Source organism: Staurois parvus, unplaced genomic scaffold (genome assembly GCF_062004578.1).
Source record: "Staurois parvus isolate SC_StPar_1 unplaced genomic scaffold, SC_StPar_1.0 ptg000044l, whole genome shotgun sequence".
Classification (NCBI taxonomy): domain Eukaryota; kingdom Metazoa; phylum Chordata; class Amphibia; order Anura; family Ranidae; genus Staurois; species Staurois parvus.
In genome coordinates, this window is record NW_028317840.1 from 2197671 (window position 1) to 2341849 (window position 144179).

General features: G+C 39.9%; 1 protein-coding gene across 2 annotated transcripts; it reads right to left on the bottom strand.

Annotated features, from left to right (window-relative positions):
• Positions 1–14045: 14045 nt before the first annotated feature.
• Positions 14046–118339, bottom strand: SNCA (synuclein alpha). Of its 2 annotated transcripts, XM_089663769.1 has the most exons (7): positions 118046–118339; positions 117065–117210; positions 108537–108578; positions 107489–107634; positions 21495–21575; positions 18024–18120; positions 14046–15357 (listed from the first exon to the last, which is right to left on the bottom strand). In XM_089663769.1, exons 2-6 carry the CDS (start codon positions 117183–117185, stop codon positions 18049–18051), a joined length of 462 nt encoding a protein of 153 aa, XP_089519895.1. In that variant the 5' UTR covers positions 117186–117210; positions 118046–118339; the 3' UTR covers positions 14046–15357; positions 18024–18048. The 2 variants fall into 2 exon arrangements, with proteins under 2 accessions (XP_089519895.1, XP_089519900.1); XM_089663774.1 differs by lacking the exon at positions 18024–18120 and having other exon boundaries at positions 118046–118333.
• Positions 118340–144179: the final 25840 nt, after the last annotated feature.

The window sequence follows — 144179 nt, forward strand, 5'->3', positions numbered from 1 at the left end:
TAAATGATTTACTGCTCACACATGCCATGAGTATATGTGGAATTACTCCCCAAAATACATTCTGCTACTTCTCCCAAGTATGGGGGTACCACATGTGAGAGACGTTTTGGCAGTCTAGCCAAGTACCGGACCACAAAATCCAATAAGCACCTTCAGGCTTTTAAAGGGCTTTATTTCCTCATTACACCTCCTTACTACTTATCACAGTTTCAGAGGCCCTGAAATGCCAGGATAGCACCCCCCCCCCCCAAATTACCCCTTTTTGGAAAGTAGATACCCCAAAGAATTTGATAAGAAGCATGGTGAGTATTTTGAAGATCTAATTTCTTCACATAAGGTTTTGAAATATAAAAAAGAAAAGAAAAAATATGTTTTTGTTTTGTTTCTTCATTTTCCAAAAACTTGTGTCAACAAATGAGATCTAAAAAATACTCACCATGCTTCTTATCAAATTCCTTGGCATGTCTACATTCCAAAAAGGGGTCATTTGGGGGCTTTGGTGCAATGCTGGAATTTCAGGGCATCTGAAACTGTAATAGTTAGTGAGGAAGTGTAATGAGGAGGTTACGCACCTTCAGGCTTTCAAAGTGGTCATTGGATTTCAGGCTCCTGTATGTGGCTAGGCTCCCAAAAAGTCTCACACATGTGGTATTGTTTTTGACTAGGTCACCTACAGACCATTTACCGTGATCTACCAGTGAGCCAAATTAATATAGAATTACGTGCACGTGGAAGCAAGACACTGACACTGTTGCAGTTTGCCAACTTCCTAAAATTCTGTTTTGTTGAGGAACTAACTGTATCATTTATAGGGTTTATGATGCAGGCAAAGCATATACATTGATTGGGTGAAAAGTCCACTGGGTTTCTGCGTGTTCTTCCATCCGTGTTGATATCTTCCAATCATTGTCCCCAAAAAGACTCATTCCCTTTTATGGGGGTTGTTTACATTAAAAGATACTTTTCTCCTAATGAGTCACCTAGGGTGAGACTCCGGATGAAGGCACCATCTTAATTATCATCATTGTTCTGTCAACCTATATCTGATTGTTTACTTAATAGAGTAAGGAATTTAAAGAGCAAGAAGCAGAAAGTAGCAAGACTATAAAATTGTCATTTTACTGATGATCTAATAAAACGTGGACTGTCTATCACAATCCACTACAGTATCCCCATACTCGGTATAAGTAGCAGAATGTATTTTGGGGTGTAATTCCACATATACCCATGGCTTGTGCGAGAAATAAATCATTTAAATGACAACTTTGTGTAAAAAAAAAAATGTTTTTTCATTTTCCAGAAACTTGTGGAAAAAAAATAAATCTTCCATGGACTCAATATGCCTATCAGCAGATAGCTTAGGGTGTCTACTTTCCTAAAAGGTGTCATTTGGGGTTGTTTGTACTATCCTGGTATTTTAGCACTTCAAGAAATGTGATAAGCAGTCAGAAAGTAAATGACCGAAATGAGAAAATATTGTTTTTTTTCTAAAAATTGTTTTTCTTCAAAACTTTTTTTGTTTATAGCGCCACAAATAAAAAGCGCACAGGTGATCAAATACCACTGAAAGAAAGCTCTATTTGTGTGAAAAAAGGACATAAATTTCATTTATGTACCATATTGCATGACCGCGCAGTTGTCTGTTAAACTAGCGTAGCGCTGTTTAGCAAAAAAATAGCGTAAATTGCAGTATCTATACCATAGTTTGTAGACGCTATAAAGTTCACACTAAGCAATCAATAAACACTTATTGGGATTTTTTTTTTACCAAAAACATATAGCAGAATACATTTTGGCCTAAATTTATAACTAACTTTGAGTTTACTATATATCTTTTATAGCTGAAAGTAAAAAATATAGTTTTTCTTCAAAATTTTCTGTCTTTTTTTGCTTATAGTGTGAAAAATAAAAAGTGCACGGGTGATCAAATACCACCGAAAGAGAGCTCTATTTATGTGAAAAAAGGACGTAAATTTCATTTGGGTGCAGCATTGCATGACCACGCAATTATCAGTTGAATTAGTGCAGCGCCGAGTAGCAAAAAGAGGCCTGGACATTAAGGGGGGTAAATCCTCTGGAGGGCAAGTTGTTAAAAAGATATACTGATAATATTTATTATCTTGCCAGCAGGGGCGGACTGACAACTCATGGGGCCCCCGGGCAATAGGGGATCATGGGACCCCTGTGCCAAACTCAAAAAAGCCTATGAAAAAGGTACCAGGGGCATCTCATGGGTCCCCCTACTGACCCCGGGCCCTCGGGCAGTGCCCGAGTTTCCAAATGGTCAGTCCGCCCCTGCTTGCCAGGGTTTCCACATAATTATTTCTGAAAAGTGCAGTAAACATAAAATACAGGTCATTCTATGTTAAAGTGATAGGGAGAAAAAAGTTAGGATTAGGGTTGAGGTTTGGAGCCAACTTGTGTTCAAGGCAAATTTCACAGTTTCGTGCATGAGGCCTCATGCACACCTGACATTTTTCTCTCTCCTAGACTTCTTATCACCTGGGGGGTAATTTGGCAGGAAAAACCGCTTGACGCTTATAAAAGTGTGTAATGCGTATAGGTTGCGTTTATCTGTATTTAGCTCTGTTAACCATTTGGGTGTTAATTCATATAATTGGCCAGATTAATAATTAACTCTGGTAATTCAATGAATTAACACTAAAGTGCTAAATGTGCCAATTGTTAATGCGCATTTACACACATTTGGAAACATTAATATATGTTGCAATACCAGCTTGTAATAATTAATTATTAGTTGTTGTGATTTTGCAACGTATATAATCTCATTTTTGACGTCCGGCCGTTTAACTTGCAACATTGTTTTTAATGCATTTGTTGTGCGATGCACACTATGAGTATTGAGCACTGTGTTTATGAATTAATATGGTACTGTAATTTTTACTTTTTGATACTAATAAATATTTTTGTTAAGGAACTATTGTTTTTGATAGAAGCCTAAATAACCGCTTGGCCCACCCAGGGGAGCTTTACCCTGCTGGCTGGGATCTATTTTTGTTTGCTAACCTATCATGGTAGCAGGTTTGAATTCACTAATTCACTAAGCTCCTGAGAGTGACCCATTCTTTCACAAATGTTTGTAGAAGCAGTCTGCATGCCTAGGGGCTTGATTGTATACACCTGTGGCCATGGAGGTGATTGAAACACCTGAATCCAATGATTTGGAGGGGTGTCCCAACACTTTTGGCAATATAGTGTATGTAACAGAGGAGGATAAGTGAGGTAATTATAATGAGGGGGGTGTTGTGGGGCAATTATAAAATTATTGGGGGGGGGGGGCACCATGTTTTACTGCACCAGATGGCACCAACCTTAGTAATCCCATTGATTGTCCCCTAGAAGCGTTAAAAAGCAGATCTGGTTGCAATAGTCACCTGCTCTCTGGCACTGTCCCTCCTCTGAATTCCTTTCAGAAACTATATGTTCCAGGTTTAATGACACTGAGCTTAGTACACAAAATAAGTGTAGGGGGTTATGGAAGTGCATTAGTGTTGCCACCTCATCCCTTTAAAACCCAGCACATAATAATTGCACAGGTTCAGAGCCTAATTTAATGTAGATTAGGCACTAAGTGAGTTTGATTACCACCTTAATCAACTACAGAGCCTCTGTAATTAATATTTGTTCGGTTTTAAAGGGATGAGGTGGCAACCCTACTATGAACATCATCATGGCACCCTGCACTCACAGTGTACTGTTGCAGAGAGCAGAGGTGATTACCACTCTCTGCATCAAGAGGAGATCATGTGACCATCCTATTAAGGGCAAGTATTAAAAACAAGCCAAAAAATTTACCCTGGGGGCCTATAAAAGGGAAGCGAGACAACTGGTTTACAGAGCCTGAGGTTGGGCTTCAAAGAAAACATCTTCACTGCAAAATAGAAACTGCAATTTTTTTTATCTTTTGCAAATGATACAGTAATTGACTAACTGCTATTCTGACCCACTATCCTTAATATTCTGGGTAACAATCATGGAAACAAAATGCAGATCAGAATAAGTGGAGTAAAAGTCAAAAGTTCAAACCTTCATGAAAGTCAGCATTACATCCAGGCACCTAGCCTTTTTAGAAGAAGTGGTCAGCAATGTGTAAATGGTAGCCTTCACCCCTGACATGTTTACTTTAAAATTCAAGCACCTGGGTAGGCAATAGAAACAAACACTGAGTGCATATTGAACCCACCTGTAGTTACTGAGCCTAATCCCACAAACATGTATGTAATGTGTTCCATGGAATTTATAGGTTGGAATTGTGTTGTGTTAGACCATTTGTTCTGCAAAATGCAATATGATTCTTACACAAACGAGTCCAAAGAGTGCTTGTGAAGTACCGTTAGGCAGGAGTTATGGACAATCAGACATCACCCATTTAATCTTATGAGCAAGGACCTAACATGTGAAACATGTCAAGATGAATACCAATACAGGCAATACCTTATTTACAAACAAGATAGGTTCTGTAGGTTTGTTCTTAAGTTGAATTTGTATGCTGGTTGGAATGGGCACATGATGTTGCGCTTCCTCCATTCTGAAGTATGAGTCGTATGTAAGAGTTCATTAAATAAAGTTAAATAGAGCCCTACAAAATGACCTCCAGCAGGCCACTGGTGTGAATGTCTCTGACCAAACAATCAGAAACAGACTTCATGAGGGTGGCCTGAGGTCCTCTAATGGGCCCTGTGCTCACTGCCTGGCACCATAGAGCAGTGAACACTAGATCTGGCAGGTCCATCACTGGCACAGATGAGAGCAGGTTCACCCTGAGCACATGTGACAGAATGAAAGGGTCTGGAGGAGCCGTGGAGAACATTATGCTGCCTGTAACATCAGCATGATCATTTTGGTGGTGCGTCAGTGATGGTCTGAGCAGGCATATCCATAGAGCGATGCACAGACCTCTACAGGCTACAATAGCACTCTGAATGCCATTAAGTATTGGGATTCAATCCTTGGACCCATTGTCAGACCTTGTGCTGGTGCAGTGGGTCCTGGGTTCCTCCTGGTGCACAACAATGCCTAATGTGGCGAGGGTATGCAGGCAGTTCCAGGAGAATGAAGGAATTGATACCACTGAATGGCCCCCAAACTCACCTGACCTAAATCCAATAGAATACCTCTGAGATATCATGTTTTGGTCCATCCAATGCCGCCAGGTTGCAGCTCAGACTGTCCAGGAGCTCAGTGATGCCCTGGTCCAGATCTGGAAGAAAATACTCCAGGACACCATCTGTTGACTCAATAGTAGAATGCCCCAACGTTGTCAGGCATGCATACAAGCATGTGGGGGCCATACAAACTAATAAGTATGATTTTGAGTTGCTGCAATGAAATTTCAGCAAAATGGACTAGCCTGTTCCATCATTTGTTCACTTTGATTTCTGGGGTGTCCTCTGTAGGTTGATCATTTACATTTACATAAAATGATGGGGCAACCTTACATTCCCTACACAGTACCCAGTCCATATCAGTATAGATATCCAGCATGATATTTTTCCCATTGATATCTGATGTGTTTTCAAAGTGTTCCTTTAATTTTTTTTGAGCAGTGTATATGGGTGGATAGGCAGTTGACTATTGATGTTACAGAAAAAAGATGGCCAAAACCTTGGTTTTAAATATTTATTTTAATGTATTTTGAATAAACTTTCACATAGTTTATATTATCATTTGTGTCTATGAATGATTTGATCCTATCAAAGATATATATTCACTTTTAGAGCCCCCTTATGGTCTAGGCCAGTGATGGCAAACCTTTTGGAGCCCGAGTGCCCAAAACTGCAACACAAAACCAACTTTTTTATTTCAAAGTGCCAACACTGCAATTAACCACTTGCCTACCGGGCACTTCTACCCCCTTCCTGCCCAGACCAATTTTCAGCTTTCAGTGCTGTTGCACTTGACAATGACAATTGTGCGGTCATGCAACACTCATTTTTTCACACAAATAGAGCTTTTTTTGGTGGTATTTAATCACCACTGGGTGTTTTATTTTTTGCACTATAAATGAAAAAAGAGCAAAAAATTAAAAACATAAAAGGTTTTCTTTGCTTCTATTATAAAATTTTGCAAACAGGTAATATTTCTTCTTTGATGTGCATTGGTGAGGCTGCACTAATAGGCAGCACTGATGGGCATTGATGAGGCGGCACAGATAGGTAGCACTGATGAGGCGGCACTGGTGGGCATTGATGAGGAGGCACTGATGATGCACTGATATGCAGCAATGATGGGCACTGATAAGCGGCACTGACTGATAGCACCAACTGGAGGCACTGACAGACGGCACTGATCGGTGGCACTGCTGGGCATCATTGATGGGTGGCGCTGATGGGCAGCACTGATGGGTGACACTGCTGGACACTGACAGGTGGCACTGCTGGGCAGCACTGACAGGTGGCACTGCTGGGCAGCAATGACAGGCGACACTGCTGGGCACTGATGGGTGACACTTCTGGGCACTGATGGATGATACTGCAAGCAGTTAATCTCACCTCTGGCAGTGTCGGTGTGGCTTCCAACCCAGCAGCTCATTCCCATCCACGCTGAACACGTCGCCCCTGGCCCGGGAGCAGTGTGGGAGCTTCTTCCTCTCTTCCACGCCCATCCCCGGCTACATCACCCCTGGTGCCAGATCCGCATAGGAGCCGTTTCCTCTTGTCCACACCCACCCTGGCCCCAGAGACATGTGGGAGATGTAGTTTGATGGGGGTCCAGTGTGGACGAGATCTGGATGGCCGACCAGTGTGCGTGGTCCGTGTGCGCTCATCTTCTTCTTCTTCCTGGCGTGCCCACTGAGATGGCTCTGCGTGCCAGCTCTGGCACGCGTGCCATAGGTTCGCCATCACTGGTCTAGGCAGTACATTCAAGAGGATGTGTGTGTGTTGGCAGGCATATCATACTGTCCATCAAAGATCAAATTCTGAAACAAATAATCTCAAACCAGGCAGTGCTGTGGTAAAAAGCCACACATGCTGAACTGCTAATCTCTGCCAGTTATTGTTTCCCTTGTGGTGCATGGAGAGAGTTGCAGACTGCTTAAAGTGTCAGCAATTCTAAATATTTTAAAGCAAAAAAAAATAAATAAAATGAGACATCACAGGATGCTTGCTATGTGCTTTATCATCCAGATAACCTTCATTTGTGCATCCCACTGAAATTTTAAAACTAGTTTTAGTTTTTATTAATTGAGATTATGGTGCAGTTTACCCTCCCCTCTGTAGGTGGCACTGTGCTGCTGGCCACTGTACAGAGGAAATGAAGGATGAGAGGAACTTTGTTCCTCTGAAGCCTCAGTAGATGTCATCAGGGGACCAAGGGTCTGATTGGATGCTGCAATACTGGATGACCTCAGCAGCCATCTTCCGTGAGCGAAATGCTAATAAATAGCACTGCCCCACTGCAGTTGGCACACATTTGCAAAGTGGATAGTGTAGGGACAGGATCCACACTGGATAGGGACAGTGTAATTAGCCCTAGGGAAGGGTTTCCTGGTAAGAGGGGCAGAATAGGGATATTGCTGCTGGCTATGCTACAGCTGGAACTCTAGAGCTGCCACATAGATTCTGTCATCGGTCTTCTAAGTGCCGCATATACCGCTGCCCTAGCCTTGTTCAGTGACAACTATTAGTGCTGGAACAACTCTAACGTGCTGCTAACATTGCTGAGAGCACTTGGACCTATGGTACCTGTGATATAGAGACTCTAACATTGCATTACTTTGAAAATGTGAAGCTAGAGTCTTGCCAATGTTTTTGAAGTGTTAATTGCTATTTCTACTGAACCAAATAATAACTGTGGCATTTTCTGTGGTCTCCCTGTGCCTTTCATTCTTTTTGGGTACCAATCAACTGGCCCCATCTACAAGCGGTAGAAGAGCACAAAAATCTTCCAAGTGCTATTTTCTTTTCCTGTAAAGGTGCACCTACTAGCAACTGTATTTGTTTACCTATTTCAGGTCAATGATTCAAAGTATGGAGTTGAATGAATCAGCATAACCACCAGGCAACTAGCATTTTAACCTCTTCATGACGACCATACATGAGCTCCCAGCACAGAGACAAGGGTCTCGCTGAAAACCCTGGATCTCCTTCTAACAATCGGGACCCAGAACTCCCAAATCCAGGGCACCTGATTGCTGTGATAGCCTCTTGATTAGCTATCTCAGTGATCAGTCACTGTGACGTCTGCCTCTATGTTTTCTTTCTCTAAATGGAGGAGAGTGATACGTTGGGGTATAGTAACCAAAGCTGGTTCACTCAACATCTCAAGCACATCTGCATAGAAACCAATCAGCTTCCAGGTTTTATTGCTAAAGCTTATTTGAACAAGCTGAGGTTAGAAGCTGACAGGTGCACCAGATTCTGAGTGAACCAGCTTTAGTAAATAAACGCCATTGTATCTCTCTCTGTTCTTTCAGGAAAAAAAAAAAAGTGTGTGTAAAAAAAATAAATAAAAATTATACATATATACTGTATATATATATATATATATATATATATATATATATATATATATATAAAAAATAATATAAAAAAACCTAGATCAAGGTTTGATTTAGGTCAGTGCCATTTTTTTGTTTATTTTTTAAGTTAGTATCAGTGTCAGTCGTTGGCAGGATTAAAAAAAGAGCAAAATGTGCACTATTGTTTCTGGGCCATACTACAGGTGCAAACAACAACATACACATATGTGGTATCGCTACGATTGCCAGGAGCAGGAGAAATTTTTGGTTGTTCTTTGGTGGTAGGTTATGGTAGTAGCAAGAAATATGCAGCTAAATGTAAAATAATTATTGTTTTTACTATTTCAGCCAGTTTTTCTTTGATAGTAAAAAAAAAGTCAGGAAGTATCCATTACCATTAACCACTAAAAGAAAACCCAATTAGTCCTAAAAAAAACAAGGTATAATCCACCTGGATGCACAAAGTAGTTATGCTATGTATGATATGATATGTATGGTTTTGCTAACACGTCAAAGTTGCAAAATTGTGCTTAGGTGTTAAGATTTGTTTTATCCTTAGACAGGAAGGGGTCAAGGAAGGTCAGCGATTTCAGTGCTGTGCAGGTTTCCTTGTAGCCAGCAGATCTCAGAAAATGAATTTTGAGAGTAGCGGAACCCAGACTGTCAGGTTATAATGTACTATATATTGTACGACTGTGGTATGGACTGTGGATTAAACTGATTCACTGCATTCCCTCTAAAAATACTCCTGTGCTAAATAACAACACCTCACTTGTTTATGACACAAGCAACATTTATTTCTTTATATACAATGAAATACAGAACATCTGTTAAATTACAATAATGTACAATATGAATATATTAAAACAATGTCTTATTCAAAATTTTACCTTCATACTGAATATTTCTGGAATCTTTTCATAGAGATCAGCAAATAATTGACTTAAGTTCTACATACTCCATTTTACCACCAAATTCCACCTGGACTTTAGTGGATAAAAAAACTTATACAGACATAGTTTATTGTCAAGGGCCAAGTGGAACAAAATGGTTTAAAGTACATAGGCTAGTGAAATCATGTAAAATATTCCTCCTATACTTTTCTGGCTGCAAGTTAATACATTTCTTAAAATCACCGAAATAGTAATCCATTTTCCTGATTTCCTGATTCAGTAACTATTTATCTTGTTCCAGCCTATGGTTGGATGATTGATGATTGAGGCGCAGTAGCGTAAGAATGGGGTCATCTCTCTGCTATCCACTTCTTCAAGCATGTATAAGCAATAGGCCTCATGCACACCTCAATAAAAGTCTATGCGTCCATGCACACGTAGGCTTTTACTAGAGTTTAGGAGCAGCAGCGTTTAAAGGCAGTAAAATGCTCCTCTCCTGAATGCAGACAAATCATGTTCAGGAGAAGAGAGCTTTGGCAGAAAAATGCTAGACATGGCAAAAATACGTGTAGACTATTTTAAATAAGCGCTATACACGTTTCGCACATAAATGATTTATTCTGGCCACTGAAATGAAGTAACACCCAAGCACTTGACGCTGCTAAACACAGTACTCACGTTTACCAGCATCAAGCATTTTTGTGCTGCCAGGAGAAAGGTTTCTAGGGAGTTGTTTAAAACTGTGCGCATGAACTCAGAATCCTGACTTGCAGGTTGCTGTCCCTCTCCCAGTCTGAGTGCTCTAAAAAAAAGATTACAGGAGGCCGGTACAAAGACAGATACATAATTTTCCTTTCCGATTTTTGTAATGGAAATAATGGATTGTGCAAAGTTTTAATTGGCAGCAATTATCAGGAAATGCTTCAGCAGACAAAAAAAGTGGAAGAGTTATTAATCTACAAATTCTGATCAATTTTGCTAGTTTATTTCTATGTTGGTCCAAATATGGTGAAAATGTGCTGAGAAAATTTCCAGAGTTACTAAACTTTTAGGAACAATATTTTCAATGGAATAATAGCAGATATTTGACCTTTTATAAATAGTCCTCTTGTAGAGCACCACGTATTTTAGCAATGGCTATGTTTGAAATTATAGGATACTTTTAAAAAGGTTATGCTTTTATACAAATAGTTCATTTATTTTTTTTGTCCAAAAATACATGTATTTATTCCTTTATTCTAAGAATGCAATAGTTTTCAGATAAGTAGTTTCCAACCTAAATGCTATAAAATATTAAGGAAATGCCTCATAGCTAAAATCTATAGTTAGGCCATGGGTTTAATATATAGACACTTGGGAAACAGAAAGTCAAGAAAGATGCCTACAGCGTACCCTGTGCTTTTATTTTAATTGTAATTTTCTGACATTTTATTAGATATCATTAAAAAGACCTGCACCTTCTTGGTTACCAAAATATTTCAAAACCTTCCTGTATACTCGAGCTACATAAGCATGCAGCCCTGTATTCTAGTGGCTTCAAATGCTGCACAAAGAGACAATGCAGAGTGGTTTTACTATAGGATATTTTGTATTGTCACTCTGTATGAGAAAGTATCCATCACTGACAGGGTCCCCAAAATATTTTATTTATGTTTAAAGGGCTTTTGAGTTTTCTTTTAAATATGACCTTACAGTATATACTTGGTATATAGCATCTATAACATACTGTGTTCATTTTTATTTGTAGTTCTACTTTGACTCTGATTTTCGTTCAAAACCCCTACAGCAGGAGCTGTGAAAATATTACCCAGGGTGAAAGCGCAATTAACTAAGACTAGCCATTCACATTATGATTGTGAGCTGAATCAAAGAAAAGTAAATATTCCTCCATGCATACTAAACAGATTGGCTGTAGTAATCTCCCCTGCTAGCTATTATCTAAATGCACTGTTAGACTACCCAGTGACTGATTGGATGCAGTCATTGTTCAAATGACAATTTCCCAACCCGACTCTTTCGATTTTGATTTTTGAAGCTGGGCAGTGCTGACAAGAATGTGTATGGAAAGCATAAAGGTTCCCCAAAACAGCAAACATGCATTCCCTCCCTGAATGTGCTAAGCATAATTCCCTTAAGTATCAAGTTTACTTTTCTGACATGCTCATTTGAGCCCAGTTTCTGATAAAATGCACAGTATGTTAGTTTGATTATTGTATTTGCTATGGTATGATAATGTGCCAGTTTGAAAATGGGCCAGGCAACCAAATTCACCATTTCATAAACTGCTACACATTTCAGCTGTATGTAGCTAGACAGGCAGGTCCTATATTAGTTATTGCCAATGCCTACATAATTGTGAGGGAGCATATCCAAACACTATCTTCAGTCGTGCCAACAAGGATGGGCAAGAGACAACTGAATATGAAACTGACATAATCATCTCCTTTATTGCAGCTCCACCATTGCAATATGCAATTTGGAAAGTCAGCCTATTGCAGGTAGCTTTGTTCCATTGTGCTCCTCCTACAAATCAATGTGGAGTTATGTAAGAAAAATGTGATGAGTAAAGTTTTTGTTGCCCATAACATTCTTGGACTATATGAAAGAAAGCTGTTTGATTGTTATGGGCTTAAATGACCTTCCTAGCACACTTTTCATTCATTATACCCATTTCCTCCTCAAGCAACACATCTTACCAGCAAGAGACACTTCAAAATTGGGCAGCACAGTGGCTTAATGGTTAGCACTTCTGTCTGGCAGTACTAGGGTCATTGGTTTGAATCCCAACCATGGCAGCACCTGCCTGGAGTTTGCATGTTCTCCCTGTGCCCGCATCAGTTTCTTCCGGGTATGTTGGTTTCCTCCCACCCTCCAAAACATTCTAATAGGTAAATTGGCCCATGTATGTATAAATGTGAGTTAGGGACCTTAAATTGTACACCCCTTGAGGGTTAGGGACTGATGTGGATGTACAAAATATATATGTAAAGTGCTGCATAAATTGATGGCACTATATAAGTACCGGAAATAAATAAATACATTTCAAAACTGGCTTCTCTACATGTAGGGGGTTAAAACAAATATGGGTTTGCCAACCAAACTTGGAATCTATTAAAGAAGCATAACGCAATTCAACAAAAAATGTGTAAAAGCCAAAAGGAGGTATTGATGTAGTGATTTTTTGGGCTAAATATTTCTTTTGAGTAACCAGAATGTACAAAACATAATGAAACAACTGCAGTGTGCACACATAACTAAAATATAAAGCAATATTTACAAACAATAGTGTGCTGGCATGTAATGCATTATTTGTTATTCATGTATTTCACCAAGCTTTATCCTTTTTTATGTATCTGGCTTTTCTTTAGTATGAATGTGTTTATTGAAAAACACAAAGCATTGAAGTACATGAAAGTGAAACAGTTTGGTGCATAGTTGTGCTGAATCTTAGAACTGCGGGACATTGAGGAACAATCTCAAAATATTAGGTTTAGTAAGTAGAGAGGAGTGAACTTTTAAAAATCCTTCCAGCTGGTGATGCACCCAATCCTTTCCAAGATACAATCTGCTAGGGATAAAGTTGCACATAAATTATTAGTTTTTTAATTTTTTAAAAAACCCCCCAAAACATATGGTTTCTCATATCCATACATTCAAGATGGATGGAGGAATCCCCCCCGCTGCGCTATTGTATTCTGACAGCAGAGATTCCTCTACTCTTAGAACACACTGATAAGCACTGCAGTTGATTGGCTGCAGTGCTAATCAAACACAAATTTTCCAACATTCCTGTATAGGTAAAGGACACACAGTGAGCGCTCTCAAAGAAACAGCAGCTGAACATCCAGGATAAAGGCATGTAAAAATCCTCAGTAAAACATATACATATAAAAATGCAGCGCTGTAAAATGATCAAATCATGCAAATCAACACAATAATAGTCCTGAAAAGGTGCTCAATAATTCCCAGTGCCAATGGAAAGAATGCAAACTAACCAGAAGCGCATTTAAAATACGCATGTGTGTAAGAAATCCTGGAGATTCCCCTCTCTCCCTCTGGTCAGAAAATGGATGACGATGACGCCCTCTTGTGGGAAAACGAAATCCTGCAGGTCAGGAAGCTCCCAGGATAGGATATACCATGGTCCTTGCTCTACCTCAGAAGAAGTGCGTGCGCACGAAACGCGTCAGTGGGAGCCTGTGGACATCGTTGGCACTACGCCGCCGGTGCCATGTGGAGGCCCGGCGGCCACCTATAATTTTAAGAGGGTCAGTGGGTCACTTTCACTTGCCACCTGATTATATGTTTTACTTGGTTTTTTTTAAATAAATTGAAGTAATATACTACACTATGAGTATCTCTCTGTGTTCTCTGTGAGGGGTCTTTCTCCCAACTTTCCAGCCACAGAGTGATTTCAATCCCAGCCCTGGTTCCATTGAAGAGGAATATCCCATCCTGGGAGCTTCCTGACCTGCAGGATTTTGTTTTCCCACAAGAGGGCGTCATCGTCATCCATTTTAGCACATATCCATTTTCTGACCAGAGGGAGAGAGGGGAATCTCCAGGATTTCTTACACACATGCGTATTTTAAATGCGCTTCTGGTTAGTTTGCATTCTTTCCATTGGCACTGGGAATTATTGAGCACCTTTTCAGGACTATTATTGTGTTGATTTGCATGATTTGATCATTTTACAGCGCTGCATTTTTATATGTATATGTTTCCAACATTCCTGTTTGAGAGGAGTTCATCACTAGGTCTCCTCTCAAATGGGAATGCCCATAGGTTGATCGAAATGTGGTGGTTCCCTGCTGAAAACCAAATTTCAATCCATCTGTGGCTAGCCTAAATCTGCTCATCCACCACAAGTGGATTTTGATTTAAAATAAAGCTGTTATAATCAAATTAAAAATAAAATTATTACACCCTGGTGGTGAAGGGCACTGGGCTGTTATACAAAACCATTGCCCAGGAAGTGGTGTGAGGACTGATGGAGGCATTATTTTTTCTATCCTTTCACCTGTGAACTGATAAAAGCTTACACAATGTCTCTTAGTAGTGCACAGGAAAAGGAAAATAATTTATTTCTAAATTAATTTTAATAAAATATAAAGTAAATTTCACTTTTTATGTATTTAGAAGAAGCTAAAGAAGATACCTACAATCTTGCTTTACTCATCACAAATTGGGTCTCTCAGTAAGAAAAATCACATCCCATACTACCTTCCAGGACACAAGCACAGTGCTCATCAGCACTTGTCAGTGGTTTTTGGCTCAGTAGGGGTGTGGCATCCGGAAGAACCTGCCAGATGCTGAAGGGGATATGGGTTACTATCAGCGGGGTGTGAGATCTACATTCTCATGGCCATTATGCCAAGTGGATGCTATGCCCCTATGGCATTCTGAACTAGCCTCAGAATCATTTATTTAAATTTGGTTAAAAAAAGTAATAAAAATGGTAAAGAATATGTTTTAAAAAAGCCTAAATTGAAGATTAGCAGCTTCAGTATAATATATCTTCATACTAATTGCCCCAGTTGGATTTGAATTGCAGGCTTAGGGAATCAATTCACTCATCTCCCTTATTAAGACAATAACTAACATATGAAACATTCAAAGTGTAGGAAAATAGAAACAATACAAAACCACTGGTAGACAAGTAAGAATACAAGTAGAAAGTCAAACATTAATAGACACTTAGGTGATTTTTTTTCTTTTTTTTTTCCTTTGAAGCCATCATATCCATATCACACACATAGACCCCATTGACTACTGATCTTCTTAATGAGGTGGATTTAACTAACCAGACTAGTTTGTAGTTAGTGGTCCTTTATGTAGCTGATGGAAGACTTCCATATACAGTTATTAAATAAAAAAAGAAATAAAATCTGAGACTAGGTACATTGGAATGTATTATGAATATCTAGGGTCATGCCACTTGCTCAGTCTTCATGCTTCAGGATCATAATCTTGATACCCTTCCTACATGAATCAAACAAAAACACAGAAAAAATGCTGCATTAGCACATCCATTTTATGCGTGACTTTCCTCAGTTAATAAAAGAATCATAATTAAAACTTTGTTCATGGCCAGAACAATATCGACATTTTGACAAGGCACAAGCTTGTCTACCTCATCAAGGAACTGATATGCCTCACTGAAATCACATTTAAAAAATAAATAAATGTACTTTTTTTGGCCTTATCTCCGATATGGGCAGGCAGTTACTTCAGTCCAGGAAGCTCAATAGACTACGAAAGCGCTCACCAGCATCTTAGCTTGTAGTTCTCAATGAACTGCTGTCAGCTACAAAGGCTGACATTACTTGTAGACATTCAATCACAGAACACTGAATGAATGATGCAGTCGTGTGGGCAGAGCCCCACATGGCCGCTTTTTTTTTTCCATTTGTGAAAGCAGGTGATGGTAGAAGATCCGCTGTCATGGGGGGGGAGATCGGGCGGAGCTGGTACGGAGCGGGAACATGTTACATGTTTCACCCTAAAAATGGGTAGAACATATACCAAGTTCCCAAAGGTGAACTTATACTTTAACATCCTTCTTAGTTTAAAACAAAATTACATTTTAATATGGTTTCATTTTCTAATAAACCAAATATTACCATTTTAACCGTTGGAAGTTATATAGTGATTTTGTTAATACTACATACTTTTTCAATTATAACAGTCATACACACATTTATCTGGTAAATCTATTTCATTCATTTGAAAAAGGTTATTGTATCTGGCTAGGGGCAACAAAAAAATACAAGTAAACAAGATTTCATTTAATTTATTTTTCAAGGGCATCAGCAGATAAGTATAGAATTAAACACATTATATTTTACAGGGCTACAAATAAAAATCAGAAATGATCTTTTCTAACTTGCATTCAAATTTGCCAAGAATTGACTAAAGAAAAAGAACAATAGAGCTAATTCACTAAAGGAGAGGTGGTTCACTTAACAAAGTGAATAGTCATTGAGCTTAGTAAAGGAGGTAAATCAGTGTTCATGCCAATCATCCAATAATGTGTCAAAAAACAAAAATCCTTTTTTTAAATTTCTTTCACATATGATCGGGTATTCAAAGTGAACACAGCTTGATCTTATTTACCAACCTCTGTGAACATTCTCTTCACTAAGTGAACAGTCTTTGCTCTTTTAGTTTGTCAACTCCAATATTTATTAAAATAATGGAAAGCTTATATCACAAGTGGGAAGATAGCGAACTGCCAGAATGATAAATATTATTGCACAATGGCTATATCTGCCAGTCATAAAATCATCATATAAATGCATACTTTGTTCCCTGCAGGATCTACATTTTCATATTAGGCCTTAACCTCAAAATTTAGGTCATCAGAGAATATAGACAAATACATTATGTATTGCAATGCTTGGGTTAAGAGACAGAATTAATTAGTTCATGGACACCATTTGTAATGTCATTTTTAAAATTCACGTTTATTACTGTAGAAAATGAACAAACAGAATTATGTAGATAATTTAAGTCAGACTGTCCTAATTCACACAGTTTAAATCAAGTTTTGGAGTCATAACATTTTTCTCATCTCTACTGATAGATTATGAATATTGTTTTGTTGGCAAGCATATTGATGATATAATACCTAATCATTTATGTTGGTTTATTAGTATAGCTCTCTGATTGTTACAGTTATAAACTGAATTCATTCAGTAGAGTTAATTTTTGGTGCATTTGACCGGCAGTTTACCAATTTCTGACTAGAATTTTACATACTTAATGTGTGTTTTGAATTCTTATAGATTTGCATGAGAATGAAAAAAAACATTTGAAACAAACCAAAGCCCACTGACACAGGCCTTTACAGTCAACTGCTAACCCTAAATTAAGACATTTTTGGTAGTCTTTAAGGTTTGGCAATGGGCTTTAAATGGCTCCCAAGGGTTACAGAAGCTCCTAACTTTTAGTTTGAATTTCTTCCTTCACATTTGTATTACAATAATTTGAAGCATCTCTTTTTAGGTTCACATCAATTGACAAGGTGATTACATGGCTTTGTTAGGAGGCAAAGGATTAGGTTTAGCATAACAGATAATGTTGGCATTAAAATATATTAAGGCATTTTTGGTGGTCTTTAAGGTTTGCAAGTGGACTTTAAATGGCTCCCGAGGGTTACAGAAGCTGCTAACTTTTAGTTTGAATTTCTTCCTTCACATTTGCATTACAATAATTTGAAGCATCTCTTTTTTAGGTTCACATCAAGTGACAAGGTGATTACATGGCTTTGTTAGGAGGCAAAGGATTATGCTTAGCATAACAGATAGTGTTGGCATTAAAATTATATTAAGCGTTAGGATTGGTTTATCAACAGTCATATGATCACCATGCTAGCACTGATAATCAAAGTACTGTATCCACTGGGTTTTGTTGACAAACAAGGTCATTCATCACCAGCTCAAGGTGCAAAAATGGCCTGCCTTTTACCAATTTTACATTTTTTTCAAATGTAAGGTGTGTAAACAAAAGAACAAATGTGGCCAAGAAATATCATTTTATTTTTCAACCTACACATGTTTGTATATTTCAAGCATTAGATGTATAAAATAGCCATTTATAAAGTTGAGTTCACAAAGCTGTACAAAGTAGCTGAACTCCAGCCTTACCTTGAGTCTTGCTAAGTTGTAAAGGCTATTCTCCATCATTGCAATTAATTACTCCGATTCCCCAGCGCACTGATTTTTTCGCAGTGTGCATTAGAAGCTGCAGGATATCAGATAAAGCCAACTTCATTTCAGCTGAAGGATGTCCAGTATCATAATCTTTTGTCCCCAGCCTGACTGTTCCTGGCCTGCGGCTTTTATTTATTGGATGTCAGTTATTTTAATCAAGAAGGCTTTAAAATGTCATTAGCATGTAGATATGGGAGGAAAGGAGGTACCAGGGAATGCAAAATATAAGCAGACCAAATTTCAGTTTTAAAATTCTATAAGGAGAAAAATTGTCTAGAGGAAGCCCTGTGGATGTAGTGTACCTAGACTTTGTAGAGTATCTAGACAGAATTTAATACAGTACCACATAAATGCTCAATTTACAAATTAAGCTCTTTTGGCATTGAGGAGCTGGATAGAAAATTGGTTTCAGGAGCATGCCCAGAGGGTGGTGATTAATTGCATATTTTCTAAATGATCTAGAGTTGTGAGCTGTTTAACATGTTCATAAACAATACAGAGGATGGAATAAGTAGTTCAGTCTTAGTGTTTGCTCATGATACAAAGCTAAGCAAAGCAATAACTTCACAACAATATACAGCAACTTTACAAGTAGACCAAGTTAAAATAAATGGGTGAGCAGCTATATGGCAGATGAGGTTTAATTTGGAAAATGTAAAATAATGCACTTGGGAGCTAAAAATATGCATACATGTTACTTGCTATGGCAGAGTTTTGCAAAACCCTAGGGTTCTGTGAGGAGTCCCCAGGGGTTCTGCGCAATCTATTTATTAGTCACAGGCACATGATGGGTAGATCTAGTCCCCACTTATCCGACACTCAAATCATGATTATGCTTTCCCCAATATTCAGAGCAGCAAAGGGAAGCAACAAACATGCTGTTCCCAGTTAGCCCCTCCTCCCCTCCTGTCCATTCCAGGTGCTTGTACAAGATATCATAGGATGGATAAGAGAGGAGGGCTGGCTGGGAATAAAGAACAAGAACAGAACACACAGCAACTTCCCTGCACTGCTCTGCATGCAAAAGAAACCCGCTCTACTATTTTAGTGTAGACTGCCGCCCCAATATAATTTGCCCTGCTGCCCTCATATCATGTGCCCTGCTACCCATGTATAGTGCTCTGCTGCCACCCATGTATTGTTCCCTCCTTCCCCTCCTGATTTTTGCCCTGCTGCCCCAATGCATTGTACCTTGCCACCCTCATGTAATGTGCCTTCATGCCCGATGTATTGTGCCCTATGATTTGTGCCCTGTCACCCACCATGTAATGCGCCACCTCATATGTATTGTACCCTCCTGCCCTCTGTACTCTGCCCTGTTGGCCTCCTGTACTTTGCCATGCTGACCCTTTGTGCTCTGCCCTGCTAAAACCCAGTGCCATGTCCTGCTGACTCCATGTGTTCAGTCATGCTAAAACCCTGTGCACTGTCCTGCTGACCTCCTGTTTTCTGCCATGCTGACCCGATCTGCTCTGCCCTGTTGCCCCCCATACAGTGAGATCTGTGCAGAAAAATCAAGCAAGTTTCACTTTAAAGAGGTATGTTTTAATATTTATTCTATTTAATGTTATTTCTAAAAATAATTGTTTTATCAACAACTCTCTGATCACATCAATGTTCCGTGAGCTGTAGATATGATGTAGATTATTTCAGGAGTTCCATGAGATCTCAAATTTTCTGCGAAGGGTTCCTCAAAGGTAAAACGTTTGAGAAACCCTGCATTAGGGGACAGACAGACTCAGCAACAGCATGCAATGCCAAGTTGCAGCAAGCAAGGCTAGTAAATTACTAGCATGCATTAAAAAGGGGATTGACTCAAGAGTTAAGACTATAATTCTACCTCTTTACAAAACTCTGGTTTGGCCACATCTTGAGTATGCCATCCAGTTTTGGTCACCAATCCTCAGGAAGGATGTGCTTGAACTGGGGAGAGTCCAAAGAATGGCAACTAAGCTAATAAGGGGACCGGAGGACCTCAGCTATGAGGAGCAAATACAGAAATTAAACTTTATTCTCCCTGTAGAAAAGGTGCTTAACTGGGTTTATGATTGTAATATACAAATATTTTAATGGTGTCTCTACAAACTATTTAACCTAAGGTCTCTAAAGAAGACCGTGGCCACACATTTAAGTTGGATGAGAAACAATTAAATCTTAAACCATGTAAGGGGTTCTTTAATGATAGAGCAGTAAGGATGTGAAACTTCCTTCCACAAGAGTGTTAGCAGTGTGTATAGGTAAAATTAAAAAAATAAAAACAAAAAAAACTTTTAGATGTGTATCTTAGCAAATGCGATGTACAGGGTTGTATGTAAAACGGCAGTGATAAAAAAAACACATGCATACTCAGGTTTAACTGGATGGACTGGTGTCTTCATGCAACTTGAACCAACTATGTAACACACGATATGAAACATTATTTTCAGTCATATAATTGTAATTTCCAAATCTCATTAGACTAAGCTAAAAAAAATGATTATTATTTTTTTTAAATGAGGATTGCCATCCTTGTGTATTTGTTCAGGCTGATGATTTTTAGAAAGCTCTGACAAATGCTATATACATTTTTCTTTGCCCAATGTACATTCAAATTAGCACAGCTATGTAAAACTGTTAAATGAGACAACCCATATGTTATATCTAGTCTTCTTTAATTTTAACATTCTCATAATTGCTGCCGTGTGTGCATCACCATGGCAGCAAGTGAAACAGACAGAGGGGAATTAACACGATTCACTTCAGTATTGCTTTTACAGCATTTTTGCTGGCACACATATCAGAACGTTTGTTAAATTCTAAAAGTACAGTATATAGAAAATGGTATAAAATTTTAATGCAGTCTAAAATAACCATATCATTTTATAATGGGTTGAAAATAATGATAGAATGTTTGTGGGTTATTATGTGCTTTTGTACATAAAAATGTCAAAATTTCATATTTTTCCATATTAGGACCATTATGTGCTGCAGTCAATGCCTGGGGCCTGATGTAAGCAGTGAGATGTCAGATTGATGCCTATATGGGTAGTCGTCATCATGTTAGAACAAATGGATGGTGCTCTTATTTATTAGCTGCACCAGTTGGAATCTGTCTTTTGCATGTTTTGGCACCGTGGCTTCCTAGGAAGAGATTTCTAGTGTAGGCATCTGTTAATTCTATGTGTAACTTTTAAGGACTCATTCACAATTCTCAGCCGTGGTGCATTGGAGTGCCCAGGCAGCCCATTCATTTCACATAACAGGTTAATTTGTGTACAATAATGCAATGCCTCAGAGAGGAAAAATCTGACTGGGCCCTATAATTTTTTACATACTGTAAATCCAATGTATTTGATTTTAACAACCAAATGATCTGTTTTTTTTTTTTTATCTTCAATGATTTGTGGAAATAGACTTAACATTTACCTCATTCGACATTTCATATGTGTCATCTGCATTTGTTGGCACATTGTCTGCATTTTCCTCATGTCCAAAACCTTCTTCATTCTGGAATAAAAATTACATACATATACCTTAGTGTTAGAATGCGTGCATATACACATTGCCTAGCAGCAAGCCACCTCCCTCAGGATTATTCTGTTTTATATAGGAAGTTATATAAGCAAGAGTTTTTACAAATTTAGTTTTTAAAGTTGACCTAGTGTAGGCATCCTGCCTTAAAGCTGACCTTTCTCCTCTTTCCATAAAATTCACATCAGCATACATCACTGCATGCTGATGTGAAATCACCTGCTCATACAGCTTTCTAAAAAATACATTTTAAAAGTCACATTTACAGTATAAGTGTTTATTTCTCCCCGTTACACATTATTATTGTCGGCTTGAATGGGGGGGAGGTATCCCTAGCTAAACTTAGTGTTGTTTTCAGCAAGTCTGTTATCATATTTCTCAACACCCAATGCAAAAAGGTAACATGGATGAATTGCACTGGATATTGAGCATGGCCTAAAGGAACATGGCTAAACATAGTCTAAGCCTACTTACACATTTTGCACTACTGTACCACATGTGAATGTTTCACAGACATGTGTTATGTTCTGTCAACTTGGGTCCGAGTCCCAGCGACTTGATGAAAGAGATCTAAAGAAAAGTTGATTTTTGCTAGTCTTGCAGGATCTTCCAGTATCATTCCCATAGCTGTGGTCAATGTGCCCAACCATCTAGTAGCTGGTCTCCCTCTTTGCCTGGTTCCTGTGAGGGTTATTTACTAAAACTGAAAGTGCAAAATCTGAAATTTATTGAATAAATTAGTCCTCCTTCCAAGTGGATGACTGCGGTTCTCCATCACTGTGATTTTCTGTGCATTGTGAACTTTGAATAAACAGGTACTATCCCCTTTGACATGCAGATGTACCAGTATAAAATTTATAATATACCTTGTTCTGTTTTTTTCTGTTTCATGGATGCTCATTATGATTCTGCTTATGGTCCTAGAGATATATGCCAGAGCTCCCTGAGGAAGTGGGCTGTCCCAGCAAAACGTGTCAGGTTTATGTACATCAAACTTTAATCTCATTAAGGGTTTAATATGTAACTATGAAGCTATTTACATCAAGCTTAATTTTCATATTGCTATAATATGTAATGGTATGCTTTTAGGGAGCATCATTATGCTCAGTTTTTGTACCACAATCATGTTGTTTTTTTTAATATTGTGCAATAAATTAATTTTTTACACAATATTTCTGACTATTGTTGGTATGGTACCTTCAAAGTCCCAGCAGTTTCTTTTGTTAGGGTTGTGTATTTTTTCAGTGACAAATCTAATGCAGTTCCGAATAAAAACCAATCAGCTTCCATGTTTTATGGTCATTGGCTACCATACATAGCTACACCAGATTCTGAGTACACTAGTTTTAGTAAATCTCCCCCAGTGTGACCAAAATAGGACAGTAGTAACTTCATCATTTTAGCTTTTAGTAACATAGTAAGGTTTGATCTCTTCCAAAATCGATCTGTTATTTCTACTTACTACACGAAACACATAAAATCCTTCTCCAGCACCAAATCTCAAATGAGTCAATATTCTTTCTGTCTGTTTCCTTTGTGACCAACTTTCACAGCCGTAATCAACTGAGAAAATGAGTGCGTGGATGAATCTGATCTTGTAATTTCTTTACCTTTCAATACTTTGTTGAGAATCTTTATTGTGTACCTACCAAGTGCTATTCTGCAGAGTGTTTTGTCACTACTAGTTGCTTCCTTGTTTATGAAAGAGCCCAGAAGTTTAAAATGCTTTACAGCTTTTATGCTAATAATATCAAGCTCAAAATTGTAATTTTCTGTGTTCGTGATCTTCCTCTGATTTATATTCAGTTCTAATCACAGGTTACGACTTTTGGCGTTGCCTTTTGTTAGTAGTTACAGCCAGTGTTTTTTTCTCAGAGAATAGGTGCAGGAACTCCCACTTTCTGACTCACCCCTTGTCTCCACCCCCTACCAACCTCCAAGCACACTCCTTTGGCTCCAATCCCTACCCACCTCCCTGTGATGACCCTTTTAGAGAATACAGAAACAAGCATAATTCAGTTTGTATTGAATTTGGTAATGATAAGAAAAGTAAGCAAGCAAGAAGCAAAATAGACCCCCTGCAACCAACAGTAGCATCCCAGCAACAATAGATCCCATACAATGATAGATCCAGCAGCAACAATAGATCTCTCCTTAGCAACAATGTACCTCCTGCAACAAAATACCACATCAGCAAGCAACAATAGATCCACCCCAGCAACGTAATATTCCCCACACCCCCAGCAACAGTAGATTCCCCACCAGCAACAATAGATCCCATACAGCAACAATAGATCCCCAAGAAGCTATCAATAATAGACCCACCAGCACACCGCAGCATACCCTGCACTACATACATTCAGCGTTGGAGGATCTAGAATTGCGTTTCCCACATTCCAGCTGAAAAAAGCCCTGGTTACAGCATATCTTCTTCTGTTGCTGGTGATGAGCATTGTGTCATCTACATAATTCAGGTTGTTTATGTTTTGGCCACCAACTCACCAACTTTGATACTGACTGTTCTTCCAAATTTGCATTTCTGAAGATGGCCTAACCATATAGGTTGAACATGTAAAGTGACAAAATGCATCCCTGCCAGATGCCTCGTGTTTTTGGAAACCAGTCAATGTTGCTGTATTCAGTTCTCACTGCAGCTTCTTGATTTTTGTAGAGGCTCTTTATCAAATGAGTTATATGTTCCCATTTGCAACAGTCTTCCATAATTTTTTGTGATCCACACAATCAAACATTCTTTGCTCTCCTCTAATATCCGTTTAACATTGGCATAATGTCTTTTGTTCCTTGACCTTCTTGGAAACCAGTTTGAGCTTCAGGTAGTTCTCCCTGAATGTATGCTTGTAGTTTTTGTTCTATTATTTGCAGTAATACTTTGCTGGCATGTGGAATTAATGCAATTGTTCTGTAGTTGTTACAATGCTTGGCATTACCTTTTTTAAGTTTAGAAATAAAATGGGATCTTCTTCAGTCGGTTGGCCGTGTTTTTTCCTTTTAGATCATTGACATAGTTGAGTAAGGGCCATGATAGCACCTTTGGAGCCACTAATTAACAAATTAATTGGAATACCATCAATGCCTGGTGACGTCTTGTTGATAAACTTTAAAGCGATACTAAAGGCTTAATTTTTTTCTCTAAAAATAACAAACATGTCTATACTTACCTGCTGTGTGCAGTGGTTTTGCACAGAGCAGCTCAGATCCTCTTCTTGGGTCCTCCGCAGGGACCCTCCTGGCCCCCCTCCTGTCAGGGGTCCCACAGCAAGCAACTTGCTATGGGGGCACCCGCTGCTCTGCGTGTCCATTCACACAAGGAGCTGCGGCTCTGCTTCACCCCCTCTCTCTTCTCATTGGCTCACTGGCTGTGACTGATAGCAGTGGGAGCCAATAGCTCCCGTTGCTGTCTCAGCCAATGTGGAGAGGAAGTCCTGGGATAGCCGAGACTCAAGTGCACATCGCTGGATTGGGAGGGGGCTTAGGTGAGTATTAGTGGGGGCTGGGGGGGATGCTGAGGTTTTTTACCTTCATACATTCTATGCAAAACCCTTGAGCCTTTACAACCACTTTAATTGCTGCTAATCTTTCTTTCTTTAGAATATCTGATTCTTCTTCAGCATCACTTTCATTTTAGTTTTTATAATGTTATCGATATTTTTTATATATATTTTCAGTATAATCTTTTCATCTTTTTTTGATGTTTTGAAAATCATTCAGTATCAATCCGTTAGAATCTTTAAGCATCTCCAATCTAGGTTGACATTTCTGCTGCAATCTCAGCTTCCTGAAGATCTAGTCTGGTTTTTCATTTTTCGTACTCTACTTCATGTTTCTGGCAAATATCCTTAAGATATAGTTCACATGTACATAAACATAAAGGATCATCTTTAAAAAAATATTTAAGGAATATGAACAGACAGCTAACACTTTGTCTGAGCCTTAAAGTAGAAATATAGGCAAAACTTTTTTTCATTTTCGATATAGCAAGGGAGGGTTATAATTCCTGTCAGATTTTTTTCACCATCTGTATCCCATTGCGGTGATTTTCCTTCACTTTCTGTCCTATAGCCAAACAAGAAGTGAGAGGAAATCCTTTCAAATTAGGGGAATTCCTTGGGAACCCCCAGTCACCAGATCTAGTGTCCCCATTGGCAGCTTTCCCCACTATTAATTGAAGTTTAATCTCCAAACACGGAAAGGTTTCTTCACAGTGAGAGCTGTGAAAATGTGGAATAGACTCCCACGTTGGTTCTGGCCAGCTCAGTGGATTGCTTTAAAAAAGGCCTGGATTGTTTCTTAGATACACAGAATATAACTGGATACTAACATTTATAGGTAACGTTGATCCAGGGAATATCCTATTGCCAGGAAGGAATGTTTTTCCCTGCAGGAGCAAATTGAATCACACTTTGCTGGGTTTTTTTACCTTCCTCTGGATCAACTGTGGGTATAAGATTATATCTTTTTTTTAATGGTTGAACTGGATGGACTTTTGTCTTTTTTCAGCAAAAATAACTATGTAACTATTACTTTACTAGGAACAACCCAAGAATTGGGATTTTCTTTTACCATGATAAAAATGATAATGGTAAACAGAAGTAGAGAGGGTGAATATCCTTTACAAGGGCACTAACAGCAATAAACTGACAAGCATTCTAATCCCTCTGCACTCTATCCAAAACAAAAAATTTTGTCTTTAGTTATACTTAAAAAAAAAAAAAAACTTAAGAAAGAGCTTCAATAAAATAGTCATAAACTACTTAGCAACCAGCAGCTGTAGAGACAAAATGGAAGGTTGAAAGGGGGTGGCCCTGGGAGTCTGGTCGGGATGTAAAGATGGATTCTGTGCAAAAAAAAAAAATGCCATGTGGTCCTGATTCTAAATTCCATATCAGACACTTATTTGAGCACACAGTCCCCACCTCCTGAACCATACCAGGGCAGATAGGTAAGGAAAACCTTGCCAAGGGCTTTGTCCCTATGTTGGTGAGTGGTTGTTGGGGGTCTTCTGGTGGCGTATCAGAATCTCTAAGTGAAGGAGTAAAGGGTACATAGCACTCATGCGTTTTGACAAAGAGAAAAAAATAAAATTCAAATAAGCACACTGACACAGTTTTTGACTAGTCCTTAATTAAAACAAAACACACAAAAATCCCACAATGAAAATGGCCCTGTACCATGTGATCAATGATCACTGTGACTAGTCACATCGATCACAGTAATAAACAAAGACTTCATGAATGCAGCCTTTGAACAGTGTTAGGGAATTGATTGCTTACTGTTGTTATAATGACAGTTATAAGCAATCTCCCAAAATAATTTTTGTAAATACTGTCATCATAGTAAGTACAGTGTCGTTTCAGCACTGCTGTGACAGTGATCATGTACAAATGGCTGGGTGCTCTGATACCACTGTATGTCAGTGTCACCATCCCTTGTCTCTAATAACCACCAAAGCAGTACAATGTCACCAGATCAATGGTGCCAGTCAGTTTCACTAATCATTGTTTCCCTTTCACAGTATCCCCATTCACCACTCTACCAGTTACAGTGTCCCTGATCAGTACCACACCAGTCCCAGTGTCCCTGTTCATCTCCACACAAGTCCCAGTGTCTCTGATCACCTCCACACCAGTCCCAATGTCCCTGATCACCTCCACATTGGAGTGTCACCATAAGAACTTCACACGTTAACACGTGCAATACTCTCTGATGAACGATTCACGTCCAGATTACTATTCAGAGAAAATCTGACAGGCAGTGAGGAGGCATTCTATTTCCTCCTCACCACCTGCTTTAACCCCGTGGATGCTGTACAAGCACCCTCATTCACTTGAATGGGTTGCGATCGGCAGACGTACAGGGGTTATAATTCCTGCCACAGCTGCAAAGCATCACAGCCACAGCATGTGTACACCTCCAGCCACTGACTCTGTCCTAACCATCGACTAAATGCAATTTCTCCTGTGCTCCGGGACCCAGGCCGGTGGTGAGTAGATCAAATCACAACAAAGCAACCACCAGGGCATACAAGGTCGTGCAGCTCCAAACCAAGGCTGGGGAAGCCCGAACAGAACTGTGAAGTAAAACAAGAAGAAGCGCACCAACCTTGCGCATTACCTCAGTAACCAAAATTTATTTAGTAAAAGAATGGTACTCACAAACAGCGAATAAAAACAGGCATGTAAGTCCTCCCAGGGACTTCAAAGGCAAGAGGCCAGCGCGAATCCCATCATGGGGGTAGCCACTCAGTACAGCTGATGCGTTTCGAAGGCCATGCCTCTGAGGAAGAAGGCATGACCTTCGAAATGCGTCAGTGTGTGAGAAATATCTTATTAAATTGACAACTTTGTGTAAAAAATTTTCAAAAGATTTCCTATGCTTTTCAGGAAATACCATGGAGCATTTGATTTCATAATGTGGTCATTTTGTGAGTGTTACTCCTGTCCTGGAACTTCAGGGACTCAAGATATATGATAGGTAGTCATAAAATTAGACACATAATTTATGCTCATTGAAAGCCAAAAGGTGCTCCTTGGATTTTGGGTCCCTGAAAAAGTTTTACACATATGGTATCCCCATACTCAAGAGTTATAGCAGAATGTGTTTTAGGGTGTAATTGTAAGTATGCCTATATTGTGTGTGAGAAAAACCTTGTTAAAATGACAATTTTATGGGGGAAAAAATGTAATTTCCTAATCTTCAAAAAAATATACAGCAGAAAATTACAACTTTAAAAACTTACCACACCTCCTACGTAATACCCTAGACTGTTTACTTTCCAAAAAGGGGCCATTATGGGGGTAATTGTACTATCCTGGCATTTTAGGGCAATCAGTACATGATGAGAGATCAATTTTTAAGTATACATCATATAGACTTGTAGATGCTATAACTTTCACACAGAATAAATATTAAACACTGATTTGCTATATTTTACCAAAGAAATGTAGCACAATACATTTTGGCATACATTTAGGAAGGAAAATTATTTATTTGCAACATTTTATAAAAACTATAAAAAAAAATTTCAAATTTAAAAAAAAAATAAGGGAGGCAGGCATCTGATGGCATGAGGAGGATGATTCATTTAATCCACCATGCTGAATCCAAACAAATGCCTTCTCTGCTCTTGGCTTTAGATGCGGAGAAGGCATTTGACAGGGTGCATTGGGGTTACTTATCCCAAGTCTTGCATAAATTTGGACTTTCAGGGTTCATTCACTCAGTTATTATGACACTATATAAAAAACCCATCTGCAAATCTGACAAATGAAACTTGACAAGGGTGCCCATTATCTCCACCTCTTGCAGAAGCAATTAGATCTAACCAGGGGCGGACTGACAACTCATGGGGCCCCAAGGCAATAGGGGATCATGGTGCCCCTGTGTCCTTGCCAAAACTCAAAAAAGCCTATGAAAAAGGTACCAGGGGCATCTCATGGGGCCCCCTACTGACCCCTGGATCTAACCCCCTCAATAAAAGTCTGACCATTGGAAAGTATGAACATAAAATACCGTATTTTTCGCTCCATAAGACGCACCTGACCATAAGACGCCCCTAGGTTTTAGAGGAGAAAAACAAAAAAAAATTTTCTGAACCAATGGACTGCAGACATAGTACAGGAAATGACCAGAGACTGCGGACACAGTACAGAAGATGACCAGAGACTGTGTACACAGTACAGGAGATGACCAGAGCCTGCGGACACAGTACAGGAGATGACCAGAGACTGCGGATACAGTACAGGAGATGACCAGAGACTGCGGACACAGTACAGGAGATGACCAGAGACTGCGGACACAGTACAGGAGATGACCAGAGACTGCGGACACAGTACAGGAGATCACCAGAGACTGCGGACACAGTAGAGAGGATTACCAGAGACTGCAGACACAGTACAGGAGATGACCAGAGACTGCGGACACAGTACAGGGGATTACCAGAGACTGCAGACACAGTACAGGGGATGACCAGAGACTGCGGACACAGTACAGGGGATTACCAGAGACTGCGGACACAATACAGGAGATGACCAGAGACTGCGGACACAGTACAGTGAATGACCAGAGACTGCAAACAGTACAGGAGATGACCAGAGACTGCAGACAGTATAGGGGATGACCAGAGACTGCAGACAGTATAGGGGATGACCAGAGACTGCAGACAGTACAGGAGATGACCTGAGACTGCAGACAGTACAGGAGATGACCAGAGACTGCAGACAGTATAGGGGATGACCAGAGACTGCAGACAGTATAGGTGATGACCAGAGACTGCAGACAGTATAGGGGATGACTAAGAGACTGCAGACAGTACAGGAGATGACCAGAGACTGCAGACACAGTACAGGGGATTACCAGAGACTGCAGACACAGTACAGGGGATGACCAGAGACTGCGGACACAGTACAGGGGATGACCAGAGACTGCGGACACAGTATAGGGTATTACCAGAGACTGCGGACACAATACAGGAGATGACCAGAGACTGCGGACACAGTACAGTGAATGACCAGAGACTGCAGACAGTACAGGAGATGACCAGAGACTGCAGACAGTATAGGGGATGACCAGAGACTGCAGACAGTATAGGGGATGACCAGAGACTGCAGACAGTACAGGAGATGACCAGAGACTGCAGACAGTATAGTGGATGACCAGAGACTGCAGACAGTATAGGTGAAGACCAGAGACTGCAGACAGTATAGGGGATGACTAAGAGACTACAGACAGTACAGGAGATGACCAGAGACAGCAGACAGTACAGGAGATGACCAGAGACTGCAGACAGTACAGGAGATGACCAGAGACTGCAGACAGTATAGGTGATGACCAGAGACTGCAGACAGTATAGGGGATGACTAAGGGACTGTAGACAGTACAGGGGATGACCAGATACTGCAGACAGTACAGGGGATGACCAGAAACTGCAGACAGTATAGGGGATGACCAGAGACTGCAGACAATACAGGGGTTGACCAGAGACTGTGGACCTTTGGGAGGGAGGGGGAGTGGGTATCTGAATTTGACAGGTACCCGCTCCCACTTCTGCAGAGTTGTCCTCCCTTTACTGTGGGCACCCGGCTGTTACAGCCGGGTGCCCACTGCGCATGCGCGAGAAGCGCTGCACTTTGTGAATGGCCCGGCATCTTCTGGGACCTGTCATGTGTCCCAGAAGATGCCGAACCATTTACAAAGCACAGCGCTGCTCGTGCATGCGCAGCGGGCACCCGGCTGTCACAGATGCCGGCGCGGGAAGAAGCCGGTGTGGGAAGACTGTGCAGCGCTGGATCGAGGAACAGGTAAGGTCTTGCATCAGAGAACAGCTGAGCGGCTGGCCCGGTATTCTGACATGGTGGCAGTGGAAATACCGGACCAGCCACTGTATATTCGCTCCATAAGACGCACTGACATTTTCCCCCCTTTTTTGGGGGGAAAAAAGTGCGTCTTATGGAGTGAAAAATACGGTAGGTCTTTTTGTGGATGACATCATCCTTTCCTTATCTAACCCAGAACATTCGCATACGACCTTACAAGGCGTAATAGAAGAATTTGGGCACATCTAGTAAGTGTAAAGTCCTCTCCTTGTCATCCCCCACAATTTGTTACATCTGAAAGATAAATTTAATCACAATTAGGAAACCCAGTCAATCACATACCTAGGGATACAGTTGACTTCCTCTATTACTAAGCTTTATGAGGCTAACTTCCCACCCCTTCTACGAACTATCACTGAGGACCTGAAACATATGAGTATAACTCACCTCCACTAGATAATCCCCCGCAGCTATCACCTTTTATATCACCTCCCCCTTCCTTTAGATTGTAAGCTCCACGAGCAGGGCCCTCATATTCCTTCTGTACTGAAATGTATTGTAATTGTACTGTCTCCCTTATATTGTAAAGCGCTGCACAAACTGTTGGCGCTATATAAATCCTGTACAATAATAATAATAATAATAATAATAAAATAACTCCTTTATCTTGGATAGGCAAATCAGCAGCTTTTAAAATGCAAGTGCTTCCTAAAATATTATACTTTTTTAGAACATTACTAATACCCATTTCACCCCAATTTTTTTTTTAGGGGTAACTCAATGTTAAGAAAATTCCTAGGCCAAGAGTAGCATTTCTGCACTGACCCGCCATAGAAAGTATGGAGGACTGGGCCTCCCTGATATAAAGGCATATAATAGAGCCTTCTTACTCAACCAAATGAAGTTTTGGATCATTCCCTGTAATGACAAACTATGGGTATCTATTGAACAGTTTATTATTAAACACCATGACCAGGGGCGGACTGACCATTTGGAAACTCGAGCACTGCCCGAGGGCCCGGGGTCAGTAGAGGGCCCCATGAGATGCCCCTGGTACCTTTTTCATAGGCTTTTTTGAGTTTGGGCAAAGACACAGGGGTCCCATAATCCCCTATTGCCCGGGGGCCCCATGAGTTGTCAGTCCGCCCCTGACCATGACCTCTTGGTGCTTATGATAGCCTCTTATGTCTCCCAATTTACATATATTGCCCCAATCAACTATAGCAGCTACATTGGAAGGTTGGTGTATACTACTGCATTATAATCAATCTAAGACAGACCTTTGTTCTATAGACATACCAGTAAAAGCTTATGAATGGTTAATCCTGCATTTCTCAGTGAAAGATTGGTTGACTAGAGGATATAATTTTATGGGCAGTATTAGAAATAACTCATTGCCTCAGGATACCTATAGGATTAAGCAGATTCAGCATATCCACCTATCCAGCAGATGTAAGGATAAGATAGAGATACCCAAATCTATTTGGTACTATCTTCAAAACAAATCTAAGAAGGAAACATGGAGTATCTCTCTTTTTTATTCTTATTTGAACATGCAGACATGGTTAAAGAGCCTGATATGTTAAAATGGGGAAAAGATCTCTCAAAATTCTTTTCCTTGGCTCAATGGAGGAAAACCATTTATACAAGCTATTCTGCATCCTCATGCATTGACCACTGGGGCATTTTTCAGAAAATATTTCATAGATGGTATATGACCCCTTATATATATTGTCTAAAATCTACACTAATTTGCCACAATTATGTTGGAGACTGTGTAATCAAGTGAATAATCTTGACTATATATTTTGGCACTGTCCCCATATTCAACCATTTTGAAAGTCCATAGCAGAATTAATTAGTGAAATATCTAATATAACTGCCCCCATCACACCAGCATTGGCACTTCTGAATATAGGAATTGAATAATACTCTAAACATTATAGAATAGTAGTAGCTCATATATTGTTTGCAGCTAGACTTACCATTTCTAGTCACTGAAAATCTTCTAAACTTCCCAGATTGGATGAGGTCATTGCACGCTTACATGCACAATGGCATTACGAAAAATTAATAGCCTACAAAGACCCAAAAATAGCATCATTCCATAAAGTATGGAACCATTGGTTGATACACGCTAAAAAATGTCTCACAGTATAATGGTGGCATTTATAAACTGAGAATAACTACCCTAAATTTATAGGATTTATATTTATGTACTAGTAATTATTTATTTTGATTGTTCTACACAGATCCTATTGTTTGACTAAACTGACTGGTCGATTAGTGCCCAACCTGTCACAGCTTGCTCCCACTCGGAGTGATAGGTTGACTCAATAAAAAATTATGGTTTAAAAGAATTATGGTTTAAATGTTGGTCTTTTTTCCTTTTTATAGCAAAAAATAAAAAAAAATGTCACTGTCATTCAAAATGGGACAGCGCTAAAAACTGAAAAATTGCCTGGACAGGAGAGGGGTGAAACAGTCCAGTCTTGAAATGGTTAACATAGTTTTTTATCAAAAACATTTTATCAAATGTTTCCTTTGGTACAATACCACATTCTTTCAAATCAGATATACTAATACAGAACACTAAAATCACTGTATGCCGACTCTTTAAGAGGTCTTTTTGTAAAACATTTGTTGCACGAATGTCAGAAATTTTTCTGCAAACTGAATGAAATTAATGTCTTTTTCCTGAGTATCATCACCTCTATCTAGTGGCCAAAATGAGATACAATTTTCTGAAATACCTCAGTGAGAAAACTATATCACATTTTTGCTACTAAAAGGAGCTGATGATACAGGCATTAATATCTTAAAATATATTTGGGACATTTTGTTCAACTTGCACGAATGCTTCTGACATTTGTCCAATGAATGTTTTATCGATAGACCCCTATGTATCCACTATGAGCAGTAGCACATTTTGCATTATTTAGGAAAAAAACAAAATATGGAATGCTGTGTTTGTCCAAATATTTTATGCCAACAGTTGAAGGCATTAACAGAATTTAAAGTGTTACTAAACTCACAACAGTAAAATCAGTCTGTATATGCAGTAAAGCATGCTTGTTATACTCACTGTGGAACCTAAGGGGTTAATCCTCTGCATTATGTAAAAAGGCTATTTGATATTGTTTTCTCTGCCCCTCCTCTTGTTCAAATGTCCACCTGATAAGACAGACTGAACCCATAGCCATTCTGCACATGCTCAGGTTAGTGTGTATTGATAGAGAGGTTTCTTTTTCTTGGGAGAGTGCATGTTATCAGCACAGGGCCAATCAGCACTGTCCAGACAGAGGACAGGGGTTCTGCATCCTCCTAGAGCAGAAAGAAAACTCCTCCTACAAGCTTTACCCATCTCTCTGTTGAAGTCACAAGACTGCTATATATTGCTGATGAGAAAAGGTATTTATCAGTTTATATTTACTAAAATAATTGCACTTACATATTCTTTGTACTGTGGGAGACCAGATATAGTGAATGCAGGGTCCTGGGTTTAGTAACACTTTAACCACATGCCGCCCAGCCACCGCATATAAACGGTGGCAGGGCGGCGCTCGTAGGCAAAAGCACGTTTTAAAACGTGTGCCTACAAAACAGGTAGCCCTACCTGTCCCGCGGGTGTCAGCAGCGGGTCTCCGCCACCGGGTCACGGCCGGTTTTTACCGGCCGTTTTCCCGCGATGAGCGGTGAACACTGACACAGAGCAGGGCTGCATTGTTTACACACAGCCCTGCTCTGTGACAGTTCGCCGCCAAGCTGCAGAGGAAGAGAACAGTTTCTCTCCCTCGATCAGCTCCCCCTCCCTCCCCCCGTCCAGTACACACCCCCGCCCCCTAGTAAAACACTCCCCTTACACTGCAAATTCTAAAAATGTTAACCCCTTCCTCCCCAGTGACATTAGTACAGTTTCAGTGTTTTTTTTTCACTGATCACTGTATTGGTGTCACTGGGGATGTCAGTGACCCCAAGTCAGCTCCCCCCCCAATGTCAAAATGTCCACCGCAGTCCCGCGGTGGTCGCCGTCATATGTCGCTGATTGCCACCATATGTCGCTGATCGGCGCCATTATTAGTATAAATAAAAATTAAAAATCCCAGTATCTTTCCCGCCATTTGTAAACGCTATAACTTTCACGTAAACCAATTAATTTACACGTATTGGGTTTTTTTTTAGCAAAGACATGTCGCGGAATGCATTTTGGCAGAAATTTATGACTAAATTTGATTTTTGCATTTTTTTTTTACTGGACATGTTTTATAGCAAAAAGTCCAAAATATTGTTTTTTTTTCCTCAAAATTGTCAGCCTTTTTTTTATAGCGCAAAAAATAAAAACCGCACAGGCGATCAAATACCACCGAAAGAAAGCTCAATTTGTGGGGAAAAAAAGGATGTAAATTTCATTTATGTACCGTATTGCATGACCGCGCAATTGTCCGTTAAACTAGCGCAGCGCTGTATAGCAGAAAAATGGCGTAAATTGCAGTATCTATACCAGTGGTTCTTAACCTGGGTTCGATCGAACCCCAGGGGTTCGGTGAGTCAGTCTCGCGGGTTCGGCGGAGGTGAAGACCCACACCCGACTCATATGATTTGTGCAGTAAATATTCAATATTATGTTTTTGTGTGAAAATCATGTTTTAATGGTTTTGTTCTTTGTTCTTAATGGTTTTGTTCATTTTGTGCACCTATGTATAAATATATACCTAAATATATACCTATGTTTTGAATTTGAAAAATCATATTTTATTTTTCCAATTAAGAAGGGTTCGGTGAATGCGCATATGAAACTGGTGGGGTTCAGTACCTCCAACAAGGTTAAGAACCACTGATCTATACCATAGTTTGTATACGCTATAACTTCCACACAAAGCAATCAATATACACTTATTGGGATTTTTTTACCAAAAACATGGAGCAGAATACATTTTGGCCTAAATTTATAACCAACTTTGAGTTTACTATATATTTTTTATAGCTGAAAGTAAAAAATATTGTTTTTCTTCAAAATTTTTGGCCTTTTTTTGTTTATAGCGTGAAAAATAAAAAGCGCACAGGTGATCAAATACCACCGAAAGAAAGCTCTATTTGTGTGAAAAAAGGATGAAAAATTTTGTTTGGGTGCAGCATTGCATGACCGCGCAATTATCAGTTGAATTAGTGCAGCGCCGAGTAGCAAAAAGAGGCCTGGTCATTAAGGGGGGTAAATCCTCAGGAGGGCAAGTGGTTAAATAAGGCTTTTGGTGAGAGCACTTTATTAACCCTGTATCAATTTGTTGGATAAATTATTAGTTTACTATTTTGGAAACTTACACAAGAAAAGTTGGAGAAAGATGCTTTATATGTTGTCTTTGTTAAAAATGTCACAGCAATGTGCAGAATTAGAATGCGTAAGCCTGCAATGTATTTTAGGATAGGGCACATCAATATAACTAGCAGGATTATACATGTCACATCAGATCAATTACATTTACAGCACAGTACAAAATAATGTTTTAATATCAGAGCTAGATTGTCTTTAAAGGAATGTAAATTGGTCTGAATGGTTGCCATTTTTACTTTAGTGTGTATCTGCAACAAATCCAGCAAGCAGACATCTTCAGCTGCCATTGACTGTGTATAGGCTTCTGGTGTGTACATTGCTACCCTGAATGATAATGATTTGAATCTAAAATTCACTTTTCAACAATGGTACGCTTATTTCTTTTTTGGACATTCAGATCTATATACAAGGTGATGGGGTCATTGAAACCACACTTTATCGCAAATCCATGGCAGGGAACACCATAATACACGCTGGTAGTCCCCTTCCCAAGCCTCTTATACATAGCATTCTATACTGTCAATATCTCAGACTCCAACGCATCTGCTTGAATTGATAACAATTCAAACAGAAAGGAGATGCATTACGAAATAGAATATCAGAGAGAGTCCACTCGTACTGTACTTTAGAAGGCATATAACAGGGTTTGTAACTGTACAAGGAAGATATTCTCTTCCATATGAAAAAACTACCACAATTAGATACTGTCAGACCTATCACACTGTTTACCAGGCAACATGTGCAAGTATGAAATATCCTCCACAACATTGTTATTTGTAAACCAATGATGTTATTCTGAAACAATACATCAAGGATTTCCCTGAAATTCTGTACAAAAGAGCTCTTTCAGTGAGACAGAGAGTTACTAGAAGTTTACTTTGAGGATATCAAATGCAATGAAGATCCCTTATTGAATAATACTTGAAAATGTGGAAGTTGCAACTTCTGTATTTCGATCTATGATGGCAGTCTACATGCTATTAAATGTCATTTGAAGTGCCAGACTATTGGCATTGTTTACATAATGTTTTGTGAATATAGGGCATTTTATGCGGGCAAGATCAAACACCAATTTTGATGCAGGATTAACCACTTGACAACCGAGCTGTAGCCAAATGATGGCTACAGTGAGGTCGTCTAGTTCTGGGAGGGCGTTGTATGATGTCTTCCAGAACCATGCCTCCTACATGCCCCCTGGGGCACACACCCAGTGAGCTGTGTGATTGATGTGTTTGTTGGACACAGTTGATCACATGACATGGTAAAGGGCCAATCACAGCGCCATTTTACCATGTGATCAGCTGTGTCCAATGACACAGCTGATCACAATGTAAATACAGTTGCGGGTTATCGGCTACAGTTTCCTCATGCTGTCAAGTGAGGATGAGGAGAGCCATTAATTGGCAAATGTGTTTAAAAATTAGAGGCAGTCCAGTGCAGCCCCAACAGTGTCTAACAGTGCTGTCCCAACAGTGTCCAACAATGCCGCCAGTCAGCGATCATCAGTGCCGCCAGTCAGTGCCCATCAGTAGTGCCTATTAGTACCTATCAATGCCGCCTATTGGTGCCCATCAGGCCGCATATCAGTGCCTCTGTGTCAGTGCCCATCAGTGCAGCCTATCAGTGCCAATCAGTGCTGCCTCATCAGTACACATCAGTGCAGCCTATCAGTGCCCATCAGTGCAGCCTCATCATAGCATATCAGTAAAGGAGAAAAATTACAGGGACGTGGCTGGGATGTGAAGCAGCACAGAAGTGTTTGGCAGAGGCTCCCATTATCCACCACTATTCTCCTGTTCCTGGGGAGCTTACCTTTGTCATCCTGCTCAGTAAACTTCTACCTTCACCTGGGGGACTTACTCCCACCCTCCCCATGCCATCAAGGAAGTCATCCGGGCAGTGGCGGGGTACGTGTAGTGTGGCCATCTTGTCTGCACGTGTGCCATCCAGAACATCTGTAGCAGTCCAGACAGTAGAGCAGCTGAAGCCTGCATGGCTGCAACAGCGGGGGAGGACTGCAAGGCACTGTCCTGGGCCTCGGCTACCTCTACTATCCTGTCAGCCATAGAGACAAGTAAAACTTCCCTCACGTCTAAGATAGATTCTTTGGCCCTGGAGTGTGGCCTTATTTGGCAAGATCTGGATAAAATCTGGGGGCTCTTGGGGTCTGCAGAGTCCCGCATTTCTGAAGTGGAGGATAGCACATCTAACCACGCTATAACTGTATCTGAGATCCAGGTGAATATCCTGATGTCATGCTCGGAGGATGCAGAAAACAGGCTGCGCTACAACAAAGTGCAGGTGGTCGGCCTGCCTGAGGGGGCTGAAGGGGATGACCCTGCGGTGTTCACTGAGTCCTTCTTTAAACAAGTCCTTAACATTCAAAACGTCTCACTGGCCTATCAAGTTGAGCGGGCACACAGAGTCCCCACAGGCCCTAAAAAACCTGGTGCTCCTATGCGTTCTTTTTTGTCCTCCTTCTGAATTTACGTCCGACATCAGTGTCTGACCTCACAAATGTGCTTCTGGAAGAATGCTCAAACATTCCCATAGACACCCTCCTAAACCTTGTGGACAGCCTTCCCAGAAGAGTTGAAGCTGCAAATGGTGGGCCAACTCAATATTGAACCCTATAGACTATTTATTTTATTTATGTCAGGTACTTATATAGCGCCATCAATTTACGTAGCGTTTTACATATACATTGTACATACACATCAATCCCTAACCCTCAAGGGACGTACAATCTAAGATCTCTAACTTACATTCATGTATACACATACTAGGGCCAATTAAGACAGGATCCAATTAACCTACCAGCATGTCTTTGAAGTGTGGGAGGAAACCCATGCAGGCACAGGGAGAACATGCAAACTCCAGGCAAGTGGTGATGTGGCTGGGATTTGAACCAACGATCCTAGTACTGCCAGGCAGAAGTGCTAACCATTTAGCCACTGTGCTGCCCGAGATGCCATTAAAATCCTTAACTACACAGGCCTTGATTCACCTAAGACACCTTGGAGTTATTTGTTGTACGCAATTTGTTGTTTGGGCATATGGGTTGCAATACATGCTACTCTGGTGCAAATGTGCTGCACAAATATGCGATTAGTATATATTTTGTCAGTTTTTTATTATAAGATATTACCCTGCCCATTTGTATGTGTCGCTGCCTCCCTTGGAGCTGGCTATTCTGATTCCCCTTTGTCTGCCCCCAAGACTGGTTGTTTTGGACCTCATAGATCACCGCCATACTTGTGTAAGCTATGCACAATATGTATACTTATTCATTATGATTATGAAATATATGTATAAGTCTAATTTGTATTTATGTGTTTAATGATAAGTGGTACTGCTCCCTCTATATCATATGGTCCTGAAGAAGTTGCAATACAAGCACAGTGTTGACCGTGAGAACTGGGCAAGTGCATTTTGACTACGTGGATGTTTGTTGTACTAACTTGACCATTGGTTATTTAAGTCCTGTATCATTAGCGGGAAATATTTACAGAGAAGACCCACAATTCTGCATATTAAAGTGTATTATTGTTTTAATAATCTAGTTTGTCTCACGCTGTGCCTGCCTTTAAAGTTCAGAAATTACCATACAAGTTATCTTATCAAGTGTTTTTTTCGTATGTGTTATTTGGATGTGGCACTTTGAAAGCTATGATGATTGGTGTAACATGCATGTTATAGAAATATGAGGTTACCCCCAAAGCATGACTGCCTGTTCCAAGCTGGAAGCTCTGTTAGAGTTAGGGACTAGACTCTGCAGAGGGGCCTTGGCTCAGCTATGTGGCTTTGCATACAGTATATCTGCCTAAGTATGAAGTGAAACCCTTTGTTTTTTAAAGAAATTATTGAAATAGTTTAGACTTTTTTTGGTGATTAGCTGGTGAGTGTGCTGGGGAATTTTTCTGCAATGTATTAATATTCTTAAAGGAATCTTGAAGAGACAAATGTTTGGAGGCTACCTTTCTCTAATCAGCTTGTTCTGATGTCAAAATTGCATGGTTTTGGTAGGGGAGCCTATATGTTTTGGGCACAAAGAGGCTTCTTATTCTTTTATGCAGAATAAGGGTTAATTGGTGTTATGGCTTACATTCCTATGCATGGTTAGGAGTTAAATGTTGGGCACTAAGTGTTAAGGGCGCTCTTTTGGGGTTAGGAGAAATGTTAGAGCTAGGGTTAATTAGTGATGATGGGGGGGGGGGGGTAGACATTAGGGACTTGTTTAGGGGTTAGGTATTAAAGCAGATTTTCCATGAAAACTGGAAGGTCCCTCATTCCCCCAAATAGAAATAGCTTGGCGAAAACCCTAAAAAATGAAGTGCTTTCAAAAAGGATTTTAAAAAAAATTGTCTCTGCTACTGATGCTTCCAAATAGGTGTGGATTTTGCTTCACCACTGCCTCTTAAGAAAAGCTAAATGTTTAACATTTTTACAGGCTATGGACAGGTTTCTCCAAGAACAATGAGTCATCTGTCCAACCTTGGTTGCAACAGAATCCATCATTTAATATCCTGCATTTCAGAAAAGGGAATATATACAATGCAATACACTTCTGAGCAGAGGGGAAGCTCAGCCCTATCACAGATTTTTCAGAAAGCTATTACGGTATATTTTCTTGAATAGTAACATGCACTTGTACTTCATATTGCTTCCCCTTCCACCCACCTGGGTTGCCCTAAACAACCAGATCATTGCCTTAGAGTTGCTTCAAAATATTAAATTGCCCAAACTGAGATCATCTCATTAAAGTGCAAGAAGAATAACAGTTTATTACTGAAGCTATTAGAACATCTAGTCAGATTTGACACAATACAAACTGATTTCCACAGAAGAACTACAGTGAATAGTAGGATCCAAAATTGTTATCCTATGAAAATCTTGAATAATCTTTGAACACTGAACTACTAACATCAGAGACTGCCCCAGAAGAACAAATATTAAAATCAGGCTGAAGGCCACTAGGCCAGAGAGCAGCTCAACATGATATATCTATGTTGGGGTGGCCCTTCCCCTTCAGACTTTGATTGAAAAAAGACCTCTACCACATCCATCATAAATGTAAATACTCTAAGAGGAAAAGAATCAGTCTGACTATACTGGTACAGAAGAGACCACACACATACATGCATATTTAAAAATTACCAAGGCTTTATTTATACAAGATAATTTTTTAAACCATTTTGAATAAAAAAAAATCCTAAAAAAACCATACAGGTTATCATACAATAACTTCCCCTCTTACTACCAGAATGAACTGCTAGCTATCATCTTCAAGTCCCTAATATTGATTTCTATATGAATATGTACAAACAATAGCATATGACCTTGTGCAATGCATTTCCCAAATAGCCTCCATAGGACCAGAGAAGGAAGTAGGGAAACATTACTATGAGCCCTAACCACATTAGCAAAATAAAGCCAATCCTGGGTTGGGCACTGGGACAAAAAGGCAGGAGCTAAGGACTGGAAGCCCACACACACATTTTATGATGGATATAGATTACACTTATAAGATAGTAGTGTGGTTTCAGCTCACCAAAAATAAATACGGTGTGTAATAGAGCTATCAATAGGAAGAAGGGTTAGTCACACACCAGAGGATTGATGAATATAGCAAATATTTGTTGATCCATAGGACATGCAAAACACCAGGACATATGCACAGAACTTGTTAACGCTTTTCACACAATCATGTGCTTAATCATAATAAAAATATGTGTTATTGGCCAGCCACATCGACATCCCAGGAGTGCCTTCAGTGCACTGTGTTGGTTCTAAAGAAGTTTTTTCAGAAACATGTGGACCTTGGAGGAACTATCACCACAAGGTCATATGCTATTGTTTGTGTATATTCATATAGAAATCAATATTAGGCCATATCAAAAAGCTTCTGGAAGATGTAAAAATGTGTGTCACAGTAAAATAAGTCCTTTAACCACTTCCCGACCGGCCGTTGTATATAAATGGCCAGACGGGAGCAGTGCAAGGCCGGGTGGCCGTTTATAAACGGCCTTCCCAGAACCCTGCTTGTGCGCGCTCCCCGGGAGCGCGCAGCACCGTGATCCGGTGCCCGCTGTGTCCTCCGGACACAGTGAAACACCGATTGTCGGACGGGACCTCTGTACGAGGTCCCGATCATGTGATCACTGATTGGCCAATCAGTGATCACATGTAAAGTAGTAAGCAAGATGTCACTTCTGACATCATTGCTCACTACGTGTGAAATCTGTGAATGATCACAGAGGTCACATGGTACAAGGCTATTCACAACAGCCTTGTACAATGTGACAAGCTGTGACCAATCACAGCTCACTCAGTAGTTCTCAATGGCTGCAAGAATGCAGACAGAGAGAAAGAGAAATGATTGCTTTTACATCCTATATGGGTTTAAAAGCAATCAGTGTAAAAAAAAAAAATCTTCATCACCCCCCAAAAGTAGTACAGTGTCACCATGGAGACACTGTACTGCTAGGGTGACAGTATGTAAAAAAAAAAAATAAATAAATAAATAATAATCTAAAAAAAAAAAAAAAATGTAAAAAAAAATGTTTAAAAATTATAATTTTTGGTTATAAACTAATTTGGCTTATTTTTTTTTTTACTAAAATGATAACGGAATACATTTTGGCCAAGATTTATGATGAAATATTATTTATTTGCAAAATTTTATAAGAAAAACACCTTTTTTCAAAATTTTTGGACATTTTCATTTACATAGCAAAAAAATAAAGATCCCAGTGGTGAATAAATACCACCAAAATAAAGTTTTATCTGTCTCAAAAAAATGGTAAAAAATTCATATTGGTACAGTGTTGCATGACCGCGCAATTGTCATTCAAAGTGTGATAGCGCTGAAAGCTGAAAATTGCCCTGGTCAGGAAGGGGGTAAAAGTGTCCGGACTGGAAGTGGTTAAGAACACTCATCTTTCACTGTGCTCACCAGTCTATGACGTACCATGGCACACTTTGCACGTTATACATTTTTTAGTCCAGAGAAAACTTCCACCTACTATTAAAGGGCTAGTTTGCTGGGTTGCTCCCAGACCAAATGATTCCAGTCCTGCCTTTCATGGAAGGAGAGCACATAAGCTCAATGCAAACAGTAACTTTAGTGAAAATTAAACCCAGGATCCCAGCTCTCTAAAATGCCTATGCTGATCATTTAGACCCTGCACTTGTGCATTAACCACTTGACCTCCGGAAGGTTTTACCCCTTTCATGACCAGGGCATTTTTTTGCTATTCAGCAGTGTGCTACTTTACCTGGCAATTGCTTGGTCATGCAACACTGTACCCAAATTAAATTGTTATTCTTTTTCACACAAATAGAGCTTTATTTTGGCAGTATTAATCACCACATGTTTTTTTTTTATTTTTTGTTATGTAAACAAAATAAAATCAAACTTAAAAAAAAACACGTTTTTCTTATTATCAAATTTTTCAAATAAATAATCGTTCTTCAGAAATGTAGGCGAAAATGTATTATGCAATATTTCTTTGGTAAAAAATAACCCACATCACTGTATATTATTTAGTCTGTGTGAAAGTTATAGAGTCTACAAACTATGATATATATATATTTGAAAATTGATCATTTTGATGTCCTAGTGGTCTATCTTATTTCCTAAGGCTTTAAAATGACAGGACTGTACATATGCCCCCAAATGACCCCTTTTTAGAAAGAAAACAGTCCAACGTATTTAGTAACTGGCATGGCAAATTTTTTGCAGTTGTAATTTTAATCACAATTTGTTTTGTAAAATGAAGAAATTAAATAAATTTTCTTTTTTTTCATATACAATAACCGGTGCAGTACAGCATCATCATATGACTGGTGTGGTGGTTATCAGGGTTAGTGACTGGTAATTTTTTTATTCCATTTTTAAAATTTAAAATTCTCTTTTTTCAACTTTTTGACTATTTTTTTTACATACTTTCATCAGAGTAGTTCAGGGACACTGTACTACTCTGGAGGGGGTGATCAATGATTTTATTTTTTTACACTGTGATTGCTGTTACAGTGATTACCATTGTAACAGCAATCACATTTGAACTGTCATGAATAGATTTCATTCATAACAGCTGTGGTCATGTGTTGAAATGCTGTGATTGGCTACACATCACAGCATCTACAGCATCACTATAGGAAGCACAGCTTTATGAATGAAATTCATTCATAACAGCTTTGTTAGGTAACATACAAACAGGCAACATACAAAGCAGAGGTGTAACTAGAACCTTCAGGGCCCAGATGCAAGAAACCATAAAGGGCTCCCTTAACCCCCCCCCTCTCCCTCTGAGCCCAGGGCCCTTTATCCAATCGTGGTCCCTTTATTACAGTCCTGCAGCAGAGCCATTCCTTCCCTTCTACTTGGGTAGGATTGCCACTTTTTCTTCAAACCAAACACTTTAGTGGCACACGGCAAAGTTTTTGCTGTATGCACTATACATATATAGTCTGTGAATAAATAACTTTTCTAAAAACATATGGATTTAATCACAAGAGTCCCCCATTACATCTGAATCTACAGAGCTCCCCTTTACTTCTGAATCCACAGAGTTCTTCTATACATCTGAGTCCACAGAGTTCTTCTATACATCTGAATCCGCAGAGTTCTTCTATACATCTGAATCCATAGAGTTCTTCTATACATCTGAATCCATAGCATTCCCCTTACATCTGAACTCACAGAGTTCCCTTACACTGTAAGGGCGACTCTGCAGACTCTATGGTAAGGGAGAACTCTGAGGATTCTAATTTAAGGGGGAACACTGAGAACTCTGATGTAAGAAGGAACCCTGCAGACTCTGGTGTAAGGGGAACTCTGATATAAGGGGGTCTCTAGTAACCAGAACCCCCACTTACATCAAGTTCCCTGAATTCCAAATTAATCAGGGTTCCTAGAGTCCCCCCACCATCAGGGTTTGCAGAGCCCCCCACCATCAGAGTCCACAGAGCCCCCACACATCAAAGTTCGCAGGGCTCCTCACCATCAGAGTCCGCAGAGCCCCCCCACCATCAGAGTCTGCAGAGCCCGCCTACATCAGAGTCCTCAGAAACCCCCGCCATCAGAGTCCTCAGAGAGCCCCCCCCCCCCCACAGAGAATTTCCATTTACACTGTAAGGGAGATCTCTGTAGACTCTTGAAAGTAATGGGGAACTCTGATGTAGGAGGGGCTCTGATGTAAGGGGGAATGCTGTGAACTCTGGTGTATCAAAGTCCATAGAGTCCCTCTTACATTATTGTACTGGGAGGCAGGGGGGGAGAATTTACTCACAGGATGCATGGATGAATGGATGGGCTGTTGGCACTGTTGGCACTGTTCCTCTTCCTGCTGAAACTTCCCTGACTCTGCTCCTCCTTCTCTTGCCCTCTCCTCCTGTGTATGACCCGCCCACTTCCTGCCCACATATCACTGAGACACTGCAAGGGAGTGTGGGCAGGAGGGGGGGAACTGTCAGCGCAGGCTCTGGGCTGTCTGTGAGAGAATCTCACCTCAGAGCCCTGCAGCAAGCAAAACTGGGGAGAAACAGTCCAGGCTCTTGGGCCCCCCAGTGGAAAAACTCCAGGGCCCAGTCGCAAGTGCAACTTTTGTGACCCTGGTAGTTCCGCCTCTTGTACAAAGTAAAATACCTTTCAAATATTATGCTAAAAAAGCAGTTTTTATAGAAAATGAACTGTATACCATTGCATTGCTTGTCAACTAGCGCTTGTCAATCTATAAAATCATGCTTAATACAGTGTTCACAGTGTATTTAGAGTGTTTATATAACCTGATGTAATCTCCTGCAGCCCAGTTTCAGAAGAAATAAATGTTTAAAGGTATGGTATGCTATGGTATGGTATGGTATGGTATGGTATGGTATGCTATGGTATGGTATGGTATGGTATGCTATGGTATGATATGGTATGGTATGCTATGGTATGGTATGGTATGGTATGGTATGGTATGCTATGGTATGGTATGGTATGGTATGCTATGGTATGGTATGGTATGGTATGGTATGGTATGGTATGGTATGCTATGGTATGGTATGGTATGGTATGGTATGCTATGGTATGGTATGGTATGGTATGGTATGGTATGCTATGGTATGGTATGGTATGGTATGGTATGCTATGGTATGGTATGCTATGGTATGGTATGGTATGGTATGGTATGGTATGGTATGCTATGGTATGGTATGGTATGGTATGGTATGGTATGCTATGGTATGGTATGGTATGGTATGGTATGGTATGCTATGGTATGGTATGGTATGGTATGCTATGGTATGGTATGGTATGGTATGGTATGGTATGGTATGGTATGGTATGGTATGGTATGGTATGGTATGGTATGCTATGGTATGGTATGGTATGGTATGGTATGCTATGGTATGGTATGGTAACTGGTGACTCAACAACTTATTACTCAAGTTTGATTATCTAAATCCTCAAGGTGAGCACATGACAATTCCTAGTGAGAGTTAATTCGGTAAGAAAACATACATTGCAGCTTACCAATATTTAAATGCAATGGCCTCATTCGTTTCTTTTTTTTTTAATTTTTTTTTTTCCTTTAATTCCATCTGTTAGTTTGGCCAGTAACAATCTTCCTGTCATAAGCTGGCCAAACACTACTACATTTTAATTTTCAGAATATTCATTCAATTTTCCAATTGTTAGTGGGATCAAATCAGCGTCAGTGGGAGAAAATTCAAAGGACCAGGATGGAAAATTTTACTTGAATGAGTTTCTAATAGTGAATGTGGTTTTCATTTGGGCACGTCCATTCATTCCAAAATGATTAAAGCAAATAAAATTTTGAAGTACTTTTGAGCAGCATTCATCAAGTTTTCAAATCTACTGATCAGGATTCATATATGAATATCCAAACAAATTTTCGTTTGGAAATCTGCTAGTATATGACCAGCTTTAGGGTGTTCTGGATGGAGGAGCAATGGAGACACCTTTGGCAAGCAGCATGGGAGCCTCGGCTCTCCCAGGTCTCTCTTTGCTCATTGGCTGAGACACAGCAATGGGAGCCATTGGCTCCCATTCCTTTCAATCACAGCCAGTGAGGATAGAGTGGGACTGAGCCACGTTCTGTGTGTTCCATATACACACAGAGTTGGCTCGGGTATGAGCATGCAAGAACGCATGAGTGCCCTTCGAGCAAACAGCTTGCTCTGGGGGCACTTGGCAAGGTGCAAGAGCCAGAAGTGGTGGCGGTGGACCTGAAAAGAGGAGAATTGGGGCTGCTCTGTGCAAAACCATTGCATGGGGCAGATAAGTATAATATCTTTATTTTAAAGAAAAAAAAATGAACCTTTAGAACCACTTTAAATTCCTGTCCTCTGTCATTGTTAGATGGTTTGCCTAAACCCACTAACTGCTAAGCTGGACAGCTTTAGCTGTAAAAAGAAGCTGAAAAATAAGTGAAAGCAAGGAGGTGTTGTTAGTGGTAGTAATTTGTCTTCAGTGAGTATATAATTATGTAGAGTGGGTGCACAATGATAAGTAACGTGAATCATCTTTCTCTGGTTAAGCCTTCTCAGTATTTTATGAACACAGCACAATTACACTGATGGATGGATAGTGTTTATGAAATAAGTTACCTAACAAACACCCTGGATGCTGCAAATTACATTTTTTCTCATGTTCGTGTTCTCCTGAGATACGGAAGGGGACGTTTAGCTTATTCCATATTGCTTTCAATCATAAAACATCTGAACTGATAAATGTGTTTCTAACCAAATAAACACACTGCATACAATAATTCCATAACAAATTAAGACATTTTATATGCAAGTTTATAACAGATCTGTTCAATTTCAGAGCATATGATCATCTCTCTTCAATAGTATTAAAATATTCCAAAACAAAGTCATTCCCAACTGAGAGTTCTGTAATTGTTCAGATGACATCAATGTTATACCTACTATACCAGTTTACTTCTGCTGCCAGCAAATATAGTGTCTCAGAGCTCCTTAATCACTTCAATACCGGGCACTTTTACCCCCTTCCTGTCCAGGCCAATTTTCAGCTTTCAGCGCTCTCACACTTTGAACGACAATTGCGCGGTCATGCAAAGCTGTACCCAAACTAAATTTTTATCATTTTCTTCACACAACTTTTTTTGGTGGTATTTAATCACCACTGGGGTTTTTGTTTTTTGCTAAATTAACAAAAAAAGTCTTAAAATTTTTTGGGGAAAAAAAACGCTTTTCTTTGTTTCTGTTTTTGCAGTTTTGCAAATAAATAATTGTTCTTCATAAATTTTGGCCAAGATGTATTATGATACATTTCTTTGATGAAAATAACCCAAATCATTATTTATTATTTAGTCTGTAGAAAGGTTATTGCATTCACAAACTATGGTATATATCTAAAAATCAAGGGCCAATCTAATTTCTTGAGGCCCAAAAATGTCAGGACTGTACAGATATCCTCCAATTGACCCCTTTTTGCAAAGTACACAGTCCAATGTATTTAGTAAGAGGCATGGAGAGTTTTTGAATTTGAAAATTTTTTTTGTCATATTTTTTTGGAAAATGAAGAAATTAAAAAAAAAAAAAAAAAAAAAAAAATATATATATATATATTTTTTTTTTTTACATACTGTCACCAGTGCAGTACAGCAGCATCATATAACTGATGTGGCGGTGTTCAGGGACACTAACTGTTGAGAGTACAAAAAAATATATATATTTTTTTTTTTCATAATATGCTCTGAACAGAGTAGTATAATGTTACCATAGTAACATTGTACTACTCTAGAGAAGTGATCTGTTTTTTTTTTTTACACATTATGATTGCTTATAGCAAATACTTTATTTGCTATAAGCAAGCAATTAACTGAATGAAATCGGTTTATTCAGGTTTTTTTGTTGTGATTAGTTGTGATTGGCCACAGCTAATCACATGACACAGATGGGCTGTGAGTGTCTGTACATGTGATCACTGTGACCAATCACAGCTAGTGACACAATTGTATTCAATGGATGGCATGAAAGGGAGCCATCCATTGTTTACAATTGTCATGTGGCCTGCTGTGATTGGTCACAGAAGGTCACATGGTACTGGCAACGGTTTTATTTCGGCAAAGCGGTGTCATTGGGACAACGCTGGACGCCATGCTTGATGATGTATTACATTGATGGAACCATTTTTTTTGCTTTTTTAGCTTCTTTTTTTTTTAATTAAAGGACCTGTCAAAAACTGTTGTTTTGTTTTTTGGTCGATTAAAGGGATTTTTCAAAAGTCTGGCGTCTATTTTTTCTAAATTTAACCCTTTAGTGAATGGGCAGGGGTACAAGTACCCCATACTCATTCACAAGGGGGGGCAACATCAGGGTGCCCCCTTATTTAAAGGGGTACCTTGATGTTAATGAGCCCCCCTCCCCATAGACCTTCACAACCACTGGGCCATGTGACCTGGTAAGCCACAGGGAGGGGGGAGCCGCTCGATCATCCCCACCCCTTTCCTGCCCTGCTAGACCTATGCTCAGACCAAGGGTCTAGTAGGAACTTATGGAGGACACATTTTACCCCCATGTTTGGGGTGTGGGGTTCCCCTTAAAAGTCCTACCAGGCCTAAAGGGCCTGGTATGGCTTTCAGTGGGAACCCCACACACGTTTTTGAAATTTTTACTGTGGGGTCCCTTCTAATCTTCCTACCAGACCTAAAGGGTCTGGTAAGGATTAGGGGAGGGGGACCCCGCGCTGTTTTTTTTTGTATAAAAATATATATATTTTTTAAATGTCAGTCCTGCTGCAGCAGGTTCTATACATTTGAACAGATGTGCAACTTTTCAGGTTTCACGTTTTTTTTTACTTTAAGCAATGAAAAATGACTGCCCATTTAAAAATGGTACTTTTTGATAAAATGTTTGTTTCACTGATTCATGTCCCTTAGGGTAGTACCCGATTCCCTATCCCTTTTATAGCCAATAACTTGCATATAAGCCTTCAAAATGGGCACTTTTGAATTTAAAAGTTCAAGTCGCATAGACTTGCATTGATTTTGAAGTTCATGGTCAAACGTTCATTAGGTTTGAATGTTCGACCGTGAATCGGTAGGACAGAACACACGAGGCGGATAGCAAACAGACAAAGCTTTATTGAGGCAAACAGACAGTCACTCAAAAGGGGGGATTGCAAGGAGCGTGCCCTCGCCACTAGGGGAATAGTAAGGAGAGGGCAAAGCACTTGTAGTCCAGCCCCAAGGGGCAAAGGTAAAGTCTCTGTGACAGATTGTAATCCAACAGGGAGGTAGGGGAACAGCTCAGGAACAGTTCATGCAAAACAGGGGAAAGTGTACACTCACGGATCCGACAGGGTGCCCGGTCTCCCAAGGATACGATAGTATGACACAGGTACCTGTTGGGGTCCGGAGTAGGCAGGTGGTCTCTCCCATAGCTGGGTCTCAGGCTGGCTGGCATGTGCGATCTCCCCCCTTTGGCTGGGGGTCTCGGGCAGGCTGGCGTGTGCGGTCTCCCCCCTCTGGCTGGGGGTCTCAGGCAGGCTGGCATTTGCGGTCTGTCCCCTCTGGCTGGGGGTCTCAGGCAGGATGGTGTTTGCGGGGTGTCCCCTCTGGCTGGGGGTCTTGGGCAGGCTGGCGTTGCGAGGTGTCCCCTCTGGCTGGGGGTCTCAGGCAGGCTGGGGTTTGCAGGGTCCACCCGTATCCTTGGGTTCCTGGGCAGAGTTGGCTACGAGGGTCCCGCCGCAGCTGGGCTCCCTCGATGGCTGCACAGCGGAGAAGACGATCGGAGAGCCCGGCATCAGCTTTCTTAAGCAGATGCAGGACGCTCTCCAGTTGTCCTGGCAACTGTGGGTGGGCCGGGGCCGGCGTGCCTCGTCGCCTGGAAACGAGGCACGCCCCCTGGACACGGGCCACGCTTCTCGTGAGCGTGACCTTTGTCTAGGGACATCCGCAAACGCGGGAACTCTCCGTGCTTGCGCTGCGGATGACAGAACCGGGTGGCGTCAGCCTGACCCCGTGGTCTGGAACATCCCCACAGGAGGTTCGCACCCCTCCTTAGAGAGGTGTGAATCTCACCTTCTCTGGGGAGAGATAGCAGTAGGGGCGACATTGATTGAATTTGGGCTATAAAGCAGGATGACAGTGGGGGGGTGGGACACATTTAATTGAATTTGGGGACATTTGACAGGATGAGGGTGGAGGGGATGCATTGATTAATGCTGGGAGCATTTGGCACAAGAGAGTGGGACATTAATTGAGGATGTACTTCCTCTGGGCACAAGGGATTAATGAGAGAATTAATAATTGGGGCTGGCAGAGCACCTATATTGTGACATAAACAAACAGGTCAAGGTAAGTATGCATCTTTGGAGGTGGAAGGTGAGTAAGTTAGGTCACGGGAAGGGGGAAAAAAATTAATTCACTTTGTTTTAAAATGCACTTATCCTTTAAATTCCCCATTAGGTTTCAGAGGATGTCCTGATAATGCTTTAGTATTTAATATTTGTTTGTCACATTCTGTTGTGGATAGATATTGTAAAAAAAATATATGACTTGAATAAATAATAATTTATTTTTAACTTTTAATTATTCTTTTAAAATACTTTCTTTGAGCAGGTTTCATATGTTTTTATAGTTACATGTATTGCAATGGCATGAAAATCAGCTATGCATTGTTCAAACAAAGTTAAAGCATTTGTGAGATCTTTTTTTTTTCTTTTAAAATAACAAACGTGTTATACTTACCTGTTGTGGGCAATGGTATTGCACAAAGCGGACCCTATTCTCCTCTTCTTTGGTTCCCACCAGCGCTCCTAGCTCCTCCTCTTCTCTGTGTGTCACCATAGGAAGCCACTTCTTATTGTGGAACACCTGTGGACTCAATCCTAATCCATGCTGCCTGGGTCCATAGACACAGACAGGGAGGCTCAGCCTTAACCCCTCGTCACAGGATTTGACTGAAAACAGGGGGAACCCATGGCTCTTACTGCTTTTAGCAAAACCTGTCACCATCAATGACTTTCTTCCAGACAAGCACATTGCTGGATCGAGATCGGCTCGGGTAAGTATAAGGGGGGGTGAGGGGACAATTCACATACTGAAACAATTTTTACATTAGTGCAAGGAATGCATTACGAAAAAAAAATTAATGCTTTAAAACCACTTTAAATTGGAATGAGATGGTTAAAAACATATCGTATTTTCCAGCGTATAAGACAACTTTTTATACTTAAAAATATACCCCAAAAATCAGGGCTCGTCTTATATGCGGATTATAAAATGTGAACCTTGAGTTTGTTTGGGTCAAGCTGGCTGGATGCGCGGTAATACTGTACATACAGTATACCGCCCTGAGCCAAGCTGGCTCAAAACGAATGTCCCTATGAGAGATTAATCTGTCAGCCCGCTGGATGTGCAGTATATACAGTATAGTGCACTGAGATGAGAGTGAGAAGTTCTGTTTTATAGTGGTACTATCATGTACAGCTGACAGCGCCAAATTAAGGCCAATGATTATTTTTAAAAGAAAAACAATGCTGAAAATCAAGTTCCCTGTTGGAGTTTTTGTACATGTGAATGAAAAAGGCTGGATGGATGAAGAAGGGGTAAAGCTATGGCTTGATAATGTATGGAGTAGGCGACCAGGTGGACTTTGGCAAGAACGTAGCCTACTGGTGTGGGATATGTTCAGGGCTCATTGAACTACCAGCACAAAGAAAAGGCTGGCAAGAATAAACACGCATGTGGCAGTTATTCCTGCAGGATTGACATAGTTGGTACAGCCACTGGATGTGTGCCTAAACAAGCCATTTAAAGATCGCATTTGAGAACAGTGGAATGAGTGGATGGTTAGTGGTGAAAAGTCATTCACAAAAGGAGGAAACATGCGTGCTCCACAATTGGATGTTTTCTGTAACTTTGTCATAAAAGCCTGGAATGCTATTGATACAGAAAAAGTAATCAAGTCTTTCAAGAAGTGTGGCATATCAAATTCATTGGATGGTATGGATGACGACTACTTCTGGCAAGATGAAGGGGAAGCCGAAGCTGAAACCACATCATCTGATTTGGAATTCGATCCATATGATGACTGTCTTACAAATGTATCACAAGATGTCATTGATGACTTATGATGTCAGAGGATGAACATGATGAGGATTTTGAAGGATTTTAAGTACCGGTAAGTCATAACCATTTTAATTAAAAATCTGATGTTTTTAAATGGTGTTGCCTCGGAAGGGGGGTAGTCTTATATGGCGAGAATAGCCCAAAACCTATATTTTAACTGGAAAATTAGGGGGTTGTCTTATACACCCAGTCGCCTTGCCGGAAAATATGGTATATTGCTCAGAAGGGTAAGCATATACTCTAAAGAGTTAGGTCAATAACCATTGTTAAAACAAATACAATATATAATGGAAATCTGAAAAACAAAAACCTCTGAAAGGTGAAATGACATCCTGAAAAGCAAGCTCAATAGTGAATAAATATCCCAGAGCCAGCTCAGTGACCACTATAAATATATAATCAGTATTTAATAGCATAAAAGGTCCCTTGAAAAGTGCAAAACAATAGTCATCTGAAGGGTGAGTTCAAAACTGTATAAGCAGAATATTTTGATAATTCCACTCTCAATGTGCATCCTCCACAATAGGGTTGGGCTTGATGAAACAAACACACGAACAGTAAGTGCGTTCAGCGTTTGGAGGGCTGTTCGCCTGCTGCGCCCTGACAGTGCATAGTGATTGGCCAAAGCAATGCACCTGACCACGGGTCTGGTGCAATGCTTTGGTCAATCACAGCACATGGCGACTTCACAAGGGGTGGGGGTGACCCCCCCCCCCCTTGTAACAGCATCACAGTATTTAAGAACTGTCATCCTGGTGCAGGTGTCAGACGGCAGGAGTCAGTGTTGAGAGCGGAGCATTTTTTTTCAGGTCGGCGATGGTGGCGGGTATCGTGACGGATGTTAGATCTGCCTCGGGGGACATTTTTTTTTAATTTGTGTTTTTAATAAAGGACTGTCAAAGACTGTCTCCTGTCATTTTTTACACTACACTTCTTTTTTTGTGAATGAGTAGTGGTACAATGTACCCTATACACGTTCACATGGGAGGGCCAGAATCTTGGGGGCTTCCAGATTCTGATAAGCCTCCCATCCGCAGACCCTCACAACCACCGGCCATGGATGTGGGGAAGAAGTCCTTGTCCCCATCAACATGGGGGCAAGGTGCATTGCGGGGGAGCTCCCAGACTCAAAACACCCCACCATGTTAGGGCACGTGGTCTGGGATGGTCAAGGGGGGTTAGCTTGCTTGCCCCACCTTTCCTGACCTTCCAGACTGCATGCTCGGATAAGAGTCTGGTATGGATTCTGGGGGGGCCCCCATGCCATTTTTTGTTTAATTTTTGGCGTGGGGGTTCCCCTCAAAATCCATACCAGACCAGAAGGGCTTGGTATGGATGGTAGGGAGCCCCATGCAGTTTTTTTTTTTAAATTTGAATTGCTGGGCAATGCCGGCAATTCTTTTTACATTCAGCTGTCAGCAGGGAACCTTGCTGACAGGTGAAACAATAAAGAATGTTTTCATTAATATTATACCACAATACTTAATAATATAACTCATGCAGTATGGGGGTGTGCAGGCCATCACTACTCCACAAACACAAAACTCTCTGAGGCTTACCAGAGCATATGTGACCTCCACATGAGAAGTCACAAACAGCTTTTTTGTCAAGCAAGATGCTCCTCCGCACTGTGGTACATAGGATAATCACTTGCCTCCTGATCTCTCACTCCGCACTCAGTCATACATATATCATACATGTAATAAAATGCAAATAATGCTTCCCATAGTGTATCACTGATTAATACATTCAGTGAAAGTGATAGGAGAACCCACATGGAATAGTAGTCCTCTAAACTTAATAGACTGTGTGGAAAGGTAACTCAGTGGATCCACTGTCACCACGTGCCCTCCACCGAGACAAAGTACTCTGAGGCTTACCAGAGCATATGCAATCTCCACTCACCTCCAAATCGTTCCCTCAATATTCAGCAGCAATATATCAGCATCATACATGTAATTGAATGCAAATAACACCTCCAAGAGGGTAAAGCTGATTACTAAATTTATTAAAATCGGTTAAAAACACAAACAAATGACTTGAAAAGCGGTATATAGTCACATATCCCAAAATCCTCGGCAATGTGCACGTATGTGTAGTAACGTCATGGCCTCAAGTTTCACCCAACATGTTTTGTCAAAAATTACATCATCAGAAGTATGAAGCAAGCTCAAAGCCGTGTGTCTTATATAACAGAGCCACTTAAAATTCAAGGAAAACCCCACAACTGGAAATACATCATCACAAATCTCCAGCCGCCATATTGGAAGAGGGCAAGCCTCATAGATATACATAGAAGTTGCCAAAAACCTCAATATCAATTATCAGGGACCTCTAGAGGGAGGGGATAGTAAAAACAGGAAAACGAATAGCAGCCATAAACATAAAGGGAAATAAATAGCACAATACTACAGAAACCTCTAGAGGACAAAAGAGAGAGGGGAAAAAAAGGAAATTTAGATGCACAAAAGCATATAGACTTCTCCAACCTCATCTATAAAGATATATAAATTGAACGTAATTGTTCCTGAGTTTACCTTTTACAAAATACAATTAGTTAAGCATATATTAAAAAGATTAAAATGTATAAACTCAACTAATGAAAGCGTTCACATCCCTCTCCATGTTGAGACCATGGGGGGAAAAGACACATAACTGATAAATCCACCTTGTTTCTAATTGAGAATTATCAAGATATTCTGATTATACAGTTTTGAACACACCCTTCATAGGATTATTGTTTTGCATGGGGTTCACTTTTCAGAGGACCTTTGTGCTATTGAATACAGATTTTATATTTATAGTGGTCACTGAGCTAGCTCTTCAGAGTGTTGGTTACTTCAGAGGGATATTAGTTATTTAATCACTACTGACCTCTCTTTTCAGCATCAATTCAGAGGTTTTTTGTTTTTCATATTTCCATTATACAGTATGTTGTGTTTGTATTCAGAATTGTTATTAAGCTAACTCTTTAGAGTGTTGGTTCACCTTTCTGAGGAATATGAATCATGCTATTTACTAATGAGCTCGCTCTCCAGAGTGTAATTTCACTTTTCAGAGGTTTATTTTTCTGCACTTTAGTTTTGATACTTAGTGCTGCACTTTATCAGATATGGTGAATTGTATAGTGTATCCTATACCTTCTGCTGGCTGCTTTAATTGTTTAGTTTTATTTTTTTGCGCAGCAGATTACATTTTCTAAAAACATATATTGTTTTGGACAAAATGCTACCTTTAATCCAATAAAAAAAACTGCTGTTTCAGAAGAGTTTGCTGGAAAGTTAATTTATCTAGTTGTTTATCATACCTCATTGTGGTTTTCAGTAGCAAAATCCTTGTCCTTTAGTTCCCAGATCTTCATTCTGCCATTATCAAGTCAAATAAGTCCCATATTGCCTGCTGATTGTTTAATTAGTTTACTAATTGTAATTGTACTAATTTAATTAATCTATTATTGATGTTGAAATTACTGCTATTACTTACTCCTTGATAGGTCAGCACCAGAAGTTTCTGGCAGTGGTTTTCCCTCTGAGAAATCAGGCAGTTGGATAGTGTGTGTGTGTGTGTCCAACCACTCTCTAGTACCCCTAGTCTAATGCCACTCATAAACTGAGCTCATTTACTACATTATTTATTGTTGTTTGTTGGTAAATTGAAAAAGAAGTGCGTTTTAAATGATACGTTCACCTTTTAGACAAAAATAATAAATGCATTTTTTTGCAGGTAAAAAAAATAGTATAAATGGTATTTAAAGTGCCGCGCTCCTAATATTGTGCATGTATATCTCTAAATACACTCTATACTTGTAAACTCAATCAATGAATATATAAATCAAGTGTAAACCATAATCATAATCATGAGTGATATTCCATAAATTAATCAATACGATAAAATTATTACCAGTGAATTACACACATCATAGATTAGATGTGTGTGATGAAAGATGTGAAACCTTAATATAATGTGAATATTAAGTGAATATTTGTGATACATATAATTAGTAGCTTTCTAATTATATACAATCAATCCAGTAATAATTGTGCAACTATACACTCCCATGTGCGCGTGCATGAGTGTAATAAATAAATAAATTAAATAAAAGTCTTTGTAAAAAAGTGCAAAAGTGAGGGTGATTCCTTGTTTCCTCTCGCCAGGTGCCTTATGGTCTTCCTATGCGCTCACCTTTAAGTTTGCCTGAAAGAATTCAGGCAAATACGCTTTTTGATCCTGCCAGGATTGATGGATAAAAGTTTTGTGTTATAGATGTGCCAAGGTGTGGATGTAGGTACTCCTGTGCTCTCCTCTTTCTCCTTTATTCCACTGCTCATATATCGATTGTGAGACCAGCTTTATCTCCTTATTCCCCTCCAGGGGTCATCTCCTTCTCATTTCCTCCTCTCACCCATATGCAATTTGGGGGTCAGATATAGAGAAAATAAAACAAAACGATGGTGCCTTATCCTTTAGAATGATGGAAGTTTATTTCTGCCTGTGGCGGTATTATGCAGCTAGATACATTTCCTTGGTGGTACAGGGCGGCAAATACATCATATACAAATCCTGGGTGAGCAAACCTCTATCTCTGCTCTCCCTCCCTGCCTGCCTCTGTCTGTAGTCGGAATTACCGAGCCTCACCGCTACCACGTCGTGACGTCAGAGCCCCTCCCCTACGCATTGCGTCACAGGGTCACGTGACTTCATCAGGGGGATAATGATTCATTATCCCCCTGATGAAGTCACGTGACCCTGTGACGCAACGCGTAGGGGAGGGGCTCTGACGTCACGACGTGGTAGCGGTGAGGCTCGGTAATTCCGACTACAGACAGAGGCAGGCAGGGAGGGAGAGCAGAGATAGAGGTTTGCTCACCCAGGATTTGTATATGATGTATTTGCCGCCCTGTACCACCAAGGAAATGTATCTAGCTGCATAACACCGCCACAGGCAGAAATAAACTTCCATCATTCTAAAGGATAAGGCACCATCGTTTTGTTTTATTTTCTCTATATCTGACCCCCAAATTGCATATGGGTGAGAGGAGGAAATGAGAAGGAGATGACCCCTGGAGGGGAATAAGGAGATAAAGCTGGTCTCACAATCGATATATGAGCAGTGGAATAAAGGAGAAAGAGGAGAGCACAGGAGTACCTACATCCACACCTTGGCACATCTATAACACAAAGCTTTTATCCATCGATCCTGGCAGGATCAAAAAGCGTATTTGCCTGAATTCTTTCAGGCAAACTTAAAGGTGAGCGCATAGGAAGACCATAAGGCACCTGGCGAGAGGAAACAAGGAATCACCCTCACTTTTGCACTTTTTTACAAAGACTTTTATTTAATTTATTTATTTATTACACTCATGCACGCGCACATGGGAGTGTATAGTTGCACAATTATTACTGGATTGATTGTATATAATTAGAAAGCTACTAATTATATGTATCACAAATATTCACTTAATATTCACATTATATTAAGGTTTCACATCTTTCATCACACACATCTAATCTATGATGTGTGTAATTCACTGGTAATAATTTTATCGTATTGATTAATTTATGGAATATCACTCATGATTATGATTATGGTTTACACTTGATTTATATATTCATTGATTGAGTTTACAAGTATAGAGTGTATTTAGAGATATACATGCACAATATTAGGAGCGCGGCACTTTAAATACCATTTATATTGATTTGACACTACCAAGTGAGTTTGTGTAAGTGCCAGCGCACCATATATTAAAGACTAGTGTATAATTAGTATTTTAAACACCTATTGGATTCATAATAGCTCACAAGGATTCACACCACATAGCTTAAAAAAAATAGTAAATGCACATTTATTTGCAGGTAAAAAGATGTGCATTTATTTTTTTTGTCTGCAGGAGCCTGGAAAGCATTGCACCTGCGATCAGTAGATTGCTGCCGCCATGCAGGTCTCCTGCAGATCTGTCAGAATATGTGCTTGCCATGGGATGAATGAGCAAGCAGATATTCTGACAGGAAGCTTCTATGAACTATCATGGTGCTCCACAGTGCCGTGGTAGTTCATTGAAAACTACAAGCCAACAGCCGCTAAGACTGTCGGGACATGCAGTTCTTCATTCACGGAGGTCTGTGAATGAATGATGCAGCCATGTGTTTGACAGACAGTATGGGGAGACTTCTTCCCGTACTATCTGTCAGAGGGAGTGGGGGTTCGCTGCAGCTGCGGCTATGGGAACATGTTACATGTTCCTAAAATTGGGTGGAACGTGTAACATGTTCCCAAAGGTGAACTTATCCTTTAACCTCTTAGCGCTGGCGCCTCCCGGCCCTTTAAGAGTTTCAGAAGCCGGGAGGCTGGGTGGGGTTTTAGGGTCATATGACCACCGTGATTCGCAGTCACGGTGGTCACATGATCGGAAAAGGTCCCGATCGCAAGGGGAGATTGGGACCTTTCTGTGAGTCACGGACATATGTGCTGGGAGCGTGCAGGGCATGTGCTCTCAGCACATATGTATTTTCTAATGGCACTCAAATATGCGGCTGCTTTGCGTCAAGTCCCAGACGCCGAGAAGATGCATATTTGTGTGCGCTCGGCGTCAAGGGGTTAAGGAGGCACCAGTGCTCCTCTTAATTAAATAATTTCTAGAAAGTTTAACATTGTATTAAAACTAGTATGCATGAAGGCAGATATTCAACAGCATAACATTCAATTTTATACTCATATACATATTATGCCTCATTTATCTGATATCCTCATAGTAAAATAACGCAAACCTTGATTATAATGAAAATAAACAGTTAAAAGGGACAACTTTGTTATGTGGCCTAAATGTAAATTATGCTTTTACAAATATAAGCTCAGTGTACTGATTGCACAAGCTACAGTGATGATTGTATAGTCTGCTGTGGATATTATATTAAATCAAAGAATAAAAATCAGGTCTTTGCACCAGCCGTAAAATACATTTTATTTTTGGGTAGATCTAGTTGTGGCTTGTTTCAGTATATTGTGAATAGAAATGTTCTTTATGAATGCAAAATCGCCTGAGAAACTTTCTAGCAAGAGAAATGATAGAATACCTTTAACCACTTGCCGACCGCGCATAGCCGAATGACGGCTGCACCGCGGCCGGCTAGTTCTGGGTGGACGTCATATGACGTCCTCCCAGAACGCGCTCTCCTGCGCGCCCCAGGGGGCGCGCACCCGGCGATCTCCGTGATCGCTGTGTCCTACGGACACAGCTGATCACGAGATGTGGTGAAAGGCCGATCCCACCGGCCTTTTACCACGTGATCAGCGGTGTCCAATGACACGCTGATCACAGGAAAATGCAAGTGCCGGTTCTCGGCTGCACTTTCCTCACGCTGTCAGATCGTGAGGAAAGTACTGCCGAGAACCGGCAGTTGTCAGAGCGGGGATCGGCACCGATCATCAGGGCACTGATGATCAGTGCCCTGATGATCGGTGCCCAGCAGTGACCCCCGCAAGTTCCTCCCAGCAGTGCGCCCACTAGCCCCGCCCACCCATGCCCAGCAGTGCCCCCACCTGTGCCCAGCAGTGCCCCCACCTGTGCCACTCTGCAGTGCCACCTACCTGTGCCCAGAAGTGCCACCTACATGTGCCAGCAGTGCCACCCACCTGTGCCCACCCACCTGTGCCCACCAGTGCCACCCACCTGTGCCCACCAGTGCCACCTACCTGTGCCCACCCACCAGTGGTGCCCACCAGTGCCGCCCACCAGTGCAGCCCAGCAGTGCTGCCAGTCAGTGCCACCAGTCAGTGCCCAGGGGTTGTGCCAGTCAGTGCCGCCAGTCAGTGCCCAGAAGTGATGCCAGTCAGTGCCCTCTATCAGTACCCATAATCAGTGTCACCTATCAGTGCCGCCTATCAGTGCTGCATATCAGTGCCGCCTATCCGTGACCCCTAATTAGTGCTGTCTATCAGTGCCGCCTATCCGTGCCACCTCATTAGTACTGCCTATCAGTGCCCTTTAGTGCTGCCTATCAGTGCCCATCAGTGCCGCCTATCAGTGCCCATCAGTGCCGCCTCATCAACGCAAATCAGTGAAGAAGAAAAAATACCTGTTTGAAAAATTTTATAAAAGAAACAAATAAACTTTTTTTTTTTTTTCAAATTTTTTGCACTTTTTTTAATTTATAGCGCAAAAAGTAAAGCGCCCAGTGGCGATTAAATACCACCAAAAGAAAGCTCTATTTGTGAGAAAAAAATGATCAAAATTTCATATGGGTACAATGTTGCATGACGGCGCAATTGTCAATCAAAGTGCGGCAGCGCTGAAAGCTGAAAATTGGCCTGGTAAGGAAGGGGGTATAAGTGCCTGGTAGGCAAGTGGTTAAAGTGACCTTAAACTCTGGCTTAAAAAAATATATACTCTATTCAAGTATGAATTCTTAATTTAACCACCTCAATACTACCCTAAACTCTGGCTTAAAAAAATATATACTCTATTCAAGTATGAATTCTTAATTTAACCACCTCAATACTACCCTAAACTCTGGCTTAAAAATGATATACTCTATGCAAGTATGCATTCTTAATTTAATCATCTCAATACTGGACACTCTCACCCCCTTCCTGCCCAGGCCAATTTTCAGCTTTCAGTGCTGTTGCGCTTTGAATGACATTTACTCAGTCATACCACACTGTACCCAAATAAAATTTTTAGCATTTTTTGAGACAATTATAGCTTTCTTTAGTGGTATTTAATCATCACTGGGGTTTTTACTGTTAGCTATATAAACCAAAAAAGACCAAACATTTAGAAAAAAATAGATTTTCCTACTTTCTGTTATACACTTTTGCAAATAATTGTTCTCCATAAATGTAGGCTAACATTTAATCTGCTATATTTCTTTGGTAAAAATAAAAACAATTAAATAGTTTGTTTGTTTTTTTCAACACAATTGTCAATTTAGCAATTTATTTCTCACACACAGCATAAACATACTTGCAATTACACCCCAGAACACATTCTGCTACTTCTCCCAAGTAAGAGGATACCACATGTGTAAGATTTTTTCACAACTAAAATGTGCATAATCATCCTTACATGCTCTCTACATGTACTAATAGTATTATCTGTTCCTTTATCCTGGAGACCTCCAGGGAAGCAGTACTATTTCCTGCTCTTTCCCCTTTCCCATTTGATCCTTTCCTCCCATTAGTCCCTTTGAATACTAGGCTTTTATCCCTCTCTTGTCCATCTCCTCTGCACCCTTCTACTTCGATGTCCCTTTTTTAGCCCCATTTCTGTTCTGGGTACACATAACGTTCCACTTTGTGTTTCACTGCTGGTTATGATGCCAGGTTTAACTTGCCTTTATTTTCCACTTTATTGCATACAATGTTTTCTACATTCCTGTCAATCAATGAAAATTATACTGTATGTGCGGTCCTGTGTACCTCCTTTATCATAAATGTGTATTATCTGTATATCTGTGAAGGCACGCACATTTAAAGTACCGTATTTTTCGCTCCATAAGACGCATCTGACCATAAGATGCGCCTAGGTTTTTATAGGAGAAAAACAAGACATAGTACAGGAGAGGACCAGAGACTGCGGACACAGTACAGGAGATGACCAGAGACTGCGGACACAGTACAGGAGATGACCAGAGACTGCAGACACAGTACAGGAGATGACCAGAGACTGTGGACACAGTACAGGAGATGACCAGAGACTGCAGACAGTACAGGAGATGACCAGAGACTGCAGACACAGTACAGGAGATGACCAGAGACTGCGGACATAATACAGGAGATGACCAGAGACTGCGGACATAGTACAGGAGATGACCAGAGACTGCGGACACAGTACAGGAGGTGACCAGAGACTGCGGATACAGTACAGGAGGTGACCAGAGACTGCGGACATAACACAGGAGATGACCAGAGACTGCGGATACAGTACAGGAGATGACTAGAGACTGCGGACACAGTACAGGAGATGACCAGAGACTGCAGACACAGTACAGGAGATGACCAGAGACTGCGGATACAGTACAGGAGATGACCAGAGACTGCGGACACAGTACAGGAGATGACCAGAGACTGCAGACACAGTACAGGAGATGACCAGAGACTGCAGACACAGTACAGGAGATGACCAGAGACTGCAGACAGTACAGATGACCAGAGACTGCAGACAGTACAGGGGATGACCAGAGAATGCGGACACAGTACAGGGGATGACCAGAGACTGCAGACAGTACAGATGACCAGAGACTGCAGACAGTACAGGGGATGACCAAGAGACTGCAGACAGTACAGGAGATTACCAGAGACTGCAGACAGTACAGGAGATGACCAGAGACTGTGGACCTTTGGGGAGGGAGGGGGAGCGGGTACCTGAATTTGAGTTGTCCTCTCTTTAGTGTGGGTACCCGGCTGTGATAGCCGGGTTCCCACTGCACATGCGCGAGCAGCGCCGCACTTTGTAAATGGCCCGGCGTCTTCTGGGACACATGACAGGTCCCAGAAGACGCCGGGCCATTCACAAAGGGTGGCGCTTCTCGCGCATGCACAGTGGGCACCCGACTATCCAAACTAAAAATGCTGGCACGGAAAGACTGCACAGCGCTGGGCCGAGGAACAGGTAAGGTCCTGCTGCAGAGAAGAGCTGAGCGGCCAGCCCAGTATTCTGACACGGTGTCGGTGGTGGAAATACCAGATCGGCCGCTCCATATTTGCTCCATAAGACGCACTGACATTTTCCCCCCTTTTTTTGGGGGAAAAAAGTGCGTCTTATGGAGCGAAAAATACGGTAATTACTTTACTTTAAAGAGTAGATAATTTTCTCTTTGCAAGTGAACATTAACTTAGCTTAGAAAATAAATTATGTAAAAGATGTTTTTCACTTCAGTCAGTACCCATTCACATATACTGTATGTGGATTGGATGCAGTTTGAACCGCATCAAACTTGCATGACATGTGGAAAACATTGCTTCCTATGGTGCCTTTTCACATATGTCAGGTGCACTGGCAGTTTTTCACTTCAGTCAGTACCCATTCACATATACTGTATGTGGATTGGATGCAGTTTGAACCGCATCCAACTTGCATGACATGTAGAAAACATTGCTTCCTATGGTGCCTTTTCACATATGTCAGGTGCACTGGCAGCGTGGATTCAGTTCGGTTTAAAAAGAGTCATGTCCGATTTCTGAGCAGTGCAGTCTGGTTCAGATTCTGATTACAGGCAATTGACATCTATGGGAACCGCTTCTAAACCGCATATGTGTAAACAAGATAAGATCCTGAGCTAATCCTGTCCTGAACCTGACGTAAACCTGACGTGAACCTGTGAATAGCTACTGTATCAATTAGCTGTGAAACCTGAGGTTCAATCTGCACCGCACATGTGTGAATCAGCATTCATCCAATCATGTGCAAGAACAAAGCTTGTCTCTTAATAATTAAGCTTGGTAAATGAATATCCTCTACTTCTGTAGTAAAAGAGCTTCACTGTGTACATACCAATTAGCTTTGCTGGTCATATAATCTGTCTACCTTACTTCTGAATTTGCCCAAAACTTGCCCATAAAAAGTCTTACTTATTGTCTTACCTATTGTCTGAAATTCACTACACAATTGAGGACTAGACAGGCAATAGTGGGGTGAGACAGATTACCAGAGTTAAGGGATTTTGTCTCTGGGCAGGTATAGTGTGTTATAGCATAGAATAATTCTGTTGTTTGGTATTCAGAGACATATGATGCAGTAGACCACATTTTATTGAAATTACACCCCTACATTCTGGTACTTTTGTATAAAATTTTGATTCTAGGCCATCAGTAGATACAACTCTTTGTCACCCAAAACACATCCTAATTGTTTAGAAACCATCAGCTTTTGCTGTATTACGTATTGATGACTTCATTATAAGAATACTGCTATTCTTTACAGAAAAAAATTACTTGTAAGTCAATCCTCAAAACAGCACTCTCCTCGGGATGCTTATTCAAAAGCACTTCTCCATGCTGCAACCTGAACTAGCTAGAGAATAAACAGATCAATATAAGCTCACAAGCAATTATATGCACATAATTTATATTTCTGTATGTAAGGATGAACAATAAATAAAACCTATCTTTGAAAACATATTGAAATAGAAACTTGACGTTGCTTATCGTGACATGTTTTGATCATTCTGTAATATTCTAGTCTTTTACCAGGGTCTACATATTTCAATCAGTAATAGTAATCTCACTAAATTAATTCTGAAACTGTAGTAGTATAACTCAAACCTGCTGAACTTCATTCTGGCAATACCACATATCAATATTGATAAATAACCAGTTACCTCAGGCCTGTCCATAGTACATTTACTGCGGGCAGGCTGCACGGGCAGGCTGGATTACGTATGTCACCAGCTGAGGGGCATGCAGTGGATTACGGCGGTACCCAGCCACTTTGAGCGGTCACTAACAGCAATGTTCTGAACTGTCATAAATGGGTTACATAACAGCTGTGATTCCTATAGTGATGCTGTGATTGGCTCATAGTTATCACATTGCCACCGGGTCCATCACAGCACCTTGTACCATGTGATAGCTGTGGGCCAGTCACAGCACACAATAGTAATCCATTCATGACAGTTCAACACATTGCTGTTACAGTGTAAAAAAAAATCTGATCAACTCCCCACTATGGTGACACTGAACTAGTCTGATGAAAGTATGTCAAAAAATAGGAAAAAAGAAAAGAAAATATTAAAAAAGAAAAAAAAATGGAAAGTTTAAAAAATTGAATAAAAAATTGTTTACAATTACAATTTTTTTTTACATATTGTTACCAGTCAATATCCCTGATCACCACCACACCAGTCATATGATTACGCTGTACTGCACTAGTGCCAGTATGTAACAAACAGGGGAAAAATGTATTTTATTTAATTTCTTCATTTTTCAAAAAATTGTGACAAAAAATTAAAACTTCAAAAAACTCACAAAGCCTCACAAAACTCACAAAAAACTCACTAAATACCTCAGTCTACCTTCCAAAAATGTGTACTGTCCTGGTATTTTAGGTGTCACAACAAATGAGATGGAAATGATCAATTTTCAAATATATAGTTCATAGTTTGTAGACGCTATAACTTTCACACAAACCAATTAAAGGAGAAGTAAAGCCAAAGTTTTTTTGGCTGTACCTCTCCTATGGATCACAGGAGCGCAATTCGTTCTTCACTCCTGTGACCCTTTTTCAGCCGACAGCAGGCTAAAGCCCACTGTCAGCTGATGCCACAGTGGCGGACCAGGCTTTGAAAAGATTATTATTAATATTATACAGGATTTATATAGCGTCAACAGTTTGCTCAATGCTTTACAATATAACGGGAGACAATGCAGCAACAATATAGTTCAATGCAAGAGGGATAGGAGGGCCCTGCTCCTTGGAGCTTACAATCTAGAAAAGATCCTGACCATATGGTTGGGAATCACCCAGAAGTCTAGACCAGCAGCTAGCTCAGCCTCTCTGTGCCACTGGGAGACTGAGCCAGCTGCTCCCTCCCCAGCCTGGCACTCCAGTAAGCGCTGGAGGGACAGAGCAGAAAGCCAGTGATTGACAGTTAGGGTTCTCTGCTCAGAGCTGAGGGGAAAACTGACCGATCAGTGGTCTTTGATCACTCAGATTGATACTGCATCCACCTAGGTGAGTATAATGTTTTTTTTAAATGTATCCCATACTTTTCTTTTAATGTACACTTATTGGGATTTTTTTTTGTACTAAAGACATATGGCAGCATACACTTTAGCCTAAATTTATGAATCAGTTTGATTTTTCCTATTGGATAATTTTAATAACAGAAAGTAGAAATATTTTTTTTCAAGATTTCAATACGTTTTCATGTGTATAGCAATAGATTATAAACCCAATGGTGATCAAATACCACTAAATTGTCAGTTAAAGCAGTAGTGTTGAATTTTAAAACATTGCATGGTCATGAAGGGGATAAAGTGGTTGTACATAAAGCCAACTTTTTGTAATTAAGTATTGCTTACAGTAGGAGTGTTTGAACATCCTGCTAGTGATGGGTGAATCTGCCCAGTGTCAACTCACAAAGTATTTAGAATATTTGACAAAACTAAACTTGGAGGTGAATCATATTAAATCTGGGGGGGGGGGGGGGGGGCTTGTTAAATTCTGGCCATTATTTTAGGGCTAAAAGCAAACTACTGCAAAAAAAAAGCACAAGAAGTTGGGCATATGGGAGAAATGTACTAATGCATGAAAGTTTAAAAAAATTTCACAATTGTGGGGAGAGGGTCTCTTTATGAAGCAATAATCTTTTTTTTTTTTTTATTCCATAAAAGTTTATTGAAATAAGAAAAGTAAGATGACAGTCAAAAAGGATGTACATTGAGATGCAGCACAAACATTTTGGATATTTAAGTCACACTGAGCTGAACATTTTATGTAATCCAAATACACACAGTAAGCCTCAATCAGTAATTATGAGAGTTACTTTTCAATACAAATATTTTGATAATAGATAAAACATTGTAAAGCAATAATCTTTTAAACAACATGGGTGGACAATTGTCTTTATTAAACCTTACCAACATACTTGGGATGCCTTAAAACTGCATGTGCTACAGAACAATACAATTTTCATGTATAGTCATGGCAACAATGTAACAGGGTGTGCATATTTGGCTGTGGAATGGACTTTTAAAGGGACTTCCAGATTCTGATAAGCCCCCGTGTTCAAAACCCCTATAACCACTGGGCAAGGGCTACAGGGAAGAGACCCTAGTTCTCATCAACATGGGGACAATGTGCTTTGCAAGGGGGGTCTGCCTGACAATGAACCTCCCAAGTTGAGGGCATATGGCTTTGTATGGTTCAGGAGGAGAGGGAACCTGCCAGGCTGCATGCTCCGATGGGGGTCTGATGTGGATTTTTTTTTTTAAGTTTTACTTTAAGCATTACTAAATCCCTACTCCCTGCAAAATGCAAAACTTTTTTGGGCTATTTGAGAATCCCTTGACTATTAGCACAGTAGTTATTATTGTTTTTTTTTACATTTGGCTCACATCAATAGTAGGGTTCATATTCGGCACTTAAACGTTAATAATGTTCACTGAACCTGCCCTGAACCAAACCCAGGCATGTTTGGCTCATCACAGACTGAGGCTGGTCCTGTTCTATCTGCTGTTAATTTTCTTTAAATCAAATTGTCATAAATTGAGAGACAGATGAAGTATAAGTATAAGTATAAAACTGATCAGTAACAGTACATTTTTAATGAGGGAGAATTGCCCAAAATGTACTAGAGACATGGGGGTTTATTTACTAAAGCTGGAGAGTCCAAAATCAGACTCCCTTCTGCATAGAAACCAATCAGCTTCTAACCTCAGCTTGTTCAATGAAGCTTTGGCAATGAAACATGGAAGCTGATTGGTTTCTATGCAGAAGGGAGTCTGATTTTGGACTCTCCAGCTTTAGTAAATAAACCCCATGGAGTCTAGGCAGCTGTTTTACTACAAGAATTAAAAGGACTCAGATAACACAACAGTGTAAAATTGTCTAGCAGCAGGACACATTTAGTGAGCAAAGCTAGGTTCAAATTTACAACATAGAGTAAAACATACTGCAGGGGATAAAGCAGTAAAATATGCTAGTAACAGTACAGTTTAAATCAAGGATATAAGACCAAAACATACTAAGGAGTAGAGGCACGTGTTTACTGTTTTACTACAAGTGTTAAGAGACACATGACGTGGCAGTGAAAATATAATTTAAGTTAAGAAACAACTATAAAAGGCCTATCAATTAAAATGAAAAAACAATATACCCCCAAATAAATAAAACCCTTCAAATAACAACCCACTGAAACAAAAATATATTTTTAAGGGGAAGCCTCATAACAAAGATAAAAGTTTGCTAAGGACATGACAGCAGCTAAAAGGGACCACTGACCTCAAATCAACAAAAATAATATTAATTAATGTTATTCTAAAAATATTATTATTGAAAATAATCAAAAGTTGATTGCCCAAAGAAATAGCAATCAGAATTTATATAATCTTTTTGTTCAGTTTATCAGCTTTCCTTACCTTTTCCCTACAGTAGCATCCAATACAGTGACACTAGGACTGCTCTGCACACCCCTCTTCTAGTGAAGTAGCTGCTTATCCAAAAGTTCCTTTATTGGTCCTTCCAAGCCCACATGCCATAGTTCAAGGGCCAAGCAGTGCCCAAACCCAATCCCTACCCCTGGTGATCATTTTCAGGGGAACACACAGAAATGGGAAACTCAAAATTTTAAAGTTGTTAGCAGAACAGGAGGTGAGGACAAATCTTGCAATGGATACATCTGTTCTGGTGACTCCATATTTCTATAGAGATTTCCTCTCACCTCCTGCTGTGATAATAGAACAGGAAGTGAAGGAAAATCTCTCCAATGGGACATAGACAGAAAAAACCTGACAGTTCACGGCATATACTACAAAATCTTTTTTAAAAAGTTTAGTTATACTTTTATAATAAGAATTTTGTTAGATCTTTTTTATATCTCACATTAATAACAATAGCTATACTTGCAATACAACACATTGTCTACTTTGGGGCCGCTTATAATATTCACCCAATTTTTTCATGATGACCTAACTATAATATCAATTCCTAATAATGTATGACTAAGGCATATTATTTGGACTTTTTTTTTTAAGAATGACTTAATTTTACTTTTGCAAGCTAGTCTGATATAGACAATTGGCAAACATATAGAACACAATAAAAACATATTAAAAAACTTAAAACAGACACATCTTATCTAAAATATTTCTACTATTCTGAAATGCATAAGCACAAGATGCACAGACAAAAAAAATCTCTGCCACCATGAAAGATTTATGTGTAAATGAATATTCATTATCAGTTATAGATGAAATTTCAAAAAATTACAGAAGAAAAAAAAAGAAGGGAAAAAAAAGGTTTTGTTAGTCTTTTAAACAATATTCTGGGTTGTGATGGCTAGGAATACTAAAACATAATGAACTCATATAATTTTGGATGCACTCTTCCATTTAAAACAAATACAACATTTGTAAAAAAATTTTTACAGCTTTTACTTCCGCTCCTTTATAACGCTGCTGTAATTAATACAATTATGAGTATATGCAGCTAATCAACTGATTCCAGAAGGCATCTTTAATAGCCAGAATCCATCAGCTATGTCATAATACATAAGTATAGCTTTTTATATTCACACTGCTTTTCTGGAGTATTAAATGGCTTAAGGGAGCAAAATTCATAGCGCCAATTAGTGTGGAAAAGGCAGGTAAGATGGCAGGATAGGCCAAGTACTTGTCTACATATTACTCCAATACTGGATTTCTTCCAAGACAGAAGACTGTTTACAACATTAAAATGTTCATTATAAGAAGTAATTGAATCATCATTTATAAAAATAAAAATGCAAGAGTCAGTTTAGTGTTTCTTAATGCTTTAAAAATGATGATTACTTCAAATATTAGCAAAGTTGTTAAAGAAAATACATTACATTGTATGTATTGCAACCCTTATTTTGTTGATTTTGTCTTAATTCTGTCTTTGTCTGTAATTTTCCCATGGCCAAAAAATATCTAGGACAATGGCAAAGGCACCTGAAGGAAGGCCATCATGAATGCATTCCATTATTTTTGTAGCAAATCACCAAAATCCATTTCCTTTTTATTTACTAGTAGTGGACCACCAAATGTTATTGCCATTATATTAGTAACAGACGACCAAAAGCACATCATTTTTATTTGTACTACACCTCTAAAAGCCATTTCCATTTTAACAATAGAAGACCAGCAAAAGATATTTCACTTTTATTATTAGCAGTCCACCAAGGCCATTTCCCTTTAATTAGTAGCAGATCATCAAAAGCCATTTTCCTATTATTAGTAGCAGACCACCAAAACCAAGTCACTCATTTTCTTCCTGTTCAATGGATTTAAATGGTGCCCAGCTTTGTTCTCCACAAAGGCTGAGCAGTAAGCTACTCACACCCTACCTCATGCCTTATCACCCACCCATTTGCTATACAATTAAATACTATAGGACATCAGGACAGAGCAGAGGATTAAGCTCCCCTTTGCTAGTATGCAGAAGGATGGGGTAGGCAGTCATATGGCAGCAGACAGCACTAAAGGCACTCAGAGGCTGAATGAGCCCATGGCTGGGGAACCTAGGTACCAGAGCCACAAATACATAGGAACTTTACCCAATATAGACTCCCCTCCATTTTTCCACACACAACAGCTTCTGGCATCCTGCAAACTGGGGCAGCCCTGATACCTCTGACAACACACTCCCCTATGACAAACAAAGCACACTATCTATCTGCCCTTAAGGTACTACAAATGTCTGCAGCACAGTTTCCTCCCTAAAAGGAAAACACTTGTGGCTCGTCGAAAAAAAAAATAACTAGTAGAGTTTGAGAGCTAAAGCCTAACATAACTACATTAGTGTACTTTTTTAACTACTTCCCGCCCAGCCTATAGTAAAATGATGGCGGGGCGAACCTCTCATCCCTCCGGTAGGGTGTCATATGGCGTCCTTCCCAGATCACGCTTTGCGTGTGCCCACAGGGCCGCGTTGTGCCGAGATCTGTCACCGGCTGTGTACCTCAGACACGGCCGATGACAGATCTGTGTACCGTCCCCGTTGCTGGTACCATGTGACTTGCTGAGACCAATCACAGCAGGTCACATGACAGTTGTATACAATGGATTGCTTCCTTTCATGCCATTCATTGTATACAAGTGTGTCTAGCTGTGAATGGTCACAGTGATCACATGCACAAGTTGGGCCAATCACAGCCCATCTGTGTCATGTGATTAGCCGTGGCCAACCACAGCTAATCACAACAAAGAAACCTGAATTAATCAATTTCATTCACTTAAATTCTTGCTTATAGCAAACAAATTCTTTGCTATAAGCAATCAAATTGTGTAAAAAAAAATTACTGATCACTTCCCCAAAGTATGGTAACATTATACTACTTTGGTCATAGTGTAATATGAAAAGAAATCTTAAAAAAGAAAAAAAAATAAAGATTTTTCCGTACTGTCACCAGTCAGTGTCCCTGACGATGCTGTACTATTATTTTTTTAATTTCTTCATTTTCCGAAAAATTATGACAAAAAATTACTTAAAAAAACTCACCATGCTTCTTATGAAATATGTCGGACTGTCTACTTTGCAAAAAGGGGTAATTTGGGGGACATCTGTACTTTTCTGACATTAGAAATTAGATTGCCTGTCAGTACTTCAGGATTGATCAATTTTCAGATATATCCCATAGTTTGTGAACTCTATAACTTTCCTACAGACTAAATAATGATTTGGGTTATTTTCACCAAAGCAATGTAGCAGAATAAATCTTGGCCTAAATTTATGAAGAACAATTATTTATTAGCAAACTTTTATAACAGAAACAAAGAAACGTGTTTTTTTTAAAACATTTTTGGTCTTTTTTTGTTAATTTAGCAAACAATAAAATTCCCAGTGGTTATTAATACCACCAAAAGAAAGCTCTGGTTGTGTGAAGAAAATGATAAAATTTTAGTTTGGGTACAGTGTTGTATGACCGCGCAATTGTCTTTCAAAGTGTGAGAGCGCTGAAACCTGAAAATTGGCCTAGACAGAAAGGGGGTGAAAGTGCCCGGTATTGAAGTGGTTACATCTTGATGCTTTAATAAGGACATAAGGAGAGGAGGAATTTAAAGGCCTATAGCAGAACAATAATGGCCATAACTGTCCTAGACTTGAGGCGATTAGAATAGGATTCAATGCACTTCTGTAACCTCTATAAATATATTCCTACTTTAGTATGCAAACTTCAATTTTTTTCATAATAATGAATATATAAAATAAAAACAGGCCTAAATGGACATCATTTGAATTTATTAATTTCCGAACAAACAGCTAGTGCTGGTCCAAGATTTACCAAGCATTTTGTGTATTTTTTCCCATAGTTTTTGACACATCCAAAAAGCTACTTGAGTTAGGGCAACGTAGTATTACTTTCGTTCAAGTAAAATGTACTGTATGTACTATGGGCAGCACAGTGCCTAAATGGTTAGCACTTCTGCCTGGCAGTACTAGGGTCGTTGGTTGAAATCCCAGCCACGGCAACACCTGCCTGGAGTTTAAATGTTCTCACTGTGCCTTCATGGGTTTTCTCCGGGTACTCCGGTTTTCTCCCACACTCCAAAGACATATTGGTAGGTTAATTGGATCCTGTCTAAATTGGCCCTAGTATGTGTATATATGTGGGGTAGGGACTTTAGATTGTATGCCCCTTGAGGGTTAGGGACTGATATGAATGTACAATATAAAGCTCTGCGTAAATTGACAGCACTATAGAAGTACCTGAAATAAATAAATACTCTTGAGCAACTAAAACAGTCTTTCCTGTTTGGTTTATTTTCTGCTAAGGTTTCTTAAGTAAATATATCCTAGTTCACAATTATTAGGCGGCAGTTAAATTAAAATATTAATTTTATAGTGATGCTCTTGAGTGAACAGACACACATACAATCTGCAATCTCAATTATCCAAACTAATACATCACTTCTATTAGTGGAAAATGACCTTGTAGTCAGTTCTAACATTCTGAGTCAAAAAAATCGTCTTACTTTATTAAAGGTGGACTCTAGGCAGCTATAAAAAAATTAACTGATGCAGTTACAATAGGTATCCATAAACATAATAATTGACTGAATTTTCCAATGCAAGAACCTGAATCTGTCAGGTATCAGCCTCCTGTAATGCTTGGCAGGAGACTCAGACTGGGAGGGCCATTACTAGGTACCATGCAAATGTGCCAACAGGGAACATGTTAGCAGAGAACAGATGGATGATCTCATCAGTGTGCTGATGGTTCCTTGTTGTCCAATCTGCAATGTTGAGTAAGAATTGACCCAGTATTCTTGAACAAGCTGTGCTATTGGTACACAGAAAACAAAGGAACTGCTTGTGGTGTCTGGAAGGTGTGCCAGCACAGAATTACAAATACTTTGGCAAGTGCAACTTTTGTCATACGGGTATTTAAACTATACACCTTCCTCCTTACCTGGCCTTGTTTAGAGCATCCAACAATACAAGGTCCAGAGCTATGTAATGCTTGACTAGTTTTGTTATTCCATCACCACTTCCTTGTGTCACATATTTGTACAAGTCCTTGTGACCCCCTAAGCAATCCAGTATACACTGTGGGATGTTACTGCTACTGGACAACACATTCCTTGTGTTTCATTATTTTGCTCAGTAGAAAAACAACAGAGCTTCTCATAGCCTGAATTTGCAGCCAGCTCTAAAACAGCCAACGCACAAATCTTTCATTGTATTCTGTAGTTACCTAAAAAGTTCATACAATGGATACCTTTTTTAAATATATTTAAAATGAAATTACTAGTATGAAATAAAAGGCATCTGACAGAGCGTTTACAATGTGTACAATTAGCAGAACTGTAAATCACTCTAAGGGCCAGTTCACACTATAGAAACGCAGTCCAGATACGCTCCAGATGCATTTTTAAATGCTCGTTTTTTACGTGTTCCGGTGCATTTTTTTATGCATTTTTGATGCATTCTAGTTCGTTTTTTTAAGCATTCCAGTTAATTTTTTCCCCTCTCTATTTCTTTAATTCAAATAGGGACATGCGCGTTCCAGTGCGTTTTTAGTGCCTTTTGGTGAATTCCAGTGTGTCCCGGTTCCTTTTTTATGTTTTATTGCATTCCAGTACAGTTCTGTGCAGAAAAAATGCAGCCTGTACTACTTTTTTTTCTGCAACTGGAGCGCACTGGAACTGCAAGCACTGATGTGAACTATGACATTGACAACCATAAAACCTACTTTCTGTGGGTTTTGGATGCAGAAAAAACGCAACTGGAATGCATGTAGTATGAACTGACCCTAAATGTACATTTCTAAATACTCAGGAAATCCAAATTTTCAGAATTCTAATATGTCAAGAATCATTTGTTCATCTTTACCCACAATAATAATCAATGAAAAGAAGGGAGCACCATCATACTATTTTTCTAACAGCTTTTCCTCATGTGACATACACTAGGATTAGAACTTTTAACAAGGTTTTAATTTCTGACTATCACACCCACTATTCCTTGTGTAGGTGTAACAGATTACTAAAAAATTATCCTAATTGGGTCACAGACAAAATTAAAAAGCTGTCAGAAGCTAGGTTTTAGTAATGTATTAGTTGTTACAAATGTTCTCATATGTGTAGAAGGATGAAAGGGTCAACTAACAAGACAAGGTTAGGCTACTATTTACCTCTAGGTCATACCAATGGGCTAGGCAGCAGATCAGGTAGAAATAGTAGTACAGTTGCCTTATGCACAATGTACAGTATGTAGTTATGTAAGCAATGTCTTGTGTAAAAAGCAGGTTCAAATTGTAATGGCTACCCCTCAGTGTTTACCCTTTTGCTCTCTTTTTTCCTTGTTATACACCCTAGTCCACCCCCCACTTTTCCTCTGTCCTCTTTTTACCCTTCATTTTATCCTATTTCTCTACTTATTCATCATTCCTTTCTGACAGTGTCAGTATCTTACATATATTTTCCATGACTGGGGGACATGCAGAATATCGAAGCTATTACTTACCACCTAACCAATCAAACAACCACCCCCTCAACCTTCTCCCACCTGAATTAACCACGCAACTTTCCTTTTGGTGTAAATCTGGCCATAGCAGCTCATTTATTTAACATAACTCTTACACTTCATACAGTACAATCAAATAATAACTGACAGTAATGATACGAACCGGGTCCAAGTTCTTCGAAGGCAATAACTCAGGTGTATCTGATACCCAATGAAAAGGCCCCCAGCCGGTACTACACTGCCTCGGGGACAGTACTACAGCTATGTAATCCCAGATACAGCCCATTACCTACCACCTTACCAACGTAACCTTATAATTGGGAAGGAACACCCATACCTACGATGGGCCCAACCCATAATCCACCAATTGTCACTCCAGCACCGCCTTCAAAGACCCAGCGACCCCTGCCAGCTGCCATGACAAAACAAAAAACATAAGACAAACACCTCAGGACACAAAATGCCGATCAAGGAAACAAAACAAAATCAAGGAACCCACACAAAACCAAACAACACGACAAACACAAAGGACAAAAGCAATAACCAAAAAAACCCAAAAAAACAAAACAACGAAACAGGTCCAGGGAGGGAGGGCGAGAGAAACCACACCCGTGCTGGCACAAGCTCCGACTGACACCTGCAAGTTCCAACCCCTCTCCTCATCCTGGAAAGACCACCCTCAAGCTCGAATACTCCAATCAGGTGAGTAACTACCCCTACCTACTAAATATCCTCCCACCCAAATCCAATGTCTGCCTCGTCTGCAAGCCCCAGTCATGTTGGTCCTCCCCTTAGCTTCGCTCAGTCCAGGCCATGACTTTTCATTTCTTACTTTAAACTGTCTAACACCTCTACTACATCCTAAAATCCATACAATTGTCATGGTTGAGCTTCCTTAAATATGTATGTGTTTATCTAATATTTCCTGAGTACCCTGTGACCGATACAACTTATTATTGTTCCACTTTTTTTTTCTCTTGTCTTTTGTTTTGATATTCAAAGCTTCTTCTTTTGACACATAATTAGAAATGTCTACTCGTTGTAATGTGCATGACTTGCTGTACTGGATGGATGATATAAAACTGTTTATGTAAAATTGAAGTCTTCATAAATAAAGTTATTTAAAAAAAATTAATGGGAACCTTGAAAGTGTATAAATACATCAGTGGTTCATATAGTGAACTCGGTGTAGAGCTATTCACCCTGAGGTCATCACAGAGGGCAAGGGGGCACTCTTTACGTCTGGAGGAAAAGAAATTTAATCTCCAAACATGGGAAAGGTTTCTTCACAGTGAGAGCTGAGAAAATGTGGAATAGACTCCCACAAGAGTTGGTTCTGACTAGCTCAGTGGATTGCTTTAAAAAAGGCCTGGATTATTTCTTAGATACACAGAATATAACTAGGTACTAAGATTTATGGGTAAACTTGATCCAGGGAATTTCCGATTACTTCTCGGGGGATCCGGAAGGAATTTCTTTTCCTGCGGGAGCAAATTTTGTCATGCTTTGCTGGGTTTTTTTCCCTTCCTCTGGATCAACTGTGGGTGTAGGGTTATAACTTTTTTTTTTTAATGCTTGAACTGGATGGACTTTTGTCTTTTTTCAGCCAGACTAACTATGTAACTATGTCAGGAATTCAGTACTTGTTGCAGGGTAAAGTTTAAGGAATCTGATTATACAGTATATCCCTATAGGAATAATGATTGCCATCTCATATCATTTTGAGGAAAATGATATTGTGTCAAGGTCAGCGTCGAGAGTAGAGCGTTTTTTTGTTTCCTTTTTTTGGGTCGGCGGTGGCAGCGGGCATCATGATTGATGTTGGATCTACTTTGGGGGCATTTTTTTCTTTTTTGTTTTCAATAAAGGACTTGTCAAAGACTGTCTACTGTCATTTTTTACACTACACTTTTTTTGGGAATGAGTAGCGGTACCATTTACCCCATACTCATTCACATAGGGTTGGGCCGGATCTCCGATAAACCTCCCACCCACAGACCCCCACAACCACCGGCCACAGTTGTTGCCCCTATCAATATGGGGATAAGGTACTTTGTGGGCTACTCCAAAGCACCCCCCCATATTGAGGGCATGTGGCCTGGTATGGTTCAGGAGGGGGGCACTTGCTCATCCCCCCCCCTTTCCTGACCTGCTGGGCTGCATATAAGGGTCTGATATGGATTTTGGGGGGGACCCCCACACCATTTAAAAAAAAAACTTTGGTGTGGGGGTTCCTCTCAAACTCCATACCAGACCTGAAGGGCTTGGTATGAATGGGGGGGGGGGCACTTCACCTTGCCATTTAAAAAAAAATGTTTAAATTGCCATCCATTTTTTCTACATTCAGCTGTCAGCGGGAAATACCACTAACAGCTGAAACATTAAAGAATGTTTTCACTACTAAAATACCATATGACTTAATACTATAACTCATGCGGTATTTCACCACTTACTCGGATGCGGTAAGATTCTGCTTAGTGAATTGTCCCTGTTCAAAGTTTGCGGTCAAACTTTCGTTAGGTTCGAATGTTTGACCGCAAACAAAACAGGAGGGGGTGTTTGGTCCATCACTAAGTCTTACTCTGGATCTTTAATTTACTGTACACTGTTGAGAATGCATCGAATGAGATATTGCACTGCCAGCTGCAGAAGCAAGGGTAGAACCAGGAACAGACTTTTGCAGCTTGGGATCCTAGGAGAAGTCAGAGGAAGATTGAACCCGCTAAGTCATAACCAATATAGCAATTTTGGTGCAAAGAGCAACATTTAGAGCGCATTCTAGGTAATATAAGGTAAAATGCAATTTTGTTTTAGAGTACTCTAAGAACACATCTTTGCATTGCACTGCAAGAGGAAAAAAAAGATTCAGGTATTTTTTTCAAATGTTGAGGTTGCTGCCAATCCATTAAAAATGACTGGGCTGCCTTAGTTCAGCAAGTCTCAAAGTATAAAAATGCATGCATGCTTTGCGCAATGCTTGGAGTTATTGGGCTCTGAAACATTACAATATATTCAAACATACTATAAATCCCTTCCTGCTGATGTCACACAAGTATGCGTCCTGACAGGACTGGGCTTTTTTCCGTGGGGCCGCATATTTGAGTACCTGTCTTTGTGCTGGGAGCATGCCCCAGCACAAAGACCAGGGTGTCACTAAGAGACTCCTGATTCTGGGTCACATGATCACTGTGATAGCCTCTGATTGGCTATCACAGTGATCAGTCACTGTGAAGCCCACCCCCTTGTTTTTTTTCTCTCTGAATGGAGGAAAAAAATACATTGTATCTCTCTATCTCCTTGCCGAGAAAAAAAAACTGTTTGTAAAAAAAAAAAAAAAGATAAGTAAATAAATAAATATTAAAAAAATTAAATTAAGAAATAAATAAAAAATACTTAGATCAAGGTTTGATCTAGTTCAGTGCCAGGGTTAGTGTTTGGGTCAAGGCCAGGGTCAAAGGTCAGGATTTTTTTTTTAACTAGTGTCAGTGTGTTTTAAGTAAAAAAAAAATACAAAAAACAAAATGCGCACTATTGTTTCTGGGCTGTAGTACAAGTACAAACAACAAATAACATACACATATGGTATTGCTGCAATCGTCAAGAGCTAGAAAATTTATTTTGGGTTGTTCTTTGGTGGTAGGTTATGGTTGTAACAAGAAATACACAGCTAAATTCTAAAAACATGATTTTTGTTACTATTTTGGGCCAGTTTTCCTTTGATAATAAAAAAAAATCAGGAGATATCCATTACAATTTACCACCAAATGAAAGCCCAATTTGACCTGAAAAAAACAAGGTATAATTCAGCTGGATGTACAAAGTAGTGATGATATATATGGTTTTACTAACACATGTCAAAGTTGTAAAATCTGAGGCTTTAAGATTTTTTGTACCCTTAGGCGTGACAGGGTTAAGGAATGAAGATAACTCTAAAAACAGCCTGCTGTTGCTGATTTTCCTGTCCTTACCTCAGCTAGCCTTTATGCTCATCTGAGTTTGAAGACAACAGTGAAAGAACATCTGTCCCGTAAATATCACAAAACACTTTTAGGAAAAGGCAGTGAATGGGTAAAAAAGTAACTCAATAAATATCTGAGCAGATTTGGTTGAATACAGTGCTGACATTTCCCCACTATGTAGGAGGTGAAGAGAAACACTGCTAATGTGTGTTATTGGCTTGTTAGTACTTGGCACATTTTAGTCTCTCATGTGATGCTTTCCCAATAGCAGTATGATGAAAAGAGTATTGTCTATGTGCGCAATCTCGTTTTTCACCATATGCCCTTACAACAAAAGGATTGTAGCAAATTATGACAAAGGAATTTTTCAAATGGAAACAACATATTTCTGTGTGTAAGGATGCATTTAAATATAACATGTTGGTGGATTTAAACAGTTTAACTTTGTTTAGGATTCTTGGATATTTTTTATTTACAAAACACAGTTTACCCTAAACCCCCCAAAAATGTAATATTGTGTAGTTTACCAGTCCTTAGATATGGTGGCTGCATTAGTTTTACTTTCAGTCTAAGAATATTTTCAGCAGAAAATAACTGCAAAAATTCAATGTCTTAGGCATTTCCTGTGAGCTGAACTGAAACCACAAACAATGTTATCTTCCTTGCAGGGGCGGACTGACAACTCATGGGGCCCCCGGGCAATAGGGGATCATGGGGCCCCTGTGTCCTTGCCCAAACTCAAAAAAGCCTATGAAAAAGGTACCAGGGGCATCTCATGGGGCCCCCACTGACCCCGGGCCCTCGGGCAGTGCCCGAGTTTCCAAATGGTCAGTCCGCCCCGGGACAGAAAGTGTGTTTTTCACAGGATTACCAGGTGAAAATCCATTAAACAAAATTGAAAAAGAAAACGAATACAGCCAACTCATCTAAGAATTGGTAAGCTGCAATACAATATGTTTTTGTTGTTGGGTTTTCAATGCTTTTTCATTGCAATATCTTAAATTTCATTACAACCAATTATTTTTTACTGCAAAGGTCTTAATATTTTTCTGGTTGTAGAGAGAATATTGTAAACAATGCTATAATGTTCTTATGATTTTCTTTTAAACATGCACTTCATAAAATTGTATAAAAACATTTCCAGGGCACAGCACATATTGTACCCAGTAACTACAATTTTGACCCCAGTTTAAAATACTACTTAAGAACACATCTATTGAATTGCTATTACAATTCCCCAAACTTAACCTAGAGCAGATGTTTCAATTACTCATCAATATCATCATGTTGGTGTGTTACAGAATCCTCTCTAATAATCACATACTGTAGATCACCTCTGGCAAACAAGGCAACAGCAAGGCCAACATCATTTAGGACAAGCTCTCAGGGCAAACATTGGCTAGTACAAGTCCAATTGAAAGAGGTCTGTACATGAGCTTGAGGTATACATTAATATGTAATAATGGGCAGGGTCACTTTATAGCAAAATAAAAAATAATGGTTTGTATATAAATGAAGTTGGACATTCATGATTTACTAATTCTTCTTTTTAACATATTGTTACTGCTTTCTGCTCAATGCATCTGTTCAGTTCAGTCCCACTCCCATCCCAACTGCTGCTAATATCTCTCTGTGATAATTTGCAAGGCCAAATGGCAGGCTTCTGTTGTCTCTGCTGCTAATGATGGGGCTAGCATTGCTGAAATGCCGATCATCTGCTATTTGATTCAAGTAATGTTCTATCTCAAGTAATGTTGAATCTAAAAGGCATGCTACGGATGTTAAACACATACAAACGTCATGTGTCCCACACCAGACATTTCACAATAGTGATGTCCTAATGTGCCACCCCTCTCAACATACCTGTGACAAACAGATGTGTTGAAGTTGTTTCCTTGAAGTCAACAGAATCTTATATATTTGCTTTCAGATGTTTAAAGAACAGTACCAGGTACGGCAGATTTTACATACTTACATTGGTCCAGGTTGGACCAATGCATATACCATGTCTAAATATGTAGGTGCGCTTCCACAACTGCATCAATACAAAAATACATACTGTGCCTTAAACTCCTAGTGCATTGTGCAAACAAAAAATAAAAAATGAATGTGTCACAATTTCATCATGCAAATAAATCCATCTTATACCTTAAAATGCTAGAATAAAATAGAATAAATAGAGGTGAATAGGTCACAGTTTCATAATGCAAATAAATTAAACTATAAAAAAATGCTCTTGCCTTCAATAATTCAAAATAATAATCAAGCAATGATGTGAATATACCAATTAATCATCTTTTTATAATGTGAGCAAAGTTCATGCAAGATTCTTCAAATGAGTGCAAAGGACAAAGAACAGGTAAGTGCTTCCACATGAATCCTGCACCATAAAACACGCTTTTTACCAAATGGTGGTGATCTCCTGTTATAATGGAAGAACAGCATGCGCTCTAATACGCCTCTGGAGACCGCCGACATCAGCCAGCCAAATCCACCAAAAGTCCAAACAGCTTACACCAAGATATTATCAGCATGCCCCACATATAGTTAAGTAATCCTCCAAGAAATCAAAAGGCAGCTGGCATAGTGTAATACTGCTAAAGTGACTTGTTTTATTGCACAGCAGAAGAGGTACTTACAAGGCAGTTACACAGAAACACAAGCAGAGAGCACCATGCTTCCAGGATTCAGTAGGCCTGGTGACCTCACCGGCTAAGCCCCTCCAAACACGCTAAGCCCCTCCAAACACTAGGAATGAGCATCATCAGGGTGTTAGAGCATGACCATGGGTGCCATTATCACACTTTATATATGCTGAGAGCTGATCATTCTGCTCATGTCAACAGCCACTATTCAACTTAAAGTGTTACTAAACCCACAGCAGTAAAATCCGTCTGTATATGCAGTAATGCATGCTTGTTAATGTAACAAAAAAAATCAACCCTAATATATCACTTTAACCTCCTTAGCGGTTTTCCCGAGTGTAGCTCGGGGTAAAATTTGAGTACCAAGAGCGGTAACCCCGAGCTACACTCGGGCTTACCATGCGGCGTTGCTCAGGGGGTCCCTGCAACACTTACCTTGTCCTTCGCTCCCGCGATGTGTCCCCTGCAGCATCCCTGGCCATCTCCTCCGGCCGATGCCGGCATCTGGCTTCCGTGTTTCGGTCCCTGTGACGTCGGGACGTACGGGCGCCGGAACCGGCGGGAAATTTGAAATTTTAAAAAAATTTCATTTTTGCTGTCATTGCTGTTTCAATGCATTTCACATATATTTTGTCCCTACTGCTTTGTCCTGTGCCCTGCCTGCATTTTGACTGTTCTTTCTGCCTGGAAACTTAGAAAAGTCCATGGCGTCCAAAAAGCGTCCCTTTACGTCAAAAGCGGTTTTAGAACAGCGATAGTAAATCAGAACCACTTGCAGAATTGAGTGATGATTCGTGGGGAAATTCGTCATCAGACACTGAAAACGATTTTGCGACTTTGCTCAGCGATGTGCGAATTTGCCTCTGTATTTCAAATTTCAGTGTTTTTGGTTTGATTATATTATTGAATTAAATTTATTATTATTATATTATTATTTTTTATGATTATTTATTAAATTATAATTTATGATTTCGTGTTTCAAGTTTTATCATATCCGGAATGTTTACTAGACTCTTGTTCGTACAGATTTCAGTGAGTTATTCCTAAAAATTACAGCCTACAATAAAAAACTACATATTTCCATGCAAAAAAATGGTACCGCTTTCAGCACAAAAAATCGGAAAGAATCATACCGCCGAGGAGGTTAAAGGTTCTTAATAAATAAATCCACCACACTTCTAAATGAGAAATCCCACAAATGCAGTGAATCCCTCTCCAGTGGGGACTATATTTCTCTATACCCACTAATTTAAGAGATGAAGGGTCCGTATTGTGATGGAATCGTTAATGTTTGGACACACTGTGAACCTTGAAGCCTTTTTTCAAAGTGGTAATCAGTGGCATATCTGTTATCCAGGCAAAGGTTACGGCAGATGGTAATCAGTAGCATATCTGTTATCCAGGCAAGGGCCAGGGCAGGAAGACACCAGTAGTGTATCTGTTATCCAGGCCAGAACAGGCAACAAGGAGTAACATATTCATTATCCTGAGCCTAACATCGAGCTCTGGACACACTCTTTTCTCATTGGCCAGTGGTGAAAAGCATTACCCCTGAAATGGCATCACTCAAGCCAGGAAGAGGGAGCAGCCTGAGAGTCAGCAAATAGGACAATATCTCGCACTCCTAACTCCCCCCCAAACCTCTGAAGAGGTGCCTCCAGTTCCAAAGGTGAAGGTTTATCAAAATGAAGGTGATAGAATCTTCATACCAGACCAACAGAGGGGGCCAGCACCCAACAGCATTCCTCAGAACTGAGATCTTTCCAGTAGATTAAATATTGGAGAGAGTGCTGAATATCTCTGGAGTCTAAGATGGTCTCTACTTTGAACTCCTCTCAATCATAGAGGAGAGGGAAGAGATTTTATACAAAAACAAACAGTGTTGATTTGTATATGAAAGGTCCAATGAGTCTCAGTGCTAGCTCCTGAAAGTGTACTTTGAGAGGTGTACTGAGGGTGGAAAGCTATGCAGGATCACTAACCTTGAGGGTGGGAGTAGCCCAATCTCAGTTATTGGCAGAGACTTTTTGGGATATAGAGGCATGCTCAAGGTTATTATGCTCAGATTACCAAATAGCAGAAAAATGGTCCACAAGCTTGCTGACTGCTGGAAAATTTGAATTGTAAGAAGAAAAGGAGTTGGACCTGGAGTAGAGGCCATAAACACAGAAGAAGAATGACAATCCAGAGGAGGAGTGCTGCTAATTGTTACAGGTAAACTATGCCTATGGGAGGAAAGATGCCATTCAGTTTCCTTGTCAGAGATGAAACAGTGGAGGAAGCCTTCTGGGGACTGATTGCTGCACTCTGTTTGCCCATTAGATTGGAGATGATAGGTGGAAGAGAAATATCTATTTTCAAATGAGAAAAGGAGGCCTTCAAAGGAGAGATGGACAAAGAAAGAATAATCACTGAAATGCCATGATGTCTGATGATTTCTTGTATGGAAAGAGTGGAGAGCTGTTTGTCCAAAAGCAACCTGGGTAAAACCTTGAAGAGAGAGATCTTTCTAAAGAGGCCCACCATTAACCAATTGATTGCCTTGACCTCAGAGGGAGACAAGTCAACAATAAAGTCCATTGAAAGGGAAGTCCAAGAATATTCAGGAACAGGGTGCAGTAAAAGCAGACCATAAGGGAGCTGAAGCGGAGAGTCTGAGAAGTTAGAGCTTCATGAAGTTACCAGCTGAGTCGAAGTCCAGAAAAGAAAAGATAGTGTACTCAAAGATGAAATTTAGGTATGGATATTTTTGCATAGTTACATTGATCCAGTGAGGTGGATGGTAGAATTCTCCCCACTGGCACATTGTATTATGAGAGTGGGACCCAGTACAATCAGAATACACTGATTAGTGGCTGTACAGACGTTGCACAGAAGTCATTCTAAAAATTGACTTCTGTTGAACAGGGATGGGCACACTTTGATCAAAATTCGGCCAATCCCTGCTGAACTGATCAAATTTTGATCTGTCTATGGCCAGTTTTTTTGGCCAGATCCCCAGGTGAAAATAAAAAAAAATACCCTAAAGAGGGACAACTAATGCAGCCACCACATCTAAGAATTGGTATGCTGCAATATATTTAGCTTTTGGGTTTAGTATTCTTTAGGGTCATTTAGAGAAACCGCAAATGTACACCATTGCAAGTAGACAATTCTTATCATTGCTCAGAACTACAGACATCATGTCTTATTTGCCTGATTACCGTAAAGAGACAGTTAAATCCTCGTACACACGATGAGACTATCAAACGAATGATCGTCTGGTTTCCTTGCAGGCTAGTCCAGCAATGGGCAAACTACGGCCCGGCGGACCTTTTAATCCAGCCCGCGGAGCGTGATACTGTCAGGATGGCTGTCAGGATGTGTGTAGGCGGGGCAGCGTGACGAACGTGAGGGGAGCTAGGCTCCTCTCACAGTCCGCCCTGAAGACCGGAACGGCGCGGGAACACGGCGAGAGGAACACGTGGAGCAAAGGTAAGTAAATTGACACAGGGGGGACTTGGGGACTTAATATGGGGGATGAATTAATATGGGGAATGAATTACTATAGGGGGGATGAATTACTATAGGGGGGATGAATTACTATATGGGGGATGAATTACTATGGGGGATGAATTACTATGGGGGATGAATTACTATATGGGGGATTAATTACTATGGGGGATGAATTACTATGGGGGATGAATTACTATATGGGGGATGAATTACTATGGGGGATGAATTACTATATGGGGGATGAATTACTATGGGGGATGAATTACTATGGGGGATGAATTACTATGGGGGATGAATTACTATATGGGGGATGAATTACTATATGGGGGATGAATTACTATGGGGGATGAATTAATATGGGGGATGAATTACTATGGGGGATGAATTACTATATGGGGGATTAATTACTATGGGGGATGAATTACTATGGGGGATGAATTACTATGGGGGATGAATTACTATATGGGGGATGAATTACTATGGGGGATGAATTACTATGGGGGATGAATTACTATATGGGGGATTAATTACTATGCTTACTATGGGGGAATATTACTATACTTACTATGGATGACACATACACATCATTCATCTACTCTTGGTCCGGCCCCCGGGTCCAATATATGAACCCATTGCGGCCCTCAAGTCAAAAAGTTTGCCCACTCCTGGGCTAGTCTCATATCGAAAATGAATAGGTTACTAAAGTTACAAAAATTGTTGTACGACAAAATACAATTTATAAAGTGATATAGTGTGTTGTATTGTATTGTATTTTATTCTTTCATTTCCGAGCATGGGCAGTCTTGGTCACTCGATTTTTTACTGACAAATACTGTACCGATTAAATGAAAATCATTCATTCTGTTATCATATGAGAAATATTTCTGCTCTCAAAAGCTGTGTGCTAATGATTAGGTTATCGGACGATCACTCTGAAAGCGATATTTTTCGCCCAATTTTTTCATCATGTGTACTAAACTTAAGTGCTGAAAGATAAAATGTGATTGCTTTCTATGGTTAATGTACATTAAAGCCCATTCTGTAATTTAAATATAGGAATAAATATGCATGTATATAAAGTATATATATACTGTTTACATTTATATATATATATATATATATATATATATAGAATTTCCCCCATTAATCACATTTACCAGTGGTAGAGTTACAAGAGTTATTTGTAAACTGGAACAGTAACATACTGTTTCACTTCACTGAGCAATGCAGACTTCTAGCCAAACAGAATGATATCCAGACCTCTCTAGCATACTAATTTCAGAAATATACTGTCTGTTATAAGAAGGTACTGTAAGCTATCTTCAGCAATATTCTGTGACAGTTAAATCTGCATGCAAATGTTACTGTATAATATGCTAATATATTTTATCTAATATCCACTGATATTCCAATTTTAACAAAGAAAAGTGGCAGAGAGAATAATTCAAATTAAATTAATGTTAAATCTTAGTCCCGGCAGTTAGAAAAGGCAAAAATAAGGCAGCCTTGTATTCATTAATAAATCATTAAATGTATTTTTTAAATGTAACTAGGGTAAGTACCTGAATTTTACTTGATATCGGCATCTGGCAATCTCCTGTAAAGTAGAACTCAGATTTGAGGAAGAATGGGAAGTATTAGGAGCAAGCCAGGTGTGCTGTATGTAGATGTGCTGATAAGGAGCATGCTGATTTGCAGTGGGAGCAAAGTGAGCTGAGAGATGACCTCATTAGCTTGCTGCTCCTTTTTAACTTTCCAGGTAACAGGCAGGGACCATGGAGATGTCACCACTTCAATGCTTAAACTGGCTCCTCACTCTGGAAGGAAAAAAAAAATTAAAAGTCAGCATCTACAAATCCTGTAGCTGCTGACTTTTAATAAAAGGACACTTACCTGTCCAGGGACCTAGCCCCATCCTCACCCGGGCTAGATCTTCACTAGCCTTCGGGTTGCTGGTGCCAACATCCTAACAGTGGGTGGCCAGCTATGCAGGTTTCGGCTTCACAACTGAGCCCTATGCGTGTGTTTGAGGCATTTAATAGGCATTTTCCAAGATTTAAAATCGCACCAAACTCCTATAATGAAGTTATTGGTATTATGCAAATGCCTTGCAAACGCCTCGCAAATGCCTTGTAAACACCCCACAAATGCCTGCCAGGCGTTTGAGGAGCTTCACCATAGACTTGAATGGGAGGTGTTACAAGGATTCAACTCCTCCTGACTCGACATGGGGCATCAATTTTGCTGCGATGTGACGCTAACGCTTCAGTGTGAACAGCACTGTGTGCTGCCAGGTGTATAATTTTCATAGGCATTTCAGAAGCGTTAAAAATGCCACTCAAACGCCTGCAAAATGCCTGCCTACAAAGCTAGTGTGAACTTAGCCTAAAAGTGCAAGAAGGGTTGTCTAGTTCGGCATCAAGTCCAGCAGACTAAAACAATCACAATACGACAAACAATGGCAATAAACAGCTACACCTATGACACAGTTTGCAAATGGAATAACATAATCAAGAACTATGGGTACCTAAGATTTTAACTCAAGAGGTTAAGTTTGAACCACGTAGACCCTGGGGATAGCCCTATCTATAGAAGATACAAAGATGGGGCTATAAAGACATAGTCCCACCTTATCACTCCACACTGGCCAGTAGTGAATATCTGTTGGTGGCCAGTGTTGGGGTCCAAAGTCTATGTTGGTATACTCTAATTAGCACTTTCTAATCACAAACAGAAAAGGAAAAAAAACCCAGGACAAATCCCTTGGGGTCCCAGAAAGGGGTAGTAGTGTTCCTATAAGCAGAAATGTGACATGGATGGTAGCCAAAGGCCTCTCACCACTCTGGAGTATGTCACAAAGACTTTCCTGTCTTTTGTGGCATTTGAAACTTAGTCACTGGATATAAGAACAGGCTGACTTATGCGTCTTAGTGAAATGATGTCACCTTGAGGTGCTTGTATGTCTATTTATTATTCTAAAGTGGTTGTAAACCTCAGACATTAAAAAATGAACAAAGTACATGCCTCTATAGCAGCAATGGGCAAACTACGGCCCGGCGGACCTTTTAATCCGGCCCGCGGAGCTAGGCTCCCGCTAGCCTCCTCTCACAGTCCGCCCTGAAGACCGGTGTAGCATGAAAATCTGTCTCCTATGAGGATCTGTCCCCCTCGACGTATCTGCGCATGTGCCGGAGATCGCCGATCGGCTGCTAATGCCTGAAACTGGCACATGCGCAGATACGTCGAGGGGGACAGATCCTCATAGGAGACAGATTTTCATGCTACACCGGAACGGCGCGGGAACACGGCGAGAGGAACGCGCGGAGCAAAGGTAAGTGAATTGACACAGGGGGGACTTGGGGACTTAATATGGGGGATGAATTAATATGGGGAATGAATTACTATAGGGGGGATGAATTACTATATGGGGGATGAATTACTATGGGGGATGAATTACTATATGGGGGATGAATTACTATGGGGGATGAATTACTATATGGGGAATGAATTACTATGGGGGATGAATTACTATGGGGGGGATGAATTACTATATGGGGGATGAATTACTATGGGGGATGAATTACTATGGGGGATGAATTACTATATGGGGGATGATTTACTATGGGGGATGAATTACTATGGGGGATGAATTACTATGGGGGATGAATTACTATATGGGGGATGAATTACTATATGGGGGATGAATTACTATGGGGGATGAATTACTATATGGGGGATGAATTACTATATGGGGGATGAATTACTATGGGGGATGAATTACTATATGGGGGATGAATTACTATATGGGGGATGAATTACTATGGGGGATGAATTACTATGGGGGATGAATTACTATATGGGGGGTGAATTACTATGGGGGATGAATTACTATGGGGGATGAATTACTATGGGGGATGAATTACTATATGGGGGATGAATTACTATATGGGGGATGAATTACTATGGGGGATGAATTACTATATGGGGGATGAATTACTATGGGGGATGAATTACTATATGGGGGATGAATTACTATATGGGGGATGAATTACTATGGGGGATGAATTACTATGGGGGATGAATTACTATATGGGGGATGAATTACTATATGGGGGATGAATTACTATGGGGGATGAATTACTATATGGGGGATGAATTACTATGGGGGATGAATTACTATATGGGGGATTAATTACTATATGGGGGATGAATTACTATATGGGGGATGAATTACTATGGGGGATGAATTACTATATGGGGGATGAATTACTATGGGGGATGAATTACTATGGGGGATGAATTACTATGGGGGATGAATTACTATATGGGGGATTAATTACTATGCTCACTATGGGGGAATATTACTATACTTACTATGGATGACACATACACATCATTTATCTACTCTTGGTCCGGCCCCCGGGTCCAATATATGAACCCATTGCGGCCCTCAAGTCAAAAAGTTTGCCCACCCCTGCTCTATAGTGTGCACTAGCCTGAATCCAAAGCACTAATTGTGGTTCCTCTTTGATCCCTCTGCTATCTTCACAAGTCATATATAAAACCCCACAGCTATTGCCTTGTCCTAAGAATGGTATATGACTGCCAGTGCCTGACCCTATATCGGTAAGGTGCATCCAAAAGCCATGTACAACAAACAAAATCCTGCCATTGTTAGCCTATAAGGTGCAATATCCTTCTTTGGGGGTTTTTGTTTGTTATCTTCACAAGTCACTGAAAGGACTTTAAGCTGACACAAAGTCCTCAAAGGAGACATCCTGCTTCCTTCTCCAACACACAGCAGCTCTGTCTTTCTATGTCAATTTCTCTTCTCTCCACTCAGCTATCAGATATTATAGAGCTCTGTGCTCTAGCTCTGCAGTGCATGTGATATTAGATCCCCGTTCCCTGCCTGTTAGAACTGAGAAACATCTTTTGATCTGTGTTGTTTTAGGAGACTCTACAAAAAACTATGGCTCTAGATAAACAGGTACAACTTGTGTAGGAGGATTTTTTTAAATCTCTGTGTATCACCTGAGACTAGTCACTTCACTGGGTATATGTAAGGATTTACAACCCCTTCTAGTAACACTCTAGATGGCTCACACTGCATACACTAGTATACATTTTTCAGAGATAGGGGAGTGGTGGCCCACCTCTGCTCACAGCAAACCTCTGTTGGACACTACTACAGCCTGTCAAGCCAAAGAGCCAATAGAAGGATGCAGAAGTTGGGAAGGGGTGGACTAGTTTTATAGTAGAAAATGTGAGAAAAGTTTGAATGCAAGTATAACTAAAGGTAAATATTTGTTTTTTTCCCTGTATATGCCCCTGTTAGGGAGATTCACTGTTTGTCTTGTTTATTTTATCATTTAAAGTGAAAGAAAATAGCTAATTTTGGGTTGTCCCCAGAAAAGTAATAGAGGGGAAATCTTCCAATGGAAGCACTGATCTGGTGACTTGGCCGCAATGGATTACCTTAATTTGGAGGGATTTCCTCTAAATTCCTGTTTTGGCTATTGGACAGGAGGTTACATATTTAGTCTGGCTGAAAAAAGACAAAAGTCCATCCAGTTCAACCATAAAAAAAAAAAAGTTATATTCCTACACCCACAGTTGATCCAGAGGAAGGCAAAAAAAAAAGCCCAGTAAAGCATGATCCAATTTGCTCTTGCAGGGAAAAAAATTCCTTCCTGATCCCCCGAGAGGCAATTGGATATTACCCTGGATCAACTTTACCTATAAATGTTAGTATCCAGTTATATTCTGTGAATCTAAGAAACAATCCAGGCCTTTTTTGAACCAATCCACTGAGCTGGCCAGAACCAACTCTTGAGGGAGTCTATTCCACATTTTCACAACTCTTACTGTGAAGAAACATTTCCATATTTGGAGATTAAATTTCTTTTCCTCCAGATGTAGAGTGCCCCCTTGTCCTCTGTGATGACCTCAAGGTGAATAACTGTACACCGAGTTCACTATATGAACCACTGATGTATTTATACATGTTGATCATATCCCCCCTTAATCTCCTCTTCTCAAGAGAGATTAAATAAAGTTCCTCTAATCTTTCCAAATAGCTGAGCTCCTCCATGCCTCTTACCAGTTTGGTTGCCCTTCTCTGCACATTCTCCAGTTCCCCAATGTTCTTTTTTGTGAATTTGTGTCCAAAATTGAACTGCATATTCCAGATGAGGTGTTACTAATGATTTGTATAGGGGTAAAATGAGATCTCTCTCTCTCTCTGGAGTCTATACCTCTTTTAATACAAGAGAGGATTTTGAAGGTAAATCTCCCCAATGGGACACAGGTGGCAAAAAAAACCTTACAGGGGTTACAACCCTCCCTTCCTCTATCCAAAATGGAAAAAAAGTTTTGCCTATAGTTCCACTTTAATGTTTCATTCATGAAGGTAAATCTCCCCAATGGGACACAGGTGGCAAAAAAAACCTTACAGGGGTTACAACCTTCCCTTCCTCTATTCAAAATGGAAAAAAAGTTTTGCCTATAGTTCCACTTTAATGTTTCATTCATGAAGGTAAATCTCCCCAATGGTACACAGGTGGCAAAAAAAACCTTACAGGGGTTACAACCCTCCCTTCCTCTATCCAAAATGGAAAAAAAGTTTTGCCTATAGTTCCACTTTAATGTTTCATTCATGAAAGAAAACTGGATTAAATATTGTTTTTCATATTTGCTGAAGTTCAGCAAAATGGAGGAAAGTTAATGAGGTTGAAATGTAGTTAATAATATCTCTTAATAAATTCTCAGAATGGTTATGGACCCTCTACGATGGCCATCTACATACATTTCTGCTTGGTGAGGGACAGGAATGGCTCATTCACATTTGAGGCAGCCCTTGCCACCTCTTTTTCATGCTAGAACCAGAGTTAGCACAATTATGTGGCGGCAAATAAATGTTTTATCCTGTTTTGCTGCTAGTGGTGTATGCTGGTGGAATTTTTGAAGTTTAATCTATTGAGAAAATTTCTCCTCACTTTCTGTTTCAGTGAAAACACTCACAAATCTTGCCAACATAGATAAGAATTAAAAATACGTTTTCCCTGAAGTGCAACTTTCATTTCCAATGCTAATTGGATAATGACTTCAAAGGACAAATTCACTTTTAGTTAGGTTGTCTTTTAATTTTCCTCCAGTTTCATTGTAACCCACATACCAATATATAAACGTTCAGTTGCAACCTCAAGTTCTTTATTGTGTGGCACTACCCAGTAGTGTAGTACTGCACAGTTCTTTCAGAAAAAAGACCCTTCTGTGTCCAGCGCCTACTGTGCATGCACTTATTTCTACAAACAATGAATACATAGGTGAGTAATTGAGTATGAGAGCTACAATGAGGGAGAAGGGGGGACTCTGAATTACATCTGTTCCATACAAAATCAAATCCAGCTTTATTAAACCTGGCTACTTTGCATGCCTGAGAACTGACAAATGTGGGATGGGGGTAGTAATTGTTAAATGACAAACCACATCACTGATAAATGTGTAAAGTACCACTGAGGACCATTCATACCCCAATGTTGTGTGCTACAACGCAAACATTGTTGAGTGTTGAGAATAATAATAGTGTATAGTAAGCGCTCATATACAATGCAAAGCAGCTGAACATATAGGAAAACACATAAAAGTCCCAAAATACATAAATAAAAGAAATGCAGCGCTCTTAAAAAGTGAGTAAATAATATTAAACACAGTCCGGTGAAAACAGTGCTCCTTGTTTCCCAGTGCAAATGATAGAATTTCACACTAACCAGAACGCGCATAGGTAATGCGCATGTGTATATATATATCCTGAAGATCCTCTCTCCACTTAAGTCTGGTCAGGTATATGGCTGGGAAGAATGGAGATCCTACGCCCTCATGTGGTGAGAAGTAATTCGGCAGGTCAGAGCAGTAACGATCTGGATAAGCCTCCAAAGGAACTGGCACAGGAATCCCCAGGGCTACAAGGATGGAAGAAGCTCCTCACAGGAGACATAGGGGAGCACTCATAGTGTAGTAGGTAAAACTTTTATTGAGAACAACACAGGTGCAGAATACAATTGAATAGCCAAGTATGAGCAAACACACTGACCCTTTTGGAAGTCAAAATGGCCGCCGGGCCTCCTCGTGGCACCGGCGGCTTAGTGTCAACGGCGTCCTGGGTCCCACATGATGTTCCACCTCTGAAGAAGTGCGTGCGCACGAAACGCGTCAGTTGGGACCCAGGACGCCGTTGACACTAAGCCGCCGGTGCCACGAGGAGGCCCGGTGGCCATTTTGACTTCCAAAAGGGTCAGTGTGTTTGCTCATACTTGGCTATTCAATTGTATTCTGCACCTGTGTTGTTCTCAATAAAAGTTTTACCTACTACACTATGAGTGCTCCCCTATGTCTCCTGTGAGGAGCTTCTTCCATCCTTGTAGCCCTGGGGATTCCTGTGCCAGTTCCTTTGGAGGCTTATCCAGATCGTTACTTCTCTGACCTGCCGAATTACTTCTCACCACATGAGGGCGTAGGATCTCCATTCTTCCCAGCCATATACCTGACCAGACTTAAGTGGAGAGAGGATCTTCAGGATATATATATACACATGCGCATTACCTATGCGCGTTCTGGTTAGTGTGAAATTCTATCATTTGCACTGGGAAACAAGGAGCACTGTTTTCACCGGACTGTGTTTAATATTATTTACTCACTTTTTAAGAGTGCTGCATTTCTTTTATTTATTGTTGTGTGTTGATGCAGGCTGTGGTATGTGAAATGCACAGCAATATGTACAAAATTGGAGCAAATGCAACACAGAGGACACCATACACTGTACTAACCCGTGGTGCATTGCTGCACACATGCATTTTCAGGTGCATTGGGGTGTCATTCAGAAAATTAGCACTGTAATGCAGCAACACAAGAGCGTATTACCATATTTTGCGGAAAAGTACACTGTAGCTGTTACCCGAGCGCACTGGTGTGAATGCTCCCCTTCAATTCTCATTATTCTAATATATCACTGAAAATGTGAACTATAAATTAATGGTTCCAATCAGACTGAAAATGCTTCCATTAGTGTTGTATTTCACTGCTAATATGTCATACTAATCATTTTAAAGTTCAAATACTTTTTTTTAATTTAGGATTTAAGAAAACTAGGTGGGCATTTCTACAAGTACAACTTGCCTGCCTTAAACTGTAATGATGCATGTTGTTAACAAACAGAGACACAGACTTGCTCTTCCCATGTCACTTTTAAACTGATTAAAGCTTTAATAATGAGGCACCAGAAAGTGATGTCGTGGATTTAACAGATAACTCTGCTGCAGCAAATAAGAAAAGATTTATGATGGAAAAATGTTAAATTGCATTGTATGTCATTCGGAGCTTGCTATACAGCACAGTTGTCTCTTTATTTCTATGTGAATTCAAACAACAGCTTCGGAGCTTGCTTATATATATAACTTCTTTATATATGTAGAGAGAGAGAGAGAGAGAGAGAGAGAGAGAGAGAGAGAGAGAGAGTGAGAGATACAGTATATACAGTTGTGTTCAAAATAATAGCAGTGTGTTGAAAACAGTGAATAAAGCTCAAAATCCTTCTAATAGTTTTTATTTCCATACACACAAATGCATTGGGAACACTACACATTCTATTCCAAATCAAAACATGAAGAAAAATATATCAAATTTGTGTTGTTCCTCTAAAAAAATTGAAGAAAAGTGAATATTAGACTGTTCAAAAAAATAGCAGTGTTTGTATTCTTTACAAACTCAAACATTCAGTATATAAACTGAAAAATGTTTGAAGATTTTGCTTTCCTTTCAATCACTTAATGAATATTTAGTTGTATAAGCACTGTTTCTGAGAACTGCTGTACATCTGTGTTGCATGGAGTCAACCAACTTCTGGCACCTGTGAACAGGTATTCCAGCCCAGGATGATTGGACTACATTCCACAGTTCTTCTCTATTTCTTGGTTTTGCCTCAGAAACTGCATTTTTGATGTCACCCCACAAGTTTTCTATTGGATTAAGATCCGGGGATTGGGCTGGCCACTCCATAACATCAATTTTGTTGGTCTGGAACCAAGATGTTGCACGTTTACTGGTGTGTTTGGGGTCGTTGTCTTGTTGGAATACCCATTTCAAGGGCATTTCCTCTTCAGCATAAGGCAGCATGACCTCTTCAAGTATTCTGATGTATTCAAACTGATCCATGATCCCTGGTATGCGATAAATAGGCCCAACACCGTAGTATGAGAAACATCCCCATATCATGATGCTTGCGCAACCATGCTTCACTGACTTCACAGTGTACTGTGGCTTGAATTCAGTGTTTGGGGGTCGTCTGACAAACTGTCTCCGGCCACTAGACCCAAAAAGAACAATCTTACTTTCATCAGTCCACAAAATGTTGCGCCATTTCTCATTAGACCAGTCAATGTGCTCTTTGGCAAATTGTAACCTCTTCAGCACATGTCTTTTTTTCAACAGTGGGACTTTGCGGGGGCTTCTTGCAGATAGCTTGGCTTCACATAGGCGTCTTCTAATTGTAACAGTACTCACAGGTAACTTTAGACCTTCTTTGATCTTCCTGGAGCTGATTGTTGGCTGAGTCCTTGCCATTTTGTCTATTCTTCTATCCATTCGAATGGTAGTTTTTTGCTTTCTTCCACGTCTTTCAGGTTTTGGTTGCCATTTTAAAGCATTTGCGATCATTTTAGCTGAGCAGCCTATCATTTTCTGCACTTCTTTATATGTTTTTCCCTCTCCAATCAACTTTTTAATCAAGGTACCCTGTTCTTCTGAACAATGTCTGAAACGACTAATTTTCCTTAGAATTTCAGAGAGAAATGCACTGTAACCAGAATGTACAACATTTGCTGCCTTCCTTCCTTAACCGTTTCAATACCGTGCAATTTTACACCTCCCTGCCCAGGCCATTTTTCAGGTTTCAGCGCTCTCACATTTTGAATGACAATTGCGCGGTCATACAACACTGTACCCAAACTAAAATTTTATCATTTTCTTCACACAACTAGAGCTTTCTTTTGGTGGTATTTAATCACCGCTGGGGTTTTTATTTTTTGCTAAATTAACAAAAAAAGACCAAAAATTTAAAAAAAAAAACACATTTTTCTTTGTTTCTGTTATAAAAGTTTACAAATAAATAATTGTTCTTCATAAATTTAGGCCGAGATGTATTCTGCTACATGTCTTTGGTGAAAATAACCCAAATTAGGATGTATTTTTTAGTTTGTAGGAAAGTTATAGAGTTCACAAACTATGGTATAGATCTGAATATTGATCAATCCTGAAGTACTGACAGCCAATCTAATTTCTTGAGGTCCAAGAATGTCAGAATAGTACAGATATCCCCAAATGACCCCTTTTTGCAGAGTAGACAGTCCGACGTACTTCATAAGAGGCATGGCGAGTTTTTTGAAGTTGTATTTTTTTGTCATAATTTTTCGGAAAATGAAAAAATTTAAAACATTATTTTCACTATTTTTTTTTTTACATACTGTCACCAGTGCAGTACAGCATCATCATATAACTGGCATGGCGGTGAACAGGGACACTGACTGGTGACAGTATGAAAAAAAAAATATATATATATATTTTTTTAAAATTTTTTTATTATATTTAATTTTTTATTACATTTTTTTAAATTTTTTTTAAGATTTTTTTTTCATATTTTACTATGACCAAAGTAGTACAATGTTACAATTGCATTAGCGCAAACTGCGCATGTGCGGGAGCACGCCAAATGGCGTGTACCCGGAATGCAGGAACACTTTTGAAGCCGCCAAACGGCCATTGGCCAGGCGGCTAATGGTTAAACAAGGGTAATAATTGCCACCTGTTTTTCAAAGAATGAATGACCTCACTAATAGAACTCCACACTGCTATTATTTTGAACATGCCCCTTTCAATTAGTGATTCCATTACACAGAATCAGCAGCATGCATGTCATGACTGTTGGGTCTGTTGGATTTCTATTACTCTACTACACCTGCTAGTAAATTATTTGCCATGTAGAAATATCATTTCTACCAAAAACAGTGATTGATCAGGTTAGTGATGTCTGACTGCTATTATTTTGAACACAACTGTACATATAGATAGGTACTATATTGTCAATAGTATTATTATTATTATTATTAGGACGCCTGCCTACACACACATGAACTTTAATGGCATCCCGGTCTTAGTCCGTAGGGTTCAATATGGAGTTGGCCTGCTCTTTGCAGTGATACCAACTTCAACTCTTCTGGGAAGGCTGTCCACAAGGTTTAGGAGTTTGTCTATGGGAATGTTTGACCATTCTTCCAGAAGCGCATTTGTGAGATCCGGCACTGATGTCGAACGACAAGGCCTGGCTCGCAGTCTCCGCTCTAATTCATTATAAAGGTGTTCCATTGCGTTGAGGTCGGGACTCTGTGCAGGCCAGTCAAGTTCCTCTACCCCAAACTCGCTCATCCATGTCTTTATGGACCTTGCTTTGTCCACTGGTGTGCAGTCATGTTGGAACAGGAAGGGGTCATCCCCAAACTAGTCCCACAACGTTGGGAGCATTAAATTGTCCAAAATATCTTGGTATGTTGACACCTTAAGAGTTCCTTTCACTGGAACTAAAGGGTGAAGCCCAACCCCTGAAAAACAACCCCACACCATAATCCCCCTCCACAAAACTTTACACTTGGCACAATGCATTTAGGCAAGTACCATTCTCCTGACAACCACCAAGCCCAGACACGTCCATTGGATTGCCAGACAGAGAAGCACGATTCGTCACTCCAGTGAACACGTCACGATGCGACTGCTCAGGGATGGAAACCCATTCCATGAAGCTCACTATGCACTGTTGTTGTGCTAATCTGAAGGCCACACAAAGTTTGGAGGTCTTTAGCTATTGACTCTGAAGACAGTTGGCGACTTCTGTGCACTGCATGTGCAGACCCCGCTGTGCCATTTCACGTGGCCTACCACTTCATGGCTAAGTTGATGTTGTTCCCAGTTGCTTCCACTTTATTATAATACCACAAACAGTTGATCATGGATTATTTAGTAGCAAGGAACTTTCATGGATGGACTTACTGCACATGTGGCAACCTATCACGGTACCATGCTTGAATTCACTGAGCTCCTAAGAGCGACCCATTCTTTCACAAATGTTTGTAGAAGCAGTCTGCATGCCTAGGAGGTTGATTTTATACACCTATGGCCATGGAGGTGATTGGAACACCTGAATCCAATGATTTGGAGGAGTGCCCCAATACTTTTGGCAATATAGTGTGTGTATATATATATATTCTGTGTATACAGTATATGTATATTACAGTTTATCGATTAGCATGGCATATAGCCCTGGGAATGAACATGCATTGACTATGTAGCTATAACATACCCCAATGCCCACAATCCAGTCAAAGCATTATAGCACTATTAGTGTTCACTGCTTGGGATGTTAAGGGATAAGAATCTCTAGGGATTCAAGCAGTGTCCCAGCTTACAGACCTGTTATGTGCAGGCTCCATGGGCTATCAACAGGCTCCATTGGCTGAGACATTTTCGCTCACCTCATTCAGCTCACTTTCCTATCTTCAAACTTCTGGTGCCTGCTCTATCTTGTTTACCAACAAGTAGTATCCCCCCTCATATCCTAATTTCCCAGTCTTCATTGTCAGGATATAAACCTTGAATGGGAGCCATGATGCTGATCATGGGCTCTCTTTGATACAAGAAAATGGTGTGTGTGGAATATTTTTCTTTTATTGTAAAATGTTATCAATAGGTCAGAATTCATCAAATTTTTAATATATACATTATTTATAAATTCCTAATGTGATCCTAAACATATCAGGGATTTGGGGGGAGGTTGATGAATGTTTACACCCTAAATACGAATGTAACATGTTTAGAAAGGTGAAGTTATACTTTAACTTATCATCATATGTGGGACCTCTGACCCCCCATCATGGGTATCCTTACGTCCACCAGGTCTCATGAATTCTTGCCCTTCATGTCCTTTACCCATCCAGTGTTGAACCCCTGGTCAACCCCTTCACCAGCCAACAGCCCCAGGTGGATTTCCAGCTCCATTATCTCAAATGCCAGTTTCAATTAAACTCTTAAACACAATGGGCCCAAGTCACAGAAATCTCACTCAGTTTCAATCCATTTGCCTACAATATACACTGCTCGAAAAAAAATGAAAGGAAGACTTTTTAATCAGAGTTTAGCACCAAGTCAATTAAACTCCTGGGATATTGATCTGGTTAGTTAAGTAACAGAGGGGGTTGTTAATCAGTTTCAGCTGCTTTGGTGTTATTTAAATTAACAACAGGTGCACTAAATGGGCAACAATGAGACAACCCTCAAAACAGAAATGGTTTTACAGGTGGAGGCCAAAGACATTTTTTCCCTACACATCTTTTCTGACTGTTTTTCACTAGTTTTGCATTTGACTAGGGTCAGTGTCACTACTGGTAGCATTAGGCGATACCTGGAACCTACAGAGGTTGCACAGGCAGTCCAACTCCTCCAGGATGGCACATCAATACATGCCATTGCCAGAAGGTTTGCTGTGTCTTTCAGCACAGTCTCAAGAGCATGGAGGAGATTCCAGGAGACAGGCAGTTACTCTAGGACAGGGCCGTAGAAGGTCCTTAGCCCATCAGCAGGACGGTATATGCTCCTTTGTGCAAGGAGGAACAGGATGAGAACTGCCAGAGCCCTATAAAATTACCTCCAGCAGGCTACTGGTGTGAATGTCTCTAACCAAACATTCAGAAACAGACTTCATGAGGGTGGCCTGAGGGCCCAACGTCCTTTAGTGGGCCCTGTGCTCATGGCCCGGCACCATAGAGCTCAATTGGCATTTGCCATTGAACACCGGATTTGGCAGGTCTGCCACTGGTGCCCTGTGCTTTTCACAGATGAGAGCAAGTTCCCTCTAAGCACATGTGACAGACGTGAAAGGGTCTGGAGAAGCCGTGGAGAATGTTATGCTCCCTGTAACATTGTTCATCATGACCAATTTGGTAGTGGGTCAGTGATGGCCTGGGGAGACATATCCATGGAGGGACGCACAGACCTCTACAGACTAGACAATAGCACCCTGACTTCCATTAGGTATCAGGATGAAATCCTTAGACCCATTGTCAGACCCTACACTGATGCTGTGGTTCCTGGATCCCTCCTGATGCACGACAATGCCCGGCCTCATGTGGCGAGAGTTTGCAGGCGGTTCCTGGAGGATAAAGGAATTGATACCATTGAATGGCCATAGAACACCTCTGGAATATCATGTTTTGGTCCATCTGACACCACCAGGTTGCACCTCAGATTGTCCAGGAGCTCAGTGATGCCCTGGTCCAGATCTGGGAGGAAATACCCCAGGACACAATCTATCATATCATTAGGAGCATACCCCAATGTTGTCAGGCATGCATACAAGCACATGGGGGCCATACAATCTACTGAATACCATTTGGAGTTGCTGCAATGAAATTTCAGCAAAAAGGACTAGCCTGCTGCATCATTTTTTCACTTTGATTTTTGGGGTGCCTTTGAATTCAGTCATCTGTAGGTTGATAATTTTCATTTCAACCAAACGATGGAGCATCCTTACGTTCCTAACACATTACCCAGTCCATATCAATATAGATATCCAGGATGATATTTTTCCCCAGTGAGATCTGATGTGTTCCTTACATTTTTTTGAGCAGTACATATTTCTAAAAAGGTAAAAAATCATCAGTGTTAAACACTCAAGAATTATTCCATAGTAGAGCAAATGAAACAATAAAAAACAGAATTGTTACATCAAAAACAAATACAAATAAGTCCTTCAACCGTCCATAAAGTGCCAGAAAAGTCTTTTGTCTCTTCTCAATAAAGATCCAATACCAAAGTGATTGTGTAGGGCCTACTTTCTTCAGAATATCACTCACTGGACCCAATTACCACTCACTTTCATGACTGGTAATGATGATAAGATTTCACCTCAGTTATTTGGATACAACCTGCAACTCCTTTCTCCAACTCTCAAGACATTAAAAACATGTTGCAAAAAAGAGAAACGCAGCCAGGTAGTATCTCAAATTAAATCCTTTTGCGAAAATCACTTACATTTAAATGGCATCAGGCTCAGTCTATAGCGGTTTCACCATCTTCAGAGTAGTAGGGATAGCTGCTACATATGACTAGTCTAGAGGTGGTGAGACCGATATAGACTGAGCTTGACAACATTGTTATGTGCTGCGCTGTTATTATGGTTTTAAACGTGTGTTTTTTTAATAAATGGATAAATAATGAGACATTACACTAATGGGGGTGTTTCTCTTTTTTCCTACCTGTTTTTAATGGCTTGAGAGTTGGAGAAAGGAGTTGGAGGTTGTGTCTATATTCCTGAGGTGGAATCTTATCATTACATGTGCTATTGCTAGTCATGAGAGTGAGTGGCAATTGGGTCAGGTGAGTGATATTCTGAAGGAAGTAGGACCTAATAACAATTTTCTTTTTTATTGTTTCATTTGCACTACTGTGGAATATTACTGGGTGTTTAACGCTGATTATTTTTCACCTTTTTCGATATATACACTAGCTTGATTATTAAGTAGCAGCACTGAGTATTGTTATTCACATTGGCTTTAGTTTATTTGTTTTCAGGGTGAATTTATATTAAATGTTAGAAATTTGATGGCCCTGTCCTAACCTCTTATTGGGATACAATTTTTCAAATTTACTCACACCTAATTGGTACCCCCTTCTACTCTTCTCCTGAAATTGCCTTGCTTTCTATTTTGCCAGGCTTGCTACCTACACATCATAGGGGATCCTTTTATTTCTTCTCCTAGCAGATAGAGTGTTGATTTCCAGATACTGGAGGTCAATGGTGCCTTAAGGCAATGTGAAGCTGAGGTTAACCATCTATTGTGACTAAAAGAGTACACAGCCCAAGTGTATGATAGATACTTGAAATTCATTGAACTCTAGAGCATCAGGTTATCATTTGAATTTACTCTGTTCTTATAGACACAGACATTGCATTTACAGTAGATAGTGCTCACCTCTGTCAACCTCATTACCTATACTACAAGCCCTGACCTCCTCTAGTGCGGCCTACAGGTTTTCAGATGTCCTATGTAGACCTTTTATAATCCACCGAAAAATGAAGGTGAAACTATCCTCAGTCCTGGTGGATGTCTACAAACAGATACAAGAACTCAGGAAGCATATCAGGGACCTGGAGAAAAGTAGATGAAGTTGTGGAAACTTTGGAGGTTGACAGAAAATTGTCGAAGAATAGAGAACCTGGAAACTAAAACTGTTTCAGTGTTTTGCTTTCAGTTTAGTCTCAGCAATTCTTTTTCAGATTGACCAGAATATTTTATTAAAACAATACCAAGTTTTAGCAGTGAGGAAATAGTTTTTCACTTATAAAAAATGGACACCTATGCTAATCTTGAAGAGAACTATATCTGGTCAGGGAACTTCACTCTAGATCTCCGATCCAGTAGATTGGAATTTATTTTCAATTTATTCTTTGAAAAAAACAATTGCATCTACATGTGCCTAAAAGAGGGTTTGCAAGTTTTGAAACCTGCAAGGTCCCAGTGCATTCTTTTCTTCCACAAAAGCCTAAACCAGAGACCTACAAACATTCTACTGCATATGGAGCAACATCCTTAATGAGAGCATTTCACTTTCCAAGGATCAAGAGAGTACCCATGTCACATGGATTTCACAGGGGCACCTCAACTCATCTACAGTAATTGGATCATTCACAATAAGTTCTCCTTATGCATCAGTCCCATTAATTAACTCATAAATAACAATATTTATATATGACAGACATTTGACTCCATAGGTTTCCTTATGAGTGTGACTTCTAGCAATGAAATCATTACCTAGACTGAAGTTTCACTTAAGTGATATTAAACCCTCAATTTTTTTTTACACAATTTGAGCTACTCACTCAGTATATCTTTTTTTCCCTTATGTTAAACATTGCCTTTCCTCCAGTTTTATCCTGCCCTGACATCACTAGCCCCACTTTCCAATGTCAAGGTGGCTCGGTTTCCTTACAGGGTCCTGCTTCTACTCCCAGGGAAGTGTTTGACAGCAGTCCCTATGCAGCTCTGTCACATCTACATATTTTTTTTCAATTTTTATTTGTATTTAACAAAGTACTTTATGTCAGTGCAAGCAAAGAACTCAGATCAGCAACATTTTCTGAATGACAGGGTATGCATATGCGCTGACACTGGGCATGAATTCTCAATGAATTGAATTTGGTGAATGGTATATACATTATTAGTGCGTACTCCCCTACAGGAAAATTAGGCACAGGAAGTCAAACGATACAGGGAAATAATGGCAAAAAAGTGACTTTTCATGAAGTGTTTAGAAAAAAATCTTTTTTTTTTTTACTGTGCTAAGCTAATGAAAATTGACATGTTGGTACTAAAACAATAGAGACTATAATACCATTTTCATCCTGTCTTGATGTATACAGCTAGCCTTGGGATTTCACTGATACTTTTCAGGCCTTGTCGCTTTACTGCAGTGGTAAAGGTCCTGCAAATTCTTCATTTCAACATCACTATGTATTTTAAACCCTTACTTACTATGCTCTAAGCTGTTTGCATTCATGTACTTATTGTGGAACTAAATAAGGATGTCCTCTATTCCATTTGTACTGATGATTGAACCACTGGCAGAAATGAATATATGGTGAGAATGTTTTCAAATTATATGCTTTATACTCACAAATCCTCAGTTGGGAGGATATGCCAGTCAAGTGGGACGGTATGCCAGTTATACTGTAGTCACACAATCAGTCATAGTGTTGTAGTGTTGAGAGAAAAACTGCTGAAAAAAGCTCTGAGCAAATCACATGAACAAAAAGTGAAAGCGTTTGAGATTCTCAGTTTTAGAAAGTGATGTTTTTGACAATAGTGTGCTTACCCTTTCATGTTAAATTTGACTGAGCTCTAAACTCTTCTACATTTTCATGTGTTTACATAATTTTCAGTTTCTAACTTTAAGGGGATCTCAGAAATCTGCATTTTTAAAGAAACATCCAGTGTATTGTAGGGATTTGCTGCCCTCTACTGCCTGTAATTAAAAGTGGCTGTGCTTCTTACTGTCATTAATATTTATGTAAACCCCTTCCCTGCTGGCTGGGTCAGAAACCCCAGATTGGAGGACTTCAATATCTTTATAAAGTGCAGTTTCCAGGAAGTAGACAGAGAGACCTGTGCCACATGTACTATCAATGGAGTTGCTATTGTATCTTCACCCAGACTAGAAGAGACTGTTATGCAAGTATTCCTACAGTATATTAGTTTAACTGCAGCTGCTGAGTGTATATTACATCCTTGTGACAGACAGAGTATCTCTGCCCTGTCTTTGTTATTATTCCACTTGCACAATACTTGATAGTCTGTGCTACTGTACGTATGTAGTGATCTCCTCAATATATATTAGTAAGTGAAACTGTTTATTGCAATAGAGTTTATATACTGCTCTTGTTATTTTAGAAACCACTAGGGATGGACTAAAGTGTAGGGTAGATAGGCTGGTCCTAAATTCCAGTGCAACACTACAGTTCATGACTCCAAGAAGCTCCATATGTTGGCCATTCTAATCCAAAGCCTCAGACATTAATATGGATCCCCCTCTTTTGGTTTCTGTAACAGCCTCCACTCTAACAATAAGGCTTTCCACAATATTTTGCAGTGTATCTGTGGGAATGTGTGTCAGCTCAGCAAAAACAGCATTTGTGAAGTCAGGTAATGATGTTAGAAAAGACGACTTGGCCCTCAAATCATGTTCCAAATCCTCCCAGAGGTGTTCATTTGGGTTGAGGTCAGGACTTTCTGCAGGACTCTAATTTTTTCACTTTAATCCAATCCATTGGGACAGAACAAGGTAATGCTGGACATAGAAAAGGGCATTTTCAAAACTGTTGACACAAGGTTGGAGGTGCACAGTTGTCTAAAATGTATATGTATTCTTTAGCATTAACAGTACCCTTCATTGAAACACCTAAACTCAATAATTTGGAGGGGTGTCCATGTACTTTTATAGATGAGTGTGAAGAAAGGTGTCCACAAACATTTGTCTGTTTGTCTCATATATATATATATATATATATATATATGGTTCTTTTTCCTAGGTTTACAATATTGGGCCTTCTATATTTTTTGTCATAATCCAGAATTTTCCATCTACACATCATGAAATACTATTATGCACTGGGGTACCTCATATCTGCTAGGACCCCAGCAATGACACTAAGAGATTAAAACAATCTGCATGTTTTTTAGAACCTCAATAGCACATTATTACAAATTGTGAAATCTCCCTGTTTATCAAAATGTATAAGCCTAGTTCACATTATGCATAACAGGACCTTGTGTTCCAGCTGGTGATTTTATTGGAGTAAATCTCACGTGGAAACACATGCCGCACATAGGCAATCCCCCTATATGCGATTGTCACTCCAAAGTAGGTCAAAGACCAAATTTTGTGCACTTGCCTTTTGCCGCGATTCTCCTACATTTTGTCGCTTGGCAATCACACTGTATTTTGGGGTGCCATTCAAGATGAATGGCACCCAAACATGTGTTGCGAGTTTTGTAGTGCTTTGGAAACGTGGGCAGAATAGTGATGATTCTGCCCATGATTCCAAATCACCCATATGTGAACGGGGGGCTGTTAATCAAATTTTATTGAAGATTATTATTGCAATGACACTAAAAGACATTTCTCAAAACGTAAAATACCTTTATGTTCCCCACATTTTTTTCTTCTTTAGTTGTCAATTTTAGGTTGTGTATAACTTTCATCTGTTAAAACAATCCATGTTACACTAACAACTTCTAATAGTATTCTCCCATTTGCAAAGGTTTTTCCATAAATATATTACTTTCAGTAAACTCTTTCATGGCCTAAATTAATTACTAAATTACTTGACAAACGCCTTGTAATATGCCTGCTCTCAATTTATCCATTGTTTTATACTGTATACTTCTTTATGTCTTCTTTAATGAAAACTATTAGACAATGTAATTTTTTGGTTTTTTGCTAACTAGCTCATAAGTGTGCTGGGAGATTTTTTGTGTATTTATCCTTGTAATATATTGTTGACCTAGACGAGTTTTCTGCTCAACAAAATTGGAGTTCACATTTAATAAATAAAATTAAGCTAACAATAAATGCATAAGCTGTTTAGCTTGGGTGTTGGATTGGGGTTTACCAGGGAACCAATAAAAAGATATTTTAGCATATTTAATATCAAGAAAATGAAGGCTTAGAGGCTTAGATCTTGCAACAGCTGAACCACAGTTAGACTGTACATACCTGTTTACCCAACTGATCCTTTTTCACCAGTCCTGTTGCAGCAGCAATGTTTCCAGCACCCTCTACTGTTTTCTGTGCTACTGCAGTCACTCCTGTAACTACTGCTCCACCCACATGAGAAACTTGTTCTTTGGTTTTCTCAGCCACTGGTAATAATAGAAAATTAAAGTTCAAGCATTTTGACCTTGAAATGTAGAATATGAAATATACTATCACCACAGTACTAAGTTTAATCAGTAAGGCAAAGTGAAAAGGGCAGCAACCAATAACAATTTGATTAATGTGGCCATCATTACTCTGGGTCAAATATACGATGCAAAGGCAAAGCACCTTTAACCTATGAACAACCTAAACCTTATAAATTCCATTCTATTAAAATTAATTTTTACTTTGGCGATGTAATAAATGTTATAATGATATTATTTTTTACAGTTTGCAAGGACTGATACAGCATGAATCATATGGTTTCTGAGGAAGAGGTTATGAGACTAGCATAATCTATACAGTTGCTCTTTGTCTATTTTCTATTGATAAAAGGTGGTTTAATGTTAGCTGCAGAATGTACCATGGAGTGCAATACTTTTTGACTCAAAATCCCAGGAAATAATTACAAGATGATGTCAGCTATCCTGGAAAATAGCTCAAGCTGTCATGGATAGCAACTCTATAATTATTTTCACTATAGTATATTAGTAAATTACAAGTCTTATGCCATACTGTTGACAAAAGTCATGCCTGTCTGGGGGTAAGATGCAAAGTGCAATATAATATGCATCTCGCTTTTAATCAAGGAAAGTCCACTAATAAGGATATTTACATTGGCACATGACATTACAAGCAATTCTTTTTGTCCATAAAATGACCAAATCAAAATGTCTTCATTGTGGATTATATAATGGGGCACAATATGTATTCTAGGGTGATATTATTATTTAAATAAAGCAATAAAAACTGCTTTGGTTTATTAGTTAAATCATTGCCACCATTTTGTTATTGTCATGCATGTTATCGTCAAGAGGAACATAGAAACAGAAGTTTTTTTCTGTACCTGTTGTAACTCCATGTACAACACCTTCTTTTGTCTTGGAACCTGAGGGAAACAAAAGCAACACATGTCAGTGAAGAATAACAAATATTCTGATTTAGCTGTTATAATGTCAAATAAAGTTGATGACCCAGTATACAAATATTGGCATGAGACATTACAATACCACTCAGATTTCACTAAAGGAATGCTTCATGAATTGGGACAACTATAACTTAAATGCGACTTATGCACTCTTAATTTTTCCACATTAAGTCCTTTTAATTGCAAATCTGGATATTTAGCTAATTAAATATCTGAAATATATATTGTTGACCTGCCTTAGATGCCAAAGGATTTGTAATTATATTAATCTCTTGCCCCAGGCACATCGGGCAAAGAATATAAAGTCATTGCCACCATTTTCCTTTACTGTAGAACAACTTGGTTAAAAACCCATTCCAAGTTAGCGGACTGGACAATAAAGGAACATCACCAAGCAGATGATGTAATCACTCTGTCACTCTGTTCTTTTCTGCCACCAACAAGACCCCAGGCCCCACATCCTGATCGGATCCTAGTAATAGCCAAGCCTTTCCACCCACTGTGCAGGTAAGTACACCACATTAGAGTTAAAACACAAAAATGGATATGTTTCAGCTGTATAGAAAATCACAGGCAATGATTTAAAAATATATAATATTTACATAAGGGTATGTTTGTTTTATCGACATGGATATCAGCTTTAAATTGTTAAAGAGCATCCGCTGGCAGGAACTGGCCCTTAAATGAATAAAATGATACAAAAGACTATTGTAATTAATGCTAGGTCTGTTTCCTATCCTTTGTTCCCTGACAAAGGTGACTATAACCTAAAGACACATGAACACATGTGCTGAAATCTTGTATCCTTTAGGAAAATGTATCCTTTACTGTGCTCTTGCTTCTCAGCATGACGTCTGGAATTCTGTATTAGTTCTCAATATCACACTTCACATCTCATTTTATGACTCATTTGTCATCCTCACTTTTTATACGGATTCAGATTAACAAGTACAAGTGTTGTCCATCTGTGGTGCTAGAATTTTGCTCTGCTGAAGCCCTATTTTCTGGCAGGCTTACATTTCAAAAGAAAACTTGATTTTAGAACATCAATCTCATTAGCAATGCAAAGACATATTTTTGTCATCTTAATGCATATAATTAACTCCAACAGCCTCTAATGGTGTAGCTTAGGAAATATTTTACTATTGATAGAATAGCTAAAGGGTATCAGTATTTTACATTATATAAAGAAATGAAAACAGAGACGAATTTCTAATATCTGTTGGCAGGAACAATTGAGTACTGTCCGTGATACTTTTTTTATTTGCACTAACATACAATTTAGAGGACAAGCTTTCGGGGAATGTCCCCTTCTTCAGGTCTAAGCAGTACTAAAACAAAGATTTAGCCGAATGTTGGAAGAGATGTAGGGGATGGGAGAAAAAAAAAAACAGAGATAAGATACAGCAAAAGCAAAGTCTGGGGGGGGGAGACAACACTCCCCCTCCCCCCCCAGACTTTGCTTTTGCTGTATCTTATCTCTTTTTTTTTTTTCTCCCATCCCCTACATCTCTTACAACATTCTGCTATAAATCTTTGTTTCAGTACTGCTTAGACCTGAAGAAGGGGACATTCCCCGAAAGCTTGTCCTCTAAATTGTATGTTAGTGCAAATAAAAAAAGTATCATGGACAGTACTCAATTGTTTCTGTTGCAAATGCACTAATACGGCTACAATCACCTCAAGTAATATCTGTTGCAAATATGTAAAACTAATCACATAACTTTTTGAAAATAAATGGTATTTGATTTAGCTTTATGTGTGCATACAATCTGATTGTAAAAAAGCTATATATATTCTATGACCCAAAGCTGTAGTTCACATCAACATTTAATTTAGTACAGCTCCAACTTTAGACTAAATAGTACCTTTGGCATATGAAGCACATAAGCCTTAAAGCTGAACTTCAGGTATTATCATTACTGCCTATTGACATTGGTCCAGCTTGGATCAATGTCAGTATGCACATCTCATACTTGTGGGGGCCACTGAGGAACCTGGAAATTGCTGTAGTAGTTGCCATGATGACTACAGTGATAGCCACAATTTTCTGGGTTCTTCTGGGTTCTGTGCCAAGTGGCTTCCCCTCTGCACAATGACTAAAGAATTTTGCTTGCTCAACACTTTCACCATTCACAGAACTTCTTATGTTTTTTAATGAATAGGAGTCATTCTCTAATCGGACAGCGTAGAGATTGTGACATCACCACCTCTTCTCTGCAACCCATCCAATCAGAAAATGCTTTGTACTCATTGAAAAAGAAATACAAAGCATTCGGTGAATGAGGACAGCGTTGAGCGAGAAAACTCCTATGGTTACTCTGGAGAGAAAAAACTGTCCGGTACAGGACCCAGCAGACCTCAGCTATCACTGCTGTAGCACTGACTATAACAGTGAATGTCAGCTCTCCCAACAGCGCCTTAGGTATGAGATGTGCATACTTACATTGGCTCAAGCTGGACCAATGTATACATGCAATAAATATAATTGGAGTTCAGCTGTGAGGATGTGACAATGTGAGAATACTTATTTGGGAACTAATTTACTTGCCAAAGGAATTGCAGATTTTTTTGTTCAGTCCTGAGAATTACACAGCCTCCTCATACAGCCAAGTGGATAACACTTTCTCAGTTAGTGAAGGACCAGTGACAAACTAATGAGGTTAATGCACAATCCCAACGCACACTTTCCTGCAAGAAATGGCTGTATGCATAGGTGGGTGCTGCAGCGACCATCAGCTGGAACTGAGCAGAGTCAACGTAAAGAAATGTCACCAGCATACCAAGGATCTCCAATGCGGATCCGAAAAGGCTTTAATGAAGGTTTACATAGTTACAGCAAGGAAACGTTTTGGAGTCTCGCAGGATTCCTTCATCATGCATGTGCCCTATGTAAACTAATGAGGTAATCCCACTGCACATTCTGCTCGCACCGTCAGTCAGCATGTAGCATTCCAGATTGACTGCACCTCCTTCTTTACTTATATGAATGCAAACTTAGGTAATCACAGTAGTAAATGTAAAAAACAAAAACAGAAAAAATATTTATTAACTCACAACCCAAAATAAAAAATCTTTTTTCTTTGTGCCTTGCTTTTTAGACCTGTTCTTGGAGTTATCTGCAATGATTCGAAAGCTGGCATTGGCTAGACCAGCCTTTCTCAATCAGGGTGCCTTGAGGTTTCTTCAGGGGTGCCTAAGTAAAATGTCTAAAAATTGCCCAAAACTTGTATACAAGCCAGCGGGTGGAACAAGTCTGCCTTCTAGTTACACAAAGCCACAGGTTTGCATTGTGCACCATTACGACCTTCTAGCCACCGGCTTCCTGACATCCAATGACATCGTCAGTTGATAAGGAGGATGTCAGCTGCCTGCACACCATCCTAGTTTGACCCTCTCCTGCCTCTCTCTGTCAGTGCTGGGGTCACATTAGCTCAGTGAGGGAGAAGAGAAACAATGGAATACTAGTCAGTACCAATGTGCAAAAATGTATTGGCTTTGGAAGAGTAAATCACCTCTATAACATTGGGTGTCCTACATGTATGGATGTGGATGTGTTATATAAAACTATTAGAATAGTTTTTCACATTTTAATGGGGTGCCCTTTTAAAATTATGGAGAGTCTTGAGGCACCCCATTTTAGAATGACTGTCCATCATTTTAAAGGGTGCCTTGGGACTGTCCATAATTGTAAAGGGTGCCTTGACTGAAAAAAACTTGAGAAACACTGGGCTAGACTGCATCAGCTCTAATTTCGTAGGTATGGTTGAATTTATATAATTTTTTTAGTCAGTTTTTGAAAAGATCTGGCTGATCAACTTGTTCTTCTGTTACCTAGTTTGTGTTTTTGTGAACAAGTTAGCAGATATAGGGGTTGATTTACTAAAGATAAATGCAGTTTCTCTAGAGCTTAGTAAATGAGCAGAATCTCTGCTAACTTCCATTATCCAATCAGGTACAAGCACAAATTCTGTTTTTGTTATTTTCCTTGCACATGATTGGGTATTCTTTGCAAAGTGGAGCTTTACTTCATTTACTAAGTTCTGGAGCAACTGCACTTGCAAAATGTGCAGTCTATTTGCATTTAGCAAATCAACCCCATAGTGTGAGTGTTTACGTACTCCCAACTGTAATATTTAATTGTAAACATTGGATGCTTACGTTTTAGTTATTAACTGTATTACAGTAATGATTGTATAGGAGCTGTGTCTATATTGCCACTCATATCATTTGATTTTTGCAGCTCAAGCACCATAAAGGTTATGGCTACCTTTTTATGTATTTCTTTCATTTTACAAGGAGATTAAATAAAACACTACATTAATATATCCTGATTTTTGATGAGTGACCAGAATGAAGAGAGGTATATGGCATTTTTACTGTATTTCAAAAACCAAAGCTGATAGGGATAAAACTGTGCCAGGTTTGGAATCAGTGGTTCAAATGTAGCCAGGAACAGGTGTTACATTTAAGGCACCAAAATGTGTGTTGGCATGTAAATTTATAAATATTTATTAACATTTTGTATTAAATACACAGTTGCATTCATTTGATGCTTGTTTTTATATCCGCTTAGAGTTTACCATTAGTTTGTGTGCAGGTCATAAATATGCTAGCTGCTATGGATTTATGCATTTGTTGCACTGTATTGGCATCAGTATTAGCTTATTTAAGTATTAAAGCTATTTGCAAGCAAAATCATAGCCTACAAAAATGTGTTCAGGCCACTGTACATTTTGGTATTAAAATGCTGCTTTAATAAAATGTGGCCTGTTGCAGTATTACAACATTTCTGGCAAAATGCCAGAGTTTCCAGATTGCTACTCTTGGCAGCTTTGCAGGCTATTTCAACTTCTGCTAAGCCCCCCAACCTGCTGAGTTTGAAAGGGTGTACTGAGCTACAATTTTATGTTCATGGTTTGTTGTTAATCACTGATGAGAATATTGCATACAGCATTTTGACCATGCTGTACCATTGGGGGCATTAATAGTGTGGGAAAAATGTATTGCCTTGAGTTTCTGTCCTGCAATTAAACAGAACAATGCATTTTTTAAAAGAAACTTTAAAAGTATACAGCCCCAAATTCACTTTACTCCAGCACAGTTGATTACTCACTGCATTTTGCTGGCCAGCAGAGGAGATTATGTTCAGATAAGACTACCCTTTAGAACACGGGTGTCAAACTGTCAGCCCTCCGGTTGTTGCCAAACTACAAGTCCAATGAGGCATTGAAGGATTGACAGTTACAAGCATAACTCTCAAAGGCAGAGGCATGATGGGACTTATAGTTTCGCAACAGCTAGAGGGCCGCCAGTTTGACACCCCTGTTTTAGAAAGTCAACATCATCCTGCTCCTCCAGAGTGATGTCCCAATGCCATAGAAGTAGCATGAGGCCAGCTTTCCTAAATTCAGCCTCACGTGCATACACACAGATAGCAATTTACACCCCTCTTAACCTCTTCCCATTCGGCCCATGTCGATAAACAGCCAGACAGGAGCGCTGCCGATGTGGGTGGAAGTTTCTAAATGCCCCCCGCATCCATTGCCGACACAGATCTCTGTAAGGGACCTCTGCGTGAGGGCCCAATTCATGTGATCACTGATTGGCCAATCAGTGATCACATGAATAGCAGTAAACAAGATGGCACTTCCTGACATCATTATTTACTACTTATGAAATCTGTAAATGATCACAGAGGTTACATGGTACAAGGCTATTCACAACAGCCTTGTACTATGTGACAAGCTGTGACCAATCACGGCTCGCACAGTATTTCTCAATTGCTGCAGGAATGCAGCCAGAGAGAAGGAGAAAATATTGCTTTTACAGCCTCTATGGGTGTAAAAGCAATCAGTGTAAAAAAAGAAAAAATAATCTTCATCACCCCCCACAAGTAGTGCTAGGGTGACAGTATGCTAAAAAAATATATAAAAAAAAAAAAAAAATGTAAAACAAAAATTTGAAAAATTATAATTTTGGTTATAACCTAAGTTGGGTTATTATTTTTTTTACTAAAAAGATAGATGAATACAATTTGGCCAAGATTTATGAAGAAAGATTATTTATTTGCAAAATGTTATAAGAAAAACACGTTTTTCAAAATCTTTGGACTTTTTCATTTATATAGAAATAAAATAAAAATCCCAGTGGTGAATAAACACCACCAAAATAAAGTTTTATCTGTCTCAAAAAAATGCTAAAAAATTCATATGGGTACAGTGTTGCATGACCGCGCAATTGTCATTCAAAGTGTGATAGCACTAAAAGCTGAAAATCGGCCTGGACAGGTAGGGGGTGAAAGTATCCGGACTTGAAGTGGTTAAGCAAAGAGAGCAGATCAGGATTGCACTAGAGTGCTATGTACTCTAAACGTTTGTAAAGAGATGATTATTTTGTTTAAAGAGAAACCCCTCCCATTCACAGTTCCAACACAATAAGAATTTGCCATTCTTGTAATGTTTATAAAACTGTTTTTTTATATCATTTGATAAAAAAGCCCGTATTCTCCCACTTTATACAGCAAATTTCACATACAAGTAACAGTACACGCAGCCACTACCCTGACACTACATATTTGCCTTTTAAGTCTATGGCACTAAGACATTATTTGTGTACAGAGCTAAAGCAGCCCCTGTGGGGCAGTACCATTTCTGTATTGCATAATCATTACTATTGGCTGAATAATGCAATGAAGTTGTTAAAGTCAAAGGGAAGAGTGTGCTCAGTTCACAGTTAATGTTTTATAATATTAACTCTAGTTCATTAAATGTATAGTTTTATTTCAGCCATTCCAGTAAATGTTAAGTTATGTGCATTTGGAAGGCAACTGCAAGGATTGCCTGTCATTACCAAGTTCTACAAATATCTAGTCACTGCAATATTTAGTAGTGAATATACTGTAAAAGAATTGTCCATATTCCTATCGCGATCTGAACAACCAATAACTGGTAGCAATAGATCCTCTACAGCCTTTCCCTTATGATTCTTGAATCTGCCACACCACTAGCAAAAACTGGGTAGCATATAGACAGTACTGAAGATGTGCAACCTAGGCAGTACTAATAATGATACAAATCAATATCATTGACCCATTTAATCCCAGACCATGCCAAGTACCAGTATTAAAGCATGTGCTCATTAACCTATGAGCATCATGGATAGGAGGTTCTGATCTAATCATCGCATGTTCACTTGATAGCCCTGATAAAGTATTATACAGACCAAGGATAGTGCATAAGTCATATGAATTCTTTATAGTCTAAAATGTCTGTCTGGAATCCATCTTGAAGGAAAATTATATCATCCTCTAAGTTAAAAAAAATCTTTCGGTGTAGGATGTCAACCTTTTGTAAGCCTCTAACATTTCCTGTGCGGTATGCTACAGGTCATGCTACCTTTCTGGAAATTTTCAAAGTGCACAATCTCCCAAAATACACAGCTTGAAAAATTGACAGGTGTGCTAATATTCAGTGACAGGGATATGTCACTTGTAATTTTATATTATATATATATATATATACACACACACATACAGTGTATATATACACTGCTCAAAAAAATTGATGTGCTATCCTGGAGGAGTTGGACTGCCTGTGCAACCTCTGTAGGTTCCAGGTACCACCTCATGCTACCAGTAGTGACACTGACCCTAGCCAAATGCAAAACTAGTGAAAACCAGTCAGTAATGATGAGTAGGGAAAAAAATGTCAGTGGCCTCCACCTGTAAAACCATTCCTGTTTTGGGGATCATCTCATTGTTGCTCATCTAGTGCACCTGTTGATAATTTCATTAACACCAAAGCAGCTGAAACTGATTAACAACCCTCTGTGGTACTTAACTGACCAGATCAATATCCCAGGAGTTTAATTGAGTTGATGCTATACTCTGATTAAAAAGTGTTTCTTTAATTGTTTTTAGCGGTATATATATATATATATATATATATATTTTTTTTTTTCATATTGTTGCAGCTAGATCACACTTTTTGAAATGGTGTTTTATATATATATATATATATATATATATATATATATATATATATATATATATATATATATATATCTGTGTATTCACACACGCAGAGTATATTTATATATTTTTGGGCAGAATGGTAAGTATGGAAACTATGGACTTACTGCAAGTGCATGGCAAAATATTGTATTGTCTCAAGCTTGATCCCAACAGGTTTATTATGAGCTTCTGTATCTCTGTGCAGGCTAGCATCCATTTGCCCGATGATATCAGTAATTAAAATCCAAGTTATCTTTCTGAAATGTGGAAAAATATCCACATTTGATTACATACATTTGTCAAAAATCCAAACTTCTTTCATACTATGTAAAAAGAATACAAATGCAAATTCGTAGATCTCACAATTCTTGAGGGAAATCAAAATCTGTGCTCATTGTAACAGCTGACAGTTTATTTATTAGTTTGTACCTACCCACGTAAAGGACGCCCTCTTTTGTCTTTCCTGCTGCTTCCGCCACACCCTGCTTGGTTTTTTCTGCAGCTGCCACAACTCCTTCTTTAGCTTTAGAGAGACCTTTCATGAAGACATCCATGGCTAACAACAGTGTTTCAGAAGTGCTATAAAATATGTCATTCATGAAATCATCAGTAATTCTGTCTTTAGCAGCACAAACAAAGAGCGTTATCTACAGTATAGTAAAACCTGAATCCATCCATAAGAACAATTGCAGTCTAATAATTTCCTGATATTTTACACTCACACCTAAAGCCCTATAACAAGCACTTCTGACACTTACTGCCCTTTTATACTCCACCAACTGTAGCACAGTAGCAGTCATTAAATCTTACAAATATAATTAAAGTGAATTTACACCATCTTTATCTTTTTACAGCTAAGCTATATAACGGTACAGCTATGCCTCATTTTGTATTAATATATTGATCTTTTTTATGAGCAACAAGGCTCAATAACACAAAACAGATATAATTAAAAGTTCTATCATACATATGTACACACACGTGTATATACATACGTATCTACAGAGAGAGAGAGATGGGGAGAGAGAGAGAGAGAGAGAGAGAGAGAGAGAGAGAGAGAGAGAGAGAGAGAGAGAGAGAGAGAGAGAGAGAGAGAGAGAGAGAGAGTGGGGGGAGAGAGAGAGAGAGAGAGAGAGAGAGAGAGAGAGAGAGAGAGATCGATAGATAGCTAGATAGATAGATAGATAGATAGATAGATAGATAGATAGATAGATAGATAGATAGATAGATAGATAGATCATCTCCCATTGTGAATAGCACAGAAGAACAGAAGATGCAGGTGATATGTTTTAGGATTTAAGGTGAGACAGTAATTATTTAATCATAACAATGAGCAACAATGACTATATAAAAATAATCCTCATTTATATCCTTAATCACCCCAGGAAAATATTTATCATGCAATTATACTTACACGAGCCTTTGGTTGAAGAGTTTCCAGTAGGGATGACACCTGCTTATCCGTAGCCAGTGAAATACAAGAAAATCAGTTCATGTCACTTAAATTAATCTTGCACAACCATAAGACCTGATTGAATGTAGACTAATTAAATTAGTAGGAGGCAGCTGGTATAAATTTTAAAATGCTATGGTATATAAAATTAAAAGAGAAAATGACAGAGAGGAAAATGGTACAGAGATCACTTTTACTGTAAAGGAGTAGCTCCTTCGTTTGACTAGTCCTCTCTTCATCCCCAACACCCTCTCCTTCTCCCTCCTCCTCTTCCTTTCTACATGCCTGATTTGTCAGTGTGAAAACTGAAAAATTGCAGGCAACCTCCCCAAGCTGGACCACTTGTAAGCTCGCTGCTCCCCTAGCAAACAATACGAGCCATTATCAGCAGGATTCCTTTAGATTAAGGACTTCATGTCACATCAGAAAATGATTGCTTGGATCTCGCTAATTAGCCATACAGATGCTGAAAAGCAGCAAGCACATCTGTCCAGAAATGGGAGCTAAAAAAGCAGTGAATATATCAACCACAGAAAATGCAAATAAACAGCTTACTCAAATAGGCAGCTGGGTAGACACGCTGTGCTAAATTATTCATTGCTAAATATCTGTGATTGCAAAATAAATATTTCTAACCACATAACCACAGTCACTTAAGTGTTAACAGCTAGGCATCAGGTACATTCAGTTTTATTTATGACTGACAATATTACGAACAGAACAGGAACACAAATGTGTAAACATGCTGCTTTAAAATAGCAATATTTTTTTTTTCATTCAAGCAATGTCCAATGGTCTACAATTAAATCCTTTAAAATGTAACATTTTAATTTTTGAATTTGGAAATGATAGACTACTGTCTCTTACTTTTAGTACCAACAAAGGACCAGTAATCTTAAAAAAAAAAAAATAACAAAGTATTACAATTGTGGTCATCAATAAGATACAAGGGTCTATTTATTAATATTTTGAACCAACTTTCATCCAAGAAAAAAATCTATCAAAAAATTAGTGCATATTGGGTCAAAACGGGAATATGTATCTGGAATCTTGGTGCCCATTTGTGTATTACTTTCAGGTGTGTTGTAATCCAGCGCGAAAACTCCTGCATTGCAAAGGCACTTGGTGCACACAAAGTGGATACATATATTTTGTGGTTCAGCATTAATCTCCAAATCTAAACCTTAAACTAAGCTAATCCCTAAACCTAAATGAAATCCCTGGCTAAACACTTAAACCCAATGTTTGGCCTTAACCTAAGCAATCAACTGGTCCCTTAACCCAACGATAAACCTATAAAACCTCAACCTTGCATTTAAACTATTTTTTTTTTTTTTCCTTAAAATGTATTTTAGGCTTTTATTTTTCTCAACAAAGCTGGAATTACATTTTACAAGATAGTAAACTCTAATTGGATAACAATTTAATTGCTGGATAGGAAACTCAATTTGCTAAAGCACTGCAAATCATGAAAAATTGCCTTCTTTTGAAAAGAAAAAAAAAACTTTAATCATTTTTTGCACTTTTTCTCATTTTTTTTCAGTTCTGCAGATGTCCACTAGCCTCTTTTCAGCTATTTCCTGTCTACATGTGCATACTTTTTTCCAAAAAAAGTTTTATTTTGAAATAAGAAAGGCATAACAAGTCATATACGGATACGGAGCACAGTCCGCGCATAAACATCTGTCTTAATCTCCCGTAGCGCAGACGGGTCATAAGTTGTTTATTTGAAGTGTGAATTACCCTGATACAAAAGATCACATTATAGTAGTTGAGTAAACTAAACCAAAAAAGAGTACTGATTATAATAGGTAGTCTAGAGAATTATAGTGGATGCTGCTCTAATGCGTAGGGATTATTCAAATAATGGGACCATGAAGCGTAGTACAATATATCATTTGAAGACGTGCAGTTCTTCTGTGTCCGTAGCCGGGAAATGTAGGGTTCTTATTGTGAAAGACAATCATACCTATATGTGAAAGGGCACCCTGTCCCTCATAAAAGATATAGTTATTTGTAGAGGAAAAAGGTGTGAAGGAAAGAAGAAAAGGAAAAGAAGAGAGAAAGGCGCATCAGGTGAAAGGAAGTGTGAAGAGTACCATCATAGGAGTAAGGGGATAAAAAAAAAAAGGGGGGGTGGAGGGGGTCAAATAATAAATAGTGGCTGTTAACTAATCATATCATGGAGCATTATTTATGGTGACGTAGATTATACCTTTTTGTAAGATATAGTCCGGGTAGACTCAGTCTATGGAGCAATTCTAGAGGTGAGAGCTCTAAAGGTTTTTGTGTTCTTGAATCTCGTCTCATTCATTCATAGAAAAACGATAAATACTGGTGGTTTGAAAGTGTTTCCAACATGCCCAAGTCTTCCTGAATCTCTCGGGGTGTTCTTTTGCCACTGAAATCAGCTCCTCCATCTCCGCAATCCTGATGACCCTAAGAAACCACTCTCGTACAGTGGGAACCTGTTTTGACCGCCAGTGCACAGGGATACATTGTTTTGCCGCATTTATCATGTGCAAGGCAAGAGACTTACGATAAGTCCGAAAAGGAAGTGAGGAGTGGTGGAGTAAAAATTGTGCAGGGGTGAAGTCTAGATTGTATGTGGTTACTTGTGAAACTAAGTCTCGCACTTTATTCCAAAAGGGCTGCAGCAGCGGACAGTCCCACCATATATGTAGGAGTGTACCCTTTGCCTGTTGACATCTCCAACATAAATCCGAAACGTCCGGGTCAAATTTATGAAGCAAGGATGGAACTCTGTACCATCTAGAGTATAATTTATAGTTGTTTTCTTGTGTCGAGACACACATGGAACCTGTATGCATATGGTCATAGATGTGATCCCAATCTTCCGGTGACAATGACAGTTGTAGATCAAGCGACCAAGCCTCACAGGCCTTTTGAGGTTGAGACGTATTGGCGGTATCCAGATAGGAATAGAGCTTGGATATAACATGTCTCTGGGGGAAGTCCGTAAAGCAAAGTTTCTCATACGGAGTAAGTGGCCTTGAGTAATCTTGTAGATGTGGGGAGCTTCGTATAAAGTGATGAAGTTGTCTGAACATCCATGGTGTAAAGTTCAGGGATGGCCATGTCTTCATAATGTCCTCTCTAGATAAGAACTTCTTATTTTTAAAGAGTTGATGTACTGTCAGATTAGCTGGACAAGTATCTCCGGCTAGGAAGGCCCGGGACATACCCGGCAGAAACTCTGGATTCATTTTGATCGGAGTTAAAGGACCCGGAGAGGAAGAGAGTTCTTTTTTCTGGAACAACTGATGGCAACAGCTTAAGGTAGGACCTATAAGAGGGTGTTCCCGAAACTCCGAAGGAATGTGAGAGTTTTCCAGCCAAGGGGAAGGGGCAAGTGGTATTGTCGAGAAATCTGCCTCCAAACCAACCCAGACCTTACGATTGTGGGTTGTGGTCCAATCTACTACCCTCACTAGGTGACAAGCCCTGTAGTATCGGGCAATATCAGGTAATCCAATATCTCCACCCTTCTTGGGCATGGTGAGTTGGGCAAAGCTAATTCTTGGGCGTTTATTATACCAAAGAAAGGAGGTACAGAGTGTTTTATAGGATGCGAAGAAAGAAGTTGGTAGTTTAATCGGTATTGTCTGCAGTAGATACAATATTCTAGGAAGTACGTTCATCTTGAGAATGGCTGCTCTACCAAACCAAGAGAACCAGGGTTTATTCCAAGTCTGAAGGTCTGTGGAGATATTACGCAAGAGGGGTAAGAAGTTTTTATCGTAAAGTTCCGTTAGGTGAGTTGGTAGTTGGATACCCAGATACGTGATCGCCTCAGACTGCCAAGTAAAAGGAAAATTCAATTTTGCTTGTCTAAACACATCTTGGGTCAAGGAGACATTAAGGGCTTGGGATTTAGAGAAGTTGATTTTGAAGTTAGCCAGATACTGGAACAACTTGAATTCTTGCAGCAGATTAGGTAAAGTGATATGTGGGTCTGTTAGGAAAAGTAGTATGTCATCAGCAAAGGCTGCTATTTTATGAATTTTGCCATTTATCAGAATCCCCTTGATGTTATCATTCTGTTTGATGCAATTCAACAAAGGTTCCAGAGTCAGAATAAATAGGAGAGGGGATAAAGGACATCCCTGTCTAGTCCCATTGCCTATCGAAAAGGAATCCGAAAGGAGACCATTAACTCGCACTTTAGCTGTGGGAGTGGTATATAGAGACATGATAAATGCCAGGAAACGCGGAGGCAATCCAAGTCCAATCAGAACTGCCTCCATGTAGTCCCACGCCAGTCTGTCAAATGCCTTTTCTGCATCTAGAGATAGAAAGAAGCCAGATTGTTGCTTTTGAGTTAACCAATGATGAATATTTATGGCCCTTATTGTATTGTCTCTAGCTTCTCTCCCTGGTACAAAGCCCACCTGGTCTGTTGATATGATGGGATCTATGATGCGTAATAGACGATTGGCCAGGATTTTGGCAAAGATCTTTAGATCAACGTTTAATAGAGAGATCGGACGGTAGTTCGCTGGAGAGGTTTGGTCTTTATTCTCTTTTGGTATGACCGTAATATGGGCCTCAGAGAGATGGCGCATGGATTGCCCTGGTGTATCTAAAGTGTTGAAGGCCCGTAGAAATGGCTGTGCTAAGATGTCACTGAAAGACTTATAGTACGAAGTGATAAACCCATCAGGGCCTGGACTTTTACCAGGTTTCAGTTGTGCAATGGCTTGTTGTAGTTCCGTCAGGGTCAAGGCGCCATCTAAATCTTGCGCTTGTGTTCTAGAAATAGAGTTTGGAAGGTATCGGGTCAGGAAGGTCTGGATAATAGTCTCACGAGGCCTAGTGTCTCCTGTCGGTTTAGATGGTACGGGTAAATTGTAGAGAGAGGAATAGTATTGCTCAAATTCAGCTGCAATATTCGTTGATGTTTTCAGTAAGCGACCCTGCTTGGAAGTGAGCTGATAGATTTGCTGAGCTGCCCTTCTAGATTGCAAGGCCCTGGCTAGAAATTTGCCACTCTTATTTCCATGTTCATAGAAAAGTTTCTGTTGTAGAGTAAAATTACGTTTGTTTTTTTTTTCAACGACATCTTGGAGTTGTTTTCGTGCCTGATCTAGTTCTGTTGCAGATTCCAAGGCTCTAGAGCGTTTATGCGTGCATTCAAGTGCACGGACTTTTTGCATTAAGGCAGTAAAAGATGTTTGAGCTAGGCGTTTTCGTGAAGCGGATATGGACATTAGAAGGCCACGCATTACACATTTGTGCGCCTCCCACTGTACGAGAGGGGTCGTATCTGGAGATGTGTTTTCTTTAAAGTAGTTGGTCAAAGAATCACGGATCTGGAGGGTGACGGATGAGTCTGTAAGAAGAAAGGGGTCCAATCTCCATGTTTTGGATGCGGCTGGTGTATCCGGGAATTGTAAAGTCATCATAATTGGGTGATGGTCAGATAAAATCATTGGCTCGATCGAGGCCGATTTCAATATATGTAAGTCCTTTTGCGAGAGAAAAAAATAGTCGATTCTGGAATGGCGTTTGTGTGGTGCGGAATAAAAGGTGTAGTCTTTGTCCGTAGGGTGAAGGGTGCGCCAGGTATCATGAAGGAGAAGGTCATGAAGTTCAAGTTTAATCTGTTTGAGTGCTTTGAAAGGTTTAGAGGAAAAACCAGTTGAAGTGTCCTCCAACGGGTTCAAAGCTACATTAAAATCACCTCCCAGAATCAAAATACCTGATTGAAACATAGCAAGTAATTTAGAGATTTTACGAAAAAAGCATACTTGTGCGGTATTGGGACTGTAGATGTTGGCAAAAGTAAGTGGCTTATTAAAAAGGGTACCTTTGAGAAAGAGGAACCTCCCCTCAGGGTCTTCGAGAGACTCAGTAACTTTAAATGAGAGCTGTTTGGAAAGTAAGATGGATACACCTTTTGCTTTCACCTCCGCGTTGACTGCATGATAAGCCGTTGGGTAATTAGCATTTGAAAATCTAGGTATGTGATCCGTTCGAAAGTGTGTTTCTTGGATAAAGAGCACATCTGCTCGAAGGTTTTTCATGTATGTTAGAAGTTGTGAGCGTTTCTCAGGTATATTTAAGCCCTTGGCGTTAAGAGAGGCCACTGAGAGCGTGCGGGCTGAACATGTAGATGTGTGGTTGATAGCCATGTTGTTGTATACCAGAAAAACCTGTTCAAAGTCTACAGGTATACCAAATGAGTGGCGGGAAGAGAGGAAAAAAAAAAAAAAAGGGGGGGGGGGGAAATTTTGTTTTTTTTTTTGGGGGGGGGGGGAGGGGGGATTAAAACAGGGACGTGTAGAGGTAGAAATAGAGATAGTAATTATATGGAGGAAGAAATAAAGAGTGTGACAGAGAAGAAAAGAAGTGTCAGGCGTGTCTTAAACTATTTTAATGTAAGGGTTGCCCTTTCTCCACACTTTATCCTATACTATAGAAATACTGTACCTGTAATAAAAAATAAAATAAATGAAACCAATCCTAACCTAAAGGTACCCCTAAACTTTACTTCTAGCTTGCTTTAACCTTAAATGTGCCCCTAAACCTAGACCTCTACCTGTCTGAGGTGGCCCTCAAAGAATGTAGTCTAGTGCTTTGAGGGAGGGGGTAGAGCTGTCAGAAAATGTTGTGTAGACTGGGCGTGTAAGAATACACTGTGTGTGGGTGGGTGGCCTGCTGCCCTAGAACATAGGGATGATGGAGTGGGGGCAGCCGTAAAGTGTAGTGTAAACAGGTGGATGAACTGCTAGAAAAGGTAATATGGGGCTTGAGGGAGTTCTGCCTGAAAACATAATGTGTACAGAGGGTTGTCTCTAGTGATGAGCCAAACTCTCCTCTGTCCGGTTTATGGTTGAACATTCGAACCTAACAAAAGTTTGACTGCAAACTTCGAATCAGGACAATTCATTAAGAGGTATCTGAGTATGCAGTAAGATACCACACAGCTACTATAATAACACATGAGTTATTTTCATGCAGTATTGTAGTAGTGAAAATATCCTTTAATGTTTCAGCTGTCAGCTGAATGTAAAAAGAATTGCCGACAATTAAATTTTTTTTTAAAAAGCTGCGTGGGGTCCCCCCCATCCATACCAAGCCCTTCAAGTCTGGTATGGATTTTGCAGGGAACTCCTCACTCATTCTCAGTCCTATAACTAGTCTAATAGGATTAAGACATAGGTAAGGTAGTGTGCACTGATTCCCAGGACAGTGACTGGTCTAATAAGAATAAGTACCAAGCACAGTAGTGTGCACTGATTCCCAGGGCAGTGACTGGTCTAACAAGAACAAGTACCAAGCACAGTAGTGTGCACTGATTCCCAGGACAGTGACTGGTCTAATAAGAATAAGTACCAAGCACAGTAGTGTGCACTGATTCCCAGGACAGTGACTGGTCTAATAAGAATAAGTACCAAGCACAGTAGTGTGCACTGATTCCCAGGACAGTGACTGGTCTAATAAGAATAAGTACCAAGCACAGTAGTGTGCACTGATTCCAATGTCTGTAACTGGTCAAGTAAAGAATACATGGTCTAAAGTGGAATAATAAGAATAGGTACTGAGCACAGTAGTGTTCACCGATTGCTAGAAGAGTACTGGTCTAAAGAATAAGTTATCAAATCTGATCTATTATTTAATTCAGTTTAGACCACATATGCATTATAAGACAAGTTACTGTGCTGGGAACCAGTGCACACTAATGTACTTAGCACATTTTGAAACTCTGGTAACCCTATGTTAGGGATTTAGGCTCTGATTAGAGAACACATTTTTTGCCAGGTTATACAGATTATGGAGTTAACATTGTGTGCACTGGGTTTGTGCTGCAGAGGGATCCGTTCTAGTATCCATTCCCATCCCCCACAATTCTGGTCACCTCCACCCCCCTGCTGTCAGGGCTCCCCTGTGTGCCCTTTCCCCCCACAGCACTGCCGGCTTGCCTCATCTCTTCTCCCACAGGCAGCTGCTGAGGACACACGGGGGGATATTTTTAGAATGGAGAGTGCGGTGAGCAGTAAATAGGTCATATTTACTGTACATGCCCCTTCCTTTCCTGAATGAACACAGTGAGTGATCTGTACCAAACTGTGTTTACTATGCTTCAGTTTGTGAATGAACAGGAAGCCTCTGAGTGCTTCCTATTCATTCATCTGTGCAGTTGAAGTTGCACAGCAAGAGACTGATAAATCTATGTCCTCAGTCCCTTTCTCAGTCTCAAATGTGAGATATCAGGGGACCCCTGATATTTCACCAAAGCCACCCAACAGGGAAGTAAAAAAATTTAAAAATAAACAAATTAAAAAATTAAATTCTAAAAAAAATGTAAAAAATGGGTAATGGGACGGGCTGTCAAGTTGGCTGTACAGGGCCCTGTGATTTCTAACAACAGCTCTGTGAGTATCTCTTAGGCTCCATTCACACTATGGTGTCTCAAATCATAGGCGGAATCACCACGATTCTGTAGACGATTTAAAGACAAGCTGTGAAAATGCGCATTCATTTCATTTGCACCTAAACACGTTTTTGCTGTGATCGCGACGCATTTTTCTAAACAAACAAAATTGTGAGACACATGACCTCCTAAACTGGTTCCGGAAAACACCCCACGCTTTCAGGTGCCATTGAAATTAATGACACATGGACACGCGAATGCGCATTTTCACAGTGTGTTTTCAAAACGCGGACAGAATCGCGGCAAATCCATCCGTGATTTGAAACACCCTAGTGTGAATGGAGCCTCAAGGTTTAGTGAAAATCCCCAGAAGGTGTTAGAGATGTGAGAATGTACAGTATACTGTGTGTGCTTTCCTGCTGCATTCGTGTATGGAGGCAAAATCCATCAAAAATGAAAGAAAGTCACAATATCACCTTATAGCACACATGAGAAAGACTTAAATTCACATATCCTGTTAGCAGTAAGGACTGAGAATCCTAATTAGCTGTAAGGTGTTGGACAGCACTTACAATCATCATGTGAAGACTGCAGCTTGTCAGTATTGACCACCCAGACCCAAGCTGTGCTCTATGTATTGAGCAGTGCCTGGAAAAAGTGTGAAAAATGCAAACTTAAAAAAAAGATGCTTGCATACCTGTAATCTGATTTTATATATATATATATATATATATATATATATATATATATATATATATATACACAGTATATATATAGGATATGATTAATACCACCATAAATCACCAGAAATAATGAGATGTAAAATCTATGCAGCATCCGGCCATTTCACTTAAAAAGCCATGCTTGAGTCACCTCCATCAGATCATCAGAAAATATGTAGGAATGCAATTTTTCAAGGAAGGAATTGCTCTTGCACCCTCACAAAACTTGAAGGAGAATCCAAAAACACAAGGCTTCATACATACTGTATCTCTGATGTTCAAAATGTTCACATTTCCAAAAACAAATGGAGGATTTAATCTCTTTAGACAAAGGAACTCATGATAAATTCTGGGGGCCATGGTTCTACTATAACAAGTTTACCACTACTTTCAAGCACCTAACATTTTCTTTCAACCCCTTTCTTTGCCAAGTTTACTTAAATGCTCATGCACTTGTAGTAAAAGAGACAAAACATAGGTATAGCCAAATCTAGGACATACAGTATATGTAACTGGAGGTCTTACACATCAGCAGATTCATGGCCAGTATTTTATTGATAAATTCCTATCAAAGTGTTCATGTGAAAGTTGAATAGACCCAGGGAATCTTTCATGATCTTGTCATACTGTATTGCTTATATTTTTTGTAATCACCTTGTTTCTGATGTATGTATCATGTTTATGAACAAAGGATTTATAAAAGAATACATGTGCAGCATGCTCATATCTCAGTGATCCTTTGAATTTGCTCATTAATGAATCCAGTAAATTTTTTTAAAGAATTGTTTTCAATGTGGAGTTCAGATTTCCTTCAAGAAGCAATTAAACAGAATGTCTGCTTTACCGGTAAATATGTCTGGCCTTTGTATGCATTTCTTTAAAGTTCAAAGATAATTGTTCAAATTCCTGGAGAATATGGGTTTTCATATTAACACATATGTATAGTAAGATCAGGAGTTTCTGGCATTACAGTTAAGTTCTGGTATCTTTTGGATGAGTTTGTTATGAAGGCAGGATAAGAATACTGAAAAGGGCTTAGTTTAGGGATTTTGTTAAGTTAGTGTGGGAGTCTTGAATTAACCACTTGGCAAATTTTGACATTTTGCACAAACATATTAAAATCAGATTTTTTTTGCTTGGACATTGCTTAGAACTCGAAACATTATATATTTTATATAATTTGTCATAGTTGGGATGATTTCGGGTAGGGCACTGGGTATTGTCTCTGAAGTGAATGAAGCGCATGATCATCTCATAGCGTGACCTGGGCATTACAGCAGAATAAATGGACATGTGGGGGATGGGATGTGTGGACCAGTAAGCATGTCCTCCATTTTTCTTTTTTTTTGTAAGCCCCATGTTAAGGCTGAAGCCCAAAAATAACTTTAATTCCTCCAATGGATGGGCATAGGATGAACTGGGGTTGTTTTTAATATGTTGTTGGGAAAAAAGGTTTCTCTGGTCCACAATAAACTGAAGTAACCTGTCAGGCAATAATAAATGTAAAAAATCAATTTCTGAAAAATTTTCAGTGTTGGCCTGCACGCCTACCTGGCTGTGTGGTGACAGGGGGAGTACTTACTGATCCCGGGCTAGAGGGCAGCCATAATGGGTTGGCAAGAGCATCTGGGAGGTATGTTTGGGCCCTGATTCTTGGGGTCTGATGGAATATTCCAGTTCTGGTACTTGGCCTTTTGTCCATGGGTCTAGCCCAATTGGTATTTACCGATTGACCATTGGGGTGTATGGCGCTGCTGGTGGCTGCCTGGTTTCAGAGCCCTGTATAAAGATAGGATTAAGAGGAGCCGGTCACTGATCTACCATTTTTGATGGGTTCATACACTGAATCAGAATCAGATGGTGAGAGCTCCCTGCTGCTCTCATCCGTCATACTGAGGATTTTGAATGCCTCCTCACTAGTGTAAATTTCTTTTGACATGGCTGGCTCTGGTGGCACTGGGACAGGTAGACTGCTGATGGTGGCTGTAGGATGGGTACCCTGGTGATGGTGGCTGCATGACAGTACTCTGCTGATGATGGCTGTGTGACGGGTACACTGCTGATGGGTGGCTATGTGATGGGTTCTCTAGTGATGGTAGCTGTGCAATAGGTGCACTGCTGATGAGCACTGATGAGCGACAGGTGCACTGGTGATGGGCACTGATGGGCGACAGATACACTGATGAGAGAAAGGTACATTGATGGTGGGCACTGTGACAGGGGCACTGTGATCTGTTTATGCACTGAAAGATCATGCACATGCACATGTACAGCTATAGTGGGAGGATATCATATGACGTCCTCCCAGAACAAAAGAGCTCCCGCCTGTCCTATATGGGGGGTGGGAGGCGGTTAAAACGGCTTTTGTTGTCGCACAATATTTGTGTAGTCATTTATCAAATGCAAATTTTTCAAGAAAAAGATACACTTAATTGCATTTTGTTGCAAACAAACATAATATAACACCACATTGTTCTGGTAAAATATAAAAGATCATGTTGTGCCAAGTAAATGGTAAGTGAAATGGCAACAAACTGCGGTACTTCATCTCCATAGGCAATGTTTTAAAAGACTTTACAGGTTATTAATTTAAAGTTAAACTTGAGCTCTGGTGCTAGAATTATTGTTCTCTATCTGATATTTGCAACAAGCCCTCACAATACCTCTCATGTGTGGTGTATGTATTACTGTTTACATATATATATGTGGGACCTAAGTGTATATTTGCATTAGCGCATGAACACGCGGGGACGGGGGTGCTTTGCATTTTTTTTTACACTTTTTAAACATTTATATTTAATTTTATTGCTATAACAAGTGATGAACAACATTTCTTGTGATAACTTGGGCAATGGCAGGTACTCTTTATTGAGAATTCAGAGATCTGCTATAAGACCCCTGATCCCTTCCCTTTGCCCTCCAAGGCATTCAGTCAAACCAAGATTAGCTTGATTGGCTGCTCCACTGGCCAGTACCAGCAAGGTAAACATTGAACAAGAAGTGATTAAATCCTTTTCGCTTCTGGCTTTGTTCGTCACAGAGGAGAGGGAGGAATGTATGTTCCTCTTTGTCCTCTGTGGGCAGCCAATCCAAACACTTGCAGTAGCTCTGGGCTTCCTGGTGGAACAGGCAAAGGGGAGGGCAGGCCCCCTTTCACTTTAAAAGTGATCGGGTGGCTGTAATGCCGCTCAGATCACTTTTACCTGAAAGCCGATCACTGGCTGAAAAATTTGAGACCAGGATCATGGCTGCACTTCTAGTCCAGGACCTACATTATATATACTGTAGGTACAATAGACAGTAAGTGGTTAAGGAACTTAGTAGGATTAAAGTAAGAGCTGGAGTGAGTAAGTTGCATGTCTATTACCCCAGTGCATTGATCTGCATTTCCAAATGCAAGGACAAGGCAATTATAGTTATTTTCTATGGGTCAGTTCACAAAAATGTAAAGTGTTGGTGTGCGGTGAAAAGATTAGGACAGGTTGCATTTTTACACAGCATATTGTTCCATGCTTTAAATGCACAGAGATATTCTGCAGTGCCTGTGTAACACATAGAAGTCAAATAAGGGAAGTGGCATGGGAAAGAAAAAATGCACTGCAATGTGTGTTAAAATGCATTACAGCACAAAATTGTCATACCAGCACATCTGTGTTACGTACACTCTAATGCATGAGCTATGGGGCAAATAAGCCCTCGGGGGTAGGTTTAACCTTAAGGACTCATTTGGAAAAGGTTAGGGTGAGCAATAAGTTGAAGGAGTAGGTGTTTATGCATATGTTAAATATTAAGTGTTAAGTGCCTGGTTATTAACAATTATTGCATCATTTTAGCATTTAGATTGTGTGCTAAGTACCTTACTGTTGGGTCAAGTGTTTAAGTGTTAGGTATACTTTTTTACACTGTGGGTGAGCTTCAGGAAATGCCAATGTTTTCAATGCTGAGATCACCACACTGAAAACCCTTGGCTATATGTATTTTTGTAGGCCTACTGCAAGGGTGTTTTTTTTCCTGTTTCAATACACTTTATTGAACAGTACCAAACACAAATACAAATGCATGTCATTTTTCCACCTCACAGAAGTGTAAAATAGAGCAGATAACATAAAACAACATAAAACATAAAGCGTGATCACTATTACACCCCCTTCAGGTTACTGGCTGTCGGCCTCATAGTTAAAGTGGAGTGCCTTGATTACCCCCAAATGTGTTGTATACTTCAAAAATTACTAAGGTGTTATTGGGGGATACCCCTTATATGAGTGTATCAGCTGTGAGGCCACAAAATAGGCTAGGAAAAAATGGAGTAAAGAACAGAGAGACTGGGACTAGGGAATACAAAGAAGGAAGGTGGAACAAGGAGTTAGGAGGTAGGCCAAGATAGGTCTCTGCACACAGGATGGAACCTTTATCAAAAAACTACTAAGGGTTACGAGGTGTGTCCAGAATATAAGGAGAATTAAGTTCTTACGCTCAAATAGGGCTCTGTGAAAGGAGACGCTGGTCAAGGTCACTTGGAGTGGGGTGCCAGTTATACGTTAGAACACTGATTAGTTGCATTCCAGCACTGTCAGAGTCGAGACATTCCTTTTTGTGACACCCTGTTCAAGTGCCTCATATTAAGATACAGTGAGGTCTGTTCTCAACCAAGACTGATGGCTTACTATCAGAATGATTGCAGAGGAAACGGGAATTACCAAGTCAATTGCTCATGAAATCGTGACTCAGGATTTGAACATGAGAAAAATGTGTGCAAAACGTATTCCAAAGAACTTGTCACCTGGTCAGAAGGAACACCATCAACTCATTTTCCAAGACCTGTTGACTCGTTTGGAAAGAGAGCCTGATTTTTGAGTCGAGTGATCATGGGAGATGAATTCTGGGTGCTTGAGTATGATCCTGAGACAAGGAAACAAAGTTCAGAATTGCACACACCCACGTCACCTCACCCCAAGAAAGCTGAAATGAGCAAATCAAAAGTCAAATCATGATCATTGTATTTTTGTATTCACGTGGAATTTTCCATAAGGAATTTGTACCTACAGGTCACACTGTGAATAAAAGATTTTACCTGGAAGTTCTTGGTCACTTTAATCACTTGCCATCCAGAGGATTTACACCACCTTCCTGACAAGACCATTTTTTGCGATATGGTGCTGCATTGCAGGTGGGACTAAAAAAATTAGAATATCGTGCAAAAGTTCATTATTATTTCAGTAATGCAACTTAAAAGGTGAAACTAATATATGAGATAGACTCATTACATGCAAAGCAAGATATTTCAAGCTGTGATTTGTCATGGCTTGAAAGTTATGCCCTTATTCCCCACAAACAGAGCTTTCTTTCGGTGGTATTTGATCGCCTGTGCGTTTTTATTTTTTTGCGATATAAACAAAAAAAGACCAACAATTTTGAGAGAAAAAACAATATTGTTTACTTTTTGCTATTAAACATGTCCAGTGAAAAAATAAAAAAATCAAATTTCATCATAAATTTAGGCCAAAATGTATTCTGCTACATCTTTGCTAATAAAAAAATCCCAATACGTGTAAATTAATCGGTTTATGTGAAAGTTATAGCTAATAAAAAGTGCTGACACTGTACTAATGGCACTGGACAGGAAGAGGTTAACATCTGGGACGATCAAAGGGTTAACTGTGTGCTGTTTTACTGTGTGCTGTGTGTGTTTTTTTACTGTGTCAGCACATTGCTTTGTGTTTCTCTGCTCTGTGTATGTGCATTTAACATATTTTATGCATGGTATTAACCTGTAAAGCTTCCCTTAGACATCCAAAAGGTCTAAAACTGCTGCTGGATGCCACCATAATGAATGTAATGACAACAGTCCCAGACATGCAAGGAAGGATGGGGCTGAGGTAAAGAATGATCTATTCTTGATGTAGTCAAGTTTTCTAGCAAGTTCAGAGGCACATTGCAAGTGATTAAAATCATTTATGGAAAGGAAAAAAATTGTACAAAAAACTGACTTTTCTGCACTTTTACCTGTGTTTTTAAAGTTAGTGACAGTGTCTCCTTAACCACTTGAGCTCCAGAGGATTTACCCCCCTTAATGACCAGGCCTCTTTTTGCTACTCGGCGCTGCACTAATTCAACTGATATTTGCGCGGTCATGCAATGCTGCACCCAAACGAAATTTACGTCCTTTTTTTCACACAAATAGAGCTTTCTTTCTGTGGTATTTGATCACCTGTGCGCTTTTTATTTTTCACGCCATAAACAAAAAAAGGCCAAAAATTTTGAAGAAAAACAATATTTTTTAACTTCAGCTATAAAAAATATATAGTAAATTCAAAGTTGGTTATAAATTTAGGCCAAAATGTATTCTGCTACATGTTTTTGGTAAAAAAAATCCCAATAAGTGTATATTGATTGCTTTGTGTGGAAGTTATAGCGCCTACAAACTATGGTATAAATACTGCAATTTACGCCATTTTTCTGCTATGCAGCGCTGCGCTAGTTTAACGGACAATTGCGTGGTCAGGCAATACGGTACATAAATGAAATTTACATCCTTTTTTTCCCCACAAATTAGGCTTTCTTTTGGTGGTATTTGATCGCCTGTGCGGTTTTTATTTTTTGCGCTATAAAAAAAAAGGCTGACATTTTTGAGGAAAAAAAACGATATTTTGAACTTTTTGCTATAAAACATGTCCAGTAAAAAAAATGCAAAAATCAAATTTAGTCATAAATTTCTGCCAAAATGCATTCTGCGACACGTCTTTGCTAAAAAAAAAAACCCAATATGTGTAAATTAATTGGTTTACGTGAAAGTTATAGCGTTTACAAAAGGCAGGAAAGATACTGGTATTTTTAATTTTTTTTATACTAATTATGGTGGCGATCAGCGACATATGGCGCCGATCAGCAACTTATGGAGGGACTGCGGGACTGCGGGACTGCGGGACTGCGGCGGACATTTTGACACTGGGGGGGAACTGACTTGGGGTCACTGACATCCCCAGTGACACCAATACAGTGATCAGTGAAAAAAAAACCCACTGACACTGTACTAATGGCAATGGGGAGGAAGGGGTTAACATATTTAGTGTTTACTGTGTGAGGGGAGTGTTTTACTAGGGGGCGGGGGGGTGTACTGGACGGGGGGAGGGGGGAGCTGATCGAGGGAGAGAAACTTTTCTCTCCCTCTTCAGCTTGTCAGGGAACTGTCACAGAGCAGCGCTGTGTGTAAACAATGCAGCCCTGCTCTGTGTCAGCGATCACCGCTCATCAAGGGAAAACGGCCCATAATAACTGGCCGTGACTCGGAGGCGGAGACCCGCTGCTGACACTCGCAGGACAGGCAGGGCGGGTGCGCGCCTCACGTGCGCCCCCTACCTGTTTTGCAGAACCACGTTTTAAAAGTGCCACCCTGCAACCGTTTATATGCGGTGGCTGGGCGGCAAGTGGTTAAAGTGTTGCTAAACCCACAACAGTAAAATCAGTCTGTACATGCAGTAAAGCATGCTTGTTACACTCATTGTGGAACCTAAGGGGTTAATCCTCTGCATTGTGTAAAAGGGCCATTTTATCCCGTTTTCTTTGCCCCTCCGCTTGTTCAAATGTCCACCTGATAAGACAGACTGAACCCGTAGCCACATGCACATGCTCAGTTTGGTGTGTATTTCAAGAGAGGTTTTTTTTTTTCTTGGGAGAGTGCATGTGATCAGCACATGGCCAATCAGCACTGTCCAGACAGAGGTCAGGGATTTTGCATCCTCCTAGAGCAGAAAGAAAACTCCTCCTACAAGCTTTAACCAGTGCTCTACTGAAGGCACAAGACTGCTCTAACTGCTGATGACAAAAGGTATTTAGTAGTTTATATTTACTAAAATAATTGTTGTGTACTGTGGGAGACCAGATATAGTGAATGCAGAGTCCTGGGTTTAGTATCACTTTAATGTCCTGAACATTTTCACCATCTTTCATGTTAGTGGAGATTATGGAGTATTTTAGGTTGATAATACTGTACGAAAAAAAATCTAAGATGCAGTTAACTGGTTTATTCAACCAGTTCATAAGCAAAAGCATTTATCATTCTATCACCCATAAATCAGTTACTGATTTCTTCTATTATTGTGTAGGTACATTTTTCCATAAGCATTTGTCCAAAATCAACATTTTCCTTTATCATAATAAAACTATTATTGTTACTACATAACCATTAGAGATGAGCGAATCGAACTCGGCGAAGTGGAATTCGTTTTGAATATTAGGAAAATTTCGATTTGCGACGAATCCGAAAATTAGCAGACTTCGGATGCGCGAATCTAAATTTTTCCTAAAATGGCGGCCACATGTGCGGCGATGGAGCGGGGATGTCTGGGAAGGCGCGCAGACAAGGCGCGCTGACCCATAATGCATTCATTCATGACATGTGATCGCATTAGCCAATCAGCAGCCAGCCAGCCACAACTGTGTAATGGTCGAGCTATAAATGGCGGCCATTTTAGAATTCTCCATTTGCCTCCAGTCATTCAAGAGAGGCAGACCTGGCTGTATTGAGGGAGAGAGTTAGGGACACAGAAACGTTACTTAGGGCCAGAGAAACGCTACTTAGGGCCAGAGAAACGTTACTTAGGGACACAGAAACGTTACTTAGGGCCACAGAAACGTTACTTAAGGCCACAGAAACGTTACTTAGGGCCACAGAATCGTTACTTAGGGACACAGAAACGTTACTTAGGGCCACAGAAACGTTACTTAGGGCCACAGAAACGTTACTTAGGGCCACAGAATCGTTACTTAGGGCCACAGAAACGTTACTTAGGGCCACAGAAACGATACTTAGGGCCACAGAATCGTTACTTAGGGCCACAGAATCGTTACTTAGGGCCACAGAAACGTTACTTAGGGCCACAGAAACGTTACTTAGGGCCACAGAAATGTTACTTAGGGCCACAGAATTGTTACTTAGGGCCACAGAAACGTTACTTAGGGCCACAGAAACGTTACTTAGGGCACAGAATCGTTACTTAGGGACACAGAACCGTTACTTAGGGCCACAGAAACGTTACTTAGGGACACAGAATTGTTACTCAGGGTCAGACACAGAATTGTTACTGAGGGACACAGAATTGTTACTGAGGGACACAGAATTGTTACTCAGGGACCGACACAGAATTGTTACTCAGGGACAGACACTGAATTGTTACTCAGGGACAGATACTGAATTGTTACTCAGGGACAGACACAGAATTGTTACTCAGGGACAGACACAGAATTGTTACTGAGGGACACAGAATTGTTACTGAGGGACACAGAATTGTTACTGAGGGACAGACACAGAATTGTTACTCAGGGACAGACACAGAATTGTTACTCAGGGACAGACACAGAATTGTTACTGAGGGACACAGAATTGTTACTGAGGGACACAGAATTGTTACTGAGGGACACAGAATTGTTACTCAGGGACAGACACAGAATTGTTACTCAGGGACAGACACAGAATTGTTACTCAGGGACAGACACAGAATTGTTACTGAGGGACACAGAATTGTTACTGAGGGACACAGAATTGTTACTGAGGGACACAGAATTGTTACTCAGGGACAGACACAGAATTGTTACTGAGGGACACAGAATTGTTACTGAGGGACACAGAATTGTTACTCAGGGACAGACACAGAATTGTTACTCAGGGACAGACACAGAATTGTTACTGAGGGACACAGAATTGTTACTGAGGGACACAGAATTGTTACTGAGGGACACAGAATTGTTACTCAGGGACAGACACAGAATTGTTACTCAGGGAAAGACACAGAATTGTTACTCAGGGACAGACACAGAATTGTTACTGAGGGACACAGAATTGTTACTGAGGGACACAGAATTGTTACTGAGGGACACAGAATTGTTACTCAGGGACAGACACAGAATTGTTACTCAGGGACAGACACAGAATTGTTACTCAGGGACAGACACAGAATTGTTACTGAGGGACACAGAATTGTTACTGAGGGACACAGAATTGTTACTGAGGGACACAGAATTGTTACTCAGGGACAGACACAGAATTGTTACTGAGGGACACAGAATTGTTACTGAGGGACACAGAATTGTTACTCAGGGACAGACACAGAATTGTTACTCAGGGACAGACACAGAATTGTTACTCAGGGACAGACACAGAATTGTTACTGAGGGACACAGAATTGTTACTGAGGGACACAGAATTGTTACTGAGGGACACAGAATTGTTACTCAGGGACACAGAATTGTTACTCAGGGACACAAAATTGTTACTCAGGGACAGACACAGAATTGTTACTGAGGGACACAGAATTGTTACTGAGGGACAAAGAATTGTTACTGAGGGACACAGAATTGTTATTCAGGGACACAGAATTGTTACTCAGGGACACAGAATTGTTACTCAGGGACAGACACAGAATTGTTACTGAGGGACACAGAATTGTTACTCAGGGACACAGAATTGTTACTCAGGGACACAGAATTGTTACTCAGGGACAGACACAGAATTGTTACTGAGGGACACAGAATTGTTACTGAGGGACACAGAATTGTTACTGAGGGACAGACACAGAATTGTTTCTGAGGGACACAGAATTGTTACTCAGGGACACAGAATTGTTACTGAGGGACACAGAATTGTTACTCAGGGACAGACACAGAATTGTTACTGAGGGACACAGAATTGTTACTGAGGGACACAGAATTGTTACTCAGGGACACAGAATTGTTACTCAGGGACAGACACAGAATTGTTACTGAGGGACACAGAATTGTTACTCAGGGACACAGAATTGTTACTGAGGGACACAGAATTGTTACTCAGGGACACAGAATTGTTACTGAGGGACACAGAATTGTTACTCAGGGACAGACACAGAATTGTTACTGAGGGACACAGAATTGTTACTGAGGGACACAGAATTGTTACTGAGGGACAGACACAGAATTGTTTCTGAGGGACACAGAATTGTTACTCAGGGACACAGAATTGTTACTGAGGGACACAGAATTGTAACTCAGGGACACAGAATTGTTACTCAGGGACAGACACAGAATTGTTACTGAGGGACACAGAATTGTTACTGCGGGACACAGAATTGTTACTCAGGGACACAGAATTGTTACTCAGGGACACAGAATTGTTACTCAGGGACAGACACAGAATTGTTACTGAGGGACACAGAATTGTTACTCAGGGACACAGAATTGTTACTGAGGGACACAGAATTGTTACTCAGGGACACAGAATTGTTACTCAGGGACAGACACAGAATTGTTACTCAGGGACAGACACAGAATTGTTACTCAGGGACACAGAATTGTTACTGAGGGACACAGAATTGTTACTCAGGGACAGACACAGAATTGTTACTCAGGGACAGACACAGAATTGTTACTGAGGGACACAGAATTGTTACTGAGGGACACAGAATTGTTACTGAGGGACACAGAATTGTTACTCAGGGACAGACACAGAATTGTTACTGAGGGACACAGAATTGTTACTGAGGGACACAAAATTGTTACTCAGGGACAGACACAGAATTGTTACTGAGGGACACAGAATTGTTACTGAGGGACACAGAATTGTTACTCAGGGACAGACACAGAATTGTTTCTGAGGGACACAGAATTGTTACTCAGGGACACAGAATTGTTACTGAGGGACACAGAATTGTTACTCAGGGACACAGAATTGTTACTCAGGGACAGACACAGAATTGTTACTGAGGGACACAGAATTGTTACTGAGGGACACAGAATTGTTACTGAGGGACACAGAATTGTTACTCAGGGACACAGAATTGTTACTCAGGGACACAGAATTGTTACTCAGGGACAGACACAGAATTGTTTCTGAGGGACACAGAATTGTTACTGAGGGACACAGAATTGTTACTGAGGGACACAGAATTGTTACTCAGGGACACAGAATTGTTACTCAGGGACACAGAATTGTTACTCAGGGACAGACACAGAATTGTTACTCAGGGACACAGAATTGTTACTGAGGGACACAGAATTGTTACTCAGGGACAGACACAGAATTGTTACTCAGGGACAGACACAGAATTGTTACTGAGGGACACAGAATTGTTACTGAGGGACACAGAATTGTTACTCAGGGACAGACACAGAATTGTTACTGAGGGACACAGAATTGTTACTGAGGGACACAGAATTGTTACTGAGGGACACAAAATTGTTACTCAGGGACACAGAATTGTTACTCAGGGACAGACACAGAATTGTTACTGAGGGACACCGAATTGTTACTCAGGGACACAGAATTGTTACTCAGGGACACAGAATTGTTACTCAGGGACAGACACAGAATTGTTACTGAGGGACACAGAATTGTTACTGAGGGACACAGAATTGTTACTCAGGGACAGACACAGAATTGTTACTGAGGGACACAGAATTGTTACTGAGGGACACAGAATTGTTACTGAGGGACACAAAATTGTTACTCAGGGACACAGAATTGTTACTCAGGGACAGACACAGAATTGTTACTGAGGGACACCGAATTGTTACTGAGGGACACAGAATTGTTACTCAGGGACAGACACAGAATTGTTTCTGAGGGACACAGAATTGTTACTCAGGGACACAGAATTGTTACTGAGGGACACAGAATTGTTACTCAGGGACACAGAATTGTTACTCAGGGACAGACACAGAATTGTTACTGAGGGACACAGAATTGTTACTGAGGGACACAGAATTGTTACTGAGGGACACAGAATTGTTACTCAGGGACAGACACAAAATTGTTACTGAGGGACACAGAATTGTTACTCAGGGACAGACACAGAATTGTTACTGAGGGACACAGAATTGTTACTGAGGGACACAGAATTGTTACTCAGGGACAGACACAGAATTGTTACTCAGGGACAGACACAGAATTGTTACTGAGGGACACAGAATTGTTACTCAGGGACACAGAATTGTTACTCAGGGACAGACACAGAATTGTTACTGAGGGACACAGAATTGTTACTCAGGGACACAGAATTGTTACTCAGGGACAGACACAGAATTGTTTCTGAGGGACACAGAATTGTTACTCAGGGACACAAAATTGTTAATGAGGGACACAGAATTGTTACTCAGAAACAGACACAGAATTGTTACTGAGGGACACAGAATTGTTACTCAGGGACACAGAATTGTTACTGAGGGACACAGAATTGTTACTCAGGGACACAGAATTGTTAATCAGGGACAGACACAGAATTGTTACTGAGGGACACAGAATTGTTACTGAGGGACACAGAATTGTTACTGAGGGACACAGAATTGTTACTCAGGGACAGACACAGAATTGTTTCTGAGGGACACAGAATTGTTACTCAGGGACACAGAATTGTTACTGAGGGACACATAATTGTTACTCAGGGACACAGAATTGTTACTCAGGGACAGACACAGAATTGTTACTGAGGGACACAGAATTGTTACTGAGGGACACAGAATTGTTACTCAGGGACACAGAATTGTTACTCAGGGACAGACACAAAATTGTTACTGAGGGACACAGAATTGTTACTCAGGGACAGACACAGAATTGTTACTGAGGGACACAGAATTGTTACTGAGGGACACAGAATTGTTACTCAGGGACAGACACAGAATTGTTACTCAGGGACAGACACAGAATTGTTACTGAGGGACACAGAATTGTTACTGAGGGACACAGAATTGTTACTCAGGGACACAGAATTGTTACTCAGGGACAGACACAGAATTGTTACTGAGGGACACAGAATTGTTACTCAGGGACACAGAATTGTTACTCAGGGAAAGACACAGAATTGTTTCTGAGGGACACAGAATTGTTACTCAGGGACACAGAATTGTTACTGAGGGACACAGAATTGTTACTCAGAGACAGACACAGAATTGTTACTGAGGGACACAGAATTGTTACTCAGGGACACAGAATTGTTACTGAGGGACACAGAATTGTTACTCAGGGACACAGAATTGTTAATCAGGGACAGACACAGAATTGTTACTGAGGGACACAGAATTGTTACTGAGGGACACAGAATTGTTACTGAGGGACACAGAATTGTTACTCAGGGACAGACACAAAATTGTTACTGAGGGACACAGAATTGTTACTGAGGGACACAGAATTGTTACTCAGGGACAGACACAGAATTGTTACTGAGGGACACAGAATTGTTACTGAGGGACACAGAATTGTTACTCAGGGACACAGAATTGTTACTCAGGGACAGACACAGAATTGTTACTCAGGGACACAGAATTGTTACTGAGGGACACAGAATTGTTACTCAGGGACAGACACAGAATTGTTACTCAGGGACAGACACAGAATTGTTACTGAGGGACACAGAATTGTTACTGAGGGACACAGAATTGTTTCTGAGGGACACAGAATTGTTACTTAGGGACACAGAATTGTTACTCAGGGACAGACACAGAATTGTTACTCAGGGACAGACACAGAATTGTTACTTAGGGACACAGAATTGTTACTCAGGGACAGACACAGAATTGTTACTGAGGGACACAGAATTGTTACTGAGGGACACAGAATTGTTACTCAGGGACACAGAATTGTTACTCAGGGACACAGAATTGTTACTCAGGGACACAGAATTGTTACTCAGGGACAGACACAGAATTGTTACTGAGGGACACCGAATTGTTACTGAGGGACACAGAATTGTTACTGAGGGACACAGAATTGTTACTCAGGGACAGACACAAAATTGTTACTGAGGGACACAGAATTGTTACTCAGGGACAGACACAGAATTGTTACTGAGGGACACAGAATTGTTACTCAGGGACACAGAATTGTTACTCAGGGACAGACACAGAATTGTTACTCAGGGACAGACACAGAATTGTTACTGAGGGACACAGAATTGTTACTGAGGGACACAGAATTGTTACTCAGGGACACAGAATTGTTACTCAGGGACACAGAATTGTTACTCAGGGACAGACACAGAATTGTTACTGAGGGACACAGAATTGTTACTCAGGGACACAGAATTGTTACTCAGGGACAGACACAGACTTGTTTCTGAGGGACACAGAATTGTTACTCAGGGACACAGAATTGTTACTGAGGGACACAGAATTGTTACTCAGAAACAGACACAGAATTGTTACTGAGGGACACAGAATTGTTACTCAGGGACACAGAATTGTTACTGAGGGACACAGAATTGTTACTCAGGGACACAGAATTGTTAATCAGGGACAGACACAGAATTGTTACTGAGGGACACAGAATTGTTACTGAGGGACACAGAATTGTTACTGAGGGACACAGAATTGTTACTCAGGGACAGACACAGAATTGTTTCTGAGGGACACAGAATTGTTACTCAGGGACACAGAATTGTTACTGAGGGACACATAATTGTTACTCAGGGACACAGAATTGTTACTCAGGGACAGACACAGAATTGTTACTGAGGGACACAGAATTGTTACTGAGGGACACAGAATTGTTACTGAGGGACACAGAATTGTTACTCAGGGACACAGAATTGTTACTCAGGGACAGACACAAAATTGTTACTGAGGGACACAGAATTGTTACTCAGGGACAGACACAGAATTGTTACTGAGGGACACAGAATTGTTACTGAGGGACACAGAATTGTTACTCAGGGACAGACACAGAATTGTTACTCAGGGACAGACACAGAATTGTTACTGAGGGACACAGAATTGTTACTGAGGGACACAGAATTGTTACTCAGGGACACAGAATTGTTACTCAGGGACAGACACAGAATTGTTACTGAGGGACACAGAATTGTTACTCAGGGACACAGAATTGTTACTCAGGGAAAGACACAGAATTGTTTCTGAGGGACACAGAATTGTTACTCAGGGACACAGAATTGTTACTGAGGGACACAGAATTGTTACTCAGAGTAGGACACAGAATTGTTACTGAGGGACACAGAATTGTTACTCAGGGACACAGAATTGTTACTGAGGGACACAGAATTGTTACTCAGGGACACAGAATTGTTAATCAGGGACAGACACAGAATTGTTACTGAGGGACACAGAATTGTTACTGAGGGACACAGAATTGTTACTGAGGGACACAGAATTGTTACTCAGGGACAGACACAAAATTGTTACTGAGGGACACAGAATTGTTACTGAGGGACACAGAATTGTTACTCAGGGACAGACACAGAATTGTTACTGAGGGACACAGAATTGTTACTGAGGGACACAGAATTGTTACTCAGGGACACAGAATTGTTACTCAGGGACAGACACAGAATTGTTACTCAGGGACACAGAATTGTTACTGAGGGACACAGAATTGTTACTCAGGGACAGACACAGAATTGTTACTCAGGGACAGACACAGAATTGTTACTGAGGGACACAGAATTGTTACTGAGGGACACAGAATTGTTTCTGAGGGACACAGAATTGTTACTTAGGGACACAGAATTGTTACTCAGGGACAGACACAGAATTGTTACTCAGGGACAGACACAGAATTGTTACTTAGGGACACAGAATTGTTACTCAGGGACAGACACAGAATTGTTACTGAGGGACACAGAATTGTTACTGAGGGACACAGAATTGTTACTCAGGGACACAGAATTGTTACTCAGGGACACAGAATTGTTACTCAGGGACAGACACAGAATTGTTACTGAGGGACACCGAATTGTTACTGAGGGACACAGAATTGTTACTCAGGGACAGACACAGAATTGTTTCTGAGAGACACAGAATTGTTACTCAGGGAAACAGAATTGTTACTGAGGGAGACAGAATTGTTACTCAGGGACACAGAATTGTTACTCAGGGACAGACACAGAATTGTTACTGAGGGACACAGAATTGTTACTGAGGGACACAGAATTGTTACTGAGGGACACAGAATTGTTACTGAGGGACACAAAATTGTTACTCAGGGACACAGAATTGTTACTCA

Excerpts from the sequence above, each read along its gene's own strand:
- SNCA (XM_089663769.1), bottom strand. The coding sequence starts at position 117,185 with ATGGATGTCTTCATGAAAGGTCTCTCTAAAGCTAAAGAAGGAGTTGTG. Across the intron at positions 108,579-117,064 it reads AGAGGGCGTCCTTTACGTGG|GTTCCAAGACAAAAGAAGGT; the intron begins GTAGGTACAAAC and ends TGTTTCCCTCAG. Across the intron at positions 21,576-107,488 it reads AGGATCAGTTGGGTAAACAG|AATGAAGAAGGTTTTGGACA; the intron begins GTATGTACAGTC and ends TTTTTATTCCAG.